Below are 144,179 nucleotides of genomic sequence, written 5' to 3'. Positions count from 1 at the left end.
CTCTCTGGAATGGGAAAAACCTTAAGCTGCCTGTGCAGTGTCAGTCCCTGCACAATGGCGGTTCCAGAGGTCACGGGGTCCTCTGAGCAAGGTCTCAAGACAAAACATTTGAGTCGCCACCAGAGTGGAGAGGAAAGGAGAGACTGAGAGGGCGATGCCAAATGCCTTATTCATTGGGGTACTAGGAACTGTGTGAGGTGACTCTTCCATGACCCATGCACACTCAAAACTATATCAATATCACACAGAAAAGTTTAAAGTGATGCTATTTCATGTGAAACATCAGCCAAGTGACCTCATTCAGTCTGAGGTTGGTTGGGACAGGTAACATGGAGGTGGTAGGCTCTGGGGTGGAGGCTCAGTCAGAGGGACTCCAGAGAGCTGAGCTGGTCAGAGTACCCAGATGGACTCCTCCACCTTAGGGAAGTCAGGGGCTTTAAAAAATCCACCCTGCTGCCACCCACCTCCACCCACTCCCCCAGCCAGAGCACAGAACCAGGGCAGTCCTTCCTACAGTAAAATCAGTATTACAGGCAGTTTCAAGGTCATGGACTTGTCCTCTAATGTTCTAGGGATATTAACCCATGCTTGTTTATATACTACTCTGTTGTAAGAAAACAATGCTTGAGGCAGTAGGATACAGTACTGAGGAGAATAGATGTCGGAGTCTTACTTCTTGGTGCTAATGTTTAATATGGATGGGATCTCATTTAAAAAATATTTATATTTATTGGAAACACATATTTACAGAGAAAAGGAGATACAAAGGTGCAGGGTCCCAAGACTTTGGACCATCCTCAACTGCTTTCCTAGGCCACAGGCAGGGAGCTGGATGGGAAGTGGAGCAGCTGGGACACAAATGGGCATCCACATAGGATAGTGGTGTTCAAGGCAAGGATTTAGCCACTAGGCTGTTGTGCTGGGCTCAGATGGGATCTCTTGAAGTTATTTGATACTCTGGATCCAAGTTTCTTAGTGGGAAAATAGGGATAGTAGAAGTATCTGTGTGTGAGCAAGGAATTTAACAAAAACTGTTATTCCTCTGGGACTCTGGGACACTGATTGTCTGTCTAGCTCAGCTTTCCTGGCAATCTGGAACAGGTAGAACTCTTAACTATGTTACCAGCAGCACTGTTTATATGGAAATGAGCTTGGATTGGGAAATTGCACCTGTGCTAGGGGAAGCAGGAGTAAACTCTAAATGTGGGACTTCCTTAAATACAATGATCCTCCTAAGTGGGTATTTGCCATAATGTATCCTTGTAACTATGTGCATAAAAATCCTTATGGGTATATGTATGTAAGCTGCTTTATAGAATTTTTGAAATAAAGAAAAAGAAAAGGAAAGGGAAAAAATCCTTCAGGAGATACTAAGTGTAATTCAGCAATTACCCTCCTCAGCATTTAATTCAAATAAGTTGAAGATCTTTGTCCAGGGAGCTAAGTTTTGGCACAGCATGTTAAGCCACAGCCTGTAGTGCTGGCACCCCATATGTGTGCCAATTCATGTGTCGTATAGCCCAGCTCTATTCTGTTTACGATGCAGTTTCTTGCTAATATGACTGGTAAAGCAGCAGGATATGACCCAAGTACTTGGGTCCCTGCACCCATGTGGGAAACGCAAATGAAGCTTCAGACTCTTGGCCAAGCCTCAGTGATTGTGGTTGTTTTGGGAATGAACTAGCAAGTAGAAGATTTTCTCTCTCTCTCTCTCTAACTCCATCTTTCTAATTAATTAATTAATTAATCTTAAAGGGAAGAAAATGTGTGTCACCCCAAAAGCCTGCACATGAATGTTTGCATCAGTTTTATTCCTAATGGTTAAAACTTGAAAGTAGCCAAGATGTCCTTTAATACGGGAATGGATAAATCAACTACAGTGCAATGAAGGTCATTCAGCACTAAGAAGAAATGAGCTATCAAACTGCAAAAAGGCACAGACGGATGCCACATGTGCATTGTTATTTTTTTTTTAAGATTTATTTTTATTGAAAAAGCAGATGTACAGGGAGGAGGAGAGACAGAGAGGAAGATCTTCCGTCTGATGACTCACTCACCAAGTGAGCCGCAACGGCCAGTGCTATCCTGATCTGAAGCCGGGAACCAGGAACCTCTTTTGGGTCTCCCACATGGGTGCAGGGTCCCAAAGCTTTGGGCTGTCCTCGACTGCTTTCCCAGGGCACAAGCAGAGAGCTGGATGGGAAGTGGAGCTGCTGGGATTAGAACCGGCGTCCATATGGGATCCCGGGGCGTTCAAGGAAAGGACTTTAGCTGCTAGGCCACGCAGCCAGGCCTCACATGTGCATTGTTAAGTGAAAAAGCCAATCCGAAGAGGTTACATTGTATGCGATTCCAACCTATGATGTAACTCCATTCCAACTCTGTGGCAAAACTGTGGGGACAATAAAAGTCTCAGTGGCTGCTTGACATGGCGGGATGAATGGTTGTGACACAGGCATTTTTCAGGGTATAAACTGTCCTCTCTGGTACTGCCAGGGTAGATAGAAATCATTATCTATTTGTCAAAATTTGTGGACTGTGCAGCACAAACAATGAATGTGAAGCATAGACTTTCGTCGGTAATAATGCATTAACATTGTTTCATCAGCTAACAATTGCATCATACTACAAGACATAAATAATAAGGGAAAAGGGCCCGGCGCGGTGGCGCAGTGATTAAGGTCCTCGCCTTGCTCGCCCGGGATCCCATATGGGCGCCGGTTCTATTGCAGCAGCCTCGCTTCCCTTCCAGCTCCCTGCCTGTGGCCCGGGAAAGCAGTTGAGGACGGCCCAAAGCTTGGGGACCCTGCACCCGCGTGGGAGACCCAGAAGAGGCTCCTGGTTTCGGATTGGCATAGCATCGGCCATTGCGCTCACTTAGGGAGTGAATCATCAGACGGAAGATATTCCTCCCTGTCTCTCCTCTCTGTATATCCGCCTTTCCAATTAAAAAAAAAAAGATATATTAAAAATAATAATAATAAGGGAAAAACTGTGGGTCCAAAAAATCTAAAGGCATATAAGGCAATTCTACTTTCTACTTACTTTTGCCAAAGCGTGAATCTCTCCTACACAATAAAATCTGTTAACCCAAAGAGAAAGCAGTTCCACAGGACATACTGGCTGTGCCCGAGGATACCCAGCACCAGGATGGATCCTGTGTTTAGCTCCTGAGGGTTTTACTTCCCGGAACCTGTAGGACAGACTCGGAAACCACTGTTGAAGAGAAATGTCAGAGATTGCCGCCCTGAGGAGTTACAATTCTTATCGCACAGCTTTTCATTGTTTTTGTTGTTGTAGGTCAGTTTGTGGTGGAGCAGCTGAAGGCCTCTGGTGATGCGCCATCTCACAGCCTCGCTGTGAAGGAGGTCAAGTGCTGGAAGATTGTTAGTCATGCTTGTTGGAGGAAGCCATTTCAGTTAGGAAATAAATCAGTTGGATTTTTTGCCAACCCTCAAATCATGATTTTATCCCTTTTCCTGTCAGTTTAATATACCTACCTTCCCAGAATGCGCTTGTGTCTCGTGTGATTCCAGAAAGGAGGAGGTGCCAAGATGGAAGTTAAATTTTATGCAGAGACTCCATAAAAGTCCCAGAAGACTTCACACAAGCTAAGGCCACACCTTGTTTGTTTATTGAATCAAACCACAAGCCCTTCTTCGTAAGAAAGACTGATCACAGGGAAAGGCTCTCTTTTATCCCTGAGCATGGTTGGGGATCCCTTTTCAGCCTCTTCTCCTGCTCTGTCCTCTTCAGCAACGATCTAGACCACCTAGGACAGGTGTGTTTGAGTGGGGCAGCCCACACTCAAGTAGAAATATATGTTCACTCTCCCTTGGTTTTAAATTAATCTTGTTTTCACTTGTGCACTGCATGTGTGCCTCTGCTTTGAATTCTTATTTCTGTGAGAGCAAGAATCTGGTGTAGAGTACCATTTGTAGACCCCCTAACACTTCTGGTTATTGTCCCTAGAGCTGCTCCTTGCCCAGTTCACTCATTATGCAATTCAGTTTTGTGCAGTTTGGAATCACATCTCTCCTGACTATAGCTGTGTTTTTGGTTCCATATAGTCACCTCCACCTTGCTTTATTTCTGTCTCTTTGTTATTTTGTGTTTGTTTGCCCAGCCTCCGTTCTTCCTTCCCCTAGTTAATTATATTTTTATTCTCCCTTTGGGAAATTACTTTTCTCTTAATTTTGGTCTATGTAGTTCCGGTGGAACAAAGCTTCTTCCCACACCACCAGGTCTTCACTGACAGGTGCCTTCCATACCCTTTAGTTATAATAACTGGTTTGATTTATTTTGTCCAAGCAGACCATTTGTCAGTATTGCTGACAGGTAAAATCTTTTTCTCAGGTTAGGAACCAGGACAAAGGTCTGTCTCAGAATGAGGCCAGTTCTCAAGGAGAAAGAGGGCTGGCTTTTGAAGGGAGGCTGGAGTCACTGAGTCTCTTTAATGCATTCAGTTTTCTATTTTCAAACCTTCTGTTTTCTGAGTGAATGAATTGTTTTTGGGACCCTTTGTGTCTGCAGCAGAAGATGCACTAGAAAATATGGCTCCCTTTTTTTATAAACCTTGAATACCAGGACAGAAGCCCAGCGTACTGTTTGCCACAGAGAAGCTTCCTGTGGTCTTGGAGTCTCCACACCTTTGTGTCATGGAGCAGTGGGCTGACTTGGATGAATCATTTGGGAGAGACAAGGCTTGGCCCATTGACCCAAGGGCAGACAAACTGCCCCTGGTGTCCCGCAGCCTGCCTGCAGCACTGCCTGTCTTGACAGGGGTTCCTTCTGCCCTTCCTCTCCTGACCCAGGATTCTGTCTCAGTGCCTCACCAACAATCAGATGAAACCTCTCATACTCTTCACACTGCAGGGACATTTTAGGGCTGTCCGGCCACATAGTGCTTATGGAGAACACAACAGGAGGAATTTCTGACATCATTAGCAGGACTGAAAGACAAAGCATGTCTCTTGCTGTGGGGCGGAGGAGCAAAAAGATTTCTTAGCCTCAGCATGTGGAGCTTCCTAAGATTGGCTCCTGCTCATTATCTTTACTTGACCCATGTGCTGCGTCTTAAGATCTCCCAATGCAATTTTTCTTGGTTCTGCTGCATAGTACTTCTTTCCTTCGATTTTCTGGACCCTTGTCCTTGCTCTAATGTACCCATTTAAGAAGGCAGGTCAAGCATTTGGTATAGGGATTAAGACACTGTTTAAGATGCTCATGTCCCATAGCAGAGTGCTTAAGTTCCAACTCCATCTCCTACCTGCAGTTTCCAGTGAATGCAGACCCTGAGAAGCAGTGGTAGTGATCCAAGTAATTGGATTCCAGCCACCCATGTGGCAGACCTGGATTGAGTTTTCAGCTCTCAGCTTTTGCTTTGCTCAGCCTTGTCTGATGCAGGTGTTCAGAGGAAATAGCCAGCACACTTGGGAGTCATCTCTGTTTCTGTTTGTGTGCCTTTCAAATGAATACAAAAATAAATCTTGTCCTAGCAGTGTGTGAGACCTGATCCCTGGCAAAGTTTAATTATAGTTGTGAACTGGTTAATGGCAAGGATGTGTTCAGAGAAACGACCTCGAGTGATTTTGTCATTGTGCAAACATTATAGAGTGCACTTACACAAACCTAGGCGGTGTAGGTCAGTTGCTCAAAGTTGCCTCTTGATGCAATCAAGACACAATGAAAATGAGGCTGCTGCTGACATAACATGGAAGACTCTTACAGTGGGTCTTTTTTTTATAAGTAGGAGTATATGTCTAACAGAACACTAAGAAGTATAGTGTAGTAAACACACAGACCAGTAATAATTTACTATCATGACCAAATATTATGGACTGCAAATGGTTGTATGTGTTGTTTCTTTATGCAGTTGGCAGCAGGGTAGGTTTGTTTACACAGTATCATTACAGATAGATGAGTAATGTACCATGCAAGACATTAGGATGGTTATGATGTCACTAGGCAATAGGAATATTTCAGCTCTATTATAGTCTTATGGGACTACCTTGATGTATGTGGCCTGTCATTGACAGAAACATCATTATATGGTGTGTGACTATATGGTAAAATAGAGCTATTAACTCCACTCTGACTCAAGCTCATTGTGTCCCAATGTGTCTCCAGCCAACACCAAGGACAACTTGGAAATGTTTCCTATCCCCCTGAAGATGTCTGGCAGAACTTCGGAGTTTCTCCTGTTGTGTTCTCAGAGAAGTAGCCTCATGCAGTAATCAGGTATATTGAACCAGATCTAACGTAAGTGCAGAAGCTCTTCTGCACATATACAAGTGAGTGGCTGATAGATAAGTCTAGAAGCACAGACTAAATATTCCTGCTCTTGTTTAGGGAATAATTTACTCTATGTTAGCCTTTTTGACCTAGCACGATTTCTGGATATTTTTCTGACCTGGCAGAAGCCAGACCCCTTGTCTACTGGGTTGACTCATCCTGAGTAACCCAGTGGACTCTCAGGCAACTGTGATGGGAAAATTCATGTGAAAGACCCATGGGCCAAAACACAGCAGCAAAATACACAGAGCATCTTCTTTGTGCAAGGTAATTGCTAGGGGGTAGCCATGCAAACACAGCAACATTAAATTAATACATGATTACAAATTGTAAAAAATATTTTGGAAAAAATAAGCAAGAGGCAGAATAATAGAGGAGGGTGACTATTCAAGGAGGGCCTTTCCAAGAAAGTGGCATGAGATAAAACCAAAAGAATGATACAGTAATGATCCTGCAAGTGGTTGAAGGAAGGAAGTGTGTTACAATCAGACAGAACAGCCTGTGCAAATTCCCTGAGGCAGGTATATGAAGGAAAGGGACAAAAAAATCAGTGGGAAAAGGGGGCAAAATGGAACTTGAGACATGAGCAGCAGCAGGTTGTAGGTCCTTGGAAATGCCTATGTAAATTGATGTGAAAAAAAGAAGCCATCAAAGTGAAAAAAATAGCATGCAATAATTGAAATCTGAAGGTCACTGGTACTTGAAGTGTATGGAGAATGGGTTGTAGAGAGAAGAGGAAGCAGGGGAAGCAGGGAGGAGGCTGTGGCCTGTGTGTGGCAGTTGTGGGAAGGAATGAAGGATTTCTCCATCTACTTGGAGGTTGAATCAACAGGACTTCCTGTTGGATTTGATGTGACGGGTGAGAAAAAGAGGAAGTGAGTATGACTGAGGGGTCTAGCTTGAGAGATTGGTTCATAATGGCGTCAGTAACTAAGATGGGGAAGTCTTGCAGGAGCACATATTCAGGGAAGTGAGCAGAAATCCACTTGAATTTGGAACTCCATTTCAGGTGTTTGTATATAGCCCAACGGGACAACCCGAGCTGAACTGGAATATGAATCTTGAATTCAGAGGGGAGTTTGATCTCAAATAGTGGTACGGATTTTGAAGTAATCAGCCTTCAGATGGCATTGTAGGTTCTGGACTAGAAGGGGTCCTACGGAGAGGGTGACAGGAATGGAGAAGGCAGAAGGCCCTGCCTTATGATCCCAACCCTGAAGTTAGCTCTAAGAATTCCAATCCATTCTTTCTTTTCCTTCTTTTTTCCTTTCTCTCTCTGTTTCTTTCCTTTCCTCTCCTTTTTTCTTTATCTTTCTCTCTTATTCTTACTTTCCAAAATATTTATTTATTTTTAATTTTATTTGAAAGGCAAAGAAAGGGACAAAACAGAGAGAGAGAGAGAGACATGTATCTTTCATTTTTCCATCTCCTAGTTTGCTTTCCAAATGCCCACAACAACAAGGGCTTGGTCAGGTTCAAAGCTAGGAACTTGAAACTCCATCCAGGCTTCCCATACGGGTAGTAAGAATCCATGTTCTTAAGCCATCATCACCTGTTTTGCCACCCAGTGTATGCATTAGCAGAAAGTTGAATCAGAGGGGGAGTAGCCAGGATACAAACCACATACTCTAATATGGGTGATGGTTTCCAAAGTGGTTACTTAAACTGCTGAACTATCTGCTGAATTCTTTTTTCTGCAAGTTTCACATGCAAAAGGCACAGTTCTCATCTTTCCTGTCACACAGAAATCTGATGGTCTCCAAGAAGTAGACCAGCTCTGACCACTTTCTGATGAATTTACTTCCCTGACACTCCTGGTAGACAATTTGTGTACACACTGAGGTAAAAGGAAGGAAGAAACCCTAAATCACACTGTATTATCCCCAGCCAAGCAACTAAACCAATTCATGCAACTGCATTGTGCACCATCAGAAACTGACTGCGCTGTTGGCCAAGGCTCGGGGGGTAATTTGCAGTCCCACTCTTAGCCTTTGTGACGTGTCTTGCTTCCACACCACTGTGCTTTTGGCTCGGCAGTCAGTTTCTCAGGGTGGGGAGCATGAACTACAAAAGAATTGGCTCTGGGCTAATCATGATCACTTCTGGAGAAGCAAATACTCCACTGAAAATGGGTCATGAAGCTGATGTGCACCTGTGAAGATGTTGTTTCTCCTCCTCTGTGATGCATGAGTTTCAGACTCCACTGTGTAATTACCTGCTCTTAAAATGTTGAGTGGCAGGATCTTTTCTCTCTCGGTGAACACTGGCTGCTCCTGGAAGACTACTCCCTTATTTGCTCCCCAAAAAAGGTCCAAGAACCAGCCAGGCCCCAACCCCTGCACCAGAGAGAAGCAAACAGGAAGTGTCCTCATTCTGGCTATAGGTTACCCACAACATTGAGGTTTCCTTTTGGTGTTTTGCACCTCTGCTTCTGTTCATGTAGCCCTGCCCCTTTCCTTCTACCACAGTGGCACAGCACTCAGCTGGCCTTTGTGCTGCTTGCTTAAGGCCACTTGTTTCTCATTTTCTCACTGTTTTCCCTGACCAATTATTGCTGTGCTGCTCTGAATGGTGGCCTCATGTACACCTTGACCTTGATGTTTCAATTGTCTGTAGGTTTGGGCTCCTGATTCCCACTGAGGTTGCAGACCTGCTGTGCAACCCACATCTGCAATTTCTGCCTGTGCTTTGCTCTCCTTTGCTCCAGCTCCAGGTTCATCTTGACGCTGAGCTACCGCCCCCACAGTTCCTCTGCTGACATAGAAAATGCACATGTAGATACTGCTTGTTGTTTCAAGACCGGCTTAAATACCTGGGTGCCATGGTTGTGCCTTCTCACTTAGACGCTTCATGACATTTTGAGAAAAAACTCTTCCACCTCTAACTGTGCCCCACTGAGTGTCTGTCCCCTGAAGACTTCCCCATGGTCAGCATTGATGACGTGTCTCACTGTGCCCAAGCTGGACTGCAGTTGATTCTCAAAATTGCTTCTTTTTGCATTCCTGTGAACCTCTATTGTGTGCTAGCTCATCATTCAGGTACGCTTGGGAGACCTGTCCATCCGGCATGGGCAAAGAGTAAGGTGAAGTTGGGGAATGTGAAGCTGATAATGGTCTGTCCTTTGTGGACTCTGACCATGCAGTCTGCCTGCAGGTGACATTAATGAAATCAGTTAAAGAAAGGATGTGTAGTGGTCATTAATGCTGTAAACAAAATTATTCTGGGTCTCCTGGGTGTATATGTTTCAATTATACTTCCTCTTTTTCAAAGAGTTGGCCTTGGCCGTGTGACTTGTTTTGGGTAAAGAAATATCAGCAGAAGTGACGTGCATTACCACTCAGTGGAAACTTGAAAAACTATTGTGTATTTTGGCATACTTCCTTTTTCTTTTTTCTGCCATGGCTAACACTAACAGCACTAACTGTAAGGCACATAGGTAATTTTGAAAATGTAGTAGTCTCATTAGAAAAATAGAGAAAGGTAAAATTAATTTTAATGAGTATATTTCATTTAACTCAATGTATTAAAAGTCATCCTGATAAGCAATCAATATTTAAGGTTGTTCATGTAATGTTTTAGACTCATAAAAAATATTAAGCCTCTGAAATCTGGTGTGTATTTCAAAATTCCAGTTGTCTCCCCTCTTCCATGGTTTCATTTTCCAAGGTTTTAATTATTCATTAGTCAATCATGATCTGGAAATATCAGATGGATAAGTTCAGAAGTAAACACTTCGTCAGGTTTCAGCTGAGAACGATGAAATCCCATGTCACTGTGATCCACGGTGTTTGGGATGGGAATCATCTCTGCACAGAGTTTGCATGCTGTATACTCCACCTGCCCACGAGGTACTTAGTAGACATCTCGGCTGTTGCATTGACTCTTGTTATGTCATAGTGTTTGTGTTCACGTAATTGTTACATTACTTAATAATGACTCCAAAACACAGAAATAGTGATGCTAACAATTTGAGCAGGTTAGAAAGAAGCCATGAAGTGTTTCCTGTACATGAAAGGGTCCAAGTTTATTATATACAAAAGGCTGTACGTGGGGAAGGTTCAGATTCAGTACAATCAGTTGGCTTCAGCCATCACTGAAGCTTTGGGAACTTACTGTACACCTTAACTCAGCGAAGCCACATTTGAAGACCTAGGTAGCAGAGATAGCCAGAGGCTTCCATATTGGGTAGCTTGAGTCCTCAGCAACTGCAGGAGCACCGACAGAGCGTCTTTCTAGCTGCCCTCCAGGAAAGGTGACACAGAACACACTCTTGCTGATCTGTAAAGTATCTGCAGGGGAGAGTGAAAGTTGTCTTTGTTGTTTTTAGTCACTGAGGCTTTGGGATTGCTTGTTGTTGTAATATGGTTCAGAGATATCGGTTTAACTTATGAACATTGATGTAACACTTCCAACAGAAATGTATTATATTTGACTCAGAACTTAAGAAACAGGTAGCAAACCAACTAATGGGATAGTCATTCATATTTTTTAATCACAAAAATATTTGCTTTGTCTCTCACTTTTGTATTTTTGCTGCTAAAACACGCATATTTGTGAAAGCATGGAAGGTCATACATGATGCCCTTACAGTTTGGGTAAAGAAGGAAAGAAGTTGATTGATAAAATAATGAAAATCTATTACAAATACGATTTCCAGTTTAGGGGGGCCATTTTTTTGCACAAAACAAACTTTCCTTTTAATTCCATTTTTCACAGATCTTTTTAAAGAGTTATTTTATATATTCACAGAAAAGAGAGGAGAGAGCGAGAGAGAAGATAAGAAAGATATTCCATCCTCTGGTTTGATTTTCAACTGGCTGCCATGGCCGGAGCTGAGCCAAACCAAAGGCAGGAGGTAGGAGCTTCTTCTGGGTCTCCCACATTGGTGCTGGGTCCCAAGTTTTTGGGTGGTCTTCTACTGCTTTCCCAGACCACAAGAAGGAAGCTGGAAGGGAAGTGGAGCAGCCGGAACACAAACCAGTGCCCATATGGGGTCCAAGGATGCAAGGTGGATGCAAAGTTAGGATTTAGCCACCAGGCTATTGTGTGAACCCTCCACAAATCCTTTTAAGTACCTTTATATATGCCTACAAAGTACATGTATATACATAGATACATATATATTCTACTAAAATTTAAAATTTACAATTAATCTTGCTATCAAAAAGTCATGAGCAAGAATTTATACTTCTGCAACGTTTGCCTTTCAGGAACTTCTGTCTCTATCAACAAATATCTAGAAAGGATGAAAAAATTATTATTCCTGCTTACAACATGGCATTGTCACCCTTAAGTCCATTGAGAATAATTTATCCTGTTTATTTTTATCATAATAAGAAGGCCCACAATCCCAAGTACTATGTCTGACTGTGTCCTGTTAAATTCATATGTTGAGGGCCCAGCATGATGACTCAAATAGCTAATCTTGCCCTTGCAAGCACCAGTATCTCATATAGGCATCGGTTCATGTCCCAGTTACTTCACTTCCCATCCAGCTCCCTGCTAATGTGACAGGGAAAGCAGCAGGGGTAATCCAGGTGCTTGGGCCCCTGCACCCCCATGGGAGGTTGGGACAAAGCTCTTGTCCTGGCTTCAAGCCTGTCCCAGCCATTGGAGTTATCTAGGGAGTGAATCAGTGAAGATCTGTCTCCCCAGCCCTGATCTCTTTGAAAATTTGCCTTTCAAATGAATAAATAAATCTGTAAAAATTATTTAAGAAATGTTCATTGGTGCTTTAATACAATGCCTTCTTTATCCTTAGAGTCCCTTTTGAAACTCATTTCACCAAATAGGCGCACTGAGCATACTTCAGTGTTGTCATCACATGTGTAGCCTTCTAACATAAAGTCTTATTTCTCAAAGATTTTTAAAAGATTTATTTATTTATTTTAGAAAGGCAGATTTACAGAAAGAAGGAGAGATAGAGAGAATGATCTTTCATTTGCTGGTTCACTTCCCAAATGGCCATAATGGTCAGAGCTAAGCCAGTCTGAAGACAGGAGCCAGGAGCCTCTTCTGGGTCTGCCAAGTGAGTGCAAGGTCTTAAGGCCTTAAGCTATCCTCTACTGCTTTCCCAGGCCACAAGCAGGTGCTGGATAGGAAGTGGAGCAGCCAGGACATCAAGTAGTGCCCATATGGCATGCTGATGCTAGCAAGTGGAGGATTAGCCAGTTCAGCCATTATGCCAGCATTATTTCTCAATAATTTTATGTACTACTCACAAATGTTAAATTCTTCATGATTTCTGCTTAAATGCATGATTATTTCAAAATGCATCTACATTGTCTTTCCAGTGGCCCATTTTCTGCCCCCGATCTATCCTCCACATTGACCTTTTCTTTTTCTTTATCTTAGTTGCTCATTTGCACAGCAGTATTTGAGACCAATAACATTATCAAGAAGTGTAAACACCGCATCATCTCACTTCCAAGCATCCCAAAATCTGAGTATCGTAGAACAATGCACCTGCTCTAGCAGCCAAAAACATCTTCTGACAAAATGATGACTTTCCATTCAAGAATTCTATTTTTTATAAGTTTCCATCATTTAGCATTTTTCTCTTTTTTTCCCTCACAACTTTAATATATGGTGTTACTCATTGAATTATTTTCCCAGCCCTACTATTCATCTACTGAATCTTTAGTCTCCAGTGCCTTAGAATGTGATTGTTTTTGGAAATCAGGCTTTTAATGAAGTAATTGAGGTTACATAAGGTCATAAGGGTAAACCCTAATCCAACCTGATTTACATCTTTATAAAAAGAGGAAATTTAGATGACCTAGAGGAAATACAGATGTGAGAGGAAAAGTTGCATGAGGACTTGATAAGAAGATAACTAGCTTCGAGTCAAGAAGAGAGATCTCTGGAGAAACCAAATCTACTGATACCCAGGGCTGTGGAAAATTAATTTATGCTGTTTAAGCAACCCAGCCTGTTTTGTTTTATGATGGAGAAGTGGGTATAACTGAAATTAGTACCTAAAATTGTGATCGTAGCTTCAGAACTGGGTAATGGGTAGAGTTTTGGAGTGAGTACAAGAAAAAGTCTAGATTATCTTAAAGAGATTGTTGGATGAATTATCTGTGTTAAAGGTGATTCCAATGATGACTAAAGAGCATGCTACTGAAAATGGGAAGAAAACTGATCTTTGCTATAATGAGGCAAACAACCTGGTTGAATCATGTTTTGGAATTTTGGGTAAGTGATGAGCTTTAATACTTAGATAATTAGACTTCTAAACAAAGTTTTAAGGGTGTAATCTCTCTATTTGTTTCAAATAATAAGTAATTCATGAAAGGAGAGCAGTAAAGTGAGTAAGTTGTTAAGCAAAAGAAAAAAAAAGAACTTGATATTTGAAAAATTCTCATGAAATCACTAAAAGGAGAAAATGTGCTTTGTAGACAATACCAAAGGTTTAGCTGGACAGTCACTCAAAGATTTTTTGGGGTGACTCATTTCCTGCCACCTAAGCAGAAGCCAGGAAAAGAGACAGGCTTAGATGAAGCAGAAACACTATTTTTTAGTTGGGACTGAAAAATACAGAAATGGAATAAAGTTTAAAAAGCTGTTGGATTTATGAAGTTCTATATAATGGAATCAATGTAGCTACATGCTGGAACAAATTATAAATTACATTCTCTGCCCTTAAGCGGGGGGGGGGGGCTTATAATAATTATCACATGAGATTTAAAAATTTTAAGCAAGTTCTGTTTGACTAATAAGTTTTCCTAAATTTCAGCAAAAAGATATAAAGGCATTAATGCAAAATATTAGGGAGGCTGAGGCTGGCAGAAATATTGAGAACATAGAGAATAATGTTATGTATAGGCTATTAAATTCCCTTTGGAATCATCTGAGGAGTGAAAGTTGTAATTGTGTACTGGCCTGTTTCCCAGACCATAATCCTTTATAGACACTGTTCTCAATTAGGCCATGGCCTATGTAAGAGACAGTAAAACAAATCAGACTTGGTATTGATCATATGTCATGTCCATCCTCCAGTAACCCTGTTACTCTCCATTGAAACTCCACCCTGGTTCCTTATTCCCTCTGGCATAAAATTCAGGCAGTTTTATGGCACAAGGCTCTTTACAATGAACTCTCAATTCTTCCCACTCCCTTTCTTATATGTTATGCTTCAGGAACCCCGGAGTACTTTGAGTTCATTGTTCATAACATGATTTTTGTCTTTATTTATGCTTTCTTGGAGCACCCTCCTACTTTTTTGTCTGACACCTACTAATTGTTGAAGACTTAATTCAAGTGTCAATTCAAAGAAGTTCATGCACACTGCAGAGGTGGTTAGATGTTTCTGTTACAGCCTTTCTAAGACCTCACATATCTATGAGTGAACTTATCACTGTGCATTGAAATTATATAGCTATATTCTTTGTAGAGACTCTACATGATTCTTAAATACATGCTTCTGCAAGTCAGGGCCCATTACCACAGAGAATGGATGAGGGAACTTGTCTTAAAGAGTAGCATGAGTAGAAGATTAACATACTTTACATAAGAGGTAATTGAACAGTTTGTTGCAAAAATAAATTCTGAGTATAATTTACAGTCCTAAATGGCACATTAGGTATATATCTCTACTAGTGAATCATAATTTTCAGAATCCCTTTTTTGTTTTTTCACATGGCGGGACATGGAAATTCTGATGGCATAAGCTATTAAGCTGTTCTTTGCTACCAGAGCAAAAAAGAATCCCAAATGCCTGCTGTTTTACTGCAGCTTGCTGACACTTCCAGCCTGAAGACAGAGATTAGAAGCCAAGGCAATAGTTCCTTTGGGGAAGGGAGCTGGTTATGTGGTAGTTGTGACAGCATCTTGTCTGATTGTGCAACTATGGGTAAGTCCCTTGTGACCCTTGACACGGCCATGGCACTTAGAGTGTACTTTTTTTTTCACATTGTGTAAAATAACATACTTTTTACTTAAAAAAATTAAATGCCAAGGTTATTGGACATTTGTATGACCATCTGCAGGAAACTTTCTCTTCTTGTAGCCTTCATTCTTGTTTTCCTGTGACTACTTTGGAACTGTACAAAGCCTTTACATGACCCCCGTCCAATGTAGTTTAGTTTATGAATGGAAATGTGAACCCAGATAGACCATTCATACAATGCCTCAACTTCAAGCCTGTATCGGTACAGAGATTGTTATCTGAACCAAGACTGAGAAGTCAGGAACTCCATCCTTGTCTCACCCACATGGCTTACAAAAGTCCAAGTACTTTGGCCGCTTTATGTTGTTTATCCAAGTGGATCAGCAGAAAGCTGGATTAGGAGTGGAGTAACCAATACTCCAACTGGCACTCTGATTTATTGCGTCTCAAGTGGCCGCTTAACCTATTGCACCACAATGCTGCTGTTCTCCTTTGTGAGAGGGTGAGTTTATGCATGCCTTTTCTCTCATTGCATGTTGGTGCACCTGTGTGTGCTTGCACACACACAGGGAGAAAGAGAGAGAGTTTCAGGGAACAGAAAAATTTTCTTTTATTCATAGGACTTAGAATTGAGGGGACATTTGTCTGAGAAACTTAACACAAGGAGGCTTATCTGAACTTGGATTTAGGATTTGGAACCTTCATCCTAAGCTAATGACATAATGGGATGAGACTTTTGGGGTCTATGAGAAAGAGGGTCAACAGATCATGCATGTGGGAAGGGTATAAATAGTCTGTGACCACTTAGCTGATTGCACCAGATTAGCAATGGCCACAAATAGTTTGACACTCCACCCATCTGTTAACAGGGAATTGCATCCCTTCTCTTAGATCTGAGCAGATTCTATGACTATTTTGGTCAACTGAGTATGGCCCAAGTGAGATTGTGCCTGATGACTTGCGCTTCCTATTCTTTGGAATCCCCTCAGTCTTTGGGGCCAGCCATCACTTTAGAAATATGATTGGCCTTTTACTGACTCTAAGGAGAGGTCCTGGAAGAAGAGACTTACATCAGGAGGAAAACCAATGAGAACTGATGAGCCACAAATGAATGAGTCTTCTTGGAAGGAGGCCCTCCATACCAAGCATCTAATGCCTTGTGGATCAGAAAAGAGCTCGTTCAGAATTCATGTCAAACCATGAGCTGATTGTTTTAAGTAGACTATGACAAAGCTGTAGATTACCAGACAGCTTCCACTTTAAATTCACTGTTTAACAAGAAGCACTTGTTCTTACCATCATGGAAACTAATTGTTAGTTACACGACACTGAAATCTGTCTGAACTTGTGACTTCTGGCAAATGGGGCACAGCCTAAGTGGTGGTGTCTCGGTTTTGAGCCTGGATCTGAAGAGGCTGGCGTGCGTCTACTCTTTGCGTTGGAACCCTCAGAGGCTGAAGACATGAATCATCCTGCTGACCTCCCAGCTGACTTCCCTGCTGAGCAGACTTAGGAGCAGGTTCAGCTGAGCTCACCCCAGCCAAGAACCCTTCCAGTTGGACCCAGCCTAAATTGCCAGCCCACAAAATCATGCACTGAAAAAATGGTTACTGTTTTAAGTTTTGAAGTGGCTGGTTCAATAATAATAGCTCACTGGCACAACAGCTTTTTCATTTGATTTACTGCTAATCAAGGTCAAAGTAGAGGAATACTGGTTGTTCTATTCAGTTTTAGAGAAGTTGTTTGCTTTCATTTCTTTATAAACTTGAGGATGGAACTTGTAAACTTTTAGTATTTCTCTGTGACAGATCAAAATGAGAACATAGCTACACTTCTGTGATGTCCCTGCCAAGAGTTTAAAACCTGAACCCAGTTGTAAGAAAATGTCGGATAAACCCAAACTAAGGGGCATTTTTCAAAGCTATCAAAGTCATAAAAGACTTGGAAACATCAGGAATCATTCCAGTTTGAAAGCTGCTACAGACACATGACAACGAAATTCAACAGTGATTCTTGTCTAGGTCCTTTTACTACACACGGAACATTATGGGGCCATTGGACAAAATTTGGAAGAGTCTCTGGATTCAATAGTTTCTAGGATATCGATGTGAAATTCACTAATCTTGGTGATTGTATTGTGGTTAAGTAGGGAATTGTCCATAGGAATTTTGTCTATAAGAAAGATTTTGAGGTTTTTAACATTGTATAGACAACTAATACGCTATTGTTGAGTTTTTGAAAGCTTAAAAAAGAACATTATATTTTAAAAAAACAGTGTTAATCATAGGGAAGTTTCATTCTACAAAATGACAAATAGCTTCCTCTCTTTTAATCAACAATTCATTCTTGATCATCAGAGTTACTGTTCCCCATCGAATTTGCCAATTTGTCTAGGAACCGATTTCCCATCACTGGGGTTTTTCCCCCTAAATATTGGAGAGGTAGAAACAGAAGGACAGAAATCTTTTACCCAATCTTTTATTAATCCTTGTATATTCCCAGCAGCTGAAGCTGCTCCAAGCCAAAGCAAGAGCTAGGAACTTGATTTGAGTTCCCAAATGAATAGAGGCGATCCACGTATTTGAGTTACCACCTGCTGGCCCTCTGGTGCGCATTAGCAGGAGAATCAGCAGGAGAGCCAGACCCCAACCCAGGCACTCTGTTGTCTGGGTTTGGCGGCTCCTCCTTCCCATTGAATATAATCTACATATAATTTATGATATCATTTAATATAAATTACAGTAAAGATTTAACATATTAAATGAGAAAAAGTGTATGTTTGGCACACCAAACGAAAGCACCAACACTATTTCCCTAACCTGGAGCCATAACACATTTAAACACCAATGAAATTATACAGTAGAATATTAACAATGGGTGTACAAAGAAATGAAGTGATTAGGATTCTTTCAAAAATTCTTTTCTGTATATTTTTCAATTAAAAAAGAACATAAATTGCCTTTATAATTAAAAAAGAAAGACCAAAGCTGTAGGCAACTGCCTGGGTTGCCTTGGACCTAGGCAAGTGTTACATTGTTGGGAGAAAAACACTCAATTGCTGGTAGGCATTCTGGGCTTGGTTAATGCCAAATTTGTGTTAATCATACCAGTGTGCCAGTGCAGTTTCCCAATATTTCTTTCTTTTTCTTTTTAAGATATGTTGGGAAAGTGGAAAACACTAGGCTGGGATATGCCCTCCCCAGGTCAGGTGGACTGCAAATTGCCTGGGGAAGGGAGTCTGGGGACTTATTGGAGTGGGAGTGGCTGAGGGCATGTTAGACAAGGAATGCCCTCTCAGGGCTCCTATGGACTGGGGCACTGCACTCCCAGTTAGGCAAGGGAACTGAGTCAGGTGTTTACAGGTGAAGGGGAACCAGAGGGCATGCCTGGGTCAGGCTCAGCCCACCCGCATGTAGGAGACCTGGGCTGCACTAAGTAGCATATCCCACATCTCGCGGGTACCACACAAAAGCTGAGGCTAGGAGATATGCCAGATTGGGTTAATCTGCAGCACCTGCCGACAAATGTAAGAATAGGGAGTGGGGCAAATCAGGCTGGGCCGCAGCACCCACCAGAACATGAGAAACTGGATCTAGGGGCAGATTCTGAAGGAGACTTGTGGGTTTGCCTTTTGTGGGATTGCAGCACTTTCAAGTTTGAATGAAGAACTGGAGGTTGTGACAGGCTGGATTGCAGAACTCACCTGACAAGAACTCATCTGACACTCACAGAAGCCAGAGCTGGGAGGAGGCTGGGCTGGGCCAGGCTACAGCATCTGCTGACACATGCTAAGTCCAGGACTGAGGGCAGACCATGCCAAGCAGGACTGTGGCACCCATTGACACATGTGAAATCTGGGGCTAGGGGTGGGCCTGGTAAGAGAGCTTGGAGAACCCCCTTTTTAGGCTGCAGCTTCCACTTGGGGACAGAGAAGCTGGGACAGGAAACTACCCAGGCCAGGCAAGTCTGTAGCATTTGTGTGTGCTGGGTCTGTGCTAGGCTGAATGAGGCTGTTGCACCCACCAGTGGGAGTTAGAATGGGTACTCACCAGTTGGACTAGGCTGTAGTACCCATCAGTGAGTGCCAGGACTGAGACTGGCCATGTCAGGCTGGTCTGCAGCACTCACTGGCACGCTTGAGATTCAGGAATGGAAGCAAGCCTTAGAAGGGAAACTTGGAGAACTCCCCTGTGAGGTTACAGCTCTTGCTGGTGAGTGTGAGAGCCGTGGCTGGGGCAGGCAGGCCAGAGCAGGCTAGGGTACAGGCCAGGTCAGGTTGCACTGCAACACCCACCAGTTCACTTGAGGGTTGGGTCTGGGAGTGGACTAGGCTGTGCTAGGCTGCTGTAACCACTGATGAGAACTGGGACTGGGGGCAGACCAGGATGAACCGTTCTGTAGCACTTGCTACCAAATGCCAAAACTAGGGGTGGGCCATTTCAGACTGGGCTGCAGCACCTGCTGGCATGTACAAGACCCTGGACTGGGAGCAGACCTTGTAGGAGAACCTTGGGGACTCTCCTGCTGGGTTACTGCTTTTCCACCTGTGTGCATGAGAGCTGAGACTTGGGGAGGTCCAGTCTGGGCAGGGCTATAGCACCCATCAGCCATCATTTGGGCTGGAGGGCAGGCTAAGCTACCACATCTACTGCATGAGAAATAACCATAATGGGTGCAAGCCAGCCAGACCACAGCATCGTAAGGCAAGTGCCAGGGCTGGGTGTAAGTTATGTTTGGTTGGAAGCAGTATTCCCTGGAAGGCTCAAGATCCAGGGTTTAAAACAGGTCTGGTAGGGGAATTGTGAATACCCTATTGGGCTGCAGAAGAATGCTCATGAACATGAGAGGCAGCACTGGGAATGGGCCAGGCTGGGCACCAGGGCAGCACTCATTGGCTAAGTTAGGCTGTAGCACCCATGGTTTGCACAAGAGTCAGATGGGATGTGGGACAGACCAGGCTAAGCCATGGCACATGCCAGCACATGCAAAAACTGGGGTTAGGAATGGGTCTGGTGGGGGTTATTGGGGGTTGCCCTGACTATGCTACAGCACCTACTGGTGTGTGTGAAGACCAGGTCTGTGTAAGGCTGGGCTCTCTTAGGCTCCAGCACATATCAGTTCACATGAAATTTGGAGCTGGGTGTGGAACTCACCAGGCATCTGCACATATTCGTATGTGAATTGGCTGGTACAGGTAATGGACAGAACCTGACCCTGCAATAACTAGCACATGGAAGAGTCAAGTGTGAGGTCACCTCATGCAAGGTTTCTTAGGGGACTTTCCAACCAGACCCTGGACTCAAACCCTGGCCACAGGGAAACACCAAGATATGTAATCCATCCTTGGAGTGCATGTATTGGAAGTGGGCCTCCCCAGTTGTTGATGCCTGTACGGTGGACAGCATTTTCAGATGCATTCAGAGGACATGAAAGCCAGCTCATTTAGAGCAGCAGAGGATGTGGAATGCCTTGCCAGAGGCAGAGGAGGTTGGACAACTCTCCTGGCCAAACTTTGCAGCAAGAGTCTGGATCTGTGGATGCACATAGAGGTGGACCTGGTCAGCCAAGAGACCTTGGAAAGATTTTCTGAACCCTGGTGCAATTAAACTGACAGTCTGAGACTGTCAAAACCACTCAAGGAACGCCTATGGAGCACTCTTTCCCACACAGAGGTCTATAAGGTGTTATCAAATGACCCACCCTAGATCAACAGTAAGGAGAGGTTTCCCCATGCCCAGAAAACCAGGAAAATAAAAAGAACTGAAACATAAAAAAAATAAAGAAAGAATCTAGAGAGATGATGTTACAGTGCTTGTACCCAGCTAGGAAATTTTTCTTCTGCAATTGTTTAGCAAGCATCGTGGAGGCAAGTCCATGAAGAAACCTGCCGGTGCTGATGACATATTCTGGAAAGCACAGCTGGAAAGCTATAGACTGCTGTAAAAAGCCACTGTCCTAGGAGCTGATGACAACTCTACACAGGACTGCCCAACTTTCCCGAGAAGGCTTTCCATACAGTCATAGTTGCTGTAATGCTTTACTAGCTTCATAAACACACCAAATGCTTACTGGCCAGGAAATACTCCTGGTAGGTTTGATTTTTTATGTTCAGCATAAAGTGTGTCTGTGTTTTCCAACTTTTTATAAGGTTAAAGTTACAGTGTTTTTCCATTGTGATATTTCTTGGAAGAAAAAAAACCCAGCAATGTCATCAGGCAATGTGATTTCAGTGTAGGAGTAGGCAATACCAGTATGATCCACTCTTTTTTGAAGATCATTTCTAAAGCTCACATTGGATCTGTGCTAATGGGATTTGAAGTCAAGGAAGTACATTGCTGGTATCATTTTACCTGTAGTTTTGCTGCTCTTTAGAGTGGAGGTGTTCAACAAAATGTAATGCAGTAGGGGATAATCTTTCATTAGATTTATAATGCTGTCAACAAAATCCCAGGGGAGAAAGAATATCATGTTCTCTTTGAATTGTGTTTTTGTAACCTGAGATTCAAGTTCAAGTTTCTTGACGCACCCCTGGGCATTGACTCTGAATTAATTATTGTGTCCAGTTTCCTCCACTTCGCCCGCAAGACAAGTGCAAACAAGCCAGCAATGGCTACCCTCTTGGTCACTAGGGATCATATCAAAAAAGCACCCATCAGGGCAATGTTCTGCTGGGATGAAATCTATCCACTGAGCTAGATTAAGGGAGAATTGAGCTAGTACAAATTGGAAGCTAGTGGATACACAGTATCTTCTACTTCAATTCACACCTTCTAGGCACAGATTAAAGAAAATAAAGAAAAGTTTTGCTCTCTCTCTTTTCTGCCCTCCCTCCCCCCCCCCTTTTTTTTTCCTCCAGTAGCAATTAGCCAGGTACTGCTGCAATGGGGGAGGCAGGCCTCATGCCAGGTGTTTGCTACCCAACTGACTGGGAAAATGGTTCTTTATAACAGGTTTGAGATTCGTCCTCAAAGAATGACTCATGACAACAGAAAGTAGATTTAGGTACTTTTGAATATCCTGATCTTCCAAAGAATTTCAAATTCCCTTAAAATGTTTTATTTCCTGTTATATGACAAGTTTCTAATAAATAATTCCTGATTTAATGAAGGAATTTTATCTTTTTGTCCTCTAAAAAGCATGTGCCTGCTCTCAAGTTTTTTGTCTTTGGTGCATTGCCCCATAAACTCTCTTATTGAATCATTACAAAGACTGGCCTAAGGGGAAAAAGAATAATTCTCAAATTTGCTTTATCATAGACATGAAAATTGTCTTCTTTTAATGCAAGTTTTTGGATAGAATGTTTAAGATTAACTTTCTAAGTGATTTAGTGTGGTTAATTTAGTAAGAAAGTATCTTAAAAGTAAGAATAATATTATTAATTTTAAGTATTTATCAATATTCAGAATGAAAGCTAGTAGACAGGCTGAAGAGTAACACGGTTAGCGTGTGGACAGCAGCCAGAGTCAGTGTGGAATCTCAAGATCACACCTGTCAAGACTGGACTTCATTGCTTTCCAGAAGCTGTTATTGGTGGTGGTTGGTATTTCTCTTACGGCTCAAGTGTGTATGTTGGCAAGAAAGCAAGGTAAAATGCCAAGAAATAGAAATGGAGAGCTGACTGGAGACAGATCATGAAAAACCTGTCTTTTGGGCTTGCATTTTTTGTCACAAAGGTGAAAGCCAATGGGGAGGAAAGTGACTCAGAGGATAACATGTTTTAGACATTCTGTCGGCCTGATGGATGGTGGATGGCAAGAGAACAAACATGGAGATATGGGTCTGTTAAGATAATGTGAGGTCCCATGAGAGGTAGACAGTAAAACGGGAAGAAATGCATAAGTTCCAAATCTGTATAAAAGTTAAAATTCATAGGGTATGGAAATTGGTTGTAAGTACCTTCATTTAAAACTTAAATTAAAAAATTTTTAATTAAAAATTAAATTTAAAAACTTGAAAAATTTAAATCTAGCATGCAGGTTTAATTTTAATTTCTATTTTAATTAATTTCTATTATTTTTAGTTATTATTATTACTTTTATTTATGAAATATAAAATAGACTCTGGAGTTTTTCTTACCCGCACCCCAACCCCTCTCCCCCACAGTTTTCCCCTATATTATTGCAATAGTGTATCCTTCATAAACAGTCATAAGTCCATCATTCTGCAATTTGAGTGTATCCTGACATTGTAGGCATAGGCAATGGCAGAGAGTCCAGCATTCTACTGTCAAGATGTATTTAATAATTTAATTGGGAGTCCATCTTTGATTCATAAGTAGAGATGCACACTGCATTGTATCCTCACATCTGCACATGATAGTTTATTACACAGTTACTGCACATCCCCTTAAATGCAAAGCCATAAAGCAAAATCAACAACAGGAAGAAAAATAGAAAATTTGCGACAACATGAAGTTAAATAACATGCTACTGAATGACCAATGTAACTGAAATGAAAAAGAAAATAAAACCCCCTTTTTAAAGAAAATGATGCTACTGTATGACCTGAGTCAGTGAAGAATATAAGAAAAAAAAACTATTTTGAAGAATTGAAATCTAAATTTGACTTGCAATTTTAATTATTAAAACATTTTATTTTTCTTGGGCCCTGTGGGATTGCTTAGTGCTCAAACCCTTGCCTTACAAATGCCAAGATCCCAAATGGGTGCTGGTTCATGTCCTGGCAGCTCCCCTTCCCATCCAGCTCCCGGCTTGTGGCCTGGGAAAGCAGTAGAGGACGGCCAAAAGCCTTGGGACCCAGCACTCATGTGGGAGACCCAGAAAAAGCTCCTGGTTCCTGGCTTTGGATCAGTGGGCACTCAGTCTCTCCTTCTCTCTGTAAATTTGATCTGCCTTTCCAAAATAAATAATGAATTAATTAAAAAAAAAAGCTATCTTCATGCTATTTGAAAGACAGAGATGTGGAAAGACAGAGGCAAAAATAGGTAGCCAAAGAGTTCTTTCATCCGCTGGTTTATTTCTCAAATGCCTGTAGTGACCAAGCCTGGGCTAGTTCATAATCAGGAGCTAGGGACAGTCTGGATCTTCCATGAGGGTGACAGGGAATCATGCACTTGATGAATCACCTGCTGCCCCTCAGGTTCTGTATTAACAGGGAGCTGAATCAGAACTGCAGGGCAAGTACTCCAACCAGGCCCTCTGATAGGGGATGCAGCTACCCAAGCACTGTTCTAACCAGACAAATGTTTGGCTCCTTCATGCTGGTGCTAAAACAAAAGAGCAGTTTGTTCTTCATTAAGAATTACTATTGAATTTTCATTACAAAAGTCCTTAAATAAAGAAGGAAAAATGGTCTGTCTCTTAATTAAATCAGATATACAGAGAGGTGGAGACAATTGGTTCACTTCCCAAGTGGCCACAAATGCCAGTGCTGAGCTAATCCGAAGCCAGGAGCCAGGAGCCTCTTCCTGGTCTCCCATGCAGGTGCAGGGTGCCAAGGCTTTGGGCTGTCCTCAACTGCTTTCCCAGGCCACAGGCAGGGAGCTGGATGGGAAGCTGGATGGGGTTGTTGGGATTAGAACTGATACCCATATGGGATCCCGGCGCATGCAAGGTAAGGACTGTAGCTGCTACGCTACCGTGCCAGGCCCAGAAAAATAGTCTTTATTTTAAAATCTTTATAAAGTCTATATCAAGTAGAACAACTTAAATGTCTAAATCAATTATTGCGATTTTTATTCCACTAAAATGTACATATTGATTGCATCACCTATTTGCAGATTTCCCTTGATATTCTCCTTCCAAGGAATACGTAACTTTGAAAAACCAGAATGTTTTAAGTGACTTTTATTGAATGCAGAGCATTGACAAAAGTATGCAAACAAATATATTCTAATTGGCTATAATTTTTCTGAGTAAGAATGTCACAATTAATAAATAACCCAGTTTGATTTGGCTATAATTTTTACTGACAACAACAGATTTTAAAAAAATGATTGCTAGCCCTGCCTGGTCTGGTTCCCCCCCATCCCAGCTCACGCTCTCCAGTGGGAGTGGCTCTCTAGCAGGGGAGCCTTCCATATTCCCCCTACTAGCTTTGCACCCACCCTCCCTGCTTCTCATGTGTGTTGGTTGGGCACTGCAGCCCAGTCTAATATGGCCCACCTCACCTTGGCATTTGCCAGTGGGTGTTACAGCCTGGCCCAGCCCTGCCCTCCCCCAATTCCAGCTGACCTTGGTCAAAGTTACAGCCTAGCCCAGCCCAGCAGTCATCCAATCCCAGCTGTAACGTGCACTGGCATGTTTTGCCACCGAACCTGGCCTGACCTACACTCTGTCCTGGTGCTTGGATTCGCCAGTGGGTGATGTGAACTTGTTCAGCCTGGTCTGCCCCCCCACCTATGCCAAATGTATGCCAGTGCATATCTTTCTCTGGCTTGGTCTGGGCTGCTCCCTATTGTGGTTCTTGTGCTCACCTGCAGGGATTGTGTCCCAACAGGGGAGTTTCCCAAGCTCCTCCATCAGAATCTCTCTCTATGCCAGATCATGAGCATATCGATGGGTCCAGCCCTACTTAGTCTACCTCCTGATCTGGCAGGAACAGTGGCCTTTCCTGAATGGCCTTCAACCCATTCTGGGTTGGCCTTCAACCCATTTCTGGGAAATAGTGGGCACCTTCCTCTTGAGTTACCACTCCCACTGGAAAACATGAAATCCAGGATTGGGCCAGGGGTGGCTAGACAGAATGGCACCCACCAGTGTGTGTGTGGGCTGCATAATAAGGCATGCTGGGTTGAACTAGGCTTCAATGCTGATTGACATGTATGAGAACTAAATGGCATGTGGGACAGACTGTACAAACCCGCGGTACATAGTGGTAAGCATGGGAACCAGGGCAGGAGGCAGGCCTGGTGGGGATTATGGAGAGTCACCCAGACTAGGCTGCAGCTCCCACTGGTTTGCGTGAGGGCCGAGTATGAAGTGGGCAGGATTGGGCTGGACTGCAACACTCATTGATTCATGAGGAAGACAGGGCTGGAAACAGAACTGACCCAGCAATTACAATGACTGGCATGTGCATAAGCTGATTGGGGTGACAGACTGTGCCAGACCCAGTCTTTGCTAGCACACACAAGAATCAGGTCTGGGATCACCTCAGATGAAGTTTCCTTGGAGATCCCTCCAACTGATCTGATCTCAGAGCTCCAACCATGAAAAGACTATGTCAGCCAGTGGATTCTAAAGAGATTTCATCGTGCTTAGAGCGGCGAGATTGGCAGCAATTCAGAACTGTTGAACTATCAAAACTACATGAGCAGGACCCTCAGAGTATACCCCACTTTGGGGGCCTGGGATGGGTGGGAAACTGGGTGGGACTTTTCCCTTTATTTCTTCCCTTACCCCGATACAGAAAAAAAAATAATAATATTAATGTGGAAATGATACTCTTACCCACTTTCCTGTAGCCCTTGAACCTTTCTGCCCTAACCAACTATATAAAGATTATCAAAATAAAAGAATTTTAAAAAATGATTGTTAGGACTGATGCTATGGCACAGTGGATTAAGCTGTTGGTTGCAATGACAGTCTATAATCTGTGAGAGACTTGGAAGGATCCAGGCTCCTGGCGTTGGCCCGGTCCAGCCCTGTCTGTTGTTGCCATGTGGGGAATGAACCAGAGGACTGAAGATCTCTTTCTCTGTCTTTCCCCGTCCTCTGTAATCTGATCTTCAAATAAATAATTGTATACTCCCCCCCTCCCCCCGGGAGATTTATGTTATCTCTTTCTCTCTCTTTCTCTCTCTCTCTCTGTCTTTTTAAAGATTTATTTGTTTTTATTGAAAAGTCAGATATACAGAGAGGAGGAGTCACAGAGAAGAAGATCTTCCATCTGATGTTTCACTCCCCAAGTGGCTGCAACAACTGGAGCTAAGCCAATTTGTAGCCAGGAGCCAGGCACTCCTTCCAGGTCTCCCACACAGGTGCAGGGTCCCAAAGCTTTGAGCCATCCTTGACTACTTTTCTAGGCCACAGGCAGGGAGCTGGATGGGAAGCAGGGTTGCCTGGATTAGAACTGGCACCATATGGGATCCTGGTGCGTTCAAGGTGAGGACTTTAACCGCTATGCTATCATGCTGGACCCTATTTTATCTGTTTAATTAACTTGAATTTTCTCATTGAGAAATAACTCCTTGAAGCTGGAAAACAATATTACTTGCAGACTTAGTGTTGTTTTAATTGATTAATGTATTACTATACTGTTCAGGCATTTTTTTCTTTGATGACAATAAATCTTTTTTTTAAATAAAAATCTGTATTGAAGTATTTTTATTTTACTTATAGCTGTCATTTAGGCCACACATCCGTTCCTTATTAATGAGCCAGAATTTGTGCATATTGATTTACCAAATTACATCCATGAGTTAGCTATGGCTAATAATCAGCTGATATTAATAATGATCATTTGCCTTTATATTATGCTGCAGCTAAGCAAATGCTTTTATTTCTTTTCACCTCATTTAACATCTCTAATAATTTGTCACAGAGGAAGCAAAACAGTAATTCTTCACTTTAACCATGAGAAAACAGAAATTGAGGAACCATGAATCTTTCTCAAAAGCCAATGACTGTTTAGTGGGGAAGTTAGCCTTGAAAACAAGTGTCCAGGAGGTGTCTTCTCCATCATGAGCTGTTAGTGAGCTAGCAGTCAGGGAGGCCTGTGACCTTTTCCAATGTCTGACCCAAGCATGGCTTTCCCACTCAGTCATGATGACTGCTGCCAGTCAGCGCACACTCACGTGATGTTCCGTGCCACCATGTCTGACTCTTGCATCTCGCGCCTCATCAAGCCTCACCATCTCCTTCAGAATCTGTCTCCTCCCACTATGGGCTGGTTGAGGGGGAGAGGGTAGCTTTCTGTGCTTGGCTGTATGTTAATCATGTATCAAGGAAGTTTTCCATCAGATCTCTTGATCCGCCTCAGTATCACGCATCCGCCTGCAAGCAGCACAGTGCCCTCGCACGCACATGCACATTTACACTCAGCAGTGGACCTGCATCATCATTCTTGGAAAGAAGCTGGGCGTTGGGAGGAAATGAGGATTTGACTGCGTGTCCTCCTCTCCTGCTGCACTGGCCTTCATGTGCTTCCTTTGTCTTCCCACTCTTCTGCTCTTGGTGCTTCCTAGTTGGCTATGCACACTCTACTTATCCACATCAGGACATGTTTAGCAATGCACTTTGGTTTTGAAATGCATGCACTTAAGACACTGAGCTGTTACCATGGTTAACATGCGGCAGATGTTGTCAAGCAAATGTGACTGCATTTCCTTTTAGAAACTGATATTTCTCATAAATACTAAAATGTCTCCTCTTTTAGGGAATGGTATTTTTCTAAGAATTTTTAGAAAAACATGGATTAATAAGCCAAATTGATCAAATGTGCCAAGGCCTCAAATATCTTTTGTTTATCTGCAGGGAGAGCTTGAGCTGACCTCAGCAGCTGTTATTATATTAAACCTTCTTTTGTTCACAGAGGTTTCATTTTGAAATTGGTTTATACTTCACTGTTCAGAAACAGAAGTAAAACTGTTTGTAGAGTGGATTCAGGGTCAACGGGCTTTCCTGTTTTCTTTTTTGGTGTTAACCACAGATATCTTTAAGAACATGGCCTTTCTAAATGACCCTTTTGGTTTCTATAGCTACTATTTTGTGGATTGAAGTTCAACAGTTTGTGGGCTGGACAATTTGACTTGGTAAGCCCCTAAGCTCATTCCGGAGAAAAAGAAAAAAAAAAAAAGACTCATCCGTGTGAAGAGATATCCTGAAAGCCAGGCAAGCCACAAGCCCTGTGCGTTGTGATGCTAGGTGATGGCATCTCTGTGTCAGGCCATAGAAACCAACCACTGCACGGCTTCTCACCAATCCACAATCACCGTCTTGATCTGCAGGAAGCGTTGATAAAGGAGATGACTTCAGCCTTTCTGTTATTTCCAGGATGTCAAACAATTTTGCATTCATTTTCCTTTTTTCCATCAAACTAAAGGAAAGAAGAAGGTAGGGAGGGAAGGAAGGGGGAAGAGGGGAAGAAACAAAGAAGGGAGGAAAGAAAACTGCAACATTTTCATTATTCAAACAACAGATAGTTTAGCAACTGTTCAGGAATAGGTGCTATGTTTCTTGAATGAGAAACTGTAATTTAGCAAGATAAACCAGGAACTGTTATACCACTCCAACTTTTGGCTCTAAGCCCTCCTAGTGGCATCTTATTGAATCCACATTTCTATGTTAGCTACTATGATTTTTCTAGAAGTAAAATGGAAAGACAGTATAACAGACTTGATGGCATTTCAGAGTTAAACTACAATGCACAGTTGAACCAAACTGCAAGAGAGGTTGGGTAAGAAGATACTTACTATATTCAGATTCTGTAAGAGAGAAGAGCAAGAGGAGCCAGGCATTCGGCACAACTGTTAAGTCACTGTTTGGAATCCCCATCTACATTCCCTGGTGGAGGGCCTGCGCGAGTCCCATCTCTGAGCTCAATACCTTTTCCTGTTAACACACACCGTGGAAGGCAGTAGGTGATAGTACAAATACTTGGATCTCTGGACCTAGGCCAGGGAGACCCAGGCGGCATTCCAGGATTGTAGCTTCAGCCTGGCTCAGCCCTGGTTCCTGTGGGCATTTGTGGAAAGAACCGGTGGATGGAAGATTTTTTTCTGACTTTTCTATCTTTCTTTCTTTCTTTCTTTCTTTCTTTCTTTCTTTCTTTCTTTCTTTCTTTCTTTCTTTCTTTCTTTCACTCTTAGATATTTATTTCAAATAAAATGGAATATAAGATAGCAACAGATTTTATTTTTAATGAAATAGCAAGAGAAAAAAAAAAAAGATGCCAGGAATGACAACTAAGTCAACCAGGTGAGAAAAAATGGCTTGGGCATATTTGACGGAGTGGAACCTGCCAGGTACATAAGACAAGTAGATACCTCACTAGAGCTAAAGGTTGGTAGAAATTAAGAGATGTAATTAGGAATGCTTGGCACCAGGATCTTAGCTGTCAAATGAAAAAACTTGAAATTTTTTTCTTTCTAGCCATGAGAACACTTAAATGTTTGTGAGAAGAAAAGTGACCTTATGAAAGCAGTATTTGAGGATGATTTGCCTAGCCAAGGAGCATAGAATGTTTGGGAGAAGAAAGAACTTAAAGGAAGGGGCAAAGAGACCACTGTAGAAATCTCATTGTGGCATATTAGGGCAGGAGTGGAATGGCAATTGTGGCTTGAAATAAAATGTATGATTATGAAAGAGATTATAACGTATAAATGGCAAGGGCTTGTTGACTGACAGAAGATTAAAAAGAAGGAGCATCAAAGCAAAGTGATTTTTCAGTTTAAACCTGGAGTACTGCAAAAGTGTCAGAAGGAGATATAGTTGATTAATTCCAGTGTGGCTATTCAGTTTGAGGAGAGGCAATGAGATGTCCAACAGAATTGCGATGGTCAGGTAATACTCAGCCCCAGGTTGTTAGATACAAGAAATGATGCCCCAACCCCCCGAAGCCCAGTGTTCCTCTCCAGGGTGTGTATTGGGAGCCAGAAATGCAAGGATTTCTCCTAGAAGGTTTATAAAGTGCTTCAGAGTTTGCATGTGAGTTTGTACTCTGTATTTGGCCAAGAGAAACCTGACCATTTTGAAGTTGGTAACAACGGGCCTCCAAACATCAAGGAACCATTTCATAAAAATTAGGATGAAATATTCAGAAGGGCATTCCCGAAGACTGCAGAAAGAGAATCCAGGCTGGATGATGGCTGAGACAATGTCACAACTATGAAGAATGTTACCACCAACTTCTAAGTGAGGAAGAGCAGAAGTATCCAGAAATGGCTGTACATTTCCATCCATGTTATTTGTTTAATAAGCGAGGTGTAATTCTCTTTCTAAAAGGAACAGAGATGTTCAACAGATTCACTGCCAGGTGTTTAAGTTAAACAACCTCTATGCAAACTTTTAGAAGTAAATTCCTCGTCTGAGTGGTTGGGAACCAATCAATATAGTTAAGATCTGTGCCTGAAATAACAAAATCAATTGAGACACTTCAGATGCAACAAGCTCTACTTTGGTCACATAAGCTGACAAGTTGGTACTGAAGCTTGCTTTGAGCTGAGGATGATCCAAAAATGTAATTGTAAGTAGAAAAAGGGAAAATATGCAGCTAACAGAGTCCCTGCATGGAATATAAATGTGCTCCTCAGTCTAAGATGGGGTGACATTGTGGAGGGTTTTTGGTTAACCTACTGGTTAGCATGCCTGCTTCCTTTGTTGCCATGCTTGGGTTTGAGTCTGTTTTGCTTCTGTTCCTGGCTTCTTGCTAATGTACACTCTGGGAGGCAGCAGATGATGGCTCAGATGATGGTTGGGTTTCTGCCACCCATTACGGGGGCCCAGGATGGAACTTTTGACTCCCAGCTTTGACCTGGCTCAGTATCAGCTGTTACAGGCATTGGGGTAGTGAGCCAAAGAATGGAAGATCTCTGTCCCTCTGCCTTTCAAATGAAGTAAATTTCTTTCTTTCTTTCTTTTTTAAGATTTATTTTATTTTGATTGGAGAGTCAGTTATACAGAGGGGAAGATCTTTTGTCCGCTGATTCACTCCCCCAAGTGGCTGCAAAGGCTGGAGCTATGCCAACCTGAAGCCAGGAGCCAGGAGCTTTTCCCAGGTCTACCACACACGCGCAGGGTCCCAAGGAGTTGGGCTGTCCTTGACTGCTTTCTCAGGCCACAAGCAGGGAGCTGGATGGGAAGCTGGGTCACCAAGGATTAGAACCGGCACCCATATGGAATCTCTCTGTGTTGAAGGCGAGGACTTTTGCTGCTAGACCACCTCGCTGCACCCTGTTTTTCTTTTCTTTTCTTTCTTTTTTTTTTTTTAAGACTTATTTATTTAGAGGCCAGGAACTCTGAGGTCATCCACTTCTGTTCAGATCTCCCACATGGGGTGGAAGAAACCCAGATCCTTCCTCACAGGATCTAATGTCGTCGGAACAGTAGCCGGGAGCCCTGAGTGGTCCTCAGAAACAGAAGAACAGTGCACTTCCTTCGGGACTTGGGAGAGGAGCTTTCTCTGGTCTTTACTTAGTTCCAACTTTGGATCCCCACCCTGTCTTGCAATGACCATCAGGGTCGCTCCGGAGCACGCCCTCCGCCCCCCGCTAAATATTAGAGTAGACAGATAGACACCAACAAGGAAAGCTTAGAATCAGACAGGAAACAGTCAGTTTGGACTCGCATATACCTTACTAGGTAGGACACAAAGATTAGTTACTCCTCACTAAGGTATTGAAGATTTCTCTGCACATCCCTCCTAAAACGGTTCTGTACCTCAAGTGATGACATATGCCTTGTTAGAGTTATAAGCCCGTCTAGATTATCCTAAAATCTGCCAAGTTCAGTAAAAATTATGCTTCAATACTATAAACTGCTAAATACTAAAGTGAAAATAGACACGAGACAGCTGAATAGTACCCTATAACCATTTTAAGGTGTAGAGCAGCCGGTTGTGTATAAACTAAAATTGAAATGTCAATGAAGTAGTCACAAGATGTGGTTAAGAACTTGCATTTTCTAACATATTGGTCACTCAATACCATGTCAATTAACTCCATAATGTTGTAAATTGTTGTTGAGGTTATGCTGTGGCATTTCATTGGAGGGGATGATATTCTGCCAGCTCTGCCTTCAAACCAGAGATGGTCTCCCAAGGAAACCATTGAATTTATCTGGACAATGAGAGGCTGGACTCTATGCACGGTTCATGCTCGCAATGAAAGAACCATGACTGGACATGAACTGTAATACTGCAACAATGTGGAGTAATCCACCATGGGGAGAGGGTACAGGGAGGGGTTGGGGGAATCTCAGAGCCTATGAAACTGTCATAAAATGAAATGTAACTAATTTTAAAAAGACATTTATTTTCATTGGAAATTCAGATTCATAGAGAGAAGAGACAGAAAAAGCTCTCTGCCAGTTTACTTCCCAAGTTGCTGCAATGGCCAGAGCTGAGCTGATCCGAAGCCAGGCCCCAGGTGTCCCCCATGTGGGTTCAGGACCCCAAGGCTTCGGATTATCCTAGTGCTTTCCTAGACCACGGTGCAAGGAGCTGAAGGGAAGTAGAGCAGCCAGGATACTCACCAGTGCCCATATGTGATCCTGGCACATGCAAGGCAAGGACTTTAGCCACTAGGCTACCACACTGAGCCAAGTTCATTAATTTCAAAAATGAGATTTCATTCTGAAACTCATTGCAAATTGAAAATACATTCAGTGCACATAACCTACCAAACATAATAGCTTAGCTTAGCATGCCTTAAACAGGCTCAAGACTCTTATATCAGCCTACAGTTGGGCAAAAGAACTTAACACACAAAGCCTATTTTATAAGCATTGAATATCTCAAGTAGTTTATTTAGATTTGTACTGAAAAGGAAAACAGAACAGGTGTGTGGGTATGCTTTGGGACTGCCATAAAGTCAAGACATCCCAAGTTGAGGACCATTTGTAATTATAAATTGTAATTAGAAAAAAAAGTTATTGGCAAGAAAAACTTATAATTCCAGAAAATGAATTGAATTTCTTAAATTAGAAAAAAACTTTTGCAAAGTGTTGGAACAATGAGAATGCAACATTCCTTAGTTTAATTTTGTTAAGTCAGTGAGCATCAACTTTAATTTCCAGATTTTTTATCTTCTCATAAGATTTGTCAGTACACTGGGTTGCCAAAGCAGTAAAGAAGCATGCAGTTTGGAGCAGGTGTTGTGTCAGAGTGTTACACCACCACCTGTGATGCCAACATCCCATTTCTGCACCGATTTGAGTCTGGGCTACCCCACTTCTGATTCAGCTCCCCGTTAATGCTGGCTTTGACCTGGCTCAGCCCTGGCCATTGCAGCCATTTGTGGAATGAACTGATAGTTGAAAGATCACTCTCTCTTTCTTGCTGTCTCTCTGCCTCTCTTTATATAACACTGTCTTTTAAAGAAATAAAAAAATCTTTAAAAAATAAAGAAAGAGGGCCCAGATCAGTAGCCTAGTGGCTAAAGTCCTCACCTTGCATGTACTGGGTTTGCAAATGGGCACTGGTTCATATCACAGCTGCTCTATTTCATTTCCAGCTTCCTGATTCTGGCCTGGGAAAGCAGTAGAGGATGGCCCAGGAGAAGCCCCCATCTCCTGGCTTTGGATCAGTTCGGCTAAGGCCGTGGCCACCACCTGGGAAATAAAGTAGTGGATGAAAGATCCTTCTGTCTCTCCTTCTCTCTGTAAGTCTGACTTGCCAGTAAAAATTAAAAAGGGAAAAAGAAAAGAAAGAACCATGCAGGTAGAATAATTTCATGAATGCTACCTGCTGGATCCTCCTATTGCTTGCACACACACACACACACACACACACACACACACACACACACACATTGCAGTCACCTGGTCAGTTCTGTCCCCAGCCCTATCTCCTACACAAATCAATGGATGCTACAATCCAGCCTAACCCTATCTACCACACACTTAGCCATTACACACACCAGTGGGAACTGCAGCCTAGTCCGAGCAACCCCAAATAATGTCCACCAGGCCTGCCCCCAGCTCTGGTTCCTGCACATGCTGGTGTGTGCAGCAGAATGATCCAGTCCATCCCACATCCTATCCGGCTCTTGGACACATCAGTGCGTGTTGGAGCCTAGCTCAGCCCAACCAACCCCACTATCCAGCCCACACTCATACTGGTGGGTGCCACTGCCTATTCAACCAGGCCCACCCCCGTTCTCATGCTCAATGGTGGGAGCTGCAGCCCCATCAGAGGGGTGCCCACAATTTCCCTACTAGTCCAACTCCCCACCACAGATCTTGGACTGTCCAGGTGGTTCTGCAGTCTTGCCTGGCAGGACTTGCCCCCGTCCTAACACCTGCCAGCCAATGTTGCAGCAAAGCAAAACCGGTCTGCACTTACTCATGCACAGGCTCATGCATGCACATGTGGATACAGTTGCTTAGCCTATCCTGGCTCTCCCCCTAATCCAGCTCACATGCATGCCAACAGGCTTTGTAGCCCTGCCCACCCTGGTCTGCCCCTAGGTCCCAGCTCTCATATTCACCAGCAGGAACAGAGGACCAGCAGGAAAGCTCTTGCAGCTCCCCCACCTACTGGGTTTGCCCCTGCTTCTGGGTCTTACATGTGCTGGTAGACACTGCAACTAAGTCTGCCATGGCCCACCTCACTCAGCATTCACTGGCAGGTGCTTCAGCCTGGCACAGCCTGGACAGTCCCTAGTCCCAACTGTAATGTGAATTCACTGGTACTGCGGCCCAATCTGGCCTGTCCTGCACCCCAACCTGGTTCTTACATCTGGCAGTGAAAGCTATGAATTGGCCCAGCCTGGCCTGCCTGCAGACCTGACCCACATGTATGCCAGTTGGTACTATAACCTGGGTTGGTTTGAGCTGCTCGCAGCCTCAGTTCTTGCACTTACCTACAAGGATTGTGTCCTAACAGAGGAGTTCCCCAAGCTCCTCTATCAAGTCTCCTCCCAGTGGCAAATCTCACACATGCTAGTGGGTTCTCGGCCCAGCCTTACTTGACTCACTTCCTGTCCTGGCAGGTACAACAGTCTTGCCCAACCTGCCCAGATTCATTTGGGGTCTTACTGTTGGGTGTTATAACTCAGCCATTCCTGGTCCACCTCCAGACCAGCTCCCAAATGGTTCAGCAGGTACCAAAACCTAGCTCAGCTCATCCTATACCCACTCTGGCTCTTGTGAGCACCAGCGGAGCCTAGCCCAGTCTGGCACACTCAATACCTAATCCACACCCATGCCAAGGTGTCCTGCAGCCATGTCCAGCCCAGTTTGCTGTCACCATTTTGCTCTCGCACTCACCAGTGGGAATCACAGCCCAGACAGGGCATCCCCTTGGCTCCCCGTCCAGGCCTACTCCCAGCCACAGATCTTGCATATGCCAGTGATTGCTCTGATCCAGCTCAGCATAAATCACCACCAGCTTGCTGAGTCAGATGCTGAGGCCTGGCCTGGCCTAGCTGCCCCAGTCCCAACTTTTACTGGTGGGTGCTGCAGCCTCACCCTGCCCAACAGCCTCCATCTATGGTTCTCATGCAAGCCAGTAGGTGTGATAGCATAGCTTAGCCTAGCAGAGTCCACACCCTATCTTGGCTCTTGTGCATGCCAATGTGCTGTAGTTTAACCCAGCTCTGACCAATCCACACCCCACTCCCTAAAAGCAACTCATACACCTGCCAACAGATGAAGCAGCTCTGTCTTGGTTGACTAACACCCAGCCTTGACTCACATGCTCACTAGCGGGAGTGACAGACCACCAGAGAGTTCCTCAAGTTCCTCCACCAGGCCCACAGCCATACCCAGGTCTCACATGTGCAGCAGGTGCTAGGCCCTATCCAGCAGTGTCTGTCTTTGTCTATGCTTGTGGATGTGGCAGCCTGGTCTGCTCCACGACCATTTCTTGGGTGTACCTGTGGGTGCTACAACCTCGACCAGTCCAGCCTGTTTCCAATCCCAGCACCCACGATTGTTGGCAAGTTCCATGGTCATGTCTAGGTTGACCTGTCACCATCCCCAGCCTTTGAACAAACCAGCTGATATGGCAGTCTCATAGGGGTAAGCCCACAATTCCTCAAAGAATCTGCCCTGGGACCTGGTTCTCTTGTGTACTAGTGTCATAGCCCAGCCTAAAATGGTCTACACTCTGCCCTGACACTCACTGGTGAGGTCGAGGCCTGCCAGGCAAGAACTCCATTCACGGCCTTTCATGGTTGCCTGTAGGTGGTGGTTGATTCCAACAAGCCCAGTTGAGGTATATAACTTGGGGGTGTACATGCACGTGCATCTGTGTGTGTATGTGTGTATTAGTTTGATCCTGAAAGGTCCTCCAGTTTCCCTTCTCTAAGGCACCTGGGCTCAGGCCCCTCATTTACCGGAAGTACAAAAGCCTGATTGGTGGAAGTCCCTGAGAAGTCACTCCTCTCCTGTCTTGTTCTCCCTCAGCAGTCCTCCCTCCCACACATCTCCAGACCTGCTTCCCTGAGCAATCCACAGCCCCCCATGCCTGTGAGCATGTAAATCCTCAATCCCAGTTCTCTGCTGTGCCATGCCAGCCTGGGACCCTGCCTGTCTACCCAGGGCCCACACATGCTCACACACAGGTCTCCAGACCCTGTCTGCTGGCATGCTGGCATCTGCCCTCCATATATCTTTCTCTTTAAATTACATTTTTTAAAAAAATTTATTAATTACATTGTATCATGTGACACCATTTTATAGGTACTGGGATTCCCCCACCCCTCCCCTAACCCTCCCCCCATGGTGGATTCCTCTACCTTGTTGTGTACCCACAGTTCAAGTTCAGTTGAGATTTTTCATTGCAAGCATATACCAAGCATAGAGTCCAGCATCTTATAGTCCGGATAAGTATGACACAGTTTCATAGGCTCTGAGATTCCCCCAACCCCTCCCTGTACCCTCTCCCCATGGTGGATTACTCCACATTGTTGCAGTATTACAGTTCATGTCCAGTCATGGTTCTTTCATTGCGAGCATGAACCGTGCATAGAGTCCAGCCTCTCATTGTCCAGATAAATTCAATGGTTTCCTTGGGAGACCATCTCTGGTTTGAAGGCAGAGCTGGCAGAATATCATCCCCTCCAATGAAATGCCACAACATAACCTCAACAATTTACAACATTATGGAGTTAATTGACATGGTATTGAGTGACCAATATGTTAGAAAATGCAAGTTCTTAACCACATCCTGTGACTATTTCATTGACATTTCAATTTTAGTTTATACACAACCGGCTGCTCTACACCTTAAAATGGTTATAGGGTACTATTCAGCTGTCTCATGTCTATTTTCACTTTAGTATTTAGCAGTTTATAGTATTGAAGCATAATTTTTACTGAACTTGGCAGATTTTAGGATAGTCTAGACGGGCTTATAACTCTAACAAGGCATATGTCATCACTTGAGGTACAGAACCGTTTTAGGAGGGATGTGCAGAGAAATCTTCAATACCTTAGTGAGGAGTAACTAATCTTTGTGACCTACCTAGTAAGGTATATGCGAGTCCAAACTGACTGTTTCCCGTCTGATTCTAAGCTTTCCTTGTTGGTGTCTGTCTACTCTAATCTAATTTTAACTTTTTTAAATTTTATTTTTTATTTTTTAGGGGGTGCTCCGGAGCGACCCTGATGGTCATTGCAAGACAGGGTGGGGATCCAAAGTTGGAACTAAGTAAAGACCAGAGAAAACTCCTCTCCCAAGTCCCGAAGGAAGTGCACTGTTCTTCTGTTTCTGAGGACCACTCAGGGCTCCCGGCTATTGTTCCGACGATGTTAGATCCTGTGAGGAAGGATCTGGGCTTCTTCCAGTAGCATAACATTTCTAGATCCTATGCAATCTAGGCAGTTGCCTACAACTGGCTTCTGGCTTCTTTCAAGGGTTACCCTTTTTATTTGATTTCCTGTAGTTCAAATGACAGCCTTAGGTGCTTTGATCAATTTTTATCTTTCATAGTGTTCTTCAACCTTCCTATGCTAGCCTGTGGTTACTATCTGTCTTAGTCCGTTTTCTGCTGCTATAACAGAATAACACAGACTGTGCCATTTATTTAAACAAAATGCTTATTTCTCACACTACTCAAGGCTTGGAAATCCAGGAGCATGGTGGTCACATCTGGTGAGGCCCATCCCACCTCCTTATCCCATGAGAGATGGAAGTGCCTTAGGCAGAGAGAGATTGGGTACTAAATTTATCCTTTTATCAGGAGCCCCTTCCCCCTTCATGGGGGTGGAGGCCTAATGGCCCAATCACTTCTCAAGGATCTCACCTTTTAATATCAGTGTGGAAGGAAGCATTCATCCACAGCATGGCCTTTTCATTTGCCATGCCTTCTGCCTGGCATGTCCTTCCAGTAATCCTCTGCCCCTCTGGTGTGCTAACTTCCTTCAGGCCTCTGCTCAAATGTCATGGCAGCAGAAAGACTTTCTGGCTCTGTATCAAAAATAACATCACTTCTCCGTCTCCAGATCCTCTACCTGGTCTCACTCTCCTCTCTATCTGACAGTGGCTACATTCGTTAGTCCATCTGCTCCCACTGGAAATTGTTAAATATGAAGGAAATTTTAGCTCACTGGTGTGTAATTTCTCCCCAGAATGTTGTCTGACACAAAGCAGATACTGAGTAACCAAATTCTTGGTTCAGGTTCCACTACGTCTCCCAGGCCATTCGTAGGGAGCTGGACTAGAAGTGAAGCAGCCATATAGCATGCCGGTGTGGCAGCTGGTGACATAACCCACTATGCCACAATGCCAGGCCCTTCATAAATCTTTTCTGAAATACATCACCACTAGGTTGGATGCTGTGTGATACAAAAGTTTTGACACTACTTGAGATGCCCCCATTCCATAGGAGTACCTGATTCAAGTTCTGACAACTCTGATTCTGGTAAAGCTTCCTGCTCCTGCAGGTCCTGGGAGGCAGCAGGTGATGGCACAAGGACTTGGGTCCTGGCCCTCACTGTAGCAGACCTGTATGGAGTTCCAGGCTCCTGGCTATAGCCTGACCCAGACTCTACTGTTAGAGGCATTTGAGGAATGAGCCAGTAGATGAAGGATTTCTTTTTCAGTCTGCCTTTAAAATAAAATAAAAATAAATCAATAAAGCCTGCTACTGTTTACTTACTCGGGAATATTTTATCTTTAGGCTTATGAGACAGAACATCTGCCTCCTAGATCACTATGATGATCACGAAAGCACATGCTCAAGTTAGATACAGCATAAGCAAGCTTTTTTCAACACATTTGTCATTAATCTGTAAATGGACCTGCTAGTAGGGCTTTTGGCAATTGATAGCCCAAGTACATTTTTGGATGAATGCTTTTGAAGCCATCCAGTACTCGTTTATGGATAACACTACTGAAAACAAGAGTTCTCATTTATAATTAGAAATTCCAAGCCACCTCGTGGGAAAACACATCAACCATGGGCATCTGTCATGGTATATCTGGCTGGACACTGGATCCTAATCTTTGACTGCCCTGAAAAGTATATATACACTTGTCATTCCTGGGAATTTGACTGGAAGAGATATGAGAGGATTGTAAACAAAGACCAGCATAATAGGTGTGGTATGCAGAAAAGGGCAGGGAAGATGGCAGTGGTGATCCAGGATGTCCAGAGAGCACAGTCTGGCTCCTTCAGTTGCAGTTGAGCCCTTGGATTTCTTTATTAGTTTTACAGAGGCAGAGATCTAGAGGCCTCCAATTGGCTGGTTCTCTCCCTAACTGCCTGAAATAGGTAGGGCTAGTGCAGATCTAAATTGGAAAGACAGAAACTCCATCTAGGTCTCCCACATTGAGTGGCAGGCATCTGATCATCTGAGCCATCATCACTGCTGCCTCCAAGAGTCCACATCAGCGGTAAGCTGGAACCAGATCCACTCAGGAATGGAATCCAGGCACTCCTATGTGGGATGCACATCCCCTAACCATCAGGCAGAGGATTACTTTCCATAGACTTTGTTGGGAAGCCTCCCTATCAAGATTTAAACTTCTGACTTTAAAGCAGAATCTCCTCCCACTTTTTTGTCCTTAAAGAACAGCTGCTACTAATAATTCTACAGAGAAGCTTAAGGCCTCTCCCTATCCTTATAGAATCTAGATGTAACTAAGAAGAACTCTGGGGAGCAGGGTGGAAACCTACTCCTTTGTCTCTAGGACAGTTACTCAACTTCTTTGGGTCTCAGTTTCCCTGCTTGCTAAATAGAGATAACAATAATGTACACGATAGGCTGCTGTAGGTATCAAGTGAGATGATGTGAGTCAAGTAAGGCCTGGAACCAGCAGTGTAGTCAGTCTCCTGTAAGATGATATGAATCATTACTTCTTCTACCTTCTTTCTGTTCACACATCCATTCTCACTGCTTTGTTTTCTTTCTCCTCACTTCCCCATCCAACCTGATTGCAGTTATTAGTTGCAAGTGTTTATTGAGAACCAGTCCACTGTCATTAAATGGTCTTTCAGGAAAGTCAATATGTATCTGAGGATTAAGGAAGCTATTATCAGAATCAATGGGCTGGGAGATATAGGTCAGAGACTGTGTGCTTGGGCCCTGCCCAGGGCAGGAGGAAGGAGGGATGTACAGTTGCATAGCGATGCACTGTGGGTGGCTGTTCCACAGCTGGGGACAGTATTGCCCTGGGGTTGTGTTAGGTGGCTGGCCTTGATGGAGGGTAAATGTTAGCCATGTCAGTGCCTCTGAAATTTGTCTGCTTTTGGTGTCAAAAGACTTTTGGGTAAGGCCTTTCTGGAGGGAAAGATGGGAGGAGGTGAGTTTCCCTGCCTCTTGAAGTCTGTTGAGAGTAGAGATCCCATTTGCCTGTGCAGTCTGTGCCCCTAACACAGAGTGCTTGCTGCATGCATGCATGGCAAATGCTTAGTAACTGCTAGTGAATCAAATGGCGAGACTCTGCAACTTTTCTCCCTACTCCATTTATAGCAATCACAGAAAAAAGAAGTAGGACATAGGTGCACAAATGAATTTTTAAAGTATCTGTTTGCCAATACTGGTGGTTGCTCTGTTTGATTTCTGAGAAAGTCATAGGTAGATGCTTGTTGAGTAATTATGAGAGTTCATCGGACAAAACACTATCTGTCCTCTGGACAAATTGCTCTTCTGTGTCCCTTAATTTTGTTCAAAATAAACTCTTACACCTACCTTGGCTCCAAAGTGCTTTTTGGTATTGAAGACTGGTCTTCCACAAACCACAATGGGTTGAGCTGTGGCTTCCAAATCTGACCCACTTTCTATCAATGCCATCTGTGAGGATTTGCCAAATAAATGCAGAACAGAAGACCTAAAACGTTTGAACAATCAGAAAAACATTGAAGATGAGCAAAAAACTATATCCTGAATACAGAATTGTTGAAATACTTCTCCCTCAATGAAAAGACCTAAAAGCATCTCCACAAGGAGAATCAGCATTTTCTCTACCAAAGAAAGAAGTTTCTACATTAACTGCTGTGTGGTAAGAAGAGCTCTAACAAGGCAGGGAGAGACAGAAATTCTGTGAACTCAAAGGAATGGGTTTCATTGGAGCTTGAGATCTTGGTTTCAGTCTTGCTCCTTCACTGAGCAGCCGTGCGACTTCAGGCAAATCACTTAACGCATGAAGACTACTATCTTTCCTATCTTTAAATTTGAATTCCTAACTACTTCATGAATTTTTCACTCATCCAAGCAATTCATAAATGTTTACTTATCGAGAAATTGCTAGAAATCAGATGTGCTATAGGGTGTTGAAGATTTAAAAATAAATGCAATGCTTTCTCTCTCAAGGATTTCACCATCTAGAAGTAGAGAATGTTGACTACGACAAATTATGGCAGCATATTGTGAGACTGTCTAATCCTTGGTTCCAGTCCAAAGGAGACAAAGGAGGAAGAGGTGACTTTAGTTTGGAACAATCAGGGAAGGTGAGGAAGAGAAGGTTAAGCCTCTCATCATGCGTGGCAGATGAGAGGAGATGGGGAATGGAAAGATCTCAAGCATCAAAGCCAAAGGCGTGTTCAATGGTGTGACTTTGAGAACAAATCCAACGCTTGGAGGTTCAGCAAATGTTGTCCAGAACCATTGTGTATTTAAAAAAGTAGGAGAGGATTGGGTACTGTGTGCATAAGGCTTAGCAAAGGGAAGAAAAGCACTTGCTTTTTGCATTAAATGACTGTTGAGGTGGAGGCCCTTTGCTGAGAAACCAAAGAAGCAGTACATTAAGAGCAGATGATGAAAGACACAATAGACAAGTTGATTCAGGAGATGAAATGCTTCACAGACAGTTCAGTGTATTGTTTTGGGACTCAGGAGAGAGAACAGACCTGGAGATTCAAGTTCAGATACCAGAGCCTCACTTGTGGGGACAGATGAGCACTTGGAGATTCCCTCTCATGCGGAGTGGCCCCATGGTAGTGTTAGAAACCTGGCCTAAACAAGTGATATCTGGAGAGGAAGGCATTGTTCAGATGCTTGAAGAGAGGCCTGGAATGTCTGAAAAATCCTGCAGCCTATCTTTAGAGCAGAATTGCCCTCAGAGAAACTTGCCCCTGTCTAGAATGCACCTTGAAAATAATTTTAGTTATTTATCTGCTTGCACCTGTTTTACATTATGGATGAGTAAGTTAGGCATAGAAACAGTTCTCAAAAAGCCCTTACCTCCTTCACATTTGCTTCCCTCTTGTCATAGACTGCTATTCACACACTCCTACATGCACCAAAAACCTCCTTCTCAACCAAGCTCCCACAACTCCCCCCCCCCCCCCCCCGCCCCGCCACTCCCTCCCATTTTCTCATTATTTTGCCTCATGACATCTCCTGGGAAGGAGTTTGGTGAGCAGAAAGGGGCTTCTCTATAGGATGGCAGAGCAGCAATGAATTCAGCAGAGAACTTCTAGAGGTCAAGAGAAGAAAAATGGGAAGAACTCATGCACTAATGACTTTGTTTTTGTTAGAGCAGAATCAAAAGCCAGTCTGATCCTTTGAATCTGTCATGCAAACAAAGAAGTTTAGTAGAGAGCAAGAATCCCCACACTAGGAAGTGGGATGAAGACCCAGTGAGAGAAGATTGTGAGTAATGAGTGAGAGTGGTCACCTGCATATGTCCCCCTGCGCCTCAAGGAATACTGCATCTCTCTCCTCTCCTCCCCTCTCCTCCCTTCCCCTCCCCGCCCCTCCCTCCTCTCTCCTCCCCTCCTTTTTCTCTCCTTCCTTCCTCCCTCCCTCCCTCCCTCCCTTCCTTCCTTGCTTCCCTCCCTCCTTCTTTCTTCCCTCCCTCCTTCTTTCCTTCCTGACAGGTATCTACTGCCACTTGGCTACTAGATCTACTGCATCTCATGGTGAGGCATTTACAGGTTCAAGATAGAAATGACATGATGCAGAAATGACTTTAGATCAGAGGAAGAACTTCTGTTCTTCTGAGAGTGAAGACAAGAAATGTGTCAGATTCAGGCAGATTACAGTGAAAAAGCAGAAATCCATCAAATCAGCAAGAAGAGGGGTTTTCTGTCTGCTTGCCTTCAAGTTCTGTACAGGGGAGAGCGAAAGGTCATCTGCTGCCCAAGTGAAGAGGTAGGGACAAACAGGAAGTGGCTTAGAACAGCAGCTGTGGAGAATGAAAAAGTGGGATGAGTTAAATGGCACACAGAGCGAGCTCACCCTTTGGGGACCAGTTGTTTGTCTGAGCCTTCAGGTATATTTAAAACTCACAGATTTTTTTTTTCCAGTTGCACTTGGATGAGGTGCAGAAGATGCACACTTGATGATGCTAAGTGGGAGAAGGTGAAGCATTCAGTAAATACCAGCTCTTTCACTAGGAAGTATAGCTTGATAGTGCAGAAGATAAAGTGTGGCTTTCCAGTGGGCAGAAATGTTTTCATTTGCTGAAATGAGTGTCAAAGTCATGGGAAAAAATCTTCTAAAATTCTTGTTAGAAAATTATTTAGTTATGTGAGAGATAAAGGTGTGAGAGGGTTCCCATCCATTCCCCACATGCCTACGACAGCTAAAGCTGGGCTGGTTCCAGAACAAGGAGACAGGAACTTGATCCTGGGCTCCCATGGGACTGGCAGGAACCCAGCTCAGTGAGCTCTCATTGGAAGCTAGATTCACGGACCAGACTTAGAAACTGAACACAGATGCTCTGATACAAGGCATGGGCATTTCTATCAATGTGGTGCACATCCACTCTCATCTTCTAAAGCTCTGGGTTTCCGGTTTGAGCAAATAAACTGAAAAATAGCAAAAGGTGCTACTTAGCTACTGGACTTGGTGTTGTGACTGCCCTTTTCTTATGAACTCAACAGGAACAAGCAGCTTCTTACTCTACTCAAAGGCAAGGACACACACACACACACACACACACAAACACACACAAAGATGCAATCCTCTTGCTCTTACAGACAAATCAATATTCCAGAATACATAAGACACTGAACTTTGGGAACATGTTAATGAAGTGTCCAACACATGGAATAATTCCTCATAATTGTTACATGAAAGACAGAAGTACTGTTTCCATAGGAAGAGGCCTGAATTCAGGTAAGGCAGGAGCAAGAATAAGATACCTTGCTAAGAAAAAGAAGCAATTTTCTGCTACATAAGAGTTAAAAAGGCTAAAGGATATGAGTAAATTGAAGCAATTATCCAAAGGAACTTGGGAAAGATCATGCATAAGCTACTTGTATCAGTCAACCTTTTTGTTGCTACAATGAATTGCCCAAAACAAGCTGGTTACAGAGTTGACTCACCATCTTTGGCTTAAGCATCTGACAAGGCCAGGGAATGTGGGTGTAGATTAGAGGAGGGACCAGATGGAAGCAGGATACAGAGTGGCAAGTCCCAACTCAGCTTCTAGCACCAGCCATCTTACAAGAATGGTTTTCTAGAGACATATCCCCAGTGACCAAAAGCCTGCCCCATGAGGTTTACCATAACTGGATTATGTTTCCACTCACTTAGCACCATTAATTTATGACTTGAGCAATTCAGCATCCACATGAGTTGACAAGCTATATCCTATTCTAACCATAACACTGATGCAGTGGTTGTGAAATTTTCAGGAAGAAACCGCACCTAAGCCAACCTTCAACCCATAGCATGAATTCTGATCAGGACCAAGAACACAAGTGTTTATGTGAGTGGATTATGTGACACAGTGACACAAACAAGAAAAGGATACTAACATTTTCCGAATCACTATTAATTGCTAACAACTTGCTATTTCTCATGTAATTCATGTATCAACACTGTATGTTAAATATGGTTCTCTTCACAAAGGAAAGTCTCTGGGGCTCAGAGCATTACAGCAACTTGTCCAAGTTTCCCTGCAGAGAAACTCTATGTGTCATAGCTCACACATGGGCCAACAGGCCTGGGGTCTGACCTTGCTGATAACTAGTTCTCAGAGTTGAGAACCTAGCTAGGAATAATAAGATCTGAGATAGTTTTATGTATCATTTTGGCTGGGCTGCTATTTAACTAGACATTGTTCTAGGTGTTTTTTGTGAAGGTGTTTTACAGATATGATTGAACCATCAGCTGATGAACAAAGGAGAACATCCCAGACATTCTAGATGTGTCTAATCCTATAAACTGATAGGACTCAAACAAACTAGACCTTCCTGTAGAAGAAATTCCTTCTGTGGACAGTAGGTTCACCCAGTGACCATAACCAAGCCTTCCATTCCTAATGAGTTGTTCTACAGAGTTCAGACTTTCCTAACCAACTCCCATGATTGCATAAACTTGCTGTCCTTGCACGCACATGCACACACACACACACACACACACACACATCTCTTAATATGTCTCCCATTGGGTCTTTGTCTCAAGTGTAATTTTGACAGATGAAGTACCTCAGTCAGATGGGTTGTGAAGATTAAATGAAGTAAGAATGCATTACCACATAGAAATCATTTGACATGGTGCCAGGAGCATTAAAAAGCAGTTTTTAAAAGTCTTATTTATTTTTATTGGAAAGGCAGATATACAGAGAGGAGGAGAAATGGAGAGAAAGAACTTCCGTCCATTGATTCACTCCCCAAGTGGCCACAACGGCCAGAGTTCAGGAGCCCAGAATTTCTTCCAGACCTTGCACGTTTGCAAGATCCCAAAGCTTTGGGCTGTCCTCAACTGCTTTCCCAGGCCACAAGCAGGGGGCTGAAAGGGAAGCAGGGCTGCCGGGATTAGAACCAGCTCCCACATGGGATCACCAGCGCTTGCAAGGCGAGTACTCTAACCATGAGGCTACTGTGCAGGGCCACAGAGAAGCATTTTAAAATAATAGTTACTATTAGGAAGACTTGGCAATCACAAGGTGGAGTCTACATCAAGCTGGCTCCCATCTTCTAACCCCACACATTCTTGGTCACCAAATATAGCTCAATTCTATCATGACTACAGTAGGATTTCAAGCAAATCATTGCCTGCAGGCCATGGTTTTACTCTGGAAAATCGAGATTATGCACCAAATGATTTTTGCATAACCCTCTGGCTCTCATGGATCTAATTTTCATATTTTTATTAGACCTTCCCTACACCTTCCAGCCCCCAGACAAGATCTCTTCCACTACTGCTGCATTCAGGGCCACTGCTACTACACAGCCCTCTAATTACTGAGTAGTTATGGCCAAGTTTAGTGTTGACCTGAGCAAAACGTTTGTGTCAATTTAGACAGTGGTTATAGAGTGACTGTTTGCCCCAGACCTTAGTCTCAGGAGATACTTTTAAGAAAAAAACAAAAACAAACAAAAAACCACCTTTAAATTTGGCCCTTGCACCAGAAACATAGGGAGACAACTGAAAATCAGATGTTACTATGAGGGAGTATATGATTACATCTAAACATTATGGGAAATCAGTAAGATGACAAGAAGATCATTCTGAGCTGGAATGATTGGAATGGCTTAAGAAACGAGGCAGGAATTTAGGTTGATGAAATGTCTTTGTTAGAGATGAGAAAAATGTCAATTCTTCCTCTCATCATGGGCCCCATGAACTCTAAAATCTAACAGGTGAGTAAATATTGTTGGAAGTATTTACTTGGTTGCTGGCCTTTGCTGGCACAAACAATGGAAAAGTGGATGCTCCATAGTTTTAGTTGCCTGTATTCTGTGCAAAGAAAAATGGTCACAATGTGTTCACTACCTTATATGTATTAACACCAGCACACCTGCAAATATCACAACTGCTATCATCAATGCATTTGGGGACCACCAAAGTGAAGTGAATCCCATGAAAGGAACCCTAGTCCACAGTGTGTGTTGCAACTCTTACAAAGAAGACCAGCAATGTGTATTCATGTAATCATTAGACCAAAGTATCTCTACTATCCAGGTGATGGGAGACATAAAAGGAAAGATTTTCTATCTCAAACTTTCAAAGGTATTAGACTCCTAATCTGTTACTTGGAATATTCTTTGATTTGCAGTGTTATCCCAACCCAATCCCCTGCTCCCAATCTTTGAGGAATGTTGCTTAAGTCCTATTGGCAGGACTTCTCATTCAGAAAGCCACTGATAGAACCGTTGCCAAAAGCCTATTGGAGCTGAACAACTAAGCCAGTGGGTGTGGGTAGAAGAAGAGTTATGCTTGAATGATAAGCAAACACAAGACAGATTAATTTTACAAGCTTGCTTTTGAAATCAGATAAAGGTAACTTGACTTTTTAAGGGTAATATTAATTTTCATCAGTTTAATAAACAGCTATTAGCAATGTTGATAGTCATCTCCAAAAGGAAGTAACAAAGAAATCTTAATAACAGTTAAATTTAAATTTTTCATTAATGTAACTTCAGTTTATTGCTTATTTCATGATAATCTTTTATAAACTAGTTTTAAAAAGTACTTGGTGATATGTGTAAACAAGCTAGAAATTCTCAAGACTGTGGTGTAATGAAAGCAAATAAACTGGGTTTACAGAATAATTCAGAATACTGAAGGAGGCAGTATTTGAGGGTGTAAATATAGATTTCTACAAATAAGAAGTTAATAACCGTAAGCCAACATTCATAAGGATTGTAGAAGTAGAAAAAACATTCTTTGAATTCAAAAAATCTCCCAGATTTAACTGGTCTTGGAACACCTCAGACAAAGTTTCTTTGGGGATCTCCCCAATCAAACTGCAGAACTCACAACCCTAACCATGAAAGGACAGAAGACAGAACAATTTAACCAACCTCCTCAGCTATAGGTTGGCAAAAAATACCGGGCAGAAAGAGACGCTATGATGGACTATGTCAATCAATGGATTCTTCAATGACCTCATCGTGTTTGAAGTGGTGAGATTGGCAGCAATTCATAACTGGTGAACTATCAAAACCACTTGAGCAAGTATCTCAGAGCATGCCCCACATCCGGGACCTGGGGTGGGTGGGAAACTGGGTGGGGCTTCTCGCTCAATATCCCCCTTTACCTCAGATACGTGAAGGAAACAATATGGAAATAATAGTCTTACCCACTTTCCTGTAGCCCTTGAACCTTTTTACCCAAATTAACTATGTAAAGATTGTCAAAAATAAAATAAAAAATGGAAAAAAATAAAGAAACCTGCCCTAAGGAGAAGAATCTGCTAACCAGAAGTACAAAGATCAAGAGCAAAAGAAGAGACAGTTACAATGAACATTACTGACGACTCTCCTGCAAAGGAGCAACAGCTTTTGCCAACCTTGGAGTTAACTGAGGAATACATTAAGAAAATGGGGGAGAAAGAATTAAAAACACTTGTTATAAAGCTTCTTATTAACAACGAGAAGCACATGCAGGGACTTAAGGACTATGTCACACAAGAAACAGCAAAACTGAAACAAAACCAAGACAAATTATTGGAAATGAAGGACATAATAGGGCAAATTAAAATTCTAGTGGAAAGTCTCAATAATGGTACAAAAGAGGCAGAAGAAAGAATCTCAGAATTGGAAGATATTTCTTGTCACCATGAGGAAACAATCAAAAAGCTGGAAGTGGAGCTGGGTCAAGGTAGAAAAAAGTACTCAAGAATTAAGAGACAATATTAAAAAGCCAAATATAAAAGTTATAGGAGTTCCAGAAGGTGTAAAAAGAGAAGCTGAAATTAAAGATGTGTTCAATGAAATAAATGAAAACTTCCCTAATCTGGAGAAAGAATTGGGAAACAACATCCAGGAGGGTAACAGAACTCCCAACTGGGTTGACTAAAAGCAATCTTCACCATTACACATGATAATCAAGCTCTCTTCAATCGAACATAAGGAAAAGATCCTTAAATGTGCATGTGAAAAAAATCAATTGATCTATAAAGAAATGGCAATAAGACTCACAGCTGACTCTCACAGGAAATGCTACAGGCCAAAAGAGAATGGAGTGAATAGTTCAGATTCTAAAATCAAATACTGTTGGCCCAGAATAACGTACCCATCAAAGCTTTCCTCTGTCTTTGAAAATGAAACAAAATTCTTCCACAGCAAAGAAAAGTTCAAAGAATATGCCTCTCTCAGACTTCCCCTGCAAATGATACTTAAAGATATTCTCTTGACAGAGAAAAGGAATAGCACCCATCAAAACCAAAGGCAAATGTGAAGAGCATCCCAGTAAAATAACAACAGAAGATTAAACCAAACAATGAACAACCCATTGCTGAAATGACAGGACCAAATGGACTTAGTTGATATCTACCCAGCCTTTCATCCTATAGATGGAGAACATGCCTTTTTTTTCATCAGTACATTGAACCTTCTCCAGGACTGACCATGTTATAGGCCACAAAACAAGCCTCAGCAAATTTAAAAAAAAAAATGAAATTATACCATGGCTGATATTTCTTTCGAGTAGCATATCCTGCCATCCCATACCCTGGAATCTAAGGGACTGATCCTACCAATCCTACCTCCAAGGCTATCCAGGTGACCATGATGTTAATCAGTCATGCTTTGGTCAAAATGATTGTATTAGAGATGGGCATAAACAGACTCATCAACTGAAGCAGAGATAGGTTTGGGCATGTGAAACCAGGACGTTAAGATGGAATTTTTGCCACACGCTGTAAACTGTGAGGGTAACAAGGGGAAACCCAAGAGGGTACATGACTGAGTCTCCGTGGTGGTGCTGGGGAGATTCTCCTCACCCCGAGATCTTCCCTCTCCTCTCCTCTATTGGCTGGCTAAATGGGTCCCCCAAATGCCTCCTGTCACTGGCTTTCAGGGGAAGTGCATCAGGAGATGAGAGGAAAATTGAATTGCTTATTTCCTTTCTGTGGAGTCTCCTTACTCTGGCTGATGCCTACAGGTGCTGACAGTGGACCTTTTCCACACAGCACTTGATCACAGGTTCAAACCAAATGCTCGTTCTGCTGTTTTCAGCTCTGGAGGTGGAATGATGTTTCACTGTTACCTGTTCTGCCACCTCAACACCCTTCAGTGTTTTCCTAAACAGGATCTCTTGTAAGTGGTCCTCTGTTTTTGAAACTTATCTGGATGTAGTCGCCTATTTCCTGTCAGCACCTTGGCAGACATAATGCTTGTATTTGAGTTCTGAATCCAGACATGCCTAGAGGTCTTTCAATTAGCCAGTAAATCCCCCTTTTGCTTAAAGCTATGTAAACCTACTTGGCAACAAGGAGTCCTGACACAAATTCTTAGGTTGTTTTGATCTCACAGATACATCCAAGACACTTTTGAGAAAGAAAGAGGCATTGTCTTGGGTCAATTTGTGCTTTCCCAACACTCATATTTTGAAGCCCTAATCCCTGATTCTTTACAATATGAGTGTATTTGTAGAGAGGAACTTTAACGTGGTAATACAGGTAAAATGAAGCCATGAAAGTGACTTGAATACAAAATGGTGTCCTTATAAGTAGAGGAGATTAGGGCACAGAGGAAAGACTACGTGAGGCCAAGCACGAGCCAAGAAGCAAGGCCTTAGAAGAAATCAGTTCTGCCAACACCTTGATTGCTGACTTCTAATCTCCAAAACGAAAGTTCTATTGCGTAAGTACCTGTTCTGTGGTACCTTGTTATGGCAGCTGGGCAAGACCGAATAGGCCCCCATGAAGAAAAGATTGCCTTCACTCTTTGAGCAAAACCTAACTTCTTAGATATGGCACCTGTGTCTTTCTATAAATTCACCTTTTCTAATCCCTGGAATATCCTTCCACATTTCCCAATTCAAAGGACCCTGGCCTAACTGGTGTGACTCTCATACACACCATTGGGCTGAAACCTTTGCACAGGGTCACTTCATGACTTTGTAAACAGCGATTGATAAGCAACCCTTGGGTCACATGATACATCTAGATCCATCTGCGGCTGCCATGTGTAAGGAGCAATTACATGCTGGTTTTCTGTGTGCATAATGGCAGCAGCTCAGTTTCAGTGTGGAAGAGAGAGGGACATGACTGGCACTTGACAAACCCAGCATTTGATGTCCTGGGTGAATGGCAGTAATAATTACATTAAAGCATCCATACTAACACATATTGTTCAGATTTTCACTTCAGTTTTTACTATCGTACCCAGTGCTTTTCAAGTCCACTTTCTTAACCTTGAGTTTCATGAGATATCCCGGTATTAACACCACTGTTTTTCTTGAGTTAGTTTGGTGTGTTCTATTTTATTTGAAAGCAACAAGCAAATCAGGAAAAAAACAAACAAACAAAAAAACCTTTATCAAAATGTTTCCAAAAGGGAACGGTGCATTTCTGTAGAGAAGAGGGATCAGTATAGGTGCCTGATTGCTGCTGATTATTCTGGATTGTGCTATCAGGTGACTGCACTTGCATGGTCACCTCTTCTAGAACAATACATGAACTAGGCAGAAGAATGAACAGTGTCTTCACCTCCTCATCACCCAGCCAGAGGATCATATGAAGGTGTCTCACTGGGGCCTCTACTCCTCTCCCAGGCAGAAGTTGTTCTCTTCTAGCTTCTTAAACCTTAAAAAAAGAATTATTTCAAATGTTCTGATTGATTGGTGAGTTGATGGTCTTGTGGCTGTTTCAGTGAATTTGCAGTGGTTTCCTCTTACTTCCTGGTACCCTAGGGTCAGAGGACTAAGTGGGTGTAGAACTTATGTTTCACAGTTCCTGGTGTGATCCCACGTGTTAAACAGTTTCTTTCATTTCTGGCAGTGGCCATTTCCCATTTTGGAACATTTGAAGATGCTGAATGGAAGCGGGCTAGGAAAAATAGCAAGCATGGAGAGGGATTTGGGCCCTTGGCCCTGCTTAGATGCCCAATTTTTCATTTTTTGGCACAATTTTTTGTCCATTTTTGACATTTCAGAGTGACCATATCAGCGACTGCTTCTCCTTCTGGAAAAGGCTGGTTGTTTTGTTGTCTTATCTCTACCCACTATCGTTTATTGAATAAAGATCCTGCCTAGCAAATACGCTGTCTCCTCTTTCTAACCCACGCATGAATATCTTAGCCTTGTTACTGATGTTAGGGCTAGCCATGTGAGGGTTTTGATCAATGAACCTGAACTACACTTTGCACTGTTTGGCTTTAACTCTCAGATTCTCATGTTCCCTCCCACCACCTACCTTCAAGAAGAGCTTACCTGAATAGCCACTGCTCCTGCAACTCAGATCCCAGAATGAGAAACTCATGGAGCTGATCTGAACTTGACCCACAGCTCAGAGCAGGGCTGCTTCAGCTGGCCAGCAGGCCAGGGGGTAAGAAGCAAAGGTTTTGTTTCGTCACATAGAACTATCACAAAGAAAGTTAATGAATACATCTAGCAAAGGTTTCCAAAGAAATGAGCAGTGGTATGATATGAGATATGAAGGCGAGGAAGTAGGTACAGGAGAAAATTGGGCGGTCTCCCTATATAACGATCAACTCAATCTCCAAAGTTAAAGTATCCACATATCACACCTGTGAGAGACACTGGAATTGTTCCTGAAGGACTAGAGTTGACTCAAGCTTTCTTCACACAGAGTTTATTATCATCCTTGTTTGATATGGTGATACTTTTAAAGCCCAGGGAGTAATTAGAGTCCTAAAGTCCTTCAATAAAGAAATATTTCAAGAAGGAAACTGAGATACAAAGTGTTATGAGTGTCAGAAGCTTTCAGTGTTCTGGAATGATGTATTTCATTTTTATGCAGAGTACTTGAGCCTTAATGACATGCTAATTGTGTTTTCCTGATGCATATCTTGGAAATAATGAATAAAACAGATGTCACAGACAAAAATTAACTTCTGCACTTACGTGTCTGTGCCAAAATGGTATAATAAATAATAATATTTATTTCTCCCCAATATGAACTCAATATTTAATTTCATACTAATCAATATTTGATATAACCAAATATCAACATTACCAAATAATTTAAACTTATACACGGAGTTTGTTTTAATGGGGATCAATCTATGTTCAACCACTATAAACAAACTTTAACAGGTTTTACTTGTTTCTCCAATGGACTTTTTTTTTTTTACAAAGCCATTTCTTTTTCACTTTTTCCTGGCATTAACCAGGGACAATCTTGCCACAATTCTACTTTGCAAAACTACAAGGAAGGAACATTCAATCCAATGTTCCTATGAAGCATAATTACCCACTTTTCTTCCTTTACAACATGTACTCCAGAGACGGGATGACAAGCCAAGAGGCACATAATACACTGCCTGTCATCAGCAGCAAGTACATGCTTTTGAAATTATTTCACAATAATGTTTATGCAAAATATCCTGTATTTGCTCTTTTGACTCTTTTATGAACGTGATAGCACACAGTCAATATATAAGTAGAAATGCATGAGGTCAGTGAACTCAGCTGGGGCAAGCCTAAGTGCTACCAACAACATGCACAGAGTTCTCCTCTGCCTGTGAGTCTCCACATGGTCACACTGGCAGGCCCAGGGGCCCGAGGAAAGGACCATGGAGAGACGTGCTCGTCCATCTGACCCCAAGGAAGCAGCAGTCATCCTGCAAGACTCCTCCCCAAGGACACCAATACGATCCCATCCTTGGAGTCTGTACGCTGTGTGGCTTGCCTCCCTAGCAGGAATCAGTGGGAATAGGAACTCACACCAGCTTAGTCTTGAGAACATCCTCTCTCCTTCAGTCTGTATTTGGGGGTCTCATTTCTTCTTTGTAGCACCCCTACAAAGCATACATCACGTTTTCTGCTTCATAGATGAAGAAACTGGGCCAAGATTTGAAGTCAGGATTTAACTCCAAAAGTGGTGGCATATAGAGGAGAAGAGACAGTGAGGAAGATCTGATCTGATCTGATCTGATCCGAAACCAGGAGCCTGAAGCCTCCTCTGGGTCTTCCACACAGTTGCAGGGTCCTAAATCTTTAGGCTGTCCTCGACTGCTTTCCCAGGCCAGAAGCAGGGAGCTTAATGGGAAGTAGAGTAGTCAGGATACAAATTGGTGCCCATATAGGACTCTGGCACATGCAAGGTGAGGACTTTAGCCATTAGGCTACAGCACCAGGCCCTGGCTGCTCCACTTCTGATTCAGGTTTCTGCTGACATGCTTGGGAAGGCAGCAGTTGATGGTCCTGATGACTCCTGCCATCCACATGAGCGACCTGGGTGGAATTCCTGGCTCTTAGCCTCAGCCTGGCCCAGACCTGATTGTTGTAACTGTCTGAGAAAAGAAGCAGAGAATGGAAAGCACTTTTTCTCTCTTGTTCTGCCTTTCAAATAAATAAATAAAAACAAATCTTTAGACATAAAAAAAACAACAAAAATCTAATGGTTGTCATTTGAATATTTGATATTTGATATTTGATATTTGATACTTGTCTCCTCGCTCAGCTGGGGAGTTCCTTCTGGCAGATACCATTTGTAACCATCTCCCCAGTGCTTTGAATCTCATCACAGGGTCTTTCATAGGAAGAAATTAATTAGTATCACATTTCCTGTATTCCAAGGAGCAGCCCCTTTCTCCACACTAAGTTTCCCTAAGATCAGAACATATGTGCAATTTATATCTTGTTTTGCATGGGGGTCTTTTCTTTTCCCACAACACTGTCTTGCAGCTCCCCAAGTGTCTCCTAACTGATTGAATCTGAAATCAATACATGGGCAAGAGTGGTGCCTGGTAAGGGCTGCTTTCTTTCTTCACAGATTGTGTTGCATAGTTGCAGTTTTCACAGAGATCAAATCCTGTGCCTTCACACGACAGCAAAGCAGAATGGTGCAAAGGGCCTGAGTTCCCTCCAGGCTTTTTATAAAGTGATCATCTAGTTCTGAGTGACTTGTCACTTGCTCAAAGAACCCGTCTCTCTCTTTTTAAAAAGACTTATTTATTTTTACAGGAAAGGCAGATTTACAGAGAAGGAGAAACACTCAGAGAGATCACCCGTCCACCGGGTCGCTCTCCAAATGGTCACTACAGCTGGAGCTGAGCCAATCCAAAGCCAGGAGCCAGGAGCTTCTTCCAGGTCTCCTATGCGGGTGCAGAGTTCCTTTGTTTGAGGCCATCCTCTACTGCTTTCCTAGGCCATGAGCATGAAGTTGGATGGAAAGTGGAGTAGCCAGGACACAAACAAGTGCCCATATGGGATGCCATTTCTAACAGGTGGAAGATTAGCCTACTATGCCACCATATCAGCTCCAAGAACCCACCTCTTAATACTATCTTAACAGGGATTAACAGCGAACATGTAAGTGAGAAATAATTGGACCAGAGTGCTGACCATTTCTGTTGGAGTGATCTGAGCAATGTCATAACTTTTTGGGGTTAAAACAAGAAAAGAGAGAGAGAGAGAACGCGCGAGAGAGACAGATTTCGGCATGAATTTCAGAATCAGAATGTATTCTGAGAAGGAGTCTTAGTGGCAAAGTTGGACCAGTATCAGTTCCTAATTTTGGAGATGCAGATCTTCACAGTGTGTCTTAGGTTTGAGTTCAAATATTTTCCAGGGGCAGGTGTTTGGAATAGTGGTTAAGATACCATCTGGGATGCCCATATCCTACACTGAAATACCTGGTTTAAGAGTTCTGGCTCCACATCGATTTTTGCTTTCTTCTAATGTGTATCTGGTAATTGCTGCAATAGTTGGGTCTCTGTCACTCAACATGGGACCGACATTGTTCTGGGCTCCTGGCCTTCAGCCTGGCTCAACCCTGACTGTTGAGGACATTTGGAAATGAAATCAATCTCTTTTACTCTCTTTCTGCCTTTCAAACAAATAAAATGGTAATTAAAGTATTGTCAAAGGAGCAGGGAGTCATGACCAAACAGAATCACATAAAGGTATTACAAAACCAAGTATAATTTTTAAAATAAGTTCTTTACTACTAGTGTTCCTGGTCCTGTGTGAAACTTTCTGATCCTCAGAGAAGAGTCAGGTAGTATGGCTGCCATTAATATGGCTATCACAGAAATCACCCTGTAGGTGCTAAACCAAGTTGTCTCCTGCATTTTACTTATGACACACACAAAAAAATGTTTCTAAGGACACGGGTGCTGTATTTCTTGGACCCATGATCACTTATTATTTTAACCTTTGAAAGTCAATAATTTCAATTTTTTATTGGCCCAGAATTGTTTTATTGCAGCTTGGCTGACATTTTCTTTTAGTAATGTCATTAGCACTGCTTAAAAATGAATTCAGTTGAGGCGTATAATACCACCTTTGTTTTGAAAATATATTAAGACTGTGAGCACATGAGGTGGGTCACATGAGACCAAACAGTGTCTTTGTGATTCTACAGTCTTGCTTATACTTCAATTAAACAGAAGTAGTTTCTCCCGGGAAAAAAATGGGGCCTGAATTAAGACGTACCTTCTCTGAATTGTGTTGAACTCTCACGCCATCCTTTAAATGGAGATTCCAGCGTCAGAGTCACTAAGACGTCATTAAAATTTGTTGCACAATGTTCATATCCTTTACCTATTTTGCGGGTTTAGCCCTGGCAACGGTTGCTATGCTGACGTAGGTGTTTAATGGGTCATTGAAGTCAAACTCGTGAGAGTATCTAAAATGTCAGACATCAATGGTATTGATTCATTCAGATTTTCACATTTTGAAAGGTACAAAGAAAACTGAAATAGTTCTGTTTAATTTTGTAAGATCCAGATTAGACAGATACCCAGCATTTTATGGAAAAAGTAAAGTCATTTGTAGGGTTCCCTGTTAATGTGCCTGGAAAAGCAGCAAAGCATGGTCCAAGTAATTGAGCCCCTGTCACCCATGTGAGAGATCTGGATGGAGTTCCAGGTTCCTGGCTTCAGCCTGGCTCAGCCCTGGCCACTGCAGCCATATGGGGAGATCTTACTTTCTCTATATAACTGCCTTTGAGCTAAATCAATGAATCCATTAAAAAAAGGGGGGGAGGTTAAAATGAAGATTCATTTATTTTAAAGGAAAGAGAGAGGGAGATACAGAGGTCAATCTTTCATCGCTGATTCACTCCCTAAATGGCCACAATGGCCAGAACTGGGCCAGTTCAAAAACAGAAACCAAGAGCTTCTTCCAGGGCTCCCACGTGGGTGCAGGGGCCCAAGGTCCTGGGCCATCTTCCGCTGCTTTCCAGACACTTCAGCAGGGAGCTAGATGAGAAGTGGAGCAGCCAGTATTCACACCTATAGGGGATGTCACTATATGGGATGCCACTATTGTAGGTGGTGGATTTTACTTGCTGTGTCACAACTCTTCCTCCCCCTTCTTTAATATTTAAACATGAATATTTTTAAAAAATTAGAACAAAATTTCTTGATACTTAAGTTCTTTCCTGGTAAACACTAAGGGCTCCAAATTGTATTTCTTGCACATTTTGAAGTGTCTGTAGATTCTATCTAGTTTTGAGCCAGGCGTAGTAGTTGTCAAATCAACAGCCTAAGAACTTGTTAAGAAAGTCAGGCTGTGGGCCTCTTCCAGAACCAGACACTTAAGGGATGGGGCTGACAATCTGTGCTTACCACATCTCCTACCTCTACCCTCGTCACTCTTAGGCTCTGCCCTGAAGTTTGGACACCTTTGGTAGTCCAAACTTAAAGGCTCATGTAGAGGCCTGGCATGATAACCTAGTGGATGAAGTCCTCCACTTGAACGTGCCAGGATCCCATAAGGACACTGGTTCTAATCTTGGTGGTCCTGCTTCCCATCCAGTCCCTGCTTGTGGCCTCAAGCAGTTGAGGATGGCCCAAAGCCATGGGACCCTGCACCCACGTGGGAGACCAAGAAGAGCTCCTGGCTCCTGACTTCAGATTGGCTCAGCTCCAACTGCTGTGGTCACTTGGGGAGTGAATCATCAGACCGAGGATTTTCTTTTCTGTCTCTCCTCCTCTCTATGTATCTGACTTCGCAATAAAAACAAATAAAACTTTTTTAAATAAAAGGCTTATATCCTAAAACCTAGGGAGCTGAGTAGGTATTTGCCAACACATACACACAATCTTCAAAAAAGTTTGTGGAAAACCTGAATTACAAAAATGAAAAAAAAACACAATTATGCATGTGTTTTGTTAAAAATAAATCTATAAATAGATTTATCTTTTACTTCCACAAACTTTTTGAAGTACCTGTGTGTGTTCCTTAGTATCCATGGAAGTTGGTTCCTAGACCTTCCCTAGACAACGAAGTCCACAGTTGCTCAAGTTCCTTACATAATGATGTGTATAGCATCCACCTGTAACCGATATAGACCCACAGACACTGAATCAAGAGGATGTGTGACACCTAATAGAGTGTCAATCCTTTGTCAATAGTTGTTACACAGTAGTGTGCAAGGAATAGTGACAAGAAAAAACATAGGCAAAGAGGATTTAAATTTATTACTGAGGCTTGTTTGACAGAGTTTCAGTGACATTTGAGTGTTAACAAAATTAATGTTTTTCTGTTATAAGCAAGGCAACCTTTAAAGTAAATTTTGCAGATTCCTGACTGAGTGCTCAAGAAAAGCTTAAATGTGGCTGTGATTCTTTGTTACTGAAGCTGATACAGATCGATCCTGGAAAAACAGATTTGTAACATGTAAAAGTGAAGTTTGTGCTGGAAATAAAGGTTATCATTGATGGTTCGATGTAATCTGTCCTGTTATCTATCAGAATCATTAATAATATCACTTTGTTTTTATCAAATTAATTACTCAAGGTAATTAACAATGAATCTCTTATGTATTGAGAAAGTATCTTATAATACCGTTATTTCCATAAACTATGTGAATTAAAGAAAAATGTTGTCAACTTTGGCTGAGCCTATTATTTTCATGTGGTCAGTATGATCTATTTTATCAGTTTTCAGTCACTGAGCTTCTAATTTGTTGTGTGTTGTAAACAAAGGTTTAAAGAGCCTCTGATGGGGCCAGCGAATAGCAGGTTAAGCCACCACTTACATCGCTGGAATTCCACATCAGAGTGCCAGTTCAAGCTTTAGCTGCTCTGTCTCCCACCCAGCTTCCTGCTAAGGCACCTGAGGAGACACTGGATAATGGTCCAAGTACTTAACTACCTGCCACCTGTGTGCAAGACCTGAGTTCCTGGATCCTGGCTTCAACATGGCCTAGCCCTGGCTGTTGTGGGCATTTGGGAAATGAACCAGCAGATGAAAGATCTGACTGTCCCTCTCTGTCACCCTGCCTTTCAAATACATACATACATACATACATACATACATACATACATACATTACGTGAATCCTTATAAATAATCTTTTGTAGCTAAATATTATTCCTGTCCATAACAGTTCCCTTAGGATAATTCACAGATGTGGAATTGTTAAGTAGAAGAGTAATAATCGTATTATTTCAGAGTTTGACATTAGTGTTCATTAATCATTGCTTTAAATTTTTATGAAGACATTTAGGAGGTAAGTAAAGCAGTATTTATGACCCATGAGCATAATTTCTTCATTACTTTAAGGACTGCTTCGCACAGCTGCCTTCAAGTGTGCTCTGTGACCAAATAACCATTCTTTCCACCCTGGAGAAGTCCTATGGCAGGGAAAGTGCTGACTCGGAAGATCTAGTGTGGAGTGTTAACCTTTCCACTTCATTAGCTTTTGGATCTTCTGCAAGTTGCAACTTCTCTAAACTATAATTTTCTCATCTATAAAATTGCACTAAAAATAATGCCCCGTTTGCCTCATCAAGATGTGAAGATGAAATGAAAGGCTATTTGTGAAAGCAACTTGTAAATGCCAAAGCAGGATATAAATGTTCTTCGTTGGTATTGGCTCTTCCCCTCCTGAGAGCTTCTGAAAGCTCCTATCTCTGAGCCCACAGAGACAGGTTGCCTCTTGCAACATGGACCGTTTTTTCAATAGCATAGGAATAAGGTCTAGAAAAGTGAAGGCTGCAAAAGAAAAAAGAGCTTCATTCTAGTGAGAAACTCCTTTTCTGGAGAGTCCTTTCTGCTCCCTTCTCTGCCAACACTACAGCATAACAGGGTGCTGAAGTCAAGATGAATTCCAGGCTCTTTGAGTCTTGCAGCTTATCATCAAATCTCAGGGAAAACGGTGGTTATTCAAAAGGCACAGCACTTGTTCATCTAGAATCGGTATGATGGCTCAGGGTTCTTGAGACTGGATTAGCACCAGAACCAGCCTTTCCCAGCACCTATTGGTTCTCAGAAAAATTAATATCATCATGGAGACTGCCATCCTACCTGCCCCCTCCAGGAATGCATGTAATCCAGATGATCTCTTGTGAATGGATTTAGGTACATGTCAACTGATGAACTGCCTACCTACCAGAAAACCTTGATATTGACAAGATGCAGACAGAATAGTATGCAAATGTAGTGTGGTAAGAAGTGAGGGCTGACATTAAGGGTCCTGGGCTCTGGAGGCAGCTCTGTTCCCACACCTTGGGGAACCTTGGCATCCTCATCTGTAAAATAAGGGAGCTGGATGAGGACCCCTGTCCCTCGGGGATCCCCAGGGTCTCTCCCTATAGGAAGGCCTCATAATTCCATGGGTTGCATTATGACCTGCCCTGGTACTCACTCTTGCTTGTGATCACTATTAAGACTTCAGTGGCAGCGTAAGTGACAACAGAGTGTGCTCCCTCCAGGGTGGGGGTGGGGGAGCCTCAGCTGGACACTGGGGGAGGCAAAAGCATTCTGTGACATCACAATGACCAGCCCAGGCTTGATTTGACTCCTCAGCAAGACCAGTGCCAGGAAGGTCAGTCATAGACAGGAGTGGTGGAGCACTTCCCGAAGGAGCTCGGCGGGATCAGCCAGCCATGATGAAGGCTCAGGTAGGTGACACTCACCAGGCTCAGAACAGAGCTTGCTGGTGTCTACAGGCAAAGAAGAACAGGCCCACAGGTGAGGAGGAACAGATACGTCAGAGTAAAGGGCTGAAATGGGGCAGAAGAGATGCCAAGGGTGGTTCCAGCGGAGACAGAGCTTGGGCACGTGCGCCCGAAGCTTTTCAACAAGCTGGACCATGAGATGATTTCCGGGGCTCTTAATCCCCTGTCCATCTCTTCTCAACCACTGGGAAAATGCAGAAGGTGCAGGGCCCTCCAAGGCTGAATGCAAAACTGCTGCAGCCTTTCCACAAGTGGTGCCTGAAGATACTCTTCTCCCTGGATGTTTTTCTTTCTAACAGTTCCTCCCCCAGCCTGACAAGGGAAGAGTAAACGAAACAAAACTAAGCCATCTGCAAAGCATATTTTAGCAGAAGATAGTACAGCAAACACAAGCAAAAGTAACAAAAAGAGGAGAGGTAAAACCATATTCTGGGTTAGCAATGGAAACGGTCTCTAAAGTCCAGTTGGGAAACTTCAAGGCTTACAAGGCAAAAGGCCACTCTCTGAAGAGCGAGGGAAGGGCCTTAGGGTTGCGGAGTGAAGCCAGAGAGCTCAGCTGGAGCCAGCTGCAGCTCCTCCCCGGCGGAGTTCCGCGCCAGAGAAGCCCTAGCCGGGGATGTGGACAGTCTGTTTTCTTTACCTTGCCTTGGGGTTTTGGCTTCTAAAGTATTTGTTTCTTCCTGGAGTCCTGGGGCCCTGAGAGGCTCCGGGTGATGGCAAATAGCTGTTATGTTTAGCAGCAGGGCGGAGAACAGGGTGCGTGCCAGGCCCTGACTCATCCCTGCTTGGAGTCCCTTGGGTCTGAGCACATGGTGACCCCAAAGTTCAGAGCACAGAACGGTTAAGGCAGCCACGAGGAGTCTGGCCTGCACCGTCACATGGCTCAGGGCTCTGCTCCCAAAGTGGACGCAGCAGTGTGAGGTTCTGACAGGTAGACCACTTACTCACAGGGAGCCCCCCTGGCCAAGGAGCAGCCAAGGGAGGGAACGCAGCTTGAATGCCGTTTGGCCTTCATCAAACAACATTTTTTCATTGTATCAGTGAGACCAAGACGTACCAGTAAGACTGAGATGTTCACACTCTGTGAAAGTAGTAGTAACCCAAAGTATGTAAGCATTAAAGATCCAGATGAAAACAAAATGTACTTGCACGTTAACTTTATAGCACATGTTGAACTTCCACCTAGAAAAGTCACTATCATTTTCACTATTAGACTATGATCCAACCTCTTAAGACTTTGAGAATTACCATCTCATTGGCCATTTTCAGACTTCATTCATTTTATAGTCATTGAAAAGCAAGTTTAGGCTTAACCTAAAATAATATCAACCAAACCCAGAATGTAGGAAGTCATTTCTACTTGCATTTATTGACTATAATGTCCTCTGACAGCTGTGTTAGTCATACGTCCCAGAATTTTAGAGTTGGAGGAGAATAAAGAGGTCATTCACCCTAACAACTGCATTTCCAGAAGCCAGCATAAAGAGATTAGGTATCTTGGCTGAGGGTGTCCAGCCAGTGCTGGGCTTAAAACTTGAGTCCTCTGGCACTCAGCCTGGTGACTGATCCCAACACGCTCCGCCCCTGACTCACGTTAAATGAATGCATTTGCTAATATTTGAACTAGCTCTGTTAATTGCCGGGTTAGAATATTCTAAAAGAAGTCTCATCACCTTGTTGTGATTATTGGTTGATTCAGGCAGCTCTCTGTGGACCACACTGTTTACCACAGCTCCCCTCTTCTTCTGTAGTTCTAAACAAAACAAGCTTTGGTCCATACAGACCCAGGTGCCCAAGCTTCATATAAAATAGTGAAGTGGTGTGAGAGCAAGTCTGTGGAAGTTCACACACTGCTATATCTTGAGGCTTCATTAAAAATCCACTAAAATCACTGCACAGTTTACATGCTCTTTGCTGTACAATAAACAAACATACATACAATCTTCCTGTGGGGTTGCCTTTTCCAGTTTAGGTTGAGCAAACATCTGAAACATTGGGCTATTACTTAGTACCCATAAATACTAAGTAGCTACCTCATCACTTGATACAACTCTAATAGGAGCCTTTTCTAATTTATCCCAGAAATTGATACTTTCTTTAGAACTATTTTGAACATTTAAGAGCTTGTTTATACTCATCCAAGTTTTTTTTTTTTTTTAAGATTTATCATTTTACTTAAAGGTCAGAGTTAACGAGAGACAGAGAGAGAGAGAGACTGAGAGATGTTCCATCTGCTGGTTTACTCCTTCAAATGTTGAAATGGGCTTTACTGAAGTAGGGAGCCAGAGGTTTCTTCCAAGTTTCCCATGTGGGTGCAATGGGTCATCATCTTCTGCTTTCCTAGGCCATTAGCAGGGAGTTTGGATCAGAAACGGAGCAACTGGGACACAAAACAGCACATATTTGAGATGTCAGTACCTCAGATGGAGGATTAGCTTGAACTGTCACTTCACTGGCCCCTAGGACTTGTTTGACATAGAGCCATATATGTTTTGCATCACCCATGAACTTGCAGTTTTGAGCCTATGAATTTCCTGGACACAAGTATGCACTTTTTCTAATCTAATCAATTGTAAATGTATTAAGATTGGCCCAAAGGTCCAAATTTTAAGAGAAAATTAAATGAAGAGAAAAATTGAAATACATGTAGTTCTAATTTTCCAGTTACAGCTCTTCCATTAGCCATAGAAAGGTCTGATGAAAATAATCTAGGTCATTAGACTATTATCAGTCAACTTGAGAGTATTTCCTGAAAAAAATCTGTATGTTTTCTGGTTTTCCAGGCAGGTTATATTTTTTTAATAAAACAGAATTATAAAAATAAGTTCCGACAAAATGGAACATTCTATCATGGCATAATGTTTAAACAGGGCTGTGGTCACATCTTTCAGCTTCCATATTAATTTAAAAAGTTATGTAATTGAGTGATTTTGTACATACTACAGCACAAAACAGCAGGAGAAGGCCAACTATGGAAAGGGAAGAAATAAAAAGAGCTTTAGTTCTAGATTCTTCATTGTGATTTTGAAGTCTTTATCTAGTAAACTGAAACACACAGGTTATGTCAAGCCAGCTTCTGAAATGTTTGCTCTCAAATTATCGGAGGGGCTGAGGCATGACAAGTCTTATTTAGGAGGCTTGGAAGAAAAAAATAAATAAATAAGAGAAAGTACAAGAAAGTTTTCTCTCCAGAAATCCTGAAATGCCAGCATATCTCTTGCTGCCACCACCTGACTTGCCTTGGCCTCTGGCCACCTCAGGACCTCTGATATGCAGGACACACCCCTTCCCCCAGCCCCACCCACATGCCCACTCTCCTAAGAATTGTGCAACAGGGCCTTTGTAATTCGAGCCTGTGAAGTCTGCAGAGGAATGTGACCCAGGGCCGCCAAGGAGAGAACTGCTGTTTTCCCCTGTGTGCCTCTCTTGTGGGAACCTGGGAGGGGAAAGGTCTGCTCTAACACAGATGAAAGAAGTCACTGGTGACAGAACTGCGTAGCAAGAGCAGCGGTGCCTGCCCTTGTCTGTCACCTCTAGGAGCCAGCTTCATGTTGCCCCTAGGTGGACCTCACTTGTGTTTCAGCCTCTCCTAGATCCCACTGTGACCTCTGGAATGAGATTCACTGCCCCATCCTCTGGACTTGGCTTGGTGTGTGTGTGTGTGTGTGTGTGTGTGTGTGTGTGTGTGTGTGTATGGGGGGTTAGGTGCGGATGGCACAGCGGTAGCTGGTGGCTGCAGGACAACCATGAATCCTGAAGTCAAATCAAATGGTATCCATCAACTCACAACACAGAACCAGATTCATGATCCCCTTTGCAGACACCCTCTCCATCAGGACAAGTGCCCTATCTGGCCACTCTGCCCTGGCTGTGGTTGCACTTCTTCTGCCTGAGAGATAAGGTCAGGAGTTGAGTCCTTCTTCTATGTTCTCCAAATATCAGCATGGCTGGGCAAAAGGAACTCTACCTAATTCAATAATTACACAACAGATCCGCGTATGAAAGCCTCACGTGGCACCATGAATATGTACAATTGCTATGTGCCAATTAAAGTTAAAAAAGATGAAATACAGGTGAAATATGTATCTCCAATCTAGCAATCGAATGCTTTATACTTATTACTGAGTGTAATGAGCAATGGAAGACCACTGTAGTGTTTTATTTCACCCAATATTATTATGAGCTGTAGAAGTCATCCCAGAAAAATGATCTCCTTAATCAGTTGGGAAGATCACTCATCTGTGATTGGACAACAGCAAAATGAAATGTTTGACATAAATTGAGCTCATTAGAAGTTAAGGGTTTAGCTAGGAAGATAACCTGTACACCTGCAAAGAGTTCAAAGCAAAGAAGGAATTCTGTAACTGTGAGAAGAATGTGCACCTTGCAGCCTTCACAGAGCCCCAGGGGCTGGAGCCAGAAGGCTGCCAAGTTGCTTGGAGTGTTTGGGTTGCTCACAGCAGAGGCTCTGGCTGTGGGGGGAATTTTGAAGGAAGGGAAACTGAGTATGACTGACTGACTTACACGAGCTGGGGAGAATAACAATCTTTGAGAAAAAAAAAATTGGCCCTGATGCAACACGTCTCCTCCCACTCACCAACTTTATGTCCATTCTGTGCTTTCACAACTCATTCTTTGTATACAAAGCAAACAATTCATGTCACTTCAGTGGAACATGGGGAACAGGAGTCATGGAAACACACAGGAACCAGGAAAGATGAGCTGGACTCTGGCAGGTGGCGGCTGTCACCAGGGCTATGTCTGGATTTAACTCTGCACTCTGGCTTCCTGCACTCAAACCCTGAGGTCAGCATATGCCACATCTAATTCATTTGCTTCCCCTAAATCTGCTGTTGCTTAGCGATTCCCATCTCAGCCAGTAAGCTCTCCACATTCCCAGTCTATCTCTTTCCACCTGCAGTCAGTCACCAGGCTGAGGGACTGTGTCTCTACATCTCCTGCTAATCCACCTCTTACTATTCCGTAAGATCATTCATCTCCCCAACCTCACTGCTCTGCAGTGATTACAGACTTCTGCTGCCAAGTTTAAAAGCCACTTTTGCTTTTGGCTTTTGGGACCCTTTATCTACTCTGGTTTCATGCAGCTATGCCTCTTTCCTCGGCAACCCATTCATCTGCCCTCCCCATTCGTTCTGCCCTGAATGGATCCATCTACTTTCCATCAACCAGCTTGCTCAGTATGTTCTTGCTTCCATGATCTTACCTATCACCTATGCAAGTTCTTAGCTTTTCGGATGGTGAAATGTCTCATCTGGCCTCCTCCAGGGGTCACTAGTTTGTTCCATTTGCCTTCCATCTCCATTATTAATGATGTCTTCATCACATACTTATGAGTTAAAACACACTATGTTGAAGGAATAAGTTTGGTGGGATTAGAATAAAGGATAAAGGTTTAAACATTGAGTCTGGGTAGACAGAAGGAATTGGTAAGAAATGGCACTGGAGAAGGAGGCAGATGCCATATCTAGGTGGTTTCTTATAATACTGGATATGTAGCATAAGATCAGTGGGAAGGTTTGACAGTTTTAACTATAGAGAAGTCATAGGATAATATTTGCATTTTAGAAGAAACACAGTGCATGGACAACAGATGGAAATGGAGAAAGACTGAAGACAGGACTCTCAGGAGATTTGCAGGGTAAATCAAAGAAATGATGAACTTGGGCTTGGAATGTACACTGTGGGAAGACAGGAGGGACATGGCTTTGTGATATTCTCAAAGGGGGAGCTCTCCCTGTGAAACCAAGGGGATTTAGTGAGTCCATCCTCTTCCTCCCTGGAATCAGCTATGATCACAGCATCAGTTTTACTTGCTAGGTCTGTGTTCCTTGAGCAAGAGGACAATCAATTTTTTTCTCTGGATTTGTGAGATGCACTTTCCAAACTCCTACACTTCTGGAGCCATACTAAAAGATGTTACAAATTTTAAAAAGATCATAACCCCATTGCCAATCAGTTATGGTGATGCTAATTATTTCAAGTCAGAAGTAAACTCTGTAAATGGCAGGGTATTTTCTTCCCACTCTGAGATGGAACATCCAACGAGGTTCATCAGAGTCCATTGGTCCTCCGCTACTTTGCATTTTAGAAGCTATTTCCTGTTGACATGGGGCCTGGATCCTTACTCATTAGTCACAATCTCCAGGACACCTAGATATTCAATAATCCTTGGTGGATAAGTAACTGTGCCTGTCAGTTTTGGTCTTAATAGTCTGCCTCCTTTGCATTTAGTGTATATTGATTTACTTATTTTTATTGTAAAGTCAGATAAAAGAGAGGAGGAGAGACAGAGGGGAAGAACTTCCATCTGTTGGTTCACTCCCCAAGTGGCCGCAATGACCTGAGCTGTGTCTATCTGAAGCTAGGAACCAGGAGATTCTGCTGGGTCTCCCATGCAGGTACAAGGTCCCAAAGCTTTGGTCCACCCTCGACTGCTTTTCCAGGCCTCAAGCAGGGAAATGGATGGGAAGTGGGGCTACCTGGATTAGGACTGATGCCCACATGGTATCCTGGCACGTGCAAGGCAAGTACTTTAACAGTTAGCACTGGGCATTCCTTTAGTGTATATTGTAATGGACTTTCTTCCTCCCTAACTTGGGTTTCTGTTGAAAATCCTTGTTATGAGATGAGTCTTCATTGGCGAGTTCTCAGAGGCTTTGTGATGATCCTTGCTGGGTGGCTCTTTGTTATCCAAAGCCATCACCAGAAAGCACCATCCCAGGCCAATCCATTTGCTACACCTTGCCTTCTCGTTCAAAATCAAGAATCAACAAGTGCTGCCAGGAGCACTATGTGCTTCACTCTAGAAACGTAAAGGAACAAAACTCTTGATTTCTTTGGAATGTGTCTTCTTGTGAATTGTTTTAAGACATCCTCAAGTTGCAGGAAGTAGCTCATCTGTAGACTGATCCATCAAGACCGTATTGCTCTGTCCTTGAACTGCTATTACTGCTCCTCCAGTCTCTACTAAGTGGATGCCCTGTTTCTAGTGTGGGAGGTCTCCTACTTTCTTTCTAACTTGCCCTGTTGTGGCAACATTTTTGTTGACCAACTTCTTGGGGTTGCTTGCAGTCCTGTTCCTTTGTGCCTGAAACTTCCTCTTCATGGCCTCCCCGTGGGTCTACGCTTGTTAGAACCCTTTGCCACCCCCACAAGCTGAAAAAAGGCAACTGTTGAGTAACTTCTTCACCCTCTTCAGCAAAGAGCTTTGCATTCCAATGATTTCATCATAGCTAAGGAATGGCAAAATCATAGCACAAATAATGTAACTCTTCACTTTCAGAGAGCTAAACAAATAGAAGGTAATCTCCAATATAAGAATACTTTTCCTAGAGTTGAAGGTGATAAAATCACCACAACTGATACACGCTTTCACATGCCTTGCTATAAATGTTGGCTTTAGAAGATCAAATATATCTGAATGACACCACAGGAGTAACAAGTAACATCATTTCAATCAACTTTATGTGTAGCTCTTCAGAGAATCGAACCAATAAGGATATGTTTCTATAACCAGGAAATAATGATGGAAATTGACAAGTCCCAGGGGTCTACAGTCAGCAAGTCTGAGACCCAGGAATGGCTTTCAGTTCTAGTTGAAAACAACCCAAGGCTACAAGCCAGGAAGAAATTCCCTCTTGGGGAAGAGTGTGTCTCTGGGTTCTCTGCAGGCCTTAAAGAGACTGGATGAGAGCCATTCAGAAGGGCAACCTACTTAGATTGCTGACTCAGATGTTAAACACAAAAGAAACAGCCTCACAGATACACCCAAGTGATGTTGGACCAATGATCTGGGCACTCTGCAGCCAGGCTAGTTTACATCAACATGAACCATTACGCCTATGGCATCAACAGGATTAGGAATGATCTCATTTAATCACCACACAGACCCCTCTGGGGAAAGCAGTCAGTTCCAGGTACTCAACTGCTCTTTCTTCAACAACTGTTTGTATACTGTAGACGTGAGGAAACTGAAGTTCAGCGAGTTGAAGGACTTTATCTAAGGAGTACAGCTAGTGAATGTACCAGCCAAGATTCCAACTTAGGTATGAATGCCTCAGCTGTGTTCCTGTAACCAGTACGGTCACAGCCTTCTACACTGGGTTCCCCACAAATCCTGTCTACTCCTCCCCATTCCACTTCCCCTAGGATGGGAGCAAGTTGAAGGCCTCCGTGTTTTTGAAACACTCGGGCAGGGAAGGCTAATCCTTGTCTTCCCATATCTGAACAGGTGGACTTGAGTGCTCCCTGAAGGCCCTGGATAAACCCTTCTTCCCCTGGCTCTTAAGGCACTGCACACATCAGCAGTGGCTGGGCCCACTTAGGGAAATCTGCATCCCTGTGCTTTGCATGATGCTATGGTTTAATGATGGCAGCAACCTTGTGTGCTGCTTACCATTGTACTCTCCCCCGGGGAAGGGGGATGATAACAGGGTCTCCATGGGCTGGCCCTGTTTAGGGACTGTCCTTAACACCACCAAGGTGTCCTAGGTGGCCTTAAATGTCACTGTAGGCCAGTCCAATTTGGTTTCTCCCCTCCTCAACATGCCTTAAAACCAGCTGGAAGTGTGCAGGTGGCAATACTTTCACAGGCGTGTGCAGTCTGCCAATTCACCCATGGACAGGTCTGACCTGCTCCCTTATTTGACTTCTTGATGCCTGCCTGACATGTTGCTCCCCCTCGATTTCCATTTCCACAAGCACTTGACACAAGGCGTACCCAGTGGCCAACTTTCCTAGGGAACCTCTAAATAACTTTTGTAAAGGGGACTCTTCTGTTCCCTTCTTCAGCAGTCTCTTGTTCCCATCAGTTAGGACTACATGGTCCTTGCAGTGCTGCCAAGTTTTAGTCTCAACCACAGCTGGCTTCTCCTTTTATAGAGAAGCAATCTGAGAATCAGAAGGGCATGCACCTTACCCGAAGCCACACAGAAGCCAAGTTGTCTGCCTCCAGTCCAGGGCTCTGATGTAGCCCCTAGGCATTCATTCACTTGGAATAAGGGTACTTGCAGTACAGATGGATTACAGGGCAGGACATGCCAAAGAGAAAGAATTTGTCAGAGAGCATGAGAGCTGGTCCAGACGACAAGTAAGATTAACACCCGTTCAGCACACATACCCATTCAGTTCCAGGTGCAGCACACACAAAGGTAGATGCCAGGGAAAAACTGGAATAGGGAAGTGCTTTCTTCAGAGAGAACAGATTCCTTCTGGTCTGTATGCTGTTTGGAATGGCCCAGGGAAGAGTTGAGATTCCTGTCTTTCTGCAATTGCAATGAGTCACTCACTTGGGGGCCTGTGCCCAGTAAAAGTGGCTTTGGTTTGCATCACATGGTCTCAGAAAGTCAGCTCATCTGTAAGTCTGCAGGACCAGGTCCACCCCCAGGGCTTCCTGTCTGTGACACCTTGCAGGCTGCCAGGCACTTAGGTTCTACAAGGTGACAATCCTGGATCAGGCCCTCATCCTACACCTCTTCATCCAGTATCTGGTACCATTTTCAGAGCTGTGAACCAGATTACAGCCCTGGAGCGTGAACTGCCTCACTGCAGCCAAGGATTCAAAATACTCTGCCAGGCAAAGACACAAGGAAACACAATTACTGCTGGTGACAACCTTCAAAAGAAAAGGAAACAAACCAATGCTGGCTTTCAAAATCGTTCTCCTTTTTTTTTTTTCCCAAGCACACAAAACAACTGTTTGTTGTTCGTTGCATGTCATGGCCTTCACTGAAAAGGCAGACCCCCATCCTCCAGATCTGGGAGAGACAGCATTTCCGTGCTTTGAAGCCATCTGGTTTGTGTTGCGTTCTTCCAGGAATCCCATGCCGCTGTCAGATCCTCCCTCAAGTTGGAGCAAGAAGCAAGTGGGAGTTTTCAACAGGTGCCACCAGAGAGGTTGGCTTTAATTTTCTCCTGCTGATCCTGCTTTGTCTCCCATGGCCTTCTTTCCCATTTATCCAGTATTTTCTGTACCAACCTCTGGGTCTTCTTGTGGGACTTCCAACTAGGTAGATGATATTTCTACATGCACATCTGTGGTCTCCTCCTCCAGGCAGTTGTCTGGGGTTATAATCTCAGATTTTAGCATGGATCTGAGCAACTGAACTGGGCATGAACAGGGAGTCATTTCAGACTAGCACGTGTGTCTGCATTTAAATAAATCATCCAACAGGAGGCCCAGGAAGATCTGGCTGAGACCCGTCATTTGGGGGAACTTTCCATGTGTCCCAAGAGGAAGGGAATGGTTTTGTCTCGGCATTCCCTGGCAGCACTGTTTCCTGTTGGCAGGCATTTGCTTCCTGATTTTTTGTTGTTGTTGTTGTCCTTTGCTACCCGAATTTCTCAGGAGTCTTCTGCCTTGACCCAGCTGACCAGGGGATGGAGCTGAGATTCCAGAGTTTCAACAGTTGCTCCACAGTTTCTCATTGAAGAAAACGCTTCAGTACAGAATTAGAAAATTTCCTTTATTCTTTTTGAAAAAATTTTAAAAATGCTTCAACTTTAGTTAACTCATTGTCATTGCATGCCATTTGTAGGGTACAGCATGATTTTCGATGCATGTCCAGTGTATTGTGCAATGATCAAAAGCTAGAATTTTGAAATATGATTAGTTTAAATCCCCCAACTGAGTAGCTCTTTGACCCCATGGCAAAAGCCCAGTTTCAGAAGAACGCAGCAGTAGGGCGGTGCCACGGTCTGCCGTCAGTCAGCCCCACCCTACTGTTTCTGGTGAGTTTTTCTCTGCAGTTCTGCTATTCTCAGGTGGCTGAGGGAGAAAAGCAGGGCGGGTCGAGGGTAAGAATCAGGGTGATTTGAGGTGAATAGTATTTTCAAGTTTTAAACAAGTCCTGCTTAGGGTTTCTCTCATTTTGAACAGCAGAGGGCGACACACTCATATTGAATAGCGGGATACGTGGCTTTAGGACTGAAATCCTGGGAAGCAGTGAATTAAAACACAAATGTTGAGAGCCTTGGGAAAGCACCCGGTTATTCACTGCTGAGGTGGTCCCATGCTGGTCAGTTTTGAGAGCTCTATACTGTTCCACGGAGGAACTGGCTTGCTCAGGAAGCCGCTTGTTCCTTCTAGGGCCAGTCTTTGGAAGCAGATTCTTTGAAGTTGTTCCACTTAGGGTCTGGAGGACAGGCCTGATCCTAAGACAAGACAGGCATCTCCAAGGAGTAGATGACTGGGAGGTGTGAGAGACTGTGGAGATCCTGCTGCTGTTGCCATGACAATGGTAGGATTGCAGGCACAGGGCCCTGTGGACCATGTGTGGGTCTGGTCTTAGAACAGCTCCTGCTGGAGCCTTCTGCTAGTTTCTCATGGATTGGGTGGGCATTCATGGCTTTTGGAGCCAGACAGAAAGCTTCACAATGTGTCCAGAAGATTCTGGAAGGCATAGGAGCAGAGTCTTTGAAGAGGCATGGGTGGCCTGGCAGCGTGATGAGGCTGAGGGAAGGGGCGTCAGGGCTGCGAGGTGGGAGTGGGTGTAGACAGCACCAACATCAGAGCCCATCTGATGCTGCATGTCCAGATCCTAGGATGGAGGTACACAACTGCAGACTAAGCTGTGCTGCATTTCACTGCCCGTTCATGTGAGAGAGAAAGAGAGAGCTCGCCATCTGCTGGTTCATTCCTCAAAGGGCTACAATGCTGTAGCCGGGCCAGGAGCTTCTTCCGGATCACTTCACGTGGGTGCAAGAGCCAAAAAGACTCGGGTCATCCTCCTCTGCTATTCCCAAACACTTTAGTAGGAAGCTGGATCAGAAGTGGCACATCTGGGACACCACCCAGAGTCCATAGAGGACACCCAGCACCATAGGTGTGGTGTTAGGCACTATGCCACAGTTACATGGCCTCAAATAGTAGACATGACTGATGGAGCACTCGGGCAATAGCCAGTGTAAAACGAATGCATTGATCAATTTCAGGAGCAGAACTTTAGGATTTCCCTTATTTCCAAATGCGTGCCTGTTAGCTGGGTTGGTGAGTCTTCAAAAAGTTTGTGGAAAGTGTATTACATTATAAAAAAATTACGAATTTTTTTTTAAAAATTGCACCAACGTAATCTTTTCAGTTCCATTTTTGAAGAACTTTTTAAAGTATCTTCATTTATCTTCAAGTCAATCCTGTTACCACCATTAAACAAGTAAGACTGAACACAATTTTAGTTTCTTCTTATGCCTGTTTTTTAATTTATTATTTTATGATACAGTCCCATAGGCTCTGAGGTTTTCCTTTCTTCCTTCCCTCCCCCTGATGATTTAACCTATGTCATTACAGTAGCATAGTTCTTCACAAACAGCCACAAGTCCATCATTCTGACTTTGTAGGTATCTTACACTTGGCTGTGTCACTACACTCAAATGGAAATTTGCAGAAACCTCCTTGTTTGTTTTGGGAACTCCATTAAAAAGGACTTTGCCCTCAGCAGTAAGACCCTGTCTTGTTTTTGTCTTCTGGTCTTTGTACGTGACTAACACAAGAGACACCTAGGGCTACTGTGAACTGGGAACAGCTACTGGTCAAAGCACAGATCAAGGGTTCATTTACAGACATTTTGACAAATAAATACATCTGTTGAGCCTGAAGCCTCTTTGGTTTATTACAGTAACTGCTTATTATAAGTGAGTGATGTGATGTTTGGATTTCACACATGTGAAATATAGATTGTGTTTCCTAGCAGGGAATAAGTCTCTGTCAATATTTTTTCAGTAACATAGTTCTCAGATTTACAGCTTTACTTAACCAAATAAATACTGTCCTCGACACTAGAACTGCAAGTTGGACCTCATTAGTGAACATGCTTACTGATAGTTACCTGTTTAAAAGTCATTACTGCAATTATTTTCCTGCTTGTTAACAGATATGTCATCTGACGCAGTTGCAGATTGTCTCATAAAGGAACACAGTGGGTCACAGCCCATAGAATCGTGAGCCAAAGCAAAGCTCTGGGATGCTTTAGAGTTTCCATATGGAACCAGCCAGCCAGCTTGAGTCTACCCCTAGTGACTGGTGACGGTGGGCATTTTTATTTCTCATCTTCAATCTTAAATTCCTCTCTTACAAAAGAAGGAGCTAAAACACCCCCCCCCGTTTTTTTTTAAATTTCATTTTGTGACACAGTTTCATAGGCTCTGGGATTCCCCTAACCCCTGCTCAACGCCCCCCCCCCCCATGGTGGATTCCTCCACCTTGTTTTGCACTATTACAGTTCATGTCCAGTCATGATTCCTTCATTGCAAGCATGTACCATGCATAGAGTCCAGCATCTTATTGTCCAGATAAATTCAACAGTTTCTTGGAGAGACCATCTCTGGTCTGAAAGCAGAGCTGGCAGGATATCACCCCGTCCAATGAAAAGCCACAACATAACATCAACAACAACTTACAATGTTATGGAAAAACACCCCCTTTTAAAAACTTTTTAAAAGTACCCACTTTGTACTTTTTAGGATTTAGTCTAGCTAAAGTGTCTATTATCTTCACCATTACCATCATTAACTGCATCACCATCACCACCACCATTGCCATCACTATCTTCTATCATCACCACCACTAGAGTTATCTCCTGTCATCAGCACCTCACCACCACCATAGCCATCACTACCTTCCACCACCACCACCACAGCCATCACTTCCTTCCATCACCACCACCACCACAGCCATCACTACCTTCTATCACCATCACCATAGTCAGCACTAACTTTCATCACTGCCATCACCACCGCCACCACAGCCATCACTTCCTTCCATCACCACCACCACCACAGCCATCACTAGCTTCCACCACCACCACCACTACTGCCACCATAACCATCACTACCTTCCACCACCATCACCATAGCCAGCATTAACTTCCATCACTACCACCACCGTAGCCATCACTTCCTTCCATCACCACCACCACTACCACCACCATAGCCAGCACTAACTTCCACCACCACCACCATAGCCATCACTTCCTTCCATCACCACCACAGCCATCACTTCCTTCCATCACCACCACCACTACCACCACCATAGCCAGCACTACCTTCCATCACTACCACCACTACCACCACAGCCATCACTTCCATCACCACTACCACTGACATCCCCAACAACTCCACTACCACGACTAATATCAGCATCTCTTAACCTCTGATGATACCTGGTACAGTGCTTTACACTGTGTGACAATACAGGAACACTTCTATTTGTAGTGTAACCTATTACAGATTCTCAATGAAATCCACCAGATCCACATTCCAAATTCCTACAAGATCAGTATTTCCAGTAAACTCTGTCCCAGTGTCAGGGGACAAATAGAGTGGCTTCTGAACAACTGCCCAAACCACAATCCTAGAAAATATTTTATGTGTGCTAGTTCCTAAACAATTCTCAATACATTGGACTAGATATCTTGTGAACATATGGGAGATAACAAGTGCTTATGTTCAATATGGTTTTATAGAGGGGATACTGGCTTGGTAAATGACGTGCTGAAAGTCTGAGAATCAGGAATGTTGTTTTTGGATACTCCTTGAGTTAAACTATGCAAAACCAATTCTATTTTGTGTTTAATCACATGGATGCCATTATCTTCTGGAGATATTTTCTTAGGAAATGCAAGTAATGGAAAATTCCTCCAGAGAGCTGCCTGATCAGCAGGTGTTTTCCACATTACTGAAACTGAAGAGCTCTCTGCTGTCAGCCCTCTTGGCCTCTTCAGAACCACTCAGAGAGCCACAATAAATGCCCAAGTCAGCCCCATGCTGCAAGATTCTGCTGTGTGGTAATCTGGGGCAGGCCCCTGGCATCAGAAAATTTTAAAAATCTTTCCAAGTGTTTCTAGAGGGTTTCAGTTTAACTTAGGCTTCTTTTTTTTTTTTTTAAGATTTATTTTTGTTATTTTTTGATTGGAAAGGCAGATATACAGAGAGGAGAGACAGAGATTCACTCCCCAAGTGAGCGCAACGGGCCGATGCTATGCCGATCCGAAGCCAGGAGCCTCTTCTGGGTCTCCCACGTGGGTGCAGGGTCCCAAAGCTTTGGGCCATCCTCGACTGCTTTCCCAGGCCACAGGCAGGGAGCTGGAAGGGAAGCGGGGCTGCCGGGATTAGAACCGGCGCCCATATGGGATCCCGGGCGTGCAAGGCGAGGACCTTTAACCACTTGCGCCACCGCGCCGGGCCCAACTTAGGCTTCTTTATCCCTATGCTTTCCATATATATTTGTAGATGTCAGCATATTAAGATTTCATCCTTTATTGTATTTTCTTTTTAGAAAGGACATTTTTAACTTTGGAAAATTATGACACATAATTGGAATTGATCTTCTGAAACACATAAACACGTTTTAGCCAAGAATTTCCAAGATACCACTGAGGTGTTCACATATGATATTTTCATTTAACATAAATAGACTAATCATCTAAATTTTTCCATTCTACATTCATGGAACATATTATTTTTAAGGAACTTCTAAAATGATTTTTGTGGAGGGTAGAAAGAGCCTCACCCACTGGTTGAAATGCCCAAGATGGCCAAATTTGGGCCAATGCGCAAGCTGGGAGCCTGGAATTCACTCTATGTGAACAGGAACTCAGTCCCCCATGAGTGACAGGAACTCGTCCCTTTGAGCCATCACTGCTGCTTCTCAAGACCTGCAACAGCAAGTCTCCAGAATCAGGAACAATTCTGTATGAGACACAGGGGCCCTGACTGTGAACTTAACCAGCCAGTCAAATGCTAGTGAACATTCAAAACAGTGCATCTTGATTTAATGATGTCTCTCTTTGAAAGTGATGACGTGAATTCCATATATAATAATAATGAGATAGTGTACAGAGGTGATAAAAAGCAATAGCAATGATGACAGTTACAATGTTTTTATCACGTTGAGTGGCCTTTGGATTAAGATTCATGACTGGTATCAGATGTCCTTGCATATTGCATGTTCAAAATGAGCAGTGTTTGAACTTGCTCTGAGATGTTCACATGGAAGACTGTGAGGGTGCCTGTAAAAGTTCATGGAAAATATGGGCCCGATGGTGTGGCCTAGCAGCTAAAGTCCTCACCTTGAACGCACTGGGATCTCATATGGCCGCCGGTTCTAATCCCAGCAGTTCCACTTTCCATCCAGCTCTCTGTTTGTGGCCTGGGAAAGCAGTCGAGGACGGCCCAAAGCCTTGGGACCCTGCACCCATGTGGGAGACCTGGAGGAAGTTCCTGGATCCTGGTTTTGGACCGGCATAACATCAGCGGTTGCGGCTCACTTGGGGAGTAAATCATCAGACGGAAGATCTTCCTCTCTGTCTCTCCTCCTCTCTGTATATCTGACTTTCCAATAAATAAATTAATCTTTAAAAAAAAAGTTCATGGAAAATATGTTTATTTTGGTGCAAACGTTTTGGAAATCCATGCATACACATACATATTCTAATGCTTGCATATCTAATTGTTTTGGTTGTTGAATTTCAAATAATTTATCTGGTGCCTGCTGCAGACTCTATGCTAACATATTAGCCATTTCTTAAAATAAACAAGACCCTAATAATTGAGAGAGGTTTAATTGGTTCCTACAGGATTTTATAAATTGTACATACACGGAAAATCAGCATGTATCATACACCTTCCACCAACACAGTTCTCTTTGCTATTTCTACTTCCTGGAAAGGGCTTTTTGGTGCAGTCTTGGAAGATCTAAGTTCTCTTGAAAAAATGAATGATTCGCTTGGTAACATCTTTACAATATACTTAGTGATCTTTACAACAAAAAATTATTTATATGCTCAGCAAGAATTATTTACTTTTGCAAACATCATTTGAAATTCACCCCTTAGAGAAACCTTCACCTGGTTAAGTGGTACAGAGTGCCATTGGTCTCTGAGTGTAACTTTTGATGTTCTACCAGAAGTCATGTGCGTGCAGGTACAATATGACATCTGTCTTTGTATGGTTTTGAACGCAGTAACTAGCTATCACACACTGGCAAATCCATGCATTATAAAGGTTTTGTAACCTGGGGACTCAAGGTCAAGGGTCTGCAGCTGGAGAGAGGAAGGTGTGGAGCTGCAAGGCCGCGCAGAGCATGACGTGGGCAAGGGCCCAGGTAAGCAGCAGAGCCAAACTGCCCCTTCAACTAGATGTACAAATGTGATGAATTCAAAGTCTGTTTATTCTGGCGCAAAAACAATTTTGAAAGCCATGCATAGTTTTTCCTAATACACATTTTCCATGTATTATGAATGATATTTTTGGCACTAAAATGAACTTGATGATTTCATTTTTCCATAAACTGAAGCGCTCTGTCTGCTCCTGCAAGCTCCTTTTAGCCCTTTGTGCATCTCTGCTGAGTGGTCAGGGAAGCTTTCTGTTATCTTCCTTTGCTCACTGATTCAACGATCTTCAAGCCTTGTAATTCTCACTGTGCTTAACTGAGTGGCCACTGGCTGACTCTTGGATGTCTTTCTTGGAAGACTGTAGCTTTGCAACCCACAAACCCTGGGCCCGTATGGACCTTTACTGACCTTTACTTAATCCAGTGGCTGGATCCAATCTATGATCAAGTGGTGAAAGCACAGATGACTAAGAAGCTCTGCTTTTCTTTCTGAAAAGCACAATTTCATCCCAGAGCTTTGATTTCAGTGAATGGTTTCTGTAATTCCCCCTCCCCCAGAAAGTGGCAGATTAAGGAGAGAATGTTTGTACAAAATAATGGACTTAAAATATTTATTAAACTTAATCGAAACAAATTAATTTTTAAAAAGTAAGCTCACCATATTAGCACAGCAGTTATTTCATTTCCCGGAAGAAAACTTTCCTGAAGCTGACATGATGCTGGATCTTGGATATTTTGTTCTAAGTCTTAGTGGGTTCCCCCCCACTTTCAGAATTTCTTTCCATTTTGATAGGCCATTTTCTAAACTCTGGTTGGACATCAAAATCTATGAGAAACAGGTTTTTATTTCTGTGTATGTAAAAAAAACAATGCCCTCTAGAGGCGAAGTGCTTTAAAATATTCACACAATTAATTACCCACGGTTTTACTCTCACACTGAGTAAGCAACACACAAACTCCACCTTCAGCCTGGAGAGACATACCCTCACCGTGCCAAACCCCATTGCATGTGGCTGATTTACAACTTTCACCATTTTCCAGGGATATTGATTGATTGATTTGAGACAGAGAGAAGGCTTCCACCCACAGGTTCACTACCCAAATACCTGCAAGGGACTGCTATCGAAGTTGAAAGATGAGAAGTTAGTCTGGGTCTCTGATGTGGCTGGTAGAAACCCAGATTTCCGGGACATCATTGGTTGCCTCCCAGTGTGCACATGAGCAGAAAGCAGGAATTAGGAGTCCCGATTTCAACAAAGCCACTCTGATGTGAGGTGCACGCATCTTAAACATTATGCCACAAGCAATCCCCGGCATACAGACTCTCTTACTCAAAATCACGGGACTTGTTGGCATTTGTGATTTTTTTATTGTACGTGTGAGTTTGAACATCGTTTTCATAAGCGAGCCCTTAATTCTTATGCCCACAATTGTGATTCACTGCTTCTTAACTAAGATTAGGGTAAAATGTGCAATTATAAAAACAGTTGAGTTGACACAATGAGCAATTAACCATTCACCCTTACTAATGTTGCATAATCTTTCCAGTAATTTTAAATTGATTGATAAGCACTTGTCTGGGATCAAAAGGAAACAAAATCTGAAAGAACTCACTTTGCATGTCAGGGGATTAGCATAAGAAGGCACTTCAAAAATTCATGCAAGATGCATATTTTTTAAATGTGAGTTTCAATTTTTTTTACTTCAAAATGAACATCTTTTGATGAACCTTTTGAGTATCAGTTCTTTTTTTATTTCTATTTATTTGAAAGGCAGAGAAAGACAGACATAGTAACACAGAGAGAGAGTTCCCATCTACCAGTTCATGCCCCAAATGCCCTTATTGGCCCCTGAGCAGAGACCAAAGCTGGTATCAGAGACTCAGTCCAGGTTTCCCAAATGAGCAGTGAGAATCCCATCACTCGAGCCATCATCTCTGGCTACCTTGGTTTGCATTAATGGGAAACAGGGCTCAGGAGTTGGATTTCTGACCCCAACCCAGGCATTCTGATAAGAGCTATGAGCATCATAACTGCTAGGTCAAACACCCACTCCTTAGTCATATTTTCTCAGTCTTAAGTGTTGGTGGAAACAGTGGAGCCCACTCCGTAGTACTGTTTAGCTGAGCCACACAGCAGCTGACGAGGGCCCAGGGATGGATGCGATCTATATTTTGTTATCATTGGATACCTTGTAATTGCACACTTTATGGTCATGCATGTTTTATTCTCTCGTTACGTTTTCCAGGGGAATAACCAATTGGCTGATAGAGTAACAAACGAAGAGTAACCTGACTCCGTTGACCCACTCAGCTCTGCGTAGGAACATGGGAAGTAGCAGCAGTTGGCTTTGAAACGGGGGAATAAGTATGGAATAGCTCTTTTCATGGTTGCCTTCTTTTATTTCTTTGCATGTCTATTTCCAGACCAGTTGAAAACAGCAGGTTGTTCCTGTTTGAAAACACAGAATCGGAGTTATCGGAACAGGTGCTCTAAGTGACTGGTCATATTTCTGCTCCATCTTCAGATTGCTGACTATGTAAGTACTGGTGCGTAAGAAACATCTGTTTTCAAATCGCAAACACATAATTATGCTGGGGGGAACCATCATTCTTAAACGCAGGATTGGCATTTGGGATGTGTTTAGCATTAAGCTATACATTATTTGGATTATGTGGGTTTGCTCCAATAAATAGATTTCTCTGGAAAAATCATAGAAGTAACAAAATGGTAGATTGTATTTGGTTTCCCCAGTGAAGCCACTGAAAGTATTTTGCTGTGTTTAATTATCAAACCGCCCTTACTTATATATTCATTTTCTTACTTGTGAAACGATCTGGCCCAGAAAGGTATAGTTTATTTTTTTTCATCTTTCAAAGCTTACATAACAGATACAGAAAGGAAAATTTCATTTTAGCATGAAAATGTAGACGAGTCCTTCTGAGACCCATGAAATTAAAACTTTTTTTGTTCTCTTAATTTTAAGTCAATGTCCCATTTTCATTGGAGAACTGTATCTTCTTTTAGTTAAGTGAAACAGATGAGTAGTATGTGGCTGGCAGGGCTTTTACATTCATCACTACAATTAGACTATTCTATTATAATACAACTAGAAAGTCATTTTAAGTTTCACAAATTAAGTATCATGTATAGATAATAAACATGAAATTATTTTGCATGACTTGATTCTGCTTCACGCCCAGTTGAATGATGCATAGATAAGAAATTATGGATAAATAATAAAGATTTAAATTTTAAGAGCATTAGAATTCAAAAGGCTACAGAAAAATAATTCATAAAAATTGTATATGTCTTATCCAGTTAGTTAAAGCTATTTAGGAAGAGCTTTTAGAGGACATTTTGGCTACTACCGTATAGTTCGCATATCCTCAGGGATGATCATACTCTTGCTGTCGCACATTAAGGATTTCTGTGTATTAATCTGAAATTAAATGTTACGTAAATCAATGAAGAGTCCGAATTCTAGCTCTATAAAAGACACAAAATTATGACAATATTTCAAAAGCTTTTTGGAAAATGAAACTATACAGTGCAAAAACTTCCACAGTTTTATAATAATATGCATTTTCTCATGAACTTGTTGAAGAACCCTCATGTTGTTTTGCTGCTCTATGCACAACGCAACCTTGTCTTTTTGATTCCTTGTGTTTTGATGATAAGTCGGACAATTACTAAACACCTTAATCAACTATTGATCCACTATTTTTCTTGTGTTCCAATATAATGCAACTGTTTTTTAATAAATCCCTTAGCTGACAGATGTTATCTGTGTAACAAGAAATCTTCTAAATGAAAGCAAAAAAAGATAAAGCAGACAACAAACTCTCTATAAATACCATCCATTCTAATTAGTCTCTCCACACCATAAAACAACAATCAGCTGCTAGATTTTATTCAGCAGGAGTAGATCAGAATGTGACTAAATTTGTAACTGACGCAATGACTTTAAAGCATACACGAACCAAAGGAAAAGTTAGTTACTGTGCCTCTACTGATGTGCATTCCTATGGATAGAACTGCCTGAGAAATGGAATCTGCCCTCCCTGGTTTCCATTGGAAAGAAGGCTGTGGGGAGGAATGGTCTGGGGCAAGGAGAGTCTGTTGCTGGAGCCTGTGTTCGCACTGGTGCTCCAGATAAGGACCCTTGGCAAGCTGTCTCCAGCATTGCTCACTGGCTCGGGGGTCACACTTGACTGAGCCCAATTCATGAGGATCCCTCACAGCCTGGGACCAGACACAGTGTAAGGCCACATTGGTTTAGCGTTACCACTACTCAGAGTTCCTGTGAGAATTAAATGAAACAGTGGTTGTGAAAATTATTTTTAAATTGTAAATATGAATATTAAGTATTGTTTGATGTGACACATTAGCAGGAACATGGACTTTAAAATCTAGTATATCTGAATTCAGGATTCATCTATGTTGTAAGCATTAGACTCAATTTTCTCGTCTAGCCAATGGGTATGCTTCTTCCCACTTAATGGCTACCAGCCAGTTCTAAGAAACTTTAGAAGGTGGCATTGGACATCGTCTCACGAACATCTCACAGTCAGTACAGTAAAGGGCTATCTGACAGCACTGTGTGCTCGAGTGCTTGATTTGGGCAGATCCAAGAGAACATGGCCATTGCTAAACGCCAGGCTCCCTTGAGCTGTGAAGTCCCTGGAGGGCTGTTAGTTATTTTATCAAATGAAATAAATGGCTCTCCTGGAATGAAGTTACTTGTGTCAACATGACCAGTCTGTGTCAACCTCATGGGCAAATTTCGAGGAAAGACAAGTCATCAGAATGTCAAAGTGCTCATCTGCTATCATATGTAATTGTCATAATTATGGGCCAGGGCAAAAAGCTCAATCCACCATGTGACAAGTATGTTTTCTTTCTCATGGCAGACCTATGTAAATTGTCAAATAACAATCAGAAGGTGGCATGATGAGCATGGAGTTAGATGAGTCAAATAAACGTTTAACATCATTGGGCTGAAATTGTTAGGTGGATTTCTCTCAACAGGAACCAATCACCTGGTCAAAATAGACTTGAATCATTTGACTCTTTCCCCTCAGTAGTGCCTGGCTGGGTAAGTCAGCATTTACCTCTGTGTTTTTTTATCTTCACATCCATGTCTGATTATTTTTCCCATCAACTGGTGTAAGAATAACTTGGGTGGGGCCAACTTTATGGCAAAATAGGTTAAACTACTACCTGCACAGTAACATCTCATGTACTCCACTTCTGATCAAGTTCCTTGTTAATGTGCTGGGGAAAGCAGCAGAAGATGGCCATAGCATTTTTTTTTTAAATTTTATTTATTTTTATTGGAAAGGTAGATATACAGAGAGGAGAAGAGACAAAAGGAGGAAGATCTTCTGTTGATTCATTCTCCAAATGGTCACGATGGCCGGAGCTGAACCAATCTGAAGCCAGGAACCAGAAGCTTCTTCCGGGCCTCCCATGCAGGTGCATGGTCCCAAGGCTTTGGGCTGTCCTCAACTGCTTTTCCAGGCCACAGCAAGGGAGCTGGAAGGGAAGCAGGGCTGCCGGGATTAGAACCGGTGTCCATATGGGATCCTGATGCATGCAAAGTGAGGATCTTATCCATTAGGCTACTGTGCTGGGCCCTGGCCCAAGTGTTTTTGTGGGGCTCTTGTCACCCACATGGGAGACCCAGAAGGAGTTTCAGGCTCTCTAGTTTCCACCTTGATTAGCCCTGGCCATTGCAGCCATTTAGGAAGTGAATCAGTGCGTGGAAGATCTCTCCCCCAACCTCTCCCAGTCTCTGTGTTGTTCTGCCTGTCAAATAAATAAATCCTAAAAATAATAATAATAATAAAGAAAAATCAAATCAATGGTTCTATCAGATTTTTCAGGCCTAGAAACCATTATACTTTCAGATGACTTTAAGATAAAATAGCTCTTCATTTAGCCATAGCCACCAACCTCCGGGTTTATTTCTCCAAAAATGGTGTTGGTTTTCTCAATGCCTGAATTCTTAGGGGTCCCTCTCTGATCCCCCCACCAAGTACTGGCTCACAGGATTAAGTCATGTGACACTTTGAAAGTTATCTTTCTGGCACGTGGAGGGTGCTCAGTAAATGTTAATTTCCTGTTCCCCTTCCTTTCTGTGCAATGTAACAGATATTAAGACTTTTATGAACCCTTGCCTATGCTCCTGGGATTATAGAGATTAACACAAAATAGGGTGCAGCCCTTAAGAAGTTCAGAGCATGTTAATGGAGAGAGACATATAAGTGAGCAATGTCTGGGTGACCATTATAATAATAATTTCTAGCCTCCTGAGCTGTGGAGATAAATGTGGCCTCATTGCTATTCATGCTACGGTGCTGGTGGATCCCATATGCACACACACAGGGCTGCAGCCTGAGCCAAGGCCTCCCGCAGAGGGGCAGGCCCTAAGAGAGACATGCAGAGAAGACCTTGGAGGCCACCCTTTGTCCTCATTGTCTCAATTAGCATTTTCTCCACCCCCTATGTTTTATTTGAATTATTGGTATTTTCTTATTCTGATCTAAGGTTTATGCAAAACAACTCGAAGTCCCTCCCTGCAGCCTGCTCTTGCCCTTCCTGCCTCTTGCTGGTCGCACCTCTTTCCTATATTGACATTCAAGAGCTCCTAGTGACCTCAAGTACTTTGGAACATTCCCAGAGAACATCACAATTGCTTTCAGGAATGACTCGGGGCTTCCACAGTGGATGTTCTCCTAAGAGACTGGAGGTAGGCAGGCTGCAGCGTTCACTGACGGCTCTTCTGCATCATCTTCCTCCCCTTTCTCAGCAGAAAAATGGTGGCCTAGTCCAGCCTGGGTGCCATCCTTCCCTACAGTGTGCCATCAAGGTCCTGCTTGACCTCTATCCTTTCCTCTTCTCTGTGCTTAAGCACCAGCTGGATTATCAGCTTCCACTTTTGTATCCTCCAACAGTCTTCAGCCTGGGTTTGAATAAATCGTTGACTTCCCTTTGTTGTTATTCTCTGTGTAGCAGCTCACCTTCGGTATCCTGTATTAGTAAGAGCAAGATCCAAGTGGAAAGAAATCAAAGATGGTCATGCAGCAGGATGCTCACAGCTGTGGAAATGATGCATGCCTGTGGTTTGTTCGCATTGGATGGTTGGTTGTTGACTCATAGAAGCCGTGACATCTCTCTTATTCATGAGATGGATGGTGGAGATCAGTTACAATTGCCTATTTCAATGCTGATTAGATAGAAAAATCGATAAAACAAAATTGACTATTTGCTAAACTTATATTTCTTCTTAATTTGCTTGAATAATTTTTCCCACATTTTTCCCCATGGATTTATAACTGCGTTTCTCATCTGTACTATCAGCGTTCAAATAATACATCTGAGCTTTTTGGTTTGAAGGGTCTTGTTATACCACTGATATTTTCCCAAGGTATTCTTTCCCAACATTGACACAATTTTATATTTTATAGGCTCCATATTAAAAAGTCCTAGGAAAGGATTTAAACTGATCTGGTGTAGGTCATGTACCCATTCCTGTCCTACTCAACTGAGATAATTTGAGCCTGCTGCAAATCTTAGGAAAAACATAAGTTGCTGTGAAACACAGGTAATTTCTAGAAAAGTGGCAGCTAGTCAGCTAATAGGAAAACTATCTACTATGTTGATCTCTGGCCAGAATACTCAAAAAGACATTTGTTTAGTTGGCCTCACTGGCCTCTAACTCTATATTCTGTAGTCCTAGGATTTGAAACATTAGCTTGATACATTTATTCATTTATTACCTAAATGAGCTATATATATATATTTGTGGCATGCAGCCTGCTGTTTTGATAATTGTGTGAGAGTACTTCAAATGTTTGTGGACAAGTGGGCCTCACAGGGCAGTGGGTTAAGTCACTGCTTGGAATGCACATTCCATATCAGTGCATGAGTTTGAGCCCCAGTTACTTCCCTTCTCAGGTTGCTTCCTGCTAATGTATTCTGGTAAGCAACCAATGATGGCTCAAGTGCTTGCACCTTGAACCCCTGTCACCCATGTGAGAGAACTGGCTGTGCTCTCTCTGCCTTTGAAGTAGGTTTTAAAATTGATTAACATTTTTACGTTTGTGGAAAATTGAATTGTAAGATTATTTTGGTGCAAATCCACCCCAACATTTTCCATGAATTTTCTGAAGCTCCTTCATTTAACTATTACATGAATGAATATCTATGGAATAAATGAATTCATGCACTGATGGACACCCTGGGTGGAATCCGTATCGATCACGAACAGAACTGCAATGAACACAGGGTTACAGATACCTCTTGGACAAGTTAGTTTCATTTCCTTTGGATATGCACTTGTAATGGGATTTGTTGATGCACTCTTAGCTATCAATGACTGCAGAGATCTTCCTATCCAATCAAATCTTGAAATCCCACTCACAGGAACTAGCAAATCCTATTCATGCACAGCACATTGTTGTGGTGTGACTGGTACAGAAGCCTGTGCTAGTCCCCCTTCCTGGGAGTCAGCAGGTGGCTGTGCCGGAGGAACAGCAGCACTCTAAAGATCTGGGCAGGTGGGGGCAGTAGCAGAGCAGAGGGGACAGGAAGGAAGGAAGCAGAATGTCAGTTCTCCTGGACATTCTGCGTTCGATTATGAATTGTCAGCAAGGCTACGCCTAGGAGACAGGGCTTGGCTGCAGGATTGGGACACAGGGATGAATGCCATGGACTCAAGCCTGAATTTTAGCTCACTCTACAGAGAAATCTGTGCGACAAGAAAAAAGTGCAATAGTATAATGAGCAGCCAATCGACAGTATGGATGTCTGTCTGGGTTTGTGTTGTGGTGGGTAACATCAGGCTTTGTTCTCTACTTGTCTTTGTGTGAACCATATTTTAGATTGGAACTCCATGACCTCCAGGGGGTCACACTTTTATGCGAAAATATTTCTGGAATGTGTAGCATAGCCACACTATGAGTGCAAGCCTGAGTCCTTGAGCAGTTATACCCTCAGCTAGGTCAGCTCTGTCCTCAGAGACTAAGCAACTGCAGGATTTTTGCCTGATGTCTAACTTGCTTGAAAGCTGCTTTCCTTTCCTTCACTTAAGAAGAAGGTGGGGCTGGTTTTGCGGTGTTGGTGGTAAAATCACTGCCTGCAATATTGGTATCCTATTTGGGTGTCAGTTCATGCCCTGGCTGCTCCATTTCTGAACCAACTCCCTGCTAATGGCCAGGAAATAGTAGCAAATGATGGTCCAGTTGTTTAGGCCTCTGCATGCTTGTGTGAGACCTGGATAAAGCTCCTGGCTCTTGATTTCAGCCTTGACCAGCCCTGGCCATTGCAGTAATCTGGAGAGTGAACCAGCAGTTGGAAGATCTCTTTCTGTCTCTCCCCCCATCTCTCTATAACTCTGACTGTCAAATAAATAAATAAATAAATAAATAAATAAATAAATAAATAAATTTTTTTTAAAAAGCTATGGCAAGGCTGCCTTGTGATATGGTAGGTTAACCTGCCTTTTGTAGCACCAGCATCCTATCATAAGTTCAAGTCCTGGTTACTCTCTGATTCAGCTCCCTGTTAACATGCCCAGGAAAGCAAAGGGAAATTATGCAATTGGCTGGGGCCCTTGCCACTCTTGTAAGAAGACCTGTATGGGTCTCTGGTTTTCTGCTTTGGGCCAAGAGCAGCCCTGTCCATTGAGGCCAGTTGGGCAGAGTCCTAGTAGATATATTTCTGTCTTTCTTTGTGTCTGTTCTTGTCTGTTTGTGTCATTTGTCACTCTACCTTTCAAAGAAAGGAATACATTATTTTTTTTAAAAAAGGGGGAAGGGATTGGAAATTTTGAGATGTTTGATGTTATTCTTTTAAATTTTCTATTCTTTCTTATTTAGAGAAAGAGACAGAAATAGAGAGCCCACCTAAGGTGGTAGTGGGCCAGGCAAAGTCAGGAGCTGAGAGCACAAGTCAGGGCTCTCACACAGGTGACAGGGACCCAACTACATGGACCATCATCTCTACCCACCAAGATTCAATTGGCAAGAAGCTGTAATCAGGAACTGGGAACAAGGATTGAACCTGGGCACTTCAACATAGCAAATGGGTTTCTTAATTGTGAGGACAAACAACTGCCTCTTTTCTACTTGACTGAAACCTCTTAGGACTAGCAGCTCTCACTGTACCACTTTGGGACCCCCAGGGTCTCTAATTCATCAAACAACACCCTGTGGCCTCCACCCTTGAGGTGTTGGTATGATCATTAGCAACCAGAGCCAGTATCTACTTCAACTGCATCTTTTTGCCCGCAGAATGTATATACCAGCTCTTCTTCTGCCACTTGTTGTCACTAAGGATTCCTTGTGCTATAAATGAGTGTCTCCAAAACCCTGACATGCAAGTATTCAGCCATTCACATGTATTCACTGATACAGTAGCTGCTATTTCAGGAGACCCAAAACAGGAGACAACAGTATTTGTAACTTCTAGTTAGAGGAGTTGGTGAAGTAGTTGATATTTTAATATTTTAAAAGATTTTTAACTAATACATGCAAACTGATGATGACCTCCATCAGAACTAACTTGAAAAGTATTCCACTGTGTAGGTGTTCCACATCTCTATACCTTCCTCGTGACTGGTCACTCGGGTTGTTCCCAACTCTTGCCTACTGTTCACAGTGCTACAATAAACCTGGCTTTGCATGTCTCTTCAGCAGACTGATTTCTTCTGGGATTTGAAGGAGTTCCATTTTTAAGTTTTTGAGGAACTTCCATACTAATTTTAATTCCCACCGATAGTATGGAAGGGTCGCCTTGTCCTCGGCATGTTTCCAAGGACTTGTTATCTTTCATCTTGTTGACAGCAGCTGATCTAGCTGGATTGAGCTGATATCTTACCACAAATTAAAAACCACAGTAAGATATCAGCTCATTCTCCTTCATGTTCGGGGGCTAAAAATAAAACTCACTCTGAACATAGAATGCTGATTAGTACAGGCTGGGAGGAGTGGGATAAATAGTAGGCGTTTGGATTTAAAAAGGGGGAAAGCTGGGTCTAGTTCACTAACTGTGACAAATATGTTACACTAAGAGGAGATATTCATTATAGGAGGAGCTGGGTGTGGTTTACAGATTGTGACATATGGAAATACTAATGTAATATGCTAACAGTAGGGGAAACTGCAGGTGATGAAACCTCTTTTTATACTCCACAATTTTGATTTTATAAATTTAAAACTATTTTGATATGAAGTATGGAGAAAGAATAAAAGTAGTGACCTCTTCCTTTGAACTTACTTAATCTTGGATGTACAATATGTATTGTTTCTAAATCACTGAAGTGTCTTTTTGAGATGGGCTTTATTATGCTGCTCCTTGGGACCTGGGATAGCTCAGCTTATCCTAGGTCCATCAGAGGACGAGGAACCAGCTCATCCTGGTTCCAACACAGTGCAAGGAACCATCTCAGATGCAGAAGCTCCAGGAGCATGGATGTTGGCAGGGAGGGAGAGGATGTGCTTTAGGATCCTCCTGGTGCTGCAAAGTTCTAACCTAGACCTCGAATACAATCAGGATTGTTTTCCTTGATGTTTTTAAATAGCTTTTTAAAAATACTCTTATCCTTTCACAGTGATCCTTTCCATTGCCAACTACATTTGGAAGAAATACCAAACGGTTATGCAAATTCTGTCTGCCCCATCACAGCAAAGGCCCACATTTGCCTGATCTGGGAAAATGGTGTTTCATCTGTTCTGAGTTAGGCCATGTTAGCCTCTGTTAAATGGTGTGGACAAAACTGTGTTGCATATGCATGGCTGCCTGTATTCTGACATGCTGGCTCTAAGCTCCAGTTTTGCATTGCTTAATTCCTTCTCCCTGTCTTCTGAAATTGGCATGCAAATTGTTGTTGTACAAGGACCTGTCTCTCCCCTGGAGAGGCTGAGATATGATGTATGGAACCCTCATGGCATTTTCCCCCATTGGTTCTAGAGCCTGACAAAATGGCGTGCGATACACCTTACCAGCGGCAGCGGACTGTGTCAACAACTGGAGAAACTCTGTATGAAATTCTTGGTCTGCATAAGGGTGCATCACATGAAGAAATTAAGAAAACCTACAGGTACAGTGAGAGTTCAAGAATGACCTTTCTTATGCTGCTAGTGGTAACTCTTTCTGATTGTCAAGGGACTCCAGAGAAATATGTAAGCCAACATCAGGTTATCTGAATTTTGAACTCCATGTTCCTTGTTGTATAAACAGAGATAAACAGGAATTAACACACATGACTTTGAGATTATGAAAGAACTATCTGATGATGGTGTGTCATGCAAAAGAGCAGTCTGTATTCCAGGGCTGGTCTTATTGAGGGGAGAGAGAAAAAGAGAAAAGCAACCACAACCCATACGGCATAGCAGTCTCCTGGAAGGGTATTTCTTTTTCTTTTTTTCAAATATAAGGGAGTTTGGGCCTGTTGCCATGGCTAAATCCTCTCCTTGCAAGTACCGGCGTTCCATTTGGGCGCTGGTTCATGTTCTGGCTGCTCCACTTCCCATCCAGCTCACTGCTTGTGCCTGGAAAAGCAGCGGAGGATGATTTGCCAAAGCCTTGGGACCTGCACCCAGGTTGGGAGACCCAGATGAAACTCCTGGCTCTTGGCTCCTGGTTTCCGATTGGCTCAGCACCAGACATTGTGGTCATTTGGGGTGTGAACTAACAGATGGTGGATCCTTCTCTCTGTCTCCTTCTCTCTGTTAATCTGATATGTGTTTCTTATTTAAATAAATAAATTGATTGATTGATGGAGCTGGCACTGCAAGTGGCAGTTTTACCTGCTGTGCTTCAGCACCAGCACCAATAAATACATTTTTAACAAAAAAAAAAATTTGTCTTTCATAACTGATCTAGTTCCAAGGTACCCATAGCCATTTTTTGGAAACATCTGAAATATCCTTTTATTTAAGGTTTCAAGGAATAAAAAATTGAATACAGAATGTTTCTTATTGAAGAAAACTTACAAATTACCAGAAAGAAAACACCTATCCATAATTCTATATCTAGTAATAATTATCATTGACACTTTGTTTCCTTCTAGTCTTTTTCTGTCTAAATAAGATTTTAAAATCTGTCATTTCAAAATAAGCCTTATAAAAATTTGATGTTATCACATCTTCTAATGTCTCAATGGCTATTACCCTATGGCCAGTTGTATTTTATTTAACCACATTATGAACCATTATTTAACAAAAAAGTTTTAAAAACTCTTTTTCTAAACTTAATATTATTGTTCTCAAATCATGATACACATTTCCAATTATTTCCCTATTATTGGATAAAGAAGCTATGCCTTGATAGGGAAAAATGCACCAAAACATAAAAAATAGTTTCAGATTTTAATCGGTTAGTTCCTGATTTGGTCTTGAAAAACTTTTTTTTAATGCATAGCAGTTAAAACATTTCAAGCATGCAAGCATGTTGTTCACTTTCCATATGGCTTTTGTTTTACCTGCCATGATTTGAAAATTCTTCTGGGTTACAATGTTATAAAAAAATATTAACTGCCATCTTTTCTAGTACATTCATGATTTTTCAAGTTTCTACAAAATCTTTGATACAATGGGTTTTATGTTGGCAAATAGCATGAACTATCACTTCAGATTTATTCTTTTCCTTAAATCACACAGCCAGTCTTTACTTGAGTCTCCATGTTTGTCTTCTGATGGGAAGGTCTTTGGCCTTGGAACCCACATGATGCAGAATGTAGGTTTATGTACCTTTATAACCTGAAATACTTTGAAGAAGCAGGTGCTGAAGAATAAATCACCAGCAGTGCAAACAGCCATTTGGATTCACATAGTTCTGCAAAAATGAAGGAGTCTGAGTAAAGATAATATCCATCTCCTGGTTTACATTTCATTAAGGTGCTGGAGAGACTAAAGTCTTTGCTATTTGATTTTACCATAGAGCTACATAGAGTGTGCCTGCAGGTGGAAGTCTTTGGCTGAAAGTAACGAAAATGGACTCTTACAGCTTCAGGTCAAGTCATTGTGCTTGGGGCTTAGAGTAGCAATCAAATTAACTACATTATAAGCTTAATATCTATAAAAATGCTTCCCAAACCGAGAGGGGGTAAAGTCATCTTCAACCACCTTGTCAGTTTTAAAACCTCTTTTACTTTACAATTGTGACTTTTAATTGTGCCTTTATTAATTTCAGGTCATATCTTAATTAAGGCATTAATTATGCTGAGTTGTTTGCAACTTTAATAATTATAACATAAAATCTTTTCATGTAATCAGTGTTGTGCTCTTAATTTCGTTTTAATGTCACACAAATATTATTTTTTCAGCTGATTAGGGTACTTGTATGCTGCCAATAGCATCTGTTTCTATCTAAATTACACATTTGTATTCTGCAAATTATTCAAAATGTATGAGCAAGCTGGAAATCCACTGAGGGTATGATATTTATATTCAGGGATCTGGATGAAGGCAGTGACATTATAGTGAAGTTAAAACTCAGTGAATTTAACAAAATTACCAACTGTTGAACCTCTCTGCTGCTTGACCTTTTTGGCATCCTTGCTTGTGTTCTTGAAAGCAAATTTGAGGTAAAGATTTCTTTCTTTCTTTTATACTTATTTTGATTTTGGAATAGATAATATTTTTTGTTTGGTTAAAATGAGAGCATACAAGCAGACATGGTTCCCCCCGAAAAGTCTTCCTTTTGCCTCTTACTGTCCGGATCAGTCCCTACTCCCATCCCACCAGAGGAAGCACTTTAGTTAGATCTTGATGTTCTCTTCTATTGGTATCTGGTTGAGTGAGACGGCATAACAGGTCTCCACCATCCTTCCCTGCTGAACATGACTTAAAGCTCTAGGAATGACACAACAGACAACTATGAGAGAATTCTGAAACATAGAAAGAGGAAAGCTAACTGATGAGAGCCCAGGGCATCTTTTGGCTTCCCCTCTCCCTCAGCAAAAGGAAACTCAGTCAGTGCTCTTCCAGCACTCAATCAACAAACGGCTTCCAGGTAGCTTTATTCTTTTTCCAAATTGAACAGCAGTTCTGTGGTTTTTTTTTTTTTCTGTTCTTTTTTAAGATGTATTTATTTGAAAGGCATAATTGCAGAGAGAGAAAAATCTTTTATCTGCTAGTGAACTCCTCAAATGGCTGCAGCAGTCAGGGCTGGGCCAGGCAGATTCCAGGAACCAGGAGCTTCTTTTAGTTCTCCAACAAGGGTGCAGTGGTTCAAGTGTTTGGGTCATCTTTCACTGCTTTCCCAAGTATATTAGTAAAGAACTGGAACCAAAGTGAACAAGCTAGGATTTGAACTGACATCCCTTTGGGAAGTTGGCATTATAGATGGCATCTGGATCAGGAGCTCAACAACACTAGACAGTCTCCATAGAAACCAAAGGAAACCAGAGAAAGTCTGCCTAAGCACAACTGGAGAGTGGCACTCTCCCAGCAGCCTGAGCCCTGCCTCTCCCAGCTAGAGACCCCACTTGAGAGAGGCCTTGAGTCCTGGGAGTTCTACCCCAAGCACCCAGCTCAGGAAGTGGGTTGTGTCATGAACTGGAAACTGGCTGCTATGTAAAGGTGCCCTGCCTAAGGATCTGCTTTAAATGCCTTACTACCATCCTAAGGACCAGTGAGAGCCTGGGAGGCAGGAGACAAAACAAAAGTACACCAAAACCACTAAAATAGTTCTGAAAAAACTGACATTGGCACCATGCACAAAAGTTGGTGAAGACCTGCATGCTAAGCCTACACAGGATGACTCTTAAGATAAAAACAAATAGAACCAAGAATCTAGGGACGTAAAAGCCAAATCATCCAGATAAACCAAGCACACTCATCATATGAAGAGCCAGTCTGAATAAGAAAGGCAATCATCAGACTTCCATATGGAAATGAATTAGAATGACCTGACCACATTTCCAAAGTAGCCATAATGAAAAAAGACACAATGAACTTAAAAGAGTAGATACCAGAGAACAGAATCTGTGACGTTAGGGAGAGATCAACATAATTTACGCATTTTAAAAAATAGAAATAAATTTGAAAATGGGGTCTCAGGAGCCATGGAGCATTAATAAGTGATCCAGGGGAAGCACTGTAGCATAGCATATAAAGCCATTGCCCACTGAGCTGGTATCCCAAATAGGCACTGGTGTGGCCCAAATAATCACCTCAGATTCCTCTCCCTGCTAATGTGCCTGGAAAGGCTATGAAAGATGGCCCAACTGATTGGGCCCTGCACCCATGTGTGAGATTCCATTGCAGCATATGGCTTCAGCCTGACCTAGCCCTGACTGTTGTGGCCAATTAGAAAGTGAATTAGTGCATGGAAGATCTCTATCTCTCTCTCTCCTCTCTGTTTTTCAAATAAATAAATAAATAAATAAATAAATAAATAAATAAATAAATAAATAAAAATTACCCCAAATTTGTAGCATTAGAGTCGTCTATGAAACAAGAGTATTCAATGAAATAATGGTTGGAATTTTCTCAAAATTAGGAAAATATATAAAATTATATATTTAAGAAGCGCTGTGGACCCTAATAGGATAACCTTGAGGAAATTCCTTTTAACATATAACATATCACATTAAACTTCTAAAAACAAAATACAAATTTAAAATCTTGAAAACAGCCAGAGAGAAACTCCATGTTGCCTATAGGGGAACACCAAGTTGAAAGGCAGCATATTTCTTACCTGAAGCAGTAGAGGTCAGAAGGAACTGTTAACATTTTTCAAACGTTGAAAGACAAGAATTGCCGACCTCAAATCTTGTATCTGATAAAATTGTATTTCAAAAATTAAGGGAAAATAAAGATAGTCTCAGATAAAGTACATCTAAAAGAACCTGTTGCTAGCAGGTCTGTTTTTTAAAGAACGGCTAAAGGAAATTTTGCAAAAGAAAGAACACAATGAGCAAAATAATAAAATCGCCAAGAAGAATGGGGAAAAAAAGTAGAAATATGTATAAATGTCAAAAGTAGTCCTTCCCCTTATGAGTTTCCTAAGTTATACATGACTGTTGGTCCAAAATTATCATACCACCTGATACTCAAGACAATGTAGCTTAAAAGTGGGATGACAAGGGAATTAAATGGGAGTGAGGTTTCCATAATTCACTGCTATCAACAGGTTGTGACAAGTCTCGTCTGTCCCTCTTGTTCTCATCCCTCCACCCCAACACTACCAAACCACTAAGAAAACAATATACATACAAAACAATATACTCCAAAATACTACAAATAAACTGTGATGCAATCCTAAAAAATGTTTCAGATAACCTTCAAAAGCTAAAAGAAGTGAGATACAGAGCAAGCAAGCAGAAAGCAAAAAATAGGTCTAAATCCTGATGTCATCATGGGCAAGCATGTATGTACATGATCCAAACATAGATGCTGTGTTCATTATACCTCTTCTCATACAACCATGATGTAGTGTGGTTTATATCTTCTCCAAAATATATATGCTGAAGAAATGATAAGTTCCTTAAAAGATCTCAGATTATTTTGTTACAACTGTTTATTTCATTGCATTATTGTCACATGTGGTTTTTAAGATTTATTTTTTATCAGAAAGGCAGATTTACACAGAGAGAAGGATAGACAGGGAGTCAGAGATCTTCCACCTGCTGGTTCATTCCTCAAAATGGCTGCAATGGCCATAGGTGGGCCCATCAGAAGCCAATAGGCACCCAAGGACTTGGGCCATCTTTTGCTGTTTTCCCCACATCCTAGCAGGGAGCTGGATCGGAAGTGGAGTAGCCAGGACACAAATTCTATAGGACACTGGTAGCACAGATGAAGGCCTGACTTGCTAAGCTGTGACGTAGGACCCAATGTCTCATTATTTAACAAGTTTCTTGCTGATAAATAATTTAGGCTGTATTTTAAACCAGATTCTTAGAGAAGTCTCCAGATAACAGAAAGAAAGGTAGAAGTAATAGGGAAGGGAACTCTACCCTGGTTCCTCTTCACTTTCCAGTTTTTACATATCCCAATCCCAAACTCCCTGAGCCAGAATCTGATAGAACCAATTGAGTGAGATGCTCATCCACATGTCCTAACTCTAATTAGAGGTCTAGAATCACAATTCCCAGTTACCACTTAGCAATGTTGTGAGACCTACATCTTTGGAAAAGAATAGAGGTAATGTACTCTAATGGGAGTAAAAAGTTGGGAAGGAAAAAAAATCACCTCCAAGTCTTTATTCCTTTAGAGAACTATCATAAACAGCTGACTCAAAGATCTGTCTTAGCACTCCTTCTGTGTCTATTTATAAATCTCTATTGTAGAGTCTTCCTATGAATAAAGCATCTTTTCCTACCTTGTCTAAAACTCAACCATACTTCACCAGGCAGCTGATAAATCGGAGCACCCAGTTAACTCAGCCGGGAAAGTTGACAGGAGAGAAAGGTTTTATGGTGTCAGTTCATCAGGTACTGAAGCTCTCGCCTCACCAAGATGTTATAAAGACAAATGAGATCATTTTTTTTCAAGTTATGTGGAGCCCTTTGTGGAAACAATACAGAGAAAGTACCAGGAGCTACTGGATTGAACAAATATACTCTCATCCTTGCAAGTCTAAAATTATCTTGTATTTGATGCTACTATTCAAAAACCATTTATGCAGCCTAAGATGAAACTGTGGTTCGTATAAAAAATGACATGTCACAGTAAGATTCATGATGTAAATCTCATCCAAGATCTTCACTAATGAATGAATATGTCTTTAGCACTGGGAAGCACAATTATGCCAAGGAGCTCAAAGCCTAAGGCTCATTTACACAATTTTCTCATTGCTGGGTGATGTCACTTAATCCTACCTGTGCTTGCATGAGAAGAGTAAAAATATATACATATATATTTATCTTCCCACTGCCTAAAAGCTTTATTCTCCTGTCACGTTCACTAGAAGATATTCATTTGAGTTAATATTTTACAATTCTGTTGTACCTATAATGGCCAAGAACCTACCATATTTCATACATTTGCTTTAATTTTACACTGCAATGTCTTGTTCTGCCTCCTAATTCAGATTATCTCGCTCAGCCTCCAGGAATTTTTGAGTTAGAAGGCTAGTGAAGAAAGAGAGCAGGAAACTAGGTGGAGGATTCCACCATGGGGGAGGGCAGGAGGAGGGATTGGGGGAACACCAGGGCCTATGAAATTATATCATAAAATAAAATAAACGGGGGGGGAGGGAGAGAGGGAGAGAGAGAGCAGGAGAAAATACTGGTAAAGGGTTGGATAACTGAATAACTGGAGACATGGCTGACTGTTGGAATGAGGGACTCAATGTCTGTTCTCTAAATTTCCCCAACATCTGGCCCCTATCATGTGAGTCAAGAACTTGGGGTTCTTGCAAAGTCTTTCCTTCCCAAATTCTTTCAGAATTCTCACCTGAGGAAGTCTCCTGGGACCCAAGACGCAGTTCATTTCTGAGTGGCAACACTTTCCAACAAGCAAAGTGTCCCCCAGTTTGCTGCTACTGTTTTGCTATTTGCTCATAAGGCACACCCCTGGTCACTCTCCAGGACAGTCCTTGGCTCTAGGCACTACTGTTGCAGCGCATACAGGCTTCTGTCAGGTGTCCAAATGGTTCTTTAGATTACTCAGCAATGGCTGCCCCAGCAATGTTTTGGTTTTCTTTCTAGAAGGTTCTTTGGCTCTGTGAGAATTCTGGAAGGCTGCTGCCACCAGTTTTCCAAATATATCCGAATGATCCTCAATTCCCAACAAAAAAGGTGAGCCACCTTGCTGTGTGCTGCTCAGTAACTCAGATGGAGTCAATATGTTTTCATTTCACTGCTATACCGCATGCACTCTGGGTGGGCAATTAGATTCCCTCCTGTAATTTTGATTAGCACATGCAGATCCTTCACTCCAAATTCAGCTTTTCGACCCATGCCTCATGACATCTAATTGTACTGTAAGGCAGGAAGACCGAGCCAAGCTTGCAGCAATCACCAGTACATTAAGAGTCACTAACAGTATCAGTGTTCTTCATAAGTCTTTCTCATTAGCTGACAAATGTTTGCTGAGCACCAGCTATGTTTTGGGCACTCTTTCAGGTACTGAGAAAATAACAGTGAGCAAAACAGACCAAATACTGGCTTCCTCAGGCCTATCCTCCAAGTCATGGGAAGGAGGAGGGAGAGCTTAACGATACATTATTAAAACATGTGGTTTTCCAGATTTTGTTATGTGCTGTGGGAGAAAACTCAAGCAGGGTTGGCGAGTAGGGAGTGTTGGAAGTGTGCTACACGTTTTACAGTGGAGAGCGTAGGGTCTGAAGTTGGAAAGACCTAGGTTCAAGCTGTTTCTGCCAGTATTGTGTTCTCCACAAGTAAAATGCAAAAACAAACGAAACAGTACCAACCTCAGAGGGTTGCTGGGAATTAAACGAGAAATGTAAAATGCAGAGTCAAGTTTGGTACATGGGTTGTGGGTGCTGTAAAGGAAAGAGTCCAGAAAAGCCTGGGGAATGACAGCCTTCACACTCACCGAGGGCATGAACGTAGGGCAGCTCTCCAAGGACTCTGTGTGTGTTTGGGGGGATGGGAAGTGAGACAGAGACTTGGGGTGGTCTTTAGACTCTGTGGTATTTAGATTCCACTAGGTGCAATGAAAAAGGTGTTATGATTTTATTTTTATGTGACAATATTACCGATGTGCCTGAAATTGTATCTGTTGAATGTGTTTGATATTTTTGACATTTATTTATTTGAATTTGAAAGGCAGAGTTACAAATAGAGAAGGAGGGACAGACATAGAAAGAGAGATCTTCCATCCTTTGGTTCATTTTCCAAATGACCACGATGGCTGGAGCTGAGTAGGTGCTTACCCAGGAGTCTGAAGCCTCTTCTAGCTCTCCCATGTAGGTAGAGGGGGGTCCCAAGGCTTTGTGCCATCCTCCACTGCTTTCCTAGTCCATAATCACGGAGCTGGATTTAAAGTGGTGCAGTCCAAAGACAGAAAAGAAGATCAATGGAATAGAATAGAAGCACCAAAAGGGAACCCACACAAATTTACAGCCAATTAATCTTTGACAATAGTCCAATGATAGCTCTAAGCAAGTGGGAAGGCCTCTTATAGTAAATGTTGTTGGACAACTGGCTGATCAGCCTGTAGAAACAAAAGGATAGGACCCACATCTATCCACCATTACACTAAGATCCAAGTCTACATGGATAAAAGACCTAACCTACATCAGAATCCTCACACTCTGCAAAACAGTAGAAATACCTGCAAGACTAGGGAGTTAGTCCGACTTTCTAAAAACGGACACCAAAAGCATTAGCAGTTGAGAACAGAATACAACAAATGGGACCTCATCAAACTAAGGAAGCTTCTTGTACAGCTAGGAAACAATCAACAAAGTAAAAAAGCAACCCACAGATTGGGTTAGATCTTTGCACACGTTATCAGGAGATAGGCGGGCTAATTCCAGGATACTACAAAGAACTCAAAAACAACCAAAAAACCAAACAAAACAAACCACTCAAGAAATGGCAAGGGAAATGGGCATAACATTCACAAAGGAGCCACAGTCCAAATGGCAAACAAACATATGGAAAAATGTTCCAGCTCCTAGCATCAAGGGAAATCCATATTAAAACATCGATGAGGTACCACCTACACCAGTAAGATGGCCCGCATAAACAAGAACACCAACGCCGCTTGCTTGCGAGGATGGGGAAAAGGAAACCTATCTTCACTGCCTGGTGGAGCTGAAAGTTGGTACAGCCTTTATGAAATCAGTTGGAGAACACTCCAAACACTCGGAATCTGCATGCCATATGACACTGAATAGCACTCCTAGGAATATATCCAAAACACCTGTTTTTACGACAACCAACATGCATCCCCCATGTTCATTGCAGCACAATCAGTTATTGCAAAAACTGGAAGGCAACCGAAAATGCCCATCAAAGAAGATTGGTAAGAAAGCTTTGTTCATCTACTCCATGGAATACTACTCAGCTGTTAAAAAAACAAATGCAGTTTCTTTGTGGCTAAACTGGGCACAACTGGAAATAGAATGCTAAGGAAATGAGTGAATCCCAAAAGATTAGATTAACCTGTTCGCCTTGATTTTACCTGTAATTTATTGTTTCTTTTAGTTGTTTGTTATTTTTTGAAAAGTGTCATGATGCTGTCTCAAAACCCGATGTTTCGGGTAGAACTGGAACTTGCATTATTTTTAAACATATTGTTTACCCAATACTATGTCATTAATTCCATAATGTTGTTATATTTTGATACTGAGGCCTGTTGGGCTTTTAACCGACCGGACTTTACTCTGTTAGACTATCTTCAGACCATAGAAGGTTCCAGGAGGCCACTGAACTTATCTGTACAATTAAGACGCTGAACTTTATGCTAGGCATGTGTTTGCAAGCAATGAATCTCAACTGAAAAACTTGAAAAATATGGTTATGCAGCAAGGTGGAGGAATCCAACATGGGGGGAGGGTGATGGAGAGGGGTGGGGGAATCCCCAGCGCCTATAAAACTGTACTACACAATACAGTGTAAGCAACAATATAAAAAAAAAAAAAAAAATAAAGTGGTGCAGTCAGGACTCCAACCAGGGCCCATATGGAATGCCAGCACTACAGGGGGAGGATTAGCTTACTATGCCACCACGTTGACCCTGTATGTGTTTACCTTATGAAAACTTTTAGATAACTAAATTAAAAATGCTAATGGGCAGTAAGCTCTTGACATACATGTTTACATGGTGTACCCATAAACAGTAAGTTCTATTCTAATGAGAGAGAGGAAGGGAAAAATAGGCGGGGGAGTCAGAGTGAGAGAGGGATTTGGGAGGAAGGGTGGCCTGTTGGAAGGCCATGGCAGAGAATCTTCCTTGAGGCCTTCCATACTCACTGTGGCTTCCTTTGCTGCCCATCAGAGTGCTGATCTTACAGATGGGAGCTCCCTTTCCCCATTTCTGCCTCTCTACCTCCACTGGTTCATAAAGGCACACAGCAGGCCTGCTCTTTCATTGGAAAACCTGAATTGATGATGGCATGAAGGCTGTTGTTGGAAGTGGAAGACAAGGAATCAGGCTGAGGAAGTCTGTGTAGCCACTTCTCCTACATCACAGCTCAACAGGAATTGCTGACCTTGAAAAACAAAACAAAAAACAAATAAACAAAAACAGACTGAAGTAAATACGCTTAGCTGAGGTCTTCCATCTGTGATTCTGTTTTCAGCTTCTACAGGGTTATTTGCAAATGGCTGGTTTTATCACCTTGCTGAACAGGGAGTCCATTCACTGACTGTCATATTAGACAGTCAATTCTGGCTACTTTGCTTTTAATCCAACACCCTGCTTGTGTGCCTGGTGGCAGTGGATGATTGCTCAAGTGTTTGGGCCACTGACACCCATGTGAGAGACCAGAATGGGGTTCCTGGCTTCTGGCTTTGGTCTGACCCAGACTGTTGTGTTGCGCTATTGCAGCTGTTTGGGGAGTGAGCAAGCAAATACAAAACTAACTCACTCTCACTCTCTCTATCTCTCTCTCTGTTGTGTGTGTGTATGCATGACAATCACTCTTTCTCTCTGCCTTTCAAAATATATAAATCTTAAAATATATATCCCTAAGTGAGCCAGACTAGTTTCCCTTGTGTGTCTGGTGGAAGAGCCTAAGAAGATGCTGTCCCCCTGGGTGAAAAAGCCACACAGGGATGTACTGTGTGATTTTGGAGACTCACAGAGTTAGAGTGAACTGTTTTTGCCCATCAGCACCTGGGTCTCTGTGCTTTGATGATGAGCTTCAGGTCTCTGTGTTGACAAGATGCCAAATATTTTGGTAAGCAGAGCAACAGGGGATCCAATTGATTATTCTCTTTTCCTTCCATTTCACATGGAACTTTCTGGAAATTATCATCCAAATTTTGAAGAGGCTACCTCAGAGCAGACCAAAGTGAGGTGAACAATGTTTCCATAAGGAGCTGAGAAAGTGTCATTTCCATAGTGATCTGTGGCAACCCCCACCCACAGTGCTTTCACCCATCTTGATAAGCAATTACAGGTAAAAACAGAGACTGCTATGAATAAAGTGTGAATGTCAGGGGAATGCATGGCTAATAGCAGAATTGTAAATATTTGCAAGGCAGAGTGGTGATTCAAGCTCCCAAGATTAATTGAAATTAATCTCTATCAGACACTAATTTGCTTCCTGAGTTCTAAAACCTTCCATTAAAAAAGAGTAAATGAGGCCACGTCAGAATCCTTCTCCAGGTGAGCTGCGTGAGCTCCCTTCCTTGTGTCAGATCTTCGTGGTCCTGACAATGCCAAATTCCCAGGCACCCAAATCACTATGATCAGAAACTTTATTCATTCACTCAATATCGGTTTAATTATCGGTTTGAATATTTATTTATATTATCCTCTGAGTGATGAATATATGCATGGATGTTCAAGTTTAGTCATTATTATAAACCCTGAGTTTAATTTGTTTGCTATTAATCACAGCCTTTCTTTTCTTGGCTTGTCTTATCTTGGAGCATATATATTTTAAGGTGAATAGAATGGAGGACAAGATTCACATTAATCATTTCAGTGAGAATATTTCCTTGCGTTATTCATTTCTGCCCAGGCACTATGCCAGATGCTAAAGATACAATGGGGCGCAAACATGGCCAATGATCTCAAGTAGGCTGAGGTCTGCTTGAGGGGAAAGAAAACAGTCAAATGGTCACAAAAAAAAAATGAGTTTGTAACTACCAACAACCGTTGTGGGGAAAAGTAGCATGGTTCTATGACAATAGATAACAAACTTGGCTAATTTCTGGCATTTAAGACACCCTTGTCCTACATCAAAGTGCCTTGGTTCAATTCCCACTTGTGGCTTCTGATTCTAGTTTCTTGATAAATGCAGACTTTGGGGAGACAGCAGTATAGTGACAGCCCAGGTAAGCATTTTTGTGTTACTCTCATGGGAGACCTGGAATGAGTTCGTATCTCCCAGCTCTGGCCTGAGCCCATCTCCAGCCTTAGTCTGGGGATTGAACCAGTAGATAGGAGCTCTGTTTCCCTCCCTCTCTCTGTCCCTCAAATTGGCAACAAAATTTAAGTATCAAAAAGTGAGTGCAGGGGGAAAGACAGTTTTAAGTGACAGTTTGATTCAAAGACATCAGAGGACCCATATATTTTTGCACTGAAAATCAGTAGACCTTGGGAGGTGTTACAAGGGCCAGGGTTGCCACTGGAAATTCCCAAGACTTGCAATTCACCATCACTGGATCCAGGAGCCAGCCTAAGGAATGCAGAGAACAAGTCCCCCCCGAGAACTTGGGCCTGATTAGAGGATGAGGGATGCCATTGGAAATTGGAGTTGAGGCATCAGGCTGAGCGGGTCTATAGCCGTTTCTCCTGTGCCCCATTCGTAATCTCCCTCAACAGAAATTTCATCAATCCAAATTTCTGGCCTTGGGAAAAAAAAAAAAAACAGAAACATCTTCCCAGTAAATATAGTTAAAAGTCCAGAAACTTCTATTGAGAGACTAAGCCAAATAGATCTTGAACTGTGTGGAGCCTTCAGATTCTGGGCTGTGGAATTGGGGGGCAGAGTTTTATGAGAGCACACAGAGGTCTTAGTGGTCTGTGGAAGCTCAGTGAAGACTGGTGCCAGAACTTCGTGCCACTAGAGGTCACTACGTCACTCTCAATGCGCATCTGTTGGGGGGGAAAGACCAGTTCCAAAACAGATCATCATTTGTGCTTCCTGTTGCTCTCTCTCTTGCCATCTGTCTGGAATCACAAATGTGACTACGGATCCCAGAAAACTAGAACACACATCCTAACAATTGCTTTGGTGAGCGGCTCAAACGTTCCATCTGCAAATGTGAGGACAGCGTAGGACTGTGTGTTGTGCCCCCTCAGCATGCCTTCAGTGCGGCCTTGGTGGCCAAAGTACTTGAATCATACACTGTGGTAGCAGGTGTTTCAGAAATGGTCACACAGCAGGGGTAGATTGGTGTCATTATTTTCAATTTGAAACCAAATGGTGCCCTGGTCTTTCTAATCTGTCCCTTAAGAAGGACCCGTACCAATCCCGATTTATGGGTTCCTGCTTTTCTGAGCTCCACTGGCATGTTCTGGTTCTCCTCTTGTCTTCCCACCAAACTAAAGCTTCTTGTGGAGAGTGCAACTGTCCTGGGTGCAAAGTGACTGTAGAGGATGTGGAGGGCTGATCCAGGGAAAAGATATGATCTTGAGAGGCAGTAACACAACAGGCCAAGTTCACATGACAGAGGAAGTCCTCACCACATGAACTTGAGGGTTACAAGGAAGGCACCACCATCCAGAAGTGGGAAAAAAACAGGGCTTATGTGTCCTGGTGATGTAGTCAGTCAAAAAGACTGTGGAGGAGAGAACCTCAAAGGGTCACAGTCACTTTTACTCTTATAGCACCCAGTTCTGACTTACCAATGGCCAGCAGATGTGGACCGGGGTCTTGCAAGGTAACAGGAAGGGCTCTAAGTGGCTACAAATCTGCTTGTTTGTGCTATTTTTAAAATAATTGGATGTGTAAAATTTTACTTTGGTATTGGCAGGCTTTTGAGCAAATGGATCTCAGCTGCAGTGAAGAAATAACTTCGGGGGCAAAACACAGAGGCCAACTTTGGTTCATTTATGTAACAGTGGTAGAAGGCCTTTGGAGGAAGGATTAACACAGAATTGAATAAAGACAATACAGACATAAGTGATAATCACCAGTTCCTGATTCAGGAGTTGCCTGATTATCACTGGCTGGATAATCTGGGACAGCTCTCCCTCCTCATGAGAACAACTGCAAAAACCAAAAGAAAAAAAAAATGTGTATCTTATAGCAAGGAATTAATGCTAGCCAACTGGGCCAGGATATGAGAGAAAGAAGGCAAAAGGCTGAACAGACTTCAAACAGTTCGGGGGGAAAGGGGGAGTGTGCAGAGGGAGGAGGAGTTTGACCACTGACTCAACAAGAAGACGTCTCGGAAATTTTATTAAAACTTCAAAGTGCTGTAACTCAGAATACGGAAGAAACTGGAAAACCACTTGTGGTTGAAAATTGCTTCAATTACTTTGATAACCCTCACTAAACCCTATCTCCTGGTGTTTAGGCCATTGGGTAATGCACTTGAATCTGTGATGGGTCTCTGACTTGGATTAACCAATGTGTAAGCAGGGATGCTAGGACTAAATTTCAGAAAGGTCTTTCATCTTCTTTTGCTAGGTACCATTTAAGAAATACACCCATCCTGAGAGTTGTAAGTCATACAGAAGAAACAGAGTCCCCCATGCTGTAGCCAGTGCAGCATGAACTGGTGTTTGAAGAGAGCATGACATGTAATGAAAAAAGATAAGAAAGAAAATTTCCACAGTAGAGCAGCTAGAGGAATCCTCTCCTCCTGAAAAGGGATTCATCACAGTGCCTTGTCCAGTGGCTTTCATTCATTTAGGGAATCATATTTTACATTGATTTGATTCATTAGTGGGTCTTCATTTTAATGACTTGTCACCATCCCAGGCAGGAGGTCCTCAGGTGGACCATCCCATAACCAGAGGAAGGAAGAGAGCAGAACACATGGCCGTTTGTCTTAGGAATGTGTGCTGCCTCAGACTGTAGCCTTGCCATCCATGGACCTTGTCAATGCAGTGTCATCTCTACAGCTTTCCACGCTCTGGCATTCGGTGCTAGTTCCTCTATGTCCTCTGGCTGGCTGCTATTTCTCCTTAATGACCTCCAGCATCTGAACCAGCAATCTTAAAAACAACATCTGCCTTTAATAGTCTTCAAAATATTTCTTTAAAGGTTTCCAAACTACAATATGTGCCATACAAGATATTATGAACAGAAGTCAAGGAAAAAATAAGTGGATAATTATAAAACCATGGGAATTTCAAATAAAGGAATTATCAGGTACAGGGGCTAGTGTTGTGGCATAATGAGTAGAGGAACCTCCTGGATAGCCAATCCATACAAATACGGTTTTGTGTCCTGACTGTTCTAGTCCCATTCTAGCTCCCTGCTAATGGTCTGGACAAAGCAACAGAAGATGGCCTAAGTGCTTGGCCCCTGCCAATCATGTGAGAGAACTGGATGTACCTCCTGGGTTTGGCCTGGCTGCACCCTGGTTGTTGTGGACACTTGGGGAATAAGCCAGCAGAAGACAGGAGACCTCTCTCTTTCCCCTTAAATAAATAAAATGTTAAATTTTTGTTTTGAAAAGTCAACATAAATGAATTTCCCGGGTTTGTGAAATGTATCAGTTCACAAAAATCCAGTAATAATTAAGTAGAAGACATCAAAAGAACTCTATACCCACAGGCACCACAGAAAAATGCTTGGAAACTGAAGCCCTCAAGACACCCAATGAAAAACTACAGGCTACTTTCAAAGGAAAACTGTTAGATTTACAGCTGATTGTTCAAGAAATATGATGGAAGCCAGAAATAATAAGATGAAAGAAAATAATTATGGCCTATAGTTCTATATTCTGGGAAAATATTATTCAGAACTGGAGGTTAAATAAAAATATCTCAGGCTTCAAAACAATTGTAAGAAAAGGTAGACACAGGCAGAAGGAAAATACCTGATGAATGTTCACAGATGCAGGAAATAATAACAAAAATGGAAAATACATGAGTTAAATGCACATATAAAATAATTGTGTAAAATATCACTGAATATTCATTGTGTGAATTAGTAATTCTTTCAGGATTCAAAGATCTAGGAAAATAAAGTACATGCTACCAACAACATATAAACTGACAGGGAAGTAACAGTGTTGGTGCTGAAAATTTTCCATATATAAGCATGTTAACATTAAATGTTGGTAATCAAGGGTTTTTACATCTCTAGGAGGATCCTGAAAGAATAATTTTAAAAATATAATTATTAAACTAATAGCAGAAATATGTAGAAAAATTAATTCAGAAGAAGGAGGCAAAATAAATTTACCTTAGGTAGGAAAAGTAGAACATAATGCAATAATATATTTAGTTACAGAAAAATATAGAGGCTGAATGCTTCAATTAAAAGCAAATAATATTTCTTTGAATTGAAAAATCCTTCACAATATTTACAAAAGAGATATATAATACTTATGTATACAGAAAACTAGAAAATACAAGAGGGTACAGAGGTATGCTATGCAGATTCTTACTAACAGAATGCTGTTGTACCTTTCTGAAAGTCAAAGACAAACAGCATAATACAGGATAAGATTTTTCATAATGATGAAAGTATAATTAGTCAAGAATGTATAATAGTGATAAAGTTATATTCATCTGAAACACATGGCCTAAATATACTAAACAAAGACTGACAGAACTTCAGAGAGAAATATACAGACTTTATAGGAGGGAATTTTAACACATTTGGCTTGAATGATGAGTGTCTAAAGTCACAGAAAATTTAAACAAACTAACAAAAATGACCTCTCATAATACAGGAGCAAAGTACCTGACAAACACAGAACACATATAAGGAGCATTCAAAAAACTAATGAGCCATAGACAAGTGTCAAATTTAAAAATGTTTAATCCTGCAGAATATGCTCTTTACTGGAAGTTCAATTAAACTAGAAAAGAAAGAAAAAATTAAGTAGAAAGTTGGGACAAGCGTGTCCTACAGGTTAAGCTCCCAGTTGGAATAGATTCGCCCCAAATCAGTGTGCCTGGAATGGAGCCAGCTGTATCTCCCCATTCCAGCTTCCTGCTAACGTATGGCTGGGACGCAGCAGACGCTGGTTCTGGTACTTGGGTCCTTGTCACCTTGGTGGCAAACCTAGATTGACTTCCCAGCTACTGAGTTCAGCTTCCCCTAGTCACTGTTGGCATCGAGGAAGTAAATACGAGTCTTTTTCTGTCTCTGTCTCAAACAAATACTGAAAAGTCTTCAATCTAAAAAAAGCTAGAAAAGTCATACATATTTGGAAAGAACAGGTGTAATTTTAAATAACAAACCACAATTAAAATAAGAAAATACTGGGGTGGGCATGGTGGCCTAGTATGCTAATCCTCTACCTACAGTGCTGGCATCCCGTAACGGCAGTTTCCTGTTCTGGTTGCTCCACTTCTCACATTTATTTGTCTTATCTGCCACTCATTGAATTCACTATACATTTCAGTTGAACTTTACTGGATTTGAAATGAACATTAGAGGCACTGAATTCTACTCAGCATTTGTTATAGCTTTACCAGATTAACAGGTGATTTATGGCTCATATTCTGATTGAATGCTATGCCATTTTTAAGAATAAAATTAGAAATACCTTTAACAGCAACAGATGTCTCTTCTATCTAAATGTGCTCTAACCACTCCCTGAAATGCTAAATTCCATGTGTGTTTTCTTGCCTAGTAGACAATTCACAAGAGGGTGAGACATTGAGCAACTATCTCTCTGAGTAGTTGTAATTTTGGCAGCTGCCTTGGCTCACTACATTTCCTAAAGATTCCTCAGAGCCAAGAATGTCTGCCAAGAGGAGTCCAGTGCTGCTGACGACCAGAAATTGGATTATTTACAAATGGAGGTGTTCCAGCTCTCTGAACTTGCCAACTCCATTGTTGGTGGAGTGTGATAAATTGATTGAGTGCATCTGCCCTTGTGAGCTGACGAAGATCCAAATAGCTTTTTTAAAGTGATGGGAAGCCAAGCTTCTCTGGCTAAGGCTTGGGTAGTGTGTACCAATCTACAACCAAACCTCAGAAACGAAGAAATGGATGTAAAGAGGTTACTTCCAGGGGTTTCATCTTAGTTGGCAAAAGTAAGCGCCCTTTCATTTGATTGGCTCAGACATGATTTGGTGGCACTATCAAGGCAAAGGCCTGTGACAGGGCACAGAGAATTCCAGGAAAATGAAACCTTTAAAACTAACATGGGCGGGCCCGGCGCAGTGGCGCAAGTGGTTAAAGGTCCTCGCCTTGCACGCCCGGGATCCCATATGGGCGCCGGTTCTAATCCCGGCAGCCCCGCTTCCCTTCCAGCTCCCTGCCTGTGGCCCGGGAAAGCAGTTGAGGACGGCCCAAGGCTTTGGGAACCTGCACCCGCGTGGGAGACCCGGAAGAGGCTCCTGGCTTCGGATCGGCATAGTATCGGCCCGTTGCGCTCACTTGGGGAGTGAATCATCGGATGGAAGATCTTCCTCTCTGTCTCTCCTCTCTGTATATCCGCCTTTCCAATAAACAAAATAATAAAAATAAATCTTTAAAAAAAAAAAAACTAACATGGGCATTTGGCCTACCAGTCAAGCTGCTGGTGGGATATTTGCATTCTCTATCAGAGTGTCTGGGTTTCCACCTTGGCTCTGTTTTTCTCCACTGCACTCCAGCTTCCTCCTGATGCACCTGGAAGGTAGTAGGAGATGGTTCTTGTGGTTAAAACGTGAACTACGTTTCTGTCTCCCTGCTTTGGCCTGGCCCAGCCCCACGAATGGGATGCCTGCATTGTAGACAGAATCTTATCCACTACACCCCTATTTTCTGCTTATTTGTATGCATTTGTATGCATTTCCCCTACATAAAGACACGTATACAACTGTGCATTGTATATGTATGTTGAGCAGGGATCATGTGTAGACACAGTAACTAAATCCTGTTGTCTGTCCTTGGCCCAAATGGTCTGCCAGCAGCATCCTGCACAGCTGATCATCCTCCTCCTTTTCATTACCTGGATCCCGAGACCTCACAGCATCCGAATTTTTCCTTCTGTGTTACTATTTCTTGTATCTCAACCTGCTTTTCTGGTTGCCCTTCCCAAAGTCTAATCCTTTGACTTCTCAGGCTATTGAGACTCCTATGAACGTCTGCTGAGAATTTCCAAATACACATCTCCTGCAGTGATTCTTGCCTCAACTACACACTCACATGTCTACTCCCTCTCCAATGGGCATTTTAAAAATGTTCAAAACAGAACTACTGAATGTTTTCTTGCTAGCCCCTTAAATGGTCATCCCAGACTTCCAGCCCAACAGGCCAGACTGTTGCCGCCATTCTGATTCTTCGTTTCTCTATACCATCCATCCAATCAGCAGCCCTCAGAACTGAAGTCCATCTGAGGAATTTCTCACTATTCCCTCTTCTACCACTCTGCTCCAGACCACCATGCTTCGTCACTTGAGTCACTACTAGGGTCTCCCCACAAAAACATCTTCCCGTTTTTGTTTTAGTCTCTCCCCAAACTGGGTGATCTTTCTAAAACTAAATCAGGTCACATGACTCTCCTCAGAATACCACAATGGGTCTCCCATTCACCCACAGGAAAGCCATAGTCCTTAAAAATAATCTGTAAGCACTTAGTATGCCTTAATTTTTAAACTTAGAAATACAAATATAGAAGGAAGTATAGTGGCAATGAAGAACATGCGGTTGGGGCGGATGGCCTATGGGCAAAACCTGGCTCCAGTTATTAGCTTTGTGACATTGGGCAAGTTATTAACTTCTCAGTTTCTAAACTCACTTCCCTGTACAGTGGAATAATCATAAAATCCATCTCATAGTTTTATCATGGGGACTAATGAATTAACATTTGTTACATGCTTACAATAGTGCTGGCATGCAGTGAATAACATAAAAGTTGAAAACATTTGAGTCAACATTCTTTGCTATTAGCCAAAGATTTCATATATGTATTTTTTAAAAAGACTCATTAAGTGGACATTGGCTTTAAATATCAGGTTCAATAATTATGCAGCTTTCAAAATTCCTTTGAGGATGTATGGGGAGAAATAATGAGACCTCACTTATAGTCTATTTTTTAGCTGAATCATGAGTGAGAAACATTGCAAGAGTAAAGGATATGTGAATGAACTGTGCTTTCATGAAACAGTATAGTAGTTCTTTTCAAACAATACTTTTTTTTATTTAATAGAAAATTGGCCCTGAAACACCATCCAGACAAGAATCCAGGTGATCCTGTTGCTGCTGAGAAGTTTAAAGAAATCAACAACGCCCACACAATACTGACGGACATGTCGAAGAAGAACATATATGACAAGTATGGGTCCCTGGGACTCTATGTGGCTGAGCAATTTGGAGAAGAAAATGTGAATACCTACTTTATGCTGTCAAGCTGGTGGGCAAAGGTAAATCAGAATGTTTTTCTTCTTTCAAGAAAATGTCCTGGAAGTCTATGATAGTTACTCTTTCAGATTCCATCTCAAAGAAAGTTTAACTTTACTCTTGTCATACAAGGAGATTCACTTTTCACTGAAAGCTATTATTTGGGGATCCTTTTTTGCATTAGCTCATCCATTAATTATGAAATCCAACATGACTTAAAATACTTCTAGACATTAATTATATTTGAATTTGGAGCTTCAGGTTAATTCTGACTGCCCTCCCCCCTCCATAATGACTAATTAACAACTGACTCATTGCTCAAAACCAAAAATAATTTATTAGTGTGACAACTGTTTAATAAAATATTATAGGACAAATTTAGCAATGTCCTTTACTATCTATAGCACAGGCTACGGCAGCAAACACAATACTTGGAAGAGTGAGTGGCAATGATGTCATAGGTTCACGTGGAGCCCCCAGGGGTAGGAGAGAAGGAAACAAGGGGAGAAAGGTGAGACTTACACAGAGACAGAAACATGGAGAGGAGTTGGGGGCGAGGAGAGAATTGGACACCTGATCAAGGAAAAGACAGCATTTTGAAAGCCTCAGGGAAATTTATTGACTTCTGTACAGTACATTTTGATTTCTCAGGAATGCCTAATACATGGATGTTTGGTGCTGGGTTTTTTTAGTTTGTATATAAATATTAATATTCTTAGCTTCTGATTTAAGTCACATTTATAGATCATACATGTAGTTAACATATTTTATGAACAGTTCTCATTTATATGAGTTGTAGTTCATAGTAATAATAATAATAATAAAAAAGTCTCCAAAGTCAGTGTTATGGCACGGTAAGCTACCGCCTATGATGCTGGTATCTCTTATGGCCATCTGTCCATGTCCAGTTGCTTTGCTTCCAATTCAGCTCACTGTTAATGGCCTGGAAAAGCAGTAGAAGATGGCCCAAGTACCTGGGCCCCTACCATACACATGGGAGATGTAGCTCTGGGTTGCTAGCTTTAGCTTGGTCCAACCTAGCCAATGTGGCCATCTAGGAAGTAAACCAGTGGATGAAAAACTCTGTCTCTTTCATTTTCCCTTCCTCTCTAATTCTTACCTCCGTCTTTCAAATAAATAAGCCAGATTCCCCAAAAGGAAGCCATCATGATCAGTAGTATTCTGTTTTCTTCCACTAAATCTTGCTGAGCTTTATCTATGCATAGAGAGATTTTTTAATACAAAAGCATGGAAAGAAATTCTGCAACCTAAAACCTCATTTGTCTTCTATGTTCCCAAAATTCTTTTGGGGAGAATATTTGAGATTCACAGTAATATTCTTATTGAAAACTTGATGGTTTTGGAACTTGGAAAGAGGAGTGTACATGTTGACAATGTCATTCCTGATGATACATTAGCATTCTAACAATAAAAATTAGTTCTAAAAATATATTTTAGAGCTTTCAATGGAATTTAGTCTCTAGGAATCTCTCGTCCTGTGGGAAGGAACATCTGCAGTTGTAGATAGTCACACATGTATGCTTGATTGCATATTGGGGCCTGAGTAAAAATAATAAGGCTTTCTTGCTCAGGAAGTTGATTAACATGACCAAAACTTATGTAGACAAGTAAAATCTACCTGGTAGTGTAAAAGATACACAAAATAATTCCTGTTGGCAACTCCTCAAAATCAGTCCCCAGAGGCTGGTGTGGGGTAGTGGGTTAAGCTGCTACCCGATTCACAGGCATCCCATACAAGCACCAGTGAGCATCCTGACTGATCCACTTTGAATGTAGCTCCCAGCTAACGCATGTGGGAAAGCAGCTGAAAATAGCTCAAGCATTTGGGCCCCTGACATCCATGTGGAAGACTTAGATGGAGTCCCAGACTAATGACTTTGGTCTGGCCCAGCCCTTGTTGTAGCCAGTCACTTGGAGGCCTGCCACCAAATAACCACATATTGAATATGCACCATGTGGATGAGTCAATATGACATCATCAGTATATCTTTTTAAAAACCTCAGGAACCTGGAGTGGCTAGGATAGTGCTAAAATGCTGCAAGGAATAAAGCAATGGTGTTTCTCACAAGCAAATAATGTAGCTAGATTAAAAGCCAAAACAAAAGAATGAATAGGAATTTTCAGAGAAGACAATATGGAAATTGTGCAGCAAAAAGGAAAAAGGTCGATGAAGAAGGGAGTGGTTTCCTAGGGTTATAGCCGAGGAATTCTGCCCAGGAGCGTCCTGGAGGTAGGGGATGAGGGCGAGGGCTTTGTGGTTTAGGGTTTTAATGTATCCAAGAATATGAAAATGTAAAGTATCTTTCCATAGCAGAGGTTATAGGTGCAAGAGTATGACCAAGACTGTCCAACTCCTGGGGCTCCGCCTCCAGCTGGGCCAGAGAGGTAGGTGGGTTCTGGGCTGGGCAGCAGGTGAGGCTGAGATTCACTGACGCCCAAGTGTTCTGCCTCAAGCTGCTGAGGCAGTGCACGTGCACACCACGAACTCGGCCTTACATTCCTCCCTGATTATTAATCACATGAAATCTGCATTTCAGTTACAGGTGTATAGACCACTTCGTTTCTGGTTTAGTTTTGCTCCATTCACAAAAATAGGCGACAGAGAGGAAGATCCTCCATCCACTGACCCACTCCCCAGGCAGCTGCAATGACCAAGGCTGAGCTGAGCTGAGCCAATCTGAGGCCAGGAGCCCCCTTGGGTCTACCATGAGGGCTCAGGGTCCCAAGGCTTTGGGCCATCCTTAACTGCCTTCCCAGACCACAAGCAGGGAGCTGGATGGGAAGTGGGGCTGCCAGGATTATAGCTAACACCAATTTGGGATCCCAGAGCATGCAAGGTATGGATTTTAGCCATTAGGCTACTGCACCAGGCCCAATTAATTTATTTTTAGTAAGCAAACCTTTTATCTGTTTGTGGGGAAATCCTGGTGTTGTTCATTAGGAGAAAAGCATGTTTATGAATTTGTATATTTATTAATATGGCACATATTTATTGTTTTTAAAGTGTCTACAAGATACCAAGTCTTTTGGCAAGACAAACTGAAAAATCACTAACATGCATTCCTAGATTCCAAGCTTGCCCTTGTTCTACAGTGTCAACAGGAAGAAAATCAAGGGGGTGGACATTTTGCACACTAGTAACACATCACTTGGAATGTAGAGTATCTAGTTTCAAGTCCCAGTTCCACTTCCTATTCCAGCTTCCTGCTGATGCATGACCTACCTGGGAGTCTGCACATGATGTTTCAAGTGATTGGTCCTTGCCAACCACGTAAGACATCAGGCTCCTCGGCTCAACCTGACCCAACTCCAACTGTTACAGGCGTTTGGGAGGTGAATGAGCAGATAGGAAAATACACTCTCTTTCTCTTCCTTTCAAATAAAAAATAAAGGTAAAAACACATTTTAGATGTATCAAGGTAAAAAAAAATTAAATATAGAACAATTGGAGAACAAAAAGCAATTGTTTTGGGGTGGAAAGACATCATAGAAGATGAGTCTTAAACACCAGATGGGTATTGATGAGGTGGCTGGGGAATGAATGTGTTGGCAATGTCTGAATGACTGAATTTACAGTGAGAGCCAAGTAGTAAGACGAGAGCAGAGCTGAGTACATGCAGGGGAGGGTCAGTAGTAAGCAGCCAGAACATCATCATGACTAGGTACCTCAGCTCTATCTGAGACACAGGTGTTGCAACACAGCTTCAAGAGAACAAGTGTTTAGGAAAGCTCCCCGCAGCTGCATTGGGCAGAGCTAAAGGCAAGTGTGGAAGCAGCAATGCTGGAGGGAAGGCTGCAGCCACAAGCCAATCAGAGATAATAAGGACCTGCTTCAAGGCCTGAAGGGCTGGGCTGGAGATGAGGAGAAGCAGGCAAGAGCTCTGGAGTGAGAGAGTACAGGATTGGATGCCTAACAGAAAGGTGAATGTGGACAGGGCATTGTTACCTTGCCCTTTGATGAGAAGGGTTCAGTTCTCTGAGGCAGCAGAGCTTGGTTAGCTTGTTTGACTTGTGGAGGTTTTATTTGCCAGTTTGGGTTTTGTTTTGGTTTGCTGTGATCTTAATCATGTAAAATAATATATGTGTGATAATATAATAACATGATATATATAACATGTAACAATCTTCATGGCCTAAGAAGAAAGAAGAGATACCATTCTTCTGTGTCTAATTGTTAAATGAAGCTTCTCATCACTCCTCCAAGTACTCTTTACAAATAGAGTTTTTACAAGGAGTAAGGATGGAGGTGGATGAGGGTAATCTGTGAGGTGAACTGAAACAACTTCAGGTCCCTGGGGCCACATGGGTACAGGCTTGGGTTCTGGGGTTCTTCCCCCAAATCTCCCATTCCTCATCCCTGTTTTGCTTGGCCTCTGTTTCCTCCAGGCTCTGTTCATCATCTTTGGCCTCCTGACAGGCTGCTATTTTTGCTGCTGCCTGTGCTGCTGCTGCAAATGCTGCTGTGGGCACTGCCAGCCAAAATCATCGACGCCTTCAGAAGAAACCTTCTACATGTCCACGGAGGACCTGGAGATGCAGATCCAGATCGATGCAGAGAAAGGTAACACAAGACGGAAGCTCAGTTGTGGTGGGTATCGTTCTGAGGTCCAACTACACCCCAGGTCTAAAGTCAGAGGGTGCCAATCGTAAAACGTGAGGAATCCTTCAGATCCTTAGCTTGAGTGATCTTTGTGGGAAGATGAAACGACATTTAGCACTAGTAGATACAGAGAAAAGCTGCACCTGACTCCCTTAGAAATCACGAGAGGTGGGGATGATGAAGCTCATGACAGAGCGAGCTCCAGGTGCAGGGAGATTTGAGCCGGGGAGGCCCAGGCCAGGAGCTTCCAAGGCAGGTATATCCCCTACGAGAAGCCATTTCAGTGTATTCAGTTAGACTGTCTATTAAAACAGAAAAGAGCAAACATCAAAAAAAGTCATCCATCTCTAATTTTCTTCCTGTTGATGGTTTGGCATTGGGTTTGGGGTAGAACTGGTGGCAACCACACTCCTCCTGATTTGTAGCTTCTTTGTAAATATACACATTCAGCATGAACTTTAAACCAGAAACATGTCTGTCTATACTGGGAGGTACACATAACCATGGTATATGACTTCATTTCCCAAGTTGATTCTATCATTCTACCTAGAATTGGGGGCGGGGCGCGGAGAGAAGTGTAAAAAATAATAAGATGTGAGAGAATCTTTCTATGAGATATTTACATTCTTTGAGAAATGCCTTTGTTAAACACGAAGGGGTCAAATCTGTCATTGTCTTGCTTAGTCTTGCATCTTAATCCTATTGTCCTTTTCAACTGGAAAACATAATTATTCTAGATTACAGATTTTATCAGTTACCACGCGCCCCCCCCAAATAAAACCCTAGATAGCTAACCAAGAGAATAACTGTAATTCAGACAGTGGGGCATTGTTGGCAGAACTGCTGAGATTAAGAATGGCACACTCCTCTGAACTGTACTACACTGTGATTCTGCTGGTCACACTGAGACAGAAATTCCAGGGCCTGGAGCATCAGAGGCTCTTTAAAGGCTTCTGTGTACCTCTTATTCTCTGTTGAGTGTGATGCTGAGTAATATCTGGTGTTATCTACGCTGACTCCAACCTGGAGGAAAGAGTCCTCAATAATGCGAGTCGTCCTGACCCCTGGCATCTGAGAATTGAGGGCTCAGGGAAGTCAGCAGGGTTATTCCTGCAGGGTGGGATCTCTCTTAGTGTATTGCTGGCCAGGCCTGTATCCAGAAGAGGGTGCTCTGACCTTCCAGTCTTGTCCTTAGAGTCAAACTGTAGGCCCAGAGTGAAATGTAATTAAAACTATACTTTTACAAATTTGGGATGTAAAAGGACAAATCATGCTTTTAATAGAGGCATACATAGCAAAAAAGATAAAGCATGCAGGATTGCTGATAAATGAGTAAGCAGTGGTATTTACATAGAAATTCCTTTTCTTTAGTGAAAAACTGGTGACTTTGGCACAGCTTGATAACAAATAATGATGCCAGTGCACTGATTCCATCTGTTCTTGGGAGAAGCTGCTTTAGAACCCTGACAAGAGCTTCTGGCCACACTGACCCTAGGATCTCCCTAATACCCATCAGTCCGAAGCAGCTCTCAGCAACAAAGGACAGAAAAGAATAACAAGAGAGGAGTCTCAGCATCTTTCAGTGGTCAAATTTAACTTTCCCTTTTATAATGGAAAATCCAAATGAGGGTAATTAAACATAAATATCTCAAATCCATTTTTTTCACACTTGTCTGAAAAGCTTCACACTATTTTCTCTTTTGAATGAGATAAAAAGATCCACTAGATCTTTTCCCTAGACCTCCTTTATGGAAAATGTAGTTTCTGGACCAGGAATCCATCCCACGTGCCGGTCTCCACCAGGGAATCTTCCTTGCTAAGTGAATGGTGATGATTCAGAAAGTCTCTATTTCTTAGTGCTGACACCCCAGAATTACCAGCTCCGCCACAGACATCTGATTCTAGGCCAAATAAACCCTGTATTTGACTGTATTAAGAATCCCTAACCCAGGGTCCAGTGTGGTACCTTAGCGGCTAAAGCCCATGCTTTGCATGGGCCAGGATCCCATACGAGCACCAGTTCTAATCCTAGCAGCCATGCTTCCCATGCTGCTCCCTGCTTGTGGTTTGAGAAGGCAAAAAAAGAAGTCTGATTACAATTTTTTTATTATGTAAAGTTAGAAAAGTTTTTCAGTTTTACAACTCATTATTAATAATGTCTAACCTTTTAGGGATTGTTGTCAAGTTTGGGAAAATTCTTATTGTTGATTTAATATGTCAGGGTTACTTCAAATATTTGTTAAATAACTGAATTAAAAAATAAGCTTACTTTGGTGTGGAAAAACAAAATCATATATGGTTGCTGCCTAACATGTATTTTCTGTGAACATTTATGAAGATCTCAATATTTGAAAGAATTTTCCTCAAACCACTTTTGCCTGTTTTTTCAAACCTTACTGCTGTTCCTTGTGACTTCTTCTGAGACAGTCTATTGGACACATTGTGTCACACCGCTGCTGGCCCAGATCTTCATGTCCCTTCAACAAATGAATTGGCTTAATAACCTTGAGGAATGTTCCTAAGGTCATTCCTATATCCATAAGACTAGTAACAATTACTCACATATTTGCTGCAAATTACAAAAACATATTCCATTATACTAAACTCAAAGGAAACTGGTCCCCAATTCTTTTTTTTTTTTAATTTGAGAAAAAGAGAGACAGAGACAGATAAATCAAGATTCTATCTACTTTCCCAACAGACAGGATTGGGAATCAGGAATGAAGTCTATATATCCCAGGTGGATTATAGTAACCCAATAGCTTGGGTCATCCTCACTCTCTCTGAAAATCTGCATTTCCGGGAAGCTATAACCATAAACTAAAGTTGGGAATTAAACTCAGGCATTCTGATGTGGGATTGAGCATATTCACCATGATACCAAACTCCCACTGCTCCATTATATTTTAGCTGAACCCTCAAAATGCCCAACAGACATAGTTATTTAAGAAAACACACTTGGGGCAGGGGGCAGCACTATAGCCTTGTGGCTAAATCCTCACCTTGCTCATATTGGGATCCTAAAAGGGCACTGGTTGGTGTCCTGGCTGCTCCACTTCCTATCCAACTCTCTGGATGTGGCCTGGGAAAGCAGTCAAGGATGACCTGAAAAACAAAGCCTTGGGACCCTGCACCTGCATGGGAGACCCAGAAGAAGCACCTGAGTTCTGATTAACTCAGCTCTGGCTGTGGCAGACACTGAACAAGTGAACCAGTGGATGGAAGGTCTTTCTCTCTGTCTCTACTTCTCTCTGCAAATCTTCCATTTTCAATAAAAATAATTTTTTTAAAAAAAGAAAAAGAAAATATACTTGAAAGACACCTCTAGCTACTCAGATATCAAGTTGCTGTTGTGAAAAATAAGTACGATACCTCAACATTTGAGTTCTTCCAAAGGCACTGGTGTTACATTAGGGTTTTTAGACTTTTATTTTAATGAAAATAAATTTAAAATGGTAAACATTTTCTGCTTAAAGGAATTTTTGATTCTGATATTGAATCTGACCAAAACAATTGTAAACTTTAGGGTTGGAAGCACACTGAGGAGTCTCTTCTATTCCAATCTGTATGCCTTTGTTTCATTTTCCTACCTTATTGCACTGGCTAGTTTTTCTAGTACCTCGTTTACTGCTTTACTGTCCTTGTTTTGAAATCCTTAATTTTTTTTTTTTAAGTATAGCACTTAAGTATCCTCACTTGCTCTGAGTTCTGCAAATTATCTGTCAGTACTCAGAATATTTACTAAATCAGAGTTTCAAGCTGATGGCTTTGGTCAGTAAATATTTTCTTTGATTAAACTATTATTTACCTTAAGGTTTATTTTACAATTACACTACATAAAGACACTTAAAAAGGAAGTCACTAGTCACTGTCAAAGAATAGGGGGAAAGTTGCCTGCCCAACGTGAACACTTTGCTTCTAGGGAAGAAGCTAACTGAGATGAGACAGAAGTGGGTAAAAAAGAATGGCTACAGCCTAGGGGCTTATATGCATTTTCAACTCTGGAAAAGCAAGCCAGATCCCAGTGCTAAATTTGTTTTCTTTCTGCCACGCTGAAGGCAGTGGGATGAAATGCAATCACAACTCCCACCTATAAATCATAAAAATGTCTAGTTGAGTCAAGTCTCCCCCTGAAACTCTCCTTGCTTTTGAAGGAAGAGGAGTAATGTATTTGGAGGAGGAGACTTTATGGTGTTGACCTTGAATCTAAAAGTTTGAGAGTCAAGTGCCCAGAAAAATCTAGTGACTGCTTAACTTTTCCTGCCACTTATCTGGACAAAACCCAAATAAGTCCACAACCACTGAGATAAAGAAAGCCATATGGCTCTAGCTCTCGGCCAAGGCACAGAGATATTTATTACATGTTTACTGTGCAGCACTTAGCGCCTCTTCACTTCCCAAAGGAAACAAGCAAGAGACTAAATTCATCCTTTCTCTTTTAACATCCCCCCCATTAAAATGAGTCCATTTCTAAAAATAATACTTGAAAATTAAAATTCTTGCAACTAGTACAGAGCCCTTCGCTTCTGCTATGTATGAAAATATCAAGTAAACACCTTCAAAGCCCCAGGCCAGGATGGTAGGACAGGTGAGTCGGCTTAGAATGCTCCCCAACAAAGCTACTCAAAGGGGATCCAAGGTTCCCTTGACTTTTGGCTGCCAGTGTTCACTGAGGAAATTTACTAGGCTGGTCTACTGAGACAGTATTTCAACAACAAATATTTACTGAACACTTTAATATCTGCCTGACATTATGCTGGTGGCTAGAGAAAAAAAGTATGGTTCCTGGTATTCTGAGGTGTTATAATCTAGTAGCAGAGACAGGCACACAAATAGTAAATAATAACCACACAAAGGCTTTCTTTACAAATACAACAAACGTGACAAAGCTGACACTAGAAGGCCTGACATCAATGTGAGTGAGAATTAGTTCCTTTATTTGCTCCATTTATTCATTTCGTTAGATAGCTGGAGTTGGGGGGAGAAAGAGACACTTGTTGTGAACATAGTTTTGAATTTATAGTCCACTAATTCAGAGATGTGAAGTAGTAAAATTGATGCAACCTAACCAAATACCCACACTAGCATGGGCTGCGCAAAAGCCAAAATCTGGATGTGGGTATGCAATTAGGGTCTCCTATGTGGGCGGCAGGAAGTCAACTATTAGAAATGAGCTGCCTCGCAGGGTCTGTGTTAGTGAGAAGCCACACTCAGGAGCCAGGGCTCTCAGATGTGAGGTTTGGCATCTGAACTGCTGGGTTGAATGCCCACTCTTGATACTGGTTCTATTAACTATTAAATAGATACAAATACTATGACCTGATTTTTACCTTTCACTATTATCATTAGAATTGTTGGCTTTTTCTTCCTCAGAAACAATCATGGTAAATCATTTATGATTTTTTATTTATACTATTGTAATTATATATACTGTTTGTATATATGTTATTCTCACTTTAATATTACTGGCTTTGTACAACTTGCTTTTTTTCACTCAACATTGTATATCTGAGATTATTTGCATTGTGGCTGCCATTTATTTATACCATTGTATAAATATTCTACAAAGATATCATGTAGGGCTTACTTTGCACGCACCAGGATCCCAGATGAGTGCCACTTTGTATCTTGGCTGCATCCCTTCCCTTCCTGGGAAAGCAGTAGAGATGGCCCAAACTTTGGAACCCTGTACCTACGAGGGAGACCTGGAAAAAGCTCCTGGCTCCTGGCTCCTGGCTTCAGATCAGCTCAGCTCAGCCACTGCAGCCACCTGGGGAGTGAACCAGCATACAAAAGCTCTTTGTCTCTACATCTCTCTGTAAATCTGCCTTTCCAATAAAAAATAAAAAGTAAATCTTAAAACAAAATCTGTAACATTAAAAAAAGAATATCATGCAATTTATTTACCCAATCTACGGCTGACATTTTCTCCTTTTTGCCCTTGCAAACTGAGCTGCTACAGATGTTCTTGTGCATGAGAGCAAGAATGTCTGTAAACATATACACACAAGTGAAATTTCTTAGGCAAAGGGTATGTACATCATATACATCTACAACTTGTTAAATATTGTCAACTCGGTCTGCAAAATTACTGTAGCTACATTCCCTCCATACTTCATGAGCATTCCTGTTACTCCACATCCTTGCCAACCCTGGCTATCACCAGACTGAAAATGTTGGTCCATGTAGTAGCAGGTGGAAAGTAACAGACAGTGGCTCTAGTTTTCATCTCCTTGGTTAGTAGTGAGGTTGGATGTCTTTTTATGTGTGTGTTAGTCATTTGGATTTCTCCTATGAGATGCCAATTCAAATATTTTGAAGTTTCAATGATATCATCCGCCTTTTCCTCATTGTTTCTGAGCATATTCTGGACCTCAATTCTTCATTGTTTATGATTTGATGTTTCATTTTTTGTGGAATCTTCTGATGTGTCCAAGTTCTTAATGTTTGCAAACTTTTAATCTTTGCACTTAGTGATTTCTGTGTTTTGAACAACCATTCTCTGTTTCAAGGACACAATGGTATTCCCCTCTATGGCCTTCTTGGTTTTACAGTTTTGTTTTGCACACACATCTGCCTATCCATCTGGAGTTGATCTGATATAATGTAGAGATCTTATTTCAGATTTTTTTAATCTTAAAAATCTCAGCCCCCTGATTTATTTTTTTCAGCCCCTTGGTTTCTAATCTTGGTTTTGGTATACCCTAAGATTCAACAGATATATGTAATAGTTTCTGGAATTTCTTTTTGGAAATCTCATTTCAACATTTGCCACATTAAAACAACTGTCATAAGACTCTATGTTCATTGTTCTATTTTTTTTTACTTTTAGAAATGGATTTCCCAATTGTTCTCCAGCCCACAAATGCAAATGAGAAGACACAGCTAATCAAAGAAGGACCTAGAAGTTACTGCACGGACTCTTGATAAGGAGCTCACTGAGGGTCCAAGGAGCCTCCTCTCGGTCCAGCTAGGTCTCCAGGTGATCAAGGAGATGGAGGGGCGAATGAAATGCTGTGAACTTTTCCACACTTGTATTTTATTTTTATGTTAGAGAAAGATGATTGCTATATGACTTTCTCAGTATGCAGACCTTATCCCTGAGTGGAATTTTGAATGAAACTCATTTACTTGTGATGAATAAAGGCCCCCATGGTTGTTTTAAGCTCCTTGCGTGAGGTTGAGAAATGGCCTTGGGCAGCTGTTATGAGCTTGTCCTTTATGGGTGTCAGCCCTCATTTGTCACAAACTAAAGTGGTCTCAAAACAAAAGCCACTTTTCATCCATTTGCCTAATTGCAGTATTCATATCAGCCACAGTATCAGCGGCAAATCAGGAGCAGTAGAGGAATTGTGTGCAGAGTTCTGTCTCTGGCAAAATTCACTATAGTTATAGACTATTTCACAAAGAAGGAAAAGACAATTAGGCTTAAAAAGACAAATTGCACTGTTTTAAAATTTGTTTTTGGAGGATTAAAAAATTAACTGAAAAGTGACAAGAAAATCAGGAAGAAACAGATATTATGTGTACTTTCAAACTGGCTTTAGCAAATCAACTTCAATCTGACTGGACCTTTAAGAGATTCCAAGGAGTATTCTGGGATAGAGCCGATCCCAAGTAGGGTGTTGATCATATTTTTAGTGAAATTTTTTTAATTGGTCCAGATTAGCCAGACTGAATAAAAGAAATGCATGAGGTGAAAGTAAAATTCTAAGTTCTATAGTCTAAATTTGCATTTAGAGAGTCATTATCTTATTTTAATGGATTTAATTATGTTCATTAGAAAATGCTGAGCTCTATGTATATTGGGAAATTTAAGGTCAGATGTCATCTCTACTTGTTTGATTCTTAAATTCTTGGTGTAGCAAAAACCTTGTGCTTTTCCTGAAATACAGTACAGCAGCAAACATATACGTCTCTCCTAGACCTTTCTTAGTTCTTTAAGACCTTATTCTGTTTTTATGTAATATTGCATGAAATGCCATTCTCCTTTTTCTTATTTCTTACCCTTCCATACCAGACTATAGTCAATAACTGTTGAATATATTGTGAGAATTACTGTCATTAACAGTAGAGTTTGGAAGTCATTAAAACTCTGTGCTAACTCTTGAGTTAATGGATTTTTCCCCCTATATAATCAAATAGAAAGATCTTTGTTTTGCAAGTTAAGAAGTTTGGATCTAATGTTAAATTCTCAATAATTTATCCCCAGAACCAAGTGATAAAATGATTATCAGAGGGTTAATGAAAGATACCCTGTAACACAGTTTGTATGTCTGCCCTAACCAGCTTCAAGTTGGTTTGAGTCCAGATAAAATAGCTGAGGTGAAAGAATTAGAGTCATTTATTTCACAAATGTAAAGTGATTTTAGATGAATTTATCTATGTTGACACAGATAAATGTAACAGGTCTTCCTTATAAAGATTCTTCACAAAGTTTATGGAAAACAAAGCTAAAAGACACCTTTTAGTGCACAAATGCTTGAAATGCATGAACATTTGGGGGTCAAAAAAGTTCAGGAAAATGCATATTACATTTGATGAAATTATGAAAATGTAGACATGATTTTTTAATTTTTTCACTAAAATAAAATTCTCCTTTAATTCCTTTTTCCATGAACTTTTTTGTAGCACTTTCATATAAACTTAACAGCAAAGTCCAGACAGACTCCCAAGTTTAACCAGTGAGTGTTTTTTTTGGGGGGGGGGAGTTGTATTTGATAGATGAATGCATTCCACACTTAGAGGAAATGATAATATAAATATCCCAGCCTGTGGATGATCTGAGCCACTGCAGTTCTTTCCTGTGGTCTCTCTAAGAAGCAGATCAGGCCTGTTTCTGAATAACAGCTTTTAAAATCACAAAGCTTTTTTTTTTAAGATTTATTTATTTTTATTGGAAAGTCAGATATACAGAGAGGAGGAGAGACAGAGAGGAAGATCTTCCGTCCAATGATTCACTCCCCAAGTGACAGCAATGGCCGGAGCTACGCCAATCCAAAGCCAGGAGCCAGGAACTTCCTCCAGGTCTCTCACGTGGGTGCAGGGTCCCAAGGCTTTGGGATGTCCTCAACTGCTTTCCCAGGCCACAAGAGCTGGATGGGAAGTGAGGCTGCCAGGATTAGAACTGGCACCCATATGGGATACTGGGGCATTCATGGGGAGGACTTTAGCCACTATGCCACAGCACCAGGCCCAGAACCACAAAGCTCCTTTTCTCTCCAAAGCCTCATTTTTAATTTTTACATGAATTTGTTTTGTTTTTGTTTTTTCACTTCTCTTCCCAGCTCACCCAGGAAGCTGGTGCAAGAGTGATTAAGATGAGAACAGGACATGAATCAGAATCAGGATCAGAGTCGGAGGACCAAATCCCTGGAGGGTGGTGGGCAGTGTCTCTCTCAAAGGCCTGGTTTCTGGCTAAAATGATGTTGGGTAAATACAAGCAGGTGAATGCCTATGTGAGAGCAAGAATTCTGCAGAATGTCTTCCAGCTACAGAGAAACACGAGGCAGCTCTTCATCTGAGGCAGCTGCTTAAGCTGTCAGTGGGGGGCGTCACCAAGGAGCTGCCACCCAGCATCATCTGTGATCATTCTGAATCCAGAATCGTCTTAGCAGAGACACTTCAGAGACAGAAGACCTGCACTGACTGTGGGCCTGAGGGGTAGTCATGCCATGTGAAATGGGAAGCCCTCTCCTAGAGCTTGCTCTCCATTTATCTTTTTGCCATCTTATGTTAGAACATTAAACACATACATGCATTTCTTTGAAGATTAGAATTTTTAAAAAGGACTTACTGATTTGAAAGACAGAGTACCAGGGAATGAAAAGGAGAGACAGAGGGAGGAGAGAACTTGTATTCACTGGTTCACTTCCCAGATGTCTGCAATGGCTGGGGATGAACCAAGTTGAAACTGGGCCAGGCTGAAGCCAGGGGCCTGCAACTCCACACAAGTCTCCCACACAGGGGCAGGAACACAAACACTTGGCTATCTTAAGGCTGCATTAGCAGGAAGTTGGATGAGAACTGGAGGAGACAGAAGATTAACCAGTGCCCATATGGGATGCCTGCATTGCCAGCAGAAGCTTAATCCATTTTGCCACAATGCCAGTCCTATGTACCTTTCCATAAATTATGGCAAGTTCCCTCCCTGATTTCTATCCTTTGTCCCCAGTTCTTGCAGTCAAAATCCCAGCGGTCTGGCTCTGGTATCAGGAGTAGAAATCACTGGAAAGGCTTGCTGGGCAAATAAGGACAACTGACTTTTAAACTCAAACCAAAGGGTCTGGCATGATAGTTCAATTGACTAATCCTATACCTACATGGGCCAGCATCCTATATGGGCACCAGTTTGTGTCTTGCTGCTCCACTTCCTATCTAGCTCCCTGCTTGTGGCCTGGAAAAGCAGTAGAGAATGGCCCAAAGCCATCCTCAACCTGAGTGGGAGATGGAGAAGAAGCTCCTAGTTCCTGGCTACTGGCTACTGGCTCCCGGCTCTGGATTGGCTCAGCTCTGGATACTGTGGCCATTTGGGGAGTGAATCAGTGGATGGAAGCTCTTTGTTTCTCTGACTTTCCATCTCTCTGTAAATCTGTCTTTTCAATATAAATAAATAAATCTCAAAACATACACACAACCCGTGAAAACAAAAAACAAAACAAAACAAAACAACTACCTTGGTTTTGGAAGCAGATCATGCAACGGAGGCAGCTGCCAGGGTCTGCTCCTTATTGGCACAAGTTGATAAAGGCTAGTTACTTCTCTGCAAGTAAGGAAGCCCAGATCTCAACAATACTTTCTCACAATTGTCTTGGGTACAAAATAAATGCAAATATACAGAATGGGGTGCTATGAGGTCAGGGTAGCTACCTGTCCCGCTCCCTGCCCCCTTCAGATCATAACAGTATCATCAAGGATACAATTGCAGTGGATACAGGTGTTGCAAGTCCCAGAGGTCTTGCAGGCTGGACCAGGGCAAGGATATCTGAGGGGATTAGTTCACCTTCAAAGCTGAAGATGCCATTAAAAAAAAATGATACTGATGACAAACACCCACTCCCACCAGGTCACCTCTGCTTCAGGACTCCCCATAGCATTGAAGGCAGATCAGAGCTACCATGAAAGCAGCCAGCTGGCCCACGAGGCTGAAGAGGCCTGGGGAACAAGTGTCTTACTTGCTGATGAGGAGGACTTCTTCAAGGGTGTAACAGGTCTTGGAAGCCCCTTGCTCCACAGAAGAAAGAATCTTCTTTCCACTCATTCACTCCCTGAATGGCTGTAATCGCCAGAGTTGGGCCAGTTCAAAGCCAGGAGCCTTCCCAGGCCATTAGCAGGGAGCTAGACTAGAAGAGGAGCTGCTAGGACTCCAACCTGTGCCCAAGTGGGATGCTGGTACCACAGGTAGGGGCTTAGCCTGACATGACACAGCACTGGCCCTGATATTCTATTTCTTTAGTTCAAATGATGCAGAGAGTAAAACACCTTGGATATGGCCTAAACAGGAGACATAGTCCAGCATGCCATTCCTTTGCTACCATTACTTTTGAATTAAAAGAATAAAATAAAACAGGTGACCAGACACCTGAGAACCAATCACTCACGGTTTTTCTGTGTTTATTCCTTTGATCTGTATCTTCCTCACTTACTACCTTATTCCTTGGCACTTGGTAATCACCATGAATTCTATTCTCTGTTTCTATACATTGAATGTTTGGGGATTCCATGTAGAAGTGTGATCATGTGAAATTTAGCTTCTATGCCTGGCTTACTTCATTAAACAGTGTGCTTTACTGCCCAGACTTTTGTTTGGAAGTCTGGGCTACCAGAAGGGCTGCTACAATGCTGCCCACTGAGTTTTGAGGAGGTGAGATGGCTCCACTGAGAGGGTCCTCTAAACTGAATTGAGAATCTGGGGGAGAGTCTTGCTAAGTACCTAATATTTGTCTTTTTTCAATTCTTGAGCATCTCTAGATCACGGATAAAAAACTGAGATTAAAGTCCTATGTAACCAGATTCTATAAAATAAAATCTTAACATTATAGAAAGTTCAGATTAGTAGTGGCTTCCAGAAGTACATTTTTTGTCAGAAGTATATTTGAAAGTCAGAGTTTACATGTGTACTTCCCACAGAGCAGAAGACAAGAAAGGAAACTAACAGCTGTTGGGTAATTGATTAATTCTCACAGTCTATACTACTTCTGCAAAAGGCCTTTCTCCAAAAGCAGACCTAAACATGCTCAATGTCAAAAGAACCAGTAAGTATGATACAACTTTCTGGAATTTCCAACTGTTCCAATGTTGACCTCAGGAAGCAAAACCAAACTCCTAGAATCAAATCAACAAAGGACAGTTGCTAGAACAGTCAGCTTACCACTGGGTTGCTGCTGATAGCTGAAGATCTCATCATCAGTGTCCCCGATGCCCAGAAGCCTACTGGGCACATCCTGGCCCCAGGGCTGGGCTGGGGAGTCCTACCCAACAAGGGGATTTGCTGCTTTGAAGTCATCTGCATTGCCACCAACCATCTCCACTCATCATTTCTTCTCAAAATGCTAATTTATAACACACTTTGCTTTCTGGTGAAGAATAATTGAAGGAACTTTTTTTTTTTTTTAAAGTTTTAAGGTGTAACATTTTCTTATACCTTAAAACATGCCCTGGGCCCGGTACGGTGGTCTAGTGGTTAAATCCTCGTCTTGCATCTGCTGGGATCCCATATGGGTGCCAGTTTGTATCCTGGCTGCTCCACTTCCCATCCAGCTCCCTGCTTGTGGTCTGGGAAAGCAGTCGAGGACAGCCCAAAGCCTTGGGACCCTGCACCCATGTGGAAGGCCTGGAAGAAGCTCTGGCTTCTGATCTTTCTCTGTCTTGCCTCTTCTCTGTATATCTGCCTTTCCAACAACAACTACTACTACTACAACAAGAAAAAAATCTTTTAAAAATGCTCCACCCGGCCATGCCTACATTACCTAGCTTTTACACTGTCATCATTCTGAATTATTGATTACAATTTCAGCAACATTTGAAGCTAATCTTGTCTTAAAAAACATAATGGAAGACAGATAATGAAAGCAAATTAAGTCATTGTATTGATTAACTTATAAACATAATAGTTTCAAATAAAATGCCCTCATTTAAAGCATGTGTCTGGGGGCCTGGTGTGGTACTGTGGCAGACTAATCCTGCTCCAGTGGAACCAGCATCCCATATGGGCACTGATTCTCACTCAGCCTGGCTGCTCCACTTCCCATCCAGCTTGCTGCCAATGGCCTGAGAAAGCAGTAAGGCCTAGAAGAAGCTCCTGCCTCCCAGCTTCAGACTGGCCAGATCCTGACTTGTAGCCATCCGGGATTGAACCAGCTGATGAGAGATCTTTCTTCTCCATTTCTCCCTCTTTCTCTCCTCCCTGTAACTCTTTCAAGTAAAATAAATCTTTAAAGAAAAATGTCTCTATTGTATTTGGTATGGAAATTATTTCTTAAATCAATGGGTAGTATACTGGGATATTAAATGTTTAACTATCAAAACCTGAAAAAATATGTCATCCTAAATAAGAGGGTAAAATTTCAATAGAAAAATTTCACTCTCCTGCTGTGTCCTGCATTTCTTAGCTCTGTGATATTCTCTTCCCGCTACCATTAGTTACTACTTTACCAACAGGAATTGCACAGGAGGCATGTATAGACATGTGCAAATAAGAGAATGTGTACAACATGTAAAGAGTATTTTGAAATGTTTATGGGAAAGTGGAGTAAAAATGTAAGAGGCAGGTGTCTGGCACAGCAGCTAAGATGTATCTTGGCATACCACATGCCATTTCAGAGTGCCTAGGTCTGAGTCCTAGTTCTGCTTAAGTCCAGCTTCCTGCTAAGGCACACCCTGAAAGGCAGAAGGAATGGCGGGGGTATCCAGGTTCCTGTCACTCGCATGAAGACGTGGGCAGAGCGACAGGCGCTGGTTTTGGCCTGGCTCAGCTCTTAACTGTTGCTGGTATTCCAGGAATGAGCCAGCAGATGGAAGATCTTCTCTGTGTCTGTCTCTATCTTTCAAATAAAATAAAAATAAGCAAACATTTTAAAATATTTATTTTGTTGCAAAAACTGAAGTTCACATTTTATTTCAGAATGTACAGTTTTCATGAAGTTTTTGAAGATCCTCTTCTATGCATAGATATAAAAAGTTTTTCGGGCCCGGCACGGTGGCGCAAGTGGTTAAGGTCCTCGCCTTGCACGCCTGGGATCCCATATGGGCGCCGGTTCTATCCCGGCAGCTCCGCTTCCCTTCCAGCTCCCTGCCTGTGGCCCGGGAAAGCAGTCCAGGATGACCCAAAGCCTTGGGACCCTGCACCCGCGTGGGAGACCCGGAAGAGGCTCCTGGCTCCTGGCTTCGGATCGGCATAGTATCGGCCCGTTGCGCTCACTTGGGGTGTGAATCATCGGACGGAAGATCTTCCTCTCTGTCTCTCCTCTCTGTATATCCGCCTTTCCAATAAAAAAAAATAATAATAAAAATAAATCTTTAAAAAAAATAAAAAGTTTTCCACCTAAGTTATATCCTAGTTCTATTTCACAGCTTTAGATATTACTTCCTTCATTTTTAAATTAGTTGGTTTTCACCTGAAGGTAGGGGGCAGGGGACAAAAGAGAGAGGAGTTCTTCGATCTACTGGTTCATTCCCCAAATGCTCACACCAGCTGGGGATGGACAAGACTGAAGCCCCGCGCCTCCAACTCAGTCCAGTTTCTGGAGTGGCTGCCCAACTGCTGAAGCGGTCGTCAGATGTCATCCAGCTTGTGCATTAACAGCAGGCTGGAATCAGAAGCAGAACCAGGCCTCACACTCAGGCGCTTTCAAAACAAGACAACAGCATCCCAATCTATGACTTCACTGCTAAGCTAAATGCCAGCCCACTCCCGTTGTTGCTAAGCAATTGGATGAAGTCTGTTCTAGATCATAGCTATAGGGTTCTCTGTCCCATGTGCTAACCAAAACAACTTGTATGTGGCTAAACAAAAATAAAAAGGATGAAAAAACAAAAATGTATTTTTCTTTATGATTTCTTTATTAGTTTGCTAGAGCTGCAAAATGCCATTGACTTAGGTGAATTTCACAGCAGAAATGCATTTTCTCACAGTTTTGGAAGCTAGAAGTTTCAGAGCAAGATGTCAGCAGATTTCATTTCTCCTGGGACTTCTCTCAGTGGTCTGAAGACGGCTGCCTTCCCCCTGTGTCGTTACAGGGGCGTGACTCAGTGGGTGCACAGGTCTCAAACAGCACCACATTCAGGTTAAAGGCCTGCCTAAGGACTCCACGTTAACACTAGTAAGTACCTCTTAAAAGGCTTTACCTGCAGAAGTAATCACCTTCTGCGGTACTGGTGACTGGGAACTCAACACATGAGGTTGGGGCAGAGGACAATATCATCTAACCGCTAAGACTGTGGGTTCCTTTCTCAAAATTGTGCCACAATTCAGTTTACTTTACTTGAACCATGTGGTTTCTGTAAAGCTGCCCTGACTTTCGCTGAGTCTGCAGGTTGGCTCCTTTTATCAGTAAGTTCCACATCCTCCTCTTTCTTGGACTTTGTTTTCATGGATGTACGTCTATGGCAGGCACAGATGACAAAAGTCTTTCAGCAAAGGACTCACTTGCCCAGCTACCAGGAGGCTGGTTAAGCAGTAGCCTCCAGGAGTTAACCTCCCCAGATTTCTGAGATGAGTAGCCTTTGGCCAACCACTGCGTGGTGCAAGGGCCAGCCCATTGAGGCACAAAACCAGACTCTGCTGAGGGAAATCTTAGCTCAGGGGAGCTACTGACGTTGTCAGATCTCTAGCCCTCTCTGACAGCTAACTCCCGGCCAAGTCTGCGCCCACCCTTTCCCATTCACACTAAGTAGTTAACCAGTAAAAATTTCGCACTCTAATTCTCAATTTCAGTTTCCTGGAGAACTCAATATTCTCAACTAGTGTCCATTCTTTGTTTCTTCCAGCTTTTAAGTTCCCAACTGTATGCACTACACAACCAGTGAGAGCAGCTGGGGGGCACAGAGAACACTTAAGGCCTAGTTGTATAGTGTTTCAAAACATCCTTTGCTCACACAACCTCTGTGTGAATTTCAGTCACAAGAAACAAAGCCAGAATTTACACAGTCTTGGCTGTCATGGAACCTGTTATTCGGTCAAGCTTACTGTTGGGGAACGGGACAAAATAAGGGAGAAGCCCAAGAGGAAAGGTATGTGTGGCACTGCAATGACGGCCATGGCCGTGACCTCTACAGAGAAGAAACACGTTGTTCACTACCCTTGTAAAATAAGGAGAAAACAGGAAAAGGACAAAAGTTCTTTCCTCTCAGACGAATAAACAGTGTTCTGCTTATTATCTTGGGGGATGTAACACAGCTCCCTAACTTCCCGCGGCAGTAATCTTAAAACTCTTAGAAACAACACAAACTTTTAAAGATGTTATCAGTTTGTTAATTACCAAAATATCAAAACATGCAAAAGGAATAAAATTAAAACCAGTGCATTTTGTCCAAACAGTCTTGAGCTTACTCTCCACTCACATTTTACTTTCTTTGGGTCATCTGTAGTCCGAGGGAAGCAGCCTTCCCACTTTACAAAACTAGCCCTTTTGTCTTCCCTAACTTATTTTCCCTTTCCTAACAATGTTATATTAAATCTTCCACTTGAGAAACTGCTACCTGATTTGAGGGCGTCTAAGAAATAATTCCAATGTTCCTCCCACAAATAAGATAAATTAATACAAACATTTGCTCAAACCAACACGATAGCTTTTTGGTTCAAAGCTCCCAGCTGTGGGGGTTGGTAATTGCAGATCTTACACAATTTTGATGCAGTGCTAAAAACAAAAGGAGAGCACACAGCACTTTGGGGAACGGCCGCAAGTCATTTGGTTTGCTAACGACTTCTGAATATACGCCTTAGCCAAAACAGCTGAGGAAACAGGGCTTTCAGATCCAACCTAAAATGGAACATCTCCAATACAATTACACACAAAGGGATACTTAAGTAACAATGTTTCTATGTAGCTGGCCCCTAGGATCTCACACTATTTTAGCAGACCCGAGGAACCGAGGCGCAGCGGGTCCCTCAGTGATGGGGCCGCCTCTCAGAGCCGAGAAAGCTCAAGGGTTGGAGGTGGGAAGCCAAAGCCTACAAGAGTAGGCCCAGGGTGCAGAGCCTGAACTACTGTTGGAATTTACAGGTGGGAGAAACGAGAATGGGACCAGTTTTTAAAACCGCGGTGACAAAAGCGAGCCAGGCAGGAGTCGAACCTACAATCTTCTGATCCGTAGTCAGACGCGTTATCCATTGCGCCACTGGCCCGTTGCACGACGACAACCGACGAACCTGGCAGGTTAGGGAGCGGCCAGGCCACGCCCGGAGGTCGCTCCTGCTTTCCCCAGCGGCTGTCCTGCAGAGGCGGCCATGCCGCAGTCCCGGCCGGGGACACCCGGGTCGGCAGCCCTTCCTGGAGTCGGTCAAGCTCGCGGGCCGCAGTCGGGCTGTCATTCTGCGCAGGCGTGAGACAAACCTCGGGCGCTACTGCGTCTCCCCTCCCCCGCCTCGGCGGCGCGCGCGCGTCACACTGCGCGTGCGCCTGGCCATCCTCGGCCGGCCCACTTCGCGCGCTGACTCCTGGGTTGAGTCTCGAGGGCGCAGTCCACCACGCCGTCCCTTCGATAGCTCAGCTGGTAGAGCGGAGGACTGTAGCTGGCTTTCCGGCAAGAGGTATCCTTAGGTCGCTGGTTCGATTCCGGCTCGAAGGAGACGCTTGTGTTTTTTTTCCACAGCTTAATGATTCGCGGCCCGTCCCACTCTGTTACACCTCCCATTCCAAAGAACGGCGTGTGCAGCACCAACGCTCCCGCGAGTGGATGATTTCACGCGTGGGGAAGTTTTTAGTAGAAGTCCTTGTCCTGGTCTCAGCCGTCTTCGGCGTTTCCAGAGCCTCTCTCTCACCACGCCGGCCGGGACAGGCTTCCCCCGGAGCCACGCCGAGCTTTTCCTCAGAACCCCGGGCACTTTGGGCCGCGCGAGCTCGCTCCTGCTGCCGCGACGAGGGCGGCCCGCGCGGAACGAGGAGCCCGGAAACGCGGAATAGGAACTAAACCTACAAAATGCTGCGCTGTTGTGGGGATTAAGTGGCAGGACGTTCTCTCACTCCCTTCGATAGCTCAGCTGGTAGAGCGGAGGACTGTAGGCGTTTGTCTGTGGCCATCCTTAGGTCGCTGGTTCGATTCCGGCTCGAAGGAGGTTGTAGTTTTGTTTTAGTGACTCACTTTAGTCCCGATGCCGGAGCAAAAGTATTGTTGTCAGTATTTGTGAATTGCAACGCTCTGACCCTCCTCTAGAGCAAAAGATAAGCGTGCGTGTCCAGCGGTGGGGGATTAGCTCAAATGGTAGAGCGCTCGCTTAGCATGCGAGAGGTAGCGGGATCGATGCCCGCATCCTCCAGTTGTGTTTTCCTCCTTGCCCAAAGCTAGATTTTGTTTGTTTCTGCAACCAAAAGAGAAGGGAGAGGACAATCTTGAAACGACTCTGTAAAAAATACCCGCAAAAGAAACTACAGGTGCTGGCAGCCTGTTGTTTTGTTTTGTTTTGTTTTTTAATGTTTACACTTGTTTACTTTGGGTGACTGCTGAATTTGATTATATGTCTTTCACAAAAGGCAACGGGTTGCGGTCAATTGCCCCATTACATTGGTAACTACTCTCCTAGGGACACCCCTCTGTGACCTAGACGCCCACGGTTAGGGGGAACTCGCAAATATCGAAACAGAAAATAAAACCGGGACGTTGACAGCTTGAAACCTTAGCTGAGCACAGGAAACAGGCGCTCTTCTGCTCCATCTCCACTCAGGGCGGTGGTGTGCCCCTCTCAGGGCAGATCCGGGGTGAATGGGGGCCCCTGGAGACTGGGAAGGTTGAGAAAGGTCTTGACTGAGCCCAAGGCCTTGAAGTTGGAGGCTTCCTGAGAGTCAACACTAGACGAACACTGAGAAATAATCAATTGGGAAAAAAGTTCTGTCTGGATTCAGCGATTCAGTAGAACACACTAGCATGGACTTCTCTGATAATTCTCCCAATTCGCATTTTGTAGAATGTAGCCTGCCTTTACACACAATTAAACCTATCAAAACAGAATATAAATCTACCAGAGAAAAGCAGAAACATTAGACTTTTGGAGGATTGCAATAAATGGATGATAATTTTTCATTTCACATTCATTTTAGATTCTCAGGAAACCTGCACAATTTTATTGTCAATGTGTTCAACCAGTTGAGGTTTACTGCTGTATCTTTCATTATCCAGAACAATATCAGTTTTTTTAAATTCATTTTATTATTTTCAAAGAATTTTTTTTTTTAAATGGAATGCTTTGTGAGCCATTCAGAAAGATCATTACCTGGTTCATGAAAACATTTGCAAACTAAGGAAAATTATTCTTTTGTTAGGCAATGTATCCCAATTGCTAGTTTGACATTATGTGTATCCTAACTGGCTAAGGCAGGGAACAGACATGTGTTGCTGACCAAAAAAAGCAAGAATCGGGTAATAAGTAAAAAGGATGGACTGTGCCCAAAGCCTGGGTGGAAGTCATGTGTTCAGAGGAGGTGACCTGAGCCAGAGTCACACAATAAATAGCCCAGATGGAAAGTGGAACTCACATAAAAGATTAGAAGGCATAAATCAAAAGGCAGAATCCCATAGTGACGTGGTTAGTCATGTGGGCTGTGGGACCTGAAGGCATTTCTTTTGTCAATACTTATTGCATGACTGCATGACCCTGGACAAATTCTTCAGTTTCGGGCTTTAATTTCCTCATTTGTGAAACAGACATGATAACACTGGTACTCACAAAAAAAAAAAAAATGATGCCTCTTTTTAAGGAATAACTTGAGAAGTGCCTGGTACAGTGTCTGACGTGGTAAGCAGAAGCCTTCGTGCCAGCAGAGTGGAAGCAAAGGAGGCAGAGAGAAAGGAAAGGAAAAGAGAAAGGCAAAGAAAGTCATTTCTCGGCTGGTTACAGACACTGGGACGCATTGCAGTGCCTAGAGGCCTGGCAAGGTTAGCATCTATAGAGTAAAGACTTGGAGCCATCATTCTGAGCGTTTGAATGTGTGTCTGTACAAATATTTAGACATGCAGGAAAGAGAGGTTCTTTGATATATTGTCCAGGGAAAATAGAACAATCCTAAAAGCACAAAATGATGCTTAAGTACATTCTGGTATGACCATATAATGAAATATATACAATCATTGAAATTGTATTTGTGAACAATTTGACATGGGAAATATCAATCCAATGCTAATTAAATAAGGAGTAATATATAAAAAAGATGACCTAAACAAACACAGATTATCTCTAGACAAGACTAAAACATGCATTAGAAAATGTTAATAGTAGTATCTGATGGTAGGGTTATTGCAAGACTTTTTTTTTCCCTAAAATTTAAAAGTATTTTAAAATTTAAAGTAAACATCATTTTAATTGGAAATATAAATGACTTTTAACAAGTTAAAAGCTAACCTTTAATCTGAATTTCCTGCAAGCTAAGCACAGTTCTAGATAATTTACACATATGATTTTTTTTAAATTTCTGTCATAAAGAAAATATCAAGTTTTAGAGGTCTCAGTGGTGAATTCTACTGAACATGCCAGTTATATTGCAACACACATCCCACATGCCCTCAACCTCCTTACTAATTTCTCTGAATTCCCTCTTTCCTTTTGCAAACTATTTCTCACATGTCAGTCCCTATTTAAATCCCATTAAGACGACCTAACCCTGGGTAAAGACACTAATCCTCGTTGTGGTTCCTAAGGCCTGACATGATCTCCCTTGCCCATCTTGCACTCAAAATCTTCCAGAAATTTTAAGAAAGAGTACTTTCCAATCCAATCCATGAAGTTAATATTATTCTGATGGCAAAACTGGGCAAAGATATCACAAGAAAGAAAACTACAGACTAATAATATACTTTATGAACAAAAAGCAAAAATTCACAGCCAACTTTAGCTAATCAAATCCATCAATATACAAAAAGGAAAATGCATTATGACCAAGAGGGATTCATTCTAACAATACACAGCTGGTTCAACATTCAAAAATCAATGTATCTGATGTTCTCAACAGATGCCGAAAAAAGCATTTGATCAAATTCAGCATCTGGTAAAAACTGTTAGCAAACTTGGAAGGGGAGCGAGGTCCATCAATCTGATGAAAATGTCAACGAAATACATACAACATTTTATACTTACAGTGAAAAACTGAAGATTTCGTCCTAATATGAGGCACAAGGCAAGGATGTCTAATCTGGGTTTTCAGCTAAAGCCAGTGCTAAAAAAGCAATAAAAAGTGAAAGAAAAATGCTTTTAAATTTGAAAGAGAGGGAAAACATCCCCTCTATTCACATATGTCTCTCTTTTTTGAAACACTGGCTATACATCATAATATTTTTGATATTTTGAGGTAAATGAAATAAAGAATTATGGTTTTTGGTTTAAAATTTTTTATGTGGCTATCATGAAATTGAAAGTCATATGTATTTGTCACTTTGGACAAGATGGGCAAGGGAGATCATGTCAGGCCTTAGGAACCACAACGAGGATTAGTGTCTTTACCCAGGGTTAGGTCGTCTTAATGGGATTTAAATAGGGACTGACATGTGAGAAATAGTTTGCAAAAGGAAAGAGGGAATTCAGAGAAATTAGTAAGGAGGTTGAGAGCATGTGGGATGTGTGTTGCGTGGTTAGAGCCCCAATGAGATCAGACACCAGGCATGGAGAAGAACCTGGCTTAAAGTTCTTGCTCTTTATTGGGTGAGTTATACCAAAGAAATGTTCATAATAGAGTAGAATATATTCTCTAAGTTTTCTTCAGAGTAAAATAAGGTAAAATTTATGAACAAATTTAATAGAGTAATTATCAAGACAAAAAATGCTTTCAAACAAGTTTGCAAACTATCTAATGAAAGAAGTGTGATAGTGTTAGTTTCTGCTAAGTTATTTTCAAATTCATGCATATCTCTGATTTTCAGTTTTGTAAAATCTTTCTTTTCCATTAAAAACTGAAAAGCTGCCTATTTCCAGATAAAGATTGACAATGTAGACAAAAAGAAATTCTTAAGTTTTTGTGGCGGTCATGAATCGGGTCCTGGATGTAAGAACATGACAGAAATCATACTACTAGAAGGAGAGTTCTGGGTTATATTTTTTTCAAGTGCCTTTGAGTGTGTTAAAGCACTCCTGACATTGATTTCTCAGGACTCTGTCTTTTGTTAACAGAAATTTAGGATGAAAAGTTGGTTTTGCTCTTGTAAATATCCTGGGGTCAAAGGGGATTTGTATCACTGGATTCAGAGAGCACAAAACCAGACAAAATAAGGTACCTGGTTTCTCTGGAAAATCCCTCATAACAATTTTAATTTAATTTAATCTTTAGGTTTTTTTTTAATATATGTATCTCATGTTCTAGGGCTCATTTTCCAATATAGTAACCCTAGCCACATGTGGTCATTTAAATATAACTCTAACTAAAATTTGAAATCTAGTTTCTGGGTTGTACTAAATGTACACATTCCTAGTAATCAGTAGACATATGGTCCACAGGATGAACATCACAGATGTAGAACATTCCCATTACTGAGAAAGTTCTCGTGGATAGTGCTGTCCTAGTGCATGGGTGTGGTCAGCTCAATGGCTGAGATCATGCACTCTGAAGTCCAAAGATAGTGCTCTAAGTTTGCATGATAGTTTGGTAGCCATAAGACTGGGGAAGCTACTTAACTTTGCTCAACTACAATCAGCCTAATGGAGATAACAAAACTTGTTACAGACCTGTTACAGTCAACTGTTTTACTGAATGGTACTTGGAACACAATGAATCGTTACATTTGTTATAATGGTATGGCAGTAAAAGTAATTCAGTTGCCCTACCCGACAGGAAGAACACATTCGGGTCTTGTGCATAACAAAGTATCTATCTGGCCTGGGTCACAAGTTCCTAGGAGGAAGCCTCTAAATCCTGAGGATCCCAAGGGATTTTGGCAACTGAGCTAATCCACTGTGGGGACCATCCCCCACAGAACAATTTTGAGTGTTGGAAGAAGCCAAGGGAACCTTCCTGTGGTCAGTGGTTCCATCAAATCACAAAACCCCTACAAAAAGTCTGGACACAGAAGCTTACATGAACCTCCCTGGATAACAGTGCTAGCTGGGTGCATAGTAGAAGAGTGACATGCCTGTCTCCACTGAGAGAGAACATGGGGCTTCATGCCTACGACCCATCCCTGACCTTGCCCTAAGCAGCTCTTTTGTCTGCTTCTAGTTTTTATCCTGATTAAACTATAATCATAAGCAATGTTTTCCTGAGTTTTGTGAATCATTCTAGTAAATTCTCATACTGAGGAGGAAGAGGAAACCACCTTGGTCAAAAGTGCAGGAGACCTAGAAGCCTCCAAGCTTGCTTCCAGTGTCTGATGCCAAGGCAGGCCTGGTACCTTGTGAAGTTTGGCCTAACACTAAGCTTCTGAACTGGCTGTCCGTGTTACATTGCAGGTCTCTACTTTGTCTGCATGCTCTGGCCCCTGAGACAGCTTCCCTTTGACCTTGAAAGAGGTCCAAAGCCTTCTCTTGCCATTGTCTCCTCCTTATCGCCAGCTTCACTGTGGGGTGCATCCTTGGGTTTTAGAAATCCATCTCTTCTCTTTAGACTTACAGATATTGGGAAACTGTTGGAAGAAGAGAGAATGGTGGAGTTTTGCCTGTTTTTGTTTGTTTCTTATTTGAGAGACAGTTTTCTTCATGGCTTCTCTTCCCAAATGGCCACAATGACTACAATTAGAAACCTGAAACTCAATTTAAATCGTCCAGTTTTCTTCGTTTCCTTCTCTCTCTTAAGATTTATTTTATTTGAAAGGAGGAGTTACAGAAAAGAGAGGGAGAGACCTTGTAGATTCTTTTCCTCACAAAGAATATTCACTCCCCGAATAGTCACTGTGGCAGGGAAGTTCCGGGTCAAAGCCAGGAGCTTTGTCCTGGTGGGTCTTTGTGGGTGACAGGGCCCCAAGCACATCTGCTTTCCCAGGTACATTTTCCCAGGTAAATTAGCAGAGAGTTGTATGAGAACTGAAGCAGTCAGGACGTGAGCTGATGTCCAGTAAGGTGCTAGTGTTGCGGGCAGCAGCTTATTCTTCTGTGCCACAGTACCATTCTCTTTTACTTTCTTAAAGAATGCTTCAAGCTGTCATCAAAATGGATTAAAAGATAAGTTTACTAAGAGTAAAAAATTGAAATACAAGTATTTTTTGGAAGTCTTCAGAAATTTCATGGAAAATATGTATTATGAAACAAACCTATGGATTTCAATTTGGTTTGTTTCTTCTTCTTTTTCACCAAAACAAGCTTCTTTAAACTCCATTTCTGCATGTATTGCTTGGATAACCAGTGTTCTCCAGGCAGAAGTTGACAGGACTTCCAGCCAAGGTGGCTCCCTGTGTAATTATTCCCAGTTGGTTTCAAGTCGGTGACAGTGCAGGCAGGAGGATGGGAGGAAGTAGTGTGCTGTGTCTGTCTTCACGCCGTGCGGGATGTCTTCAGGAGCTGAAGATTTCATGTCTCCATGGAGGCTAAGCTCCACTCCAAATCCCAGACTCCTGGAAATAACTGAAGTTCTGGTTCAATTCCAGAGTAGTCTCTAATTCCTACACTCTGTGAATGATTTGGGAGTGGACTGAAGTTTCCTGATTTCTTTTTAAGGCAAGTCTCCCTGTGTCCCACTCCCAAGCCACATAGTTCACTGGTCTCTAAGAGGAAGGATGAACAAGGCATCGAAGAAAAAGAATATAGAGGGTAAGGGAGACATTATTCATCACCAGAGTCCCTAAGTCCTAGGCGATCTTGCTGGCTCTCTGTGTGGCCTCCAGAGACAGTCCTGGGGGAAAGAGAAAATGGAAGGAGGAATGGGGACTCAGTAGACATCTTGTGATCATATTGAGGATGTTTTTTATAAATAATTTTTATACATAATTTTTTTTTAGATTTTAAATTTTTATCAGAAAGTCAGACTTACAGAGAGGAGAGACAGAGAGAAAGATCTCCATGTGCTTGTTCAGTCCCCAAGTGGCCACAATGGCCAGAACTGAGCCGATCCAAAGCCAGGATCCAGGATCTTCTTCTGGGTCTCCCACAGGGGTGCAAGGTCCCAAGGCTGTGGGCCATCCTCTGCTGCTTTCCCATCTCACAAGCAGCCAGGACATAAACTGACACCCTTATGGGGTCCCAACATGGACAAGGCAAAGATTTAGCCACTAAGCCATTACACCAGGCCCATATTGGAGATCTTCAAAGTAAAAGTTGAAGAATGTCAGAGATTTCTGCCCCCTCCCATGCTGCTCCATTAGGTGATGAACCTTGCTTACTCACAGATGAAAGATACAGTTGAGGCAGGGTCACTTTCTTTAGTCCACGAGATGAGGTGGACACAGGTGACTGATCCTGCAAGTGACTGTGCTGTCACTGGCCCCTCTGACTCTGCCATCTGATTCACAGAGGAGTCCTTGACTTGCATAGCCACTGAGAATCTGCTTGTGGCTTTCCCCAGTTCCATCGTCCCCAGTAGCATCTAAAGCCTATCACTTGGCTCAGTGGCAACAGCCCCCAATCTGGCCTTCATGCTCATCTATCCCAGCCATCCCTGTGAGATAAATCTAACCAGTGGTGGCTCTCACAGAAACAGAAAAGTGCTATGAGAAATTTTTACAATTTCCTGGTTGCCTCATTTATTATTTGATGAAAACTCTTTAGCTCGGTGTTCATGGCCGCCAGCCCTAACCCCACATGCCAGGGATTCCTGGGAGTCCATGTCCTCATGGCTATGCTTCGGACCTGCCCTATGGGTGCCCCTAACTGTACATCTGTCTGGCACTTCTAACTCTCCATGGGCCAATGAAATATTATCCCACCTAGCAAGTCCTCCTGACTCCTGCTCTTTAATCCTGCTGCTTTAGATCACATCGTGATTGGAAGTTCTTTTCTCTGCTGCTAAAATGAACTCTTGAAGGACAATGACCTATGTCTTGTTCAAATTTTAGTCGCCGAAGCCTCCCACAATAGAAACACATGATAAATACTCGAGACTTTTTTTTAAGGGAATGAACTCCTTCTGTGTGAACAGGCTCTGCTCCACTGTACAGTCATATGGCATGTCATGAAGCTTCAAAGACCCCAGAAAATGACATTCCCTGCTGACATTGTAGCTATTAAAATACCCAGCACAAAGCACGACTCAACTTTGTGGTGATGCTGGTGTAAACAAACGTATGCTAATGTGCGTGCCTGCAGCTGAGTTTTTAAAAAAGTTTTTACAAAGTTAAAAAAAAAAAAGTAGGTAGGAAAAATGCTTACAGAATAAAAACGTAAGGGAAAAAAGAAATTTTGCACAGCTTTATGATGTATTTGTGGTTTTGCTAAATATTATTACCCAAAAAAATCAAAATTAGAAAAATTTAAGTTTTTCTAGAAAATGTTTTATATATAATACTCAGATCTCAGTAACCCCTATAGTGATAAACCGAATTAACTGCCAAGTTTAGGTAAAATCAATGAATCCAGAAAGAAATAGTTTTTGTATTTTATTTGTGGTTGTTAAATCAATGCAGAAAGGAATCAGGATTCTGCAAAGGTCTCCCAGATATTTGTGAACATGTATAACTTGCTATTGGTTAAATGCACTTATTAGCATGTCATTAAGTTCTCTAAGAACACATATCAGCACTAGCACTGACATGCTTCTGCTGGTAACCAGGCACATTCAGGGCATTGCTAATAAAACGTGTTCATTATTCAAGGTTTTTCAAATCAAGAAGTAAGGAACAAATTCAAACACATGAAAACGGATGCAGATTTCCTCCTTGCTTTTGATCTGTTATGAAATTTTAAACAGACATTTGCTGGTTTAACAATCATTTCACAACATCCTGGAAAATGTTAGCTTTGATGTTTATGTTATGAATTAAGAACCTATCAAAAGTATTGGAAATGACTGGAACCTAAAAAGAAAAAAAAAATTCTAGAAGAAGGAGTAAAGGCAAGCAAGTCGAGGTATTTGAGAGAATAAAACGCAGAGAGGCAGGGCTGTATTTTTTTTTTTTTTTGCTTCTGTTTTCAAAGGCCTTGATTTCAGCCCCCTGATGTGTGGCAAAAATTCACTCGCAGGTCTGCTAGTCCCTGTGATTATTCCTAAAACCCAAGATTACAATGTAAAGGCTATCTGCGTTTTTGTGTAGTTTTAGGTATGTGTAGGAGTAGAAGAGACAAGATAAAAGAGCTCGGGGGAAGGGAAAGCAACGAGCAAGAGAAAACAGCATGG

The 144,179-nt window shown here is 42.3% G+C and overlaps 1 protein-coding gene and 3 non-coding genes across 5 annotated transcripts; 3 read left to right on the top strand and 1 right to left on the bottom strand.

Annotated features, from left to right (window-relative positions):
* Window positions 1–61,796: 61,796 nt before the first annotated feature.
* Window positions 61,797–123,882, top strand: DNAJC5B (DnaJ heat shock protein family (Hsp40) member C5 beta). Of its 2 annotated transcripts, XM_040994859.1 has the most exons (7): window positions 61,797–61,915; window positions 81,345–81,463; window positions 81,564–81,635; window positions 91,073–91,202; window positions 111,975–112,188; window positions 116,574–116,748; window positions 123,620–123,882. In XM_040994859.1, exons 4-7 carry the CDS (start codon window positions 91,084–91,086, stop codon window positions 123,712–123,714), a joined length of 603 nt encoding a protein of 200 aa, XP_040850793.1. In that variant the 5' UTR covers window positions 61,797–61,915; window positions 81,345–81,463; window positions 81,564–81,635; window positions 91,073–91,083; the 3' UTR covers window positions 123,715–123,882. The 2 variants fall into 2 exon arrangements, with proteins under 2 accessions (XP_040850793.1, XP_040850802.1); XM_040994868.1 differs by having other exon boundaries at window positions 81,345–81,635.
* A 10,176-nt stretch (window positions 123,883–134,058) lies between these two features.
* Window positions 134,059–134,131, bottom strand: TRNAR-ACG. Its single transcript has one exon. It is a non-coding gene; the product is annotated as a tRNA-Arg (tRNA).
* Window positions 134,132–134,481: 350 nt separating this feature from the next.
* On the top strand, window positions 134,482–134,574 carry TRNAY-GUA. Its single transcript has 2 exons — window positions 134,482–134,518; window positions 134,539–134,574. It is a non-coding gene; the product is annotated as a tRNA-Tyr (tRNA).
* Window positions 134,575–134,971: 397 nt separating this feature from the next.
* On the top strand, window positions 134,972–135,060 carry TRNAY-GUA. Its single transcript is given in 2 exon segments — window positions 134,972–135,008; window positions 135,025–135,060. It is a non-coding gene; the product is annotated as a tRNA-Tyr (tRNA).
* The last annotated feature ends 9,119 nt before the right edge of the window (window positions 135,061–144,179 follow it).

Source organism: Ochotona curzoniae, unplaced genomic scaffold (assembly GCF_017591425.1).
Source record: "Ochotona curzoniae isolate NIBS_2020 unplaced genomic scaffold, NIBS_Ocur_1.0 contig_1071, whole genome shotgun sequence".
In the NCBI taxonomy this organism is placed as follows: domain Eukaryota; kingdom Metazoa; phylum Chordata; class Mammalia; order Lagomorpha; family Ochotonidae; genus Ochotona; species Ochotona curzoniae.
Note: the sequence above shows the minus strand (reverse complement) of the source record. Positions and strands in the feature narration are given on the sequence as shown.

Bases quoted from the DNA above. Each gene is read 5' to 3' on its own strand.
- DNAJC5B (XM_040994859.1), top strand. From the start codon at position 91,084: ATGGCGTGCGATACACCTTACCAGCGGCAGCGGACTGTGTCAACAACT. The intron at 112,189-116,573 runs GTAAATCAGAAT...TGTTTCCTCCAG, and splicing joins TGTCAAGCTGGTGGGCAAAG to GCTCTGTTCATCATCTTTGG. The intron at 116,749-123,619 runs GTAACACAAGAC...TTTTACTTTTAG, and splicing joins CCAGATCGATGCAGAGAAAG to AAATGGATTTCCCAATTGTT.